Source organism: Hesperophylax consimilis, chromosome 10, assembly GCF_061612785.1.
Source record: "Hesperophylax consimilis isolate HC1 chromosome 10, BYU_Hcon_1.0, whole genome shotgun sequence".
In the NCBI taxonomy this organism is placed as follows: domain Eukaryota; kingdom Metazoa; phylum Arthropoda; class Insecta; order Trichoptera; family Limnephilidae; genus Hesperophylax; species Hesperophylax consimilis.
Genome location: NC_142845.1, coordinates 25,298,076 through 25,442,254, shown reverse-complemented (window position 1 = coordinate 25,442,254; position 144,179 = coordinate 25,298,076). Strand labels below are relative to the sequence as shown.

The following is a 144,179-nucleotide window of genomic DNA, read 5'->3' as shown; positions in this document are numbered from 1 at the left end:
GACGCGTGGTGGTCAAGCAGTTCACGGTGGTCATGGTGACCGTGTATGTGGCTCCTTGACTGTGTATTGATGGCCGGCGTGAGGACATCTACAGCTTCTTCGACCGGGCAGCTCGGCAGCAACCTCTCTGGATGTCACGTCACTGCTGTTTCGACACGGACGCCCGATACGTTGTTGAACGTTTCTTGTGAGAGTCATGCAACGACGTCTTCAAAATCGTTTCGCTTCGAGCTGACACAACTTACTGCATTTTGAATAATATCGTCTTCGTTAGGCTATGCCTAATGTTTAGCTTCATTTTTTCATTCAATTTTTGTCCATGGTGATGAAATCTTATTTTTAAATATCTACGGAGAATTAATTTGATCAAAATTTGATAGTGTGTCAAGGTACCAGCTTCTTGATCGAACGCATGATCCACTAAATCGTTGAAAACTGCCGTTCCAACTATTTTCTTAAAAACTATATTCTCAATAATCTGGCTGGCGCCCTTGTTAGTTATTTTACCTTGCTTTTCCAGCAAGCGGAATGCTGCTTCAGTGAGGGAGCACACAAGTAATTACGAGTATGTTCTTGGAAACATAATTTTCATGCCATTCTTCTTATTATACGAGTAGGTAGGTATGTATCTCTAAACATTACGAAAATTTACAATCTTATATTGTTTTCAGTGAGGGTTTAACCTATTTAACTTAACATTATTTATATAGCACCGTTTACGCGAGTACAGAATATACAAAGTAAAACAAATATAATTTATAGGCAGAATCAGAAACAAAATTTAATAAATAAACTTGTCAGATAATCCATACAATGATATCACCACACAATTGTTTTCAGACGATGTACCGATTTATGTTATAAATATGTACAAGAAAAACGTATTTTTTTATTCTCTTTTGTTAACATTCAAAAACATGAGCATTTCGACCTTTTTTGATGTTAATCTAGCTCTCCTTTCACTGATTAAAATTCCTGTTTTTGAAAACATCCTCTCGCATGGAACCGAAGTACCAAAAATATAGCAAGATTCGGATACACATGTTGGTGTCTTTTCCACCAATCCAGAGGGCAGTTCATTAAACCAGCTTCATTTCTCAGGGGCAGCATATCATCAAAAATATACATATCCGATTCTTTTATTGCCTGGGACAATGGAGTGCTTTTCCCATGCACGCATTTCTCTGCTAAAATCTCATCGTAAATACTCCAGGCCGAAATTTTTTTAGACGTCGTTGATCATGCCGTGGTGCCCGTATTAACCGATTCAGCTGTAATGGGTCTCACTTCAGTATTTTTACTTATCATTGCCGCTACCAAGTCTCGAACATGAGTTTTGATTTTGTTGGCAGCGGTGACTTCTGAAAAAACGTCCAACTTGTAGCTCGGATCCAGAAAAGTACACAAAGCAAATGTAGTGCTGAATTCTATATCTCTGAACCTTTCTTTTAATCCGTTTTGCAGTTGCAGAATTATGTTTTTAACAGGGTCGCAGAACTTATCCGAACTTTCAAATTTACTGCATACACCCAGTAAATATCTAGTAACTACGATTACAGAGCTTCCCGTCATGTATTTTTCACCGCTCATTGAAGCTGTCATCTCTTTGAATGGTTCCAAAACCTCGCACAGCTCTTTGCATGCTTTACATTCATTACCTGTGATTAAAGGCAAATCTTTGTTAATTAATGCCATGGTTGCTTTAACGGCTTCTTCCAATTCTGTGAATCTGCGCAGCATATAAAACACAGAGTTCCACCTCGTTGGAACTTGCTGGATCAGACGTTTAGGATCCTGGACACCCTGTGATGACTGATATTTTAAAAGTTTCTCGCACAACAGGGTGCTCCTTTTGAAATGGGCAGCGACTATTTTAATTTTTTCGATGGTATTTTCAAAACTTTTTAAAGCATTCTGCACTATTAAATTTAATTTATGCACAAAATAGCCGAAATGCTTCCACTGTAAAATTTCTTCGAGTTCGTTGGTGATGTTACTTGCATTATCTGATATGGAGAAATTTACTAAGCCGATCAATTTCCACTCCGTTAAACCTTTTCTGAGTTCTTCGGCCAGTTGAACTGCGGCGTGGCTTCCAGGAAAACTTGTACACTGTAATAAAACACTCCTGAAATTAAAGTCGTTGTCAATATAATGTCCTATTATAGCAAGGTAGCTCTTTGTAGTCCTGGAAGTCCACATATCTGTCGTGACGCAAATGCTAACAGCAACAATGTCTTTAACGGTAACGTTTTGTAATAATAAACAACTGAATGGAAAACGGAAAACAGCCCCTCATTTATGTGATTTCAATTTCAACCCGTTTAAAAAATAACAGGATTGCCTTCTCACTCTTTGCCCGTAATGGGTGTTAAGTGTGAAACGTTAAGATAGTGTTTTTTCCCGGAAAAAACAGCTAAACAGGGTGCCTTACAGAAAACAGCCCTTACCTGTTATGGATTACCTTCTCGCTCTTTACCCGTAATGGGCCTTAAGTGTGAAACGTTAAGATAGTGTTTTTTCCCGGAATAACAGGTACTGTTTTTCGCCTGCAACAGACCTATCTCACTCTTACATATTATTACGACGTTAGTGCGAGAGAGTAAGATAATGTTATTCGTTTGGAATAGTTCTTTTTCATTCATACTCGTGCTTTCTTGATATAAGTTAGAAGAGTCGACAAAACGGACAAACTGTTTGTGCGGATTATAAGTAACAGTTTGGGCATTTTTTAACTCCTAACATGTTGTGCAAACTTGTCGTTTTTGGACTCACCACTACTCCTCAGACAAGGCTAAGACTGTTTTCATGGCAAGGCGACCTATGACGCATGTCTTGCGTTCAGAATGGTACACTGGAGTTCCATCCTTCAAAGTAAGGCTTTGCAGCATTGCCATTGTCTTCTTGAAAAACGACCTGTACATATGGAGGTTCCATTTTCTGATGGGGGCCTTGTAACCTCTACATCTCATGTGGCGACTGTTTAAATAATCAAACATCCTGCCGATAAAGACACAAAATTAGACAATATTCTATTTTAATAGCAGTTACTAAAATACAGTATTAAGTTGCTTTTTGAGTAGAAAAAAACAAACCTGTCAATAATTTGAATGAACTCAACAGTTCCTCCGCAATCGGCGAATCCAGGCTGATTAGTTTGTTTGGCAAAGAGCATGGCCTTCGCAACAGACGAACTGAACACTTGCGTTGCCAATTTGACTTTCATTTTTTGCTGCTGAAAATGAATGTGCGCGTGGCGTAGCTTCGCTACGTAAAGTAGTTGCTATGGGTAAATTGCTACGTGTAGCCTACAATACTCACCAGACAATGTTCAAACCAAATTTTCAGTATTTTAGGTTATGTTAATAGATGTGGAATCACAAACTTTATCCTGTACTGGAAGCGCAAATTTTTGAGGGTTAGTTACCCACAAGAATGTTTGTGATATCAGGGTTCTCAGGGGGTTGGGTACGAAACCAGAACATGTGTCAGATTACAATGTGTAGGTTATTTAGAGTCAAAGAAAGGAGATTTAGAGTAACATGAATGTATATTATTTCAAATACAATATAAGTCTACGCACTCTACAGTATGATTTACAACGAAAACAACATAATAACAGTTAGATATAATCTTACCCCCAAGGTTCCAACCACACTTTATCTATCTAGCTAACTAGGAAACATCCGACTCGAGCTGTAGCGGCACCTCCTCAGGTTGAGCTCCTAGGGGCTCCAGCCGGAGCAAGAGGAAGAGTCAGTTCCGCCTCCTGGCGACTGACCGTGGTAGGAAACTGTGTATTCTGGCGACAGAGGAAGAGGTATCAGGTACCCGCGGCCGCGTCCATGTATCCTGGCGAGGATTCCCTTTATGTAAGCAGCTCCATCAGGAAAAATAGGCCACCCCACGGCCCTGGTGAACATGCGGACGGCGTAGTACAACTATCGCGACACAGAATACTATCATTATGTTTCCGGGAACAGGGCACAATATTTAAGCCACTGGCTTCTTCATCCAATAAAGGATGGGTCGGATTTAAGGCAGATTACACCCGATAACACGTCTGACTCCGTTCGCGATTCATGATCGCCGCGTGATTACAATACTCAAACGATCCACGGAACTAAAATTCCACTATGGAACTTCGTATTTACACATTTATACGATATTATTATACAATCTCCGCGTATAAAATTAAACTTCGCCTTTCCGATTAAAGGGAAACCATTCCCAAACAATTTCACTCCAAAAAACTGTGACTATCGTCTGCCGAGATATCAGGGCCCACCATCTGATTTCTCTGCAGGCAAGGAAGTGAGTTCTGCCGGAACTCACCCAGATGTCACCCTAAAATCAATAGACAAAAACTAGAAGTTGCACTCAACAATACTAGGCCAGTTCCTACTTTATAAACATTGAGACGGGTGGAGATGTCATGATGCAGTACTACATGGAAAAAGTATTAATAATTATGTAAAAAGAATATGAACTAGAACCGCATCATAACAGCTTGTTGGCAGCCCTCAGCCCCTGCTTCGTCTGCAAGAAGTGCAGCTGTTTGATGTAACGCCAAGATATAGTCTGAAATTTACAAAACATATACTGTCAGAAAAAAAGAGTATAGATCGATAGACAGAATTTTTGCCAAAAATGTCAGTTAAAACCCACCTGTCCTGTAATTCCATTCTTTAAATCCCCATGTTCAGCGAGAAGATTTCTTACAAGCTTAATCATGTGGCAAACATCCAGCATCATATAAACCTTCCGTCCCGGATCACAGGGGTGAGAGAAATACGGCTCGGTTGATATGATATCCAGGTCCACACCCAGTTACCTTGCCATGGCCTTGTTAGCTGCAAGACCATCGCAAACCACAGCTTTACAAGAAATGCCGGTAGAATCTATGTGTCGTAAAGCTTCGAGCACAAGGTTATTTAAGATCTCTCCGGTCAGGGATGACACCAAAAAGTATCCCAGAGGCACTTTCCAAGACCCGTTGAGGCTTGTGGCCATGAAAAACAGTGCATTTTTGGCAATCGGTAAGGAGTTCTGATCTCCGTACCCCTGGCCAAGGTTAACAAATCCATGGTACTCTTTGCCACCCCAGTGTGGTTTTTTCTGATGGCCATCTCATCGAGCATGAGTGAGCAGAACTGTTCGGTGCCTTTAGCACTATCATTTATTTACTTTAATGTCCTCAGAGCGCTGTCTAAGAACCCTACGGAACAAATTAAAAACAATTAGTGCATTGAATATAAATAAAATTCAATATAAAATTGTTGGAGCAATTTGTTAATTAGTACACATACCCGGTTTTACTTCCGTACTGAGGCTCCAGTTCCTCAGAGTCGACTCGGCTGGCAAGCAAAATGTTTGACGCAAGTACTGATACGCTTTTGGCGAGTAAAAATGCAGCGTTAAAGCAAATTTCTTAAGCATAGCTGGATACTCAATTCGCTTAGGATTTTTAACACCACTTTTTATAACCATTTTGTTCAGTGTTAGTGGCACGCCACTGAAATATTCATCTAGAATATCTTGACCTTGGCCTTCCACCAAGGATTTCTTTTTCAAATCGGCAATGACATCTTGCAATCGAGAAATTGTGCCGTTGCGCCGGCGTTCTCGGCTCAACGATGCATTAAATTTCCTCCGCAACTCTGCGTTTTGTACTTCCAGATGCTCAATCTTCCGCCTTTTCTTTGGGCTGCTTTCATAGTAATTGTGCTCTTCTAGCACTGGAGCAGCCACTGGCACTTCCTTTTGCGTCGAAGAGCCAGAAGAAGGGCACTCGAGGGGTTGAAGGGGTTTGCGTAAACGACGAGGTTTTACCACTTTCTATAAAATAAGTTTGAATTAAAATTTGGCTAAATCAGGCCCTACCTAGATCCTACACAAAACCCTCCTATCATGCTTCTCACAACCACCAATGTAAAGGTATAAATTATATGTAAGAAAAGTGAAAGTGAAAAGTCCCACCTTCTTGATAAGTACCCAAGTTAGGAGCTCCCGCGACACCTACGCTACATGCCAAGGGAGTGGGATCTTACGTTACGTCCATTTTATATGTTTAAGGGCGGCTTGCACCATAAGTTAAATTTGGTTTAAATATAATTTTAAGCTCATTATTTGATTTAAGTCGACTTGGCGTCTTGCACCAGAAAGTTTAATTCGTTAAATGCGTTTAAAGAACTGTCAAAGTTAAATACCCAAAATGGGCTGTTTAACGGAGTTAAACGTGTTTAGCCCTACTCATAAAGCAGTAATGTCAATTTTTTTTAGTTTATCCCTTCGATTTCTGATTGTGGTTAAAATCTATCTCATTTTAATTTGTATTCACAATGAACATTTGGGATTTGTTTTCTCACGATGATGGAGAAATTATAAAATTATGGAAATTGTAAATAAATTATATTTATATATATAAGTAGACCGTTTATAGTCAGAGAAGTAAACACAAGAACAAATTAATTTGAAACACTCAGTGCCAAGAAGTTTCAAAGAAGATTTTCGTCTCAATAAAGAAACGACATCATTATTAGTGCAAGAAATTGAACCTCAGTTAAAATTCAACACCAATAAAAACATCAGCGAGGTGCTCGTAACTTGGAGCTAACACTCCTTATCGAGCAGTACTTTGCAAGGTTGTAAACTTCTAATCATACCTCATTCTTATAATACTTTAAAACAATATAATATGTAAAAGAAATAAAAAACAAAATTACTCGGATAATTGTTTTATTTTTAATTCCAACAACAGAAGCTCTTTTTGTCTTATTTCATCATTATGTCTATTTGTTTTAACTTTTTCTTCATAAAATAAATGAACACACTATTAAACCATACACACAGTCACAAAATATTTTGACACTTCAAGTAAAATGAAACATCGTAGCTGTTTTATTTACGCGTTAATGGCGGTGGTAAACACGCGGTAACTGTTTTACCGACGCGTTAATGACGTTTAACTAAAATCGCCACCCAACTGCGTGGTGCAGGACGCAACTAAACGCATTTAAGTTAAATGTATTTAGGATCTTAAATTCGTTTAGTTAAATAAAATTTAAGATTAAATTTGCGATAGTTGGTGCAAGTCGCCCTAAGTTTGTTGCATGCAGTAGGTGGGTGAGTCTATGACACAGGGTATGCAAAGCTATAGGTCTAGGCTAGGTGGGGTCTAAGGGATTTACAATTCTAAGAGACTAGGCCTATAGACACTAACCTTCTGAAGATGGTCCGGGAAACTGAAAATTGATGGTACAACATCTTCCCTCAATCGTTTGTACCCCGTTACAGACGGATAGAAGCATTTAGCTTCGAAATGATCCCCACATAACACACTGCTCTTTGATGGTACAAAACACTCTCTCTTGATGGCAAAGATCCACTGACTTGTCAGCGATTTGTTTCGTAGAGGAAATCTGAAATGACATGAGCACATATTAGGTCTAAGCTCTAGGTTAGGATTCTATTAATCAGTAGCCTACAATTACAATTTCTTACAAATTATTGGGCCTAGGCATGGGCCTAGGGTTGCATTGACAAAACACTGTCTGTGCTTTGTTGTGTCGAGGAAATCTGAAATGACAAGCACACATTAGGTCTAGGTCCTAGGTTAGGTTTCTATATATCAGTGCAATAACAATTCCTTACATATTATTGGGCCTAGGGTTAGGTGTAAAACCCTTAATCATTGGAATAAATTAAGGGTTAGGGGTCCTAGTGAATAAGTAGGCTATGAGAGCCATGAAGTGAAACAGGGTGAATGAACACTTATCAGCTATTATTACAAAAAACTTATCTGTGAAATGACAGTTTTCTCTTCTTGTCGCGTCTGTTGGTGCAACCCCATGCTGCACACGCCACAACCATGATTCAAACAATCAAAAATATTTCATTAAACTTGATAAACTTGCAATCAATTCTCCATTGTACACAAGCAGGCAAATCACACTGGCTGACCTTTACAAGATGGCGGATCGACTCTTCAAATCACTACGCGCGCTGCTATACGGGAGGTAGGGAGATTGGCCATCTAGCCCACTATGGGTGTTATATATCATTGCTTCGGATGTATTCGTGTAACCTCGAGTCAAGGTTCATCGATCGGTAATCTTCGGCGATGATTGGGTTATGTCGGCGGCGTGTGTCACACGAGAATCAGCTAATACCTGGTACAAATGGCTAGATTGACGCGCTTCCAGTGTTTTAAAAAATACATACAAAAACGTATTTTTGCCCGTTTGCAAATCTGTGCACACGGCCGACTTTATACTTGGAGAGATTAAAATCGCTCTCCCTGATAATATTCATTGCATTGTATTGGTAAGTAATATTTTTAAATGATTTTTATAGATTTAATAGTCTTCAGTAAGATATTATAAATTAATTTTAGCCATAACAATTTAGATGTGCTGCACACGAACGCACTATGCGACCAGCCGCCACTAGTAGTAACCAAACTCTCTCATGTAGAGGTATCGTCATATCCTTAGGTGGAATATGCTGAACTGGTCATCTTCTTTTCTAGGATTTTCACCTCAACACTGTCACTGGTGCTGGGTCTTCCTCGCTTTTTACAGAGTTCAGATGCATTATCAACTTTGCTTATTACCTCTGCTAGTTCCAGTTAATATTGACACAAATTCAGAATCGATGAATTGACTTCAGTCTCTTTCAAATATTTATAAATAAGCCAAGAATTTATTACCGTCATGTCCATTAAGTGGTAACAGATACGCAGGTACCACTTTCGACTTCTCATTGCAATACGATACCTCCCAATGAAGCTGTCCATGAGGTCTACTCCGCCCATATGGGCATTATATTCTTTTATTATGTGTGGACAAGAAATCTTGATCCTAGTCTTATTTGTTTGGTCAAACCATTCTACTTGAGAGTTAGGTTTTGCTCCGACATATGAGGATAGAAAAGTGACAGCTTTACTGTCCTTCCAGCTAATAGATGTCAAATCAATGCCATCATAGGTAGTCATCTGTTTTTCATAATATAGAATGCAAAGGTCGACGCTTACCTCGCCCTCATATTAGCTATAGTAGATGGTTGCGACATATTGGGATGAAATGACTTATCTAATCCAGATCACTATCAATGAAGGAGCTTACCTCAGCTGCCTCCCCACGTTTTTGTTTTAAAAGAAGCAAAACGATTAATAGAAGCAAGCGGTATGATAGGAGAATAGGTTAGGCTAATATGTAATTTAAGATTAATATATATGATTAGTAAGATTTGGCAATAAGTGACTCCATGCGATTTGGCTCTGATTGTGAAGATTGTTAAACATAAGAGAAGACTTCATTCCTATTGGAATGATAACCAATGGACAACTTTGTGACATTAACAGGATCCAGGTAAAACCAATTCCAAGGCAAACTATGCACCATCTGATTTTTAATGTCTAGCCAATTGGGCACAGTTAGGCATGTCATCACTTGTCTCCATGTTAGGAAAATCAATGAACTTAACACATAGATTCTTCCAATTCATGTAAACTTTAAAAGTCGATGAGAAACGATTATTGACAGCATGAAGATTAGAGATGATTGGGTTCCCACTACTAACATATCGCCAACTATCAGCTGTTCCAGGCAGAGTTCCTACTTGAATTCCTACATCAAAAGAAAACAATCCTACGCGTGAAAATGATCTACACGTAACCAGGTAATTAATGATAATTGGGACCTCACCTGGATGATGTACTCCTCGCTTATTCATCGGAAGCAAACCCAAGCGTGTCATATGATGAAAGAGAACAGAAGTAAATTTGTTATGGAAGTACATGTGACAAAGTACGCCTATAATAAGCATAAGTACTAACATCGTTATAGCTAGATAGATATGCTTGTGAAAATCCTTCTGATCTAGCCAGGTGATGATCCTAGTAGTATTAGATTCTATTGATGTTAGATTGTCACCGATTATTATACTTAAGTTCGCGCTTTCAGTAGTGAATGATTGCATCCTTGCAGCATATGAGGTCGGTAATCTCTCGCTCAAGAGGACACCTGAGGCTGCAGTGGCTGCCATTTTCGCTCCTCGTGTGGAGAAATAACTGCGGCACAAACAGAAACCAACAATCAGAAGTATGATAACTATTACACATGCACCAAACCACCAATAATTAATTGATGGCCAGTTTAAGCCTGACCAGTTGCTATTGGTCTCATACTCCTCTATAAAATTCTTCATCTGGAGGTCTCCAGAGTTTATAGCTTTTATTGTTTTGCGCCCTGTAGTAGCTGCCAAGAGCTTGTCTAGAGTAGTAAATCCGTCTTCAAAAAGGGTCTCCATGGGTTTTAGGGAGCTAATATAGCTTGTGTCATTAATGATTGTTGGATATAGTTTGTCCATGTCAGTAAGTAATATCGTATCATTGCTTGCCAATTTTTCCTGAAATTGTGCAGGCATGCTGATGGTGGCTATTTTACCACTGTCGCGGTGTATTGTTGGTGTAAAGAGCTTGCCGAGTATCTCTGCATGACACCCCTCTTTCACTGACAGCATTTTCACTCCTTGTACTGCGGAGGTACCTGTAGTGACTAAATGACCTTTAGCATCACCGTCACACCTCTCGAATAGGTCAGCTGGCGGCCTGATGATGGAGATTAACCACTGCGTATTACTAATCGCGACATATGAAATGGGTGGCACTGTTTCATGAGACACTTTCTTTAAATGGCATATGTCTGAGGCCAATTTCATATATTTGTTCGACGCCAGTAAAGGGAGACATGATGTGTCCAGGCCATTTCTCCACACCTGGCTTTCAGGGCATACTTTATCTTTGCTCGATGCACATTGATGATATACATTATTTGTCAGGGATGTCCAGCGTTGATTGGTCAGATCAACTATGAAGGCATGGTCACTGTTGTCAAATTCAAATATGATTGGCATGGTTGTCGTAGTGCCTTGGTGGATAGCTATAGGCACCGACTTTAGCCCCCAAGTTTGATAATCCATGCTGGGTAACATCAGTGGAATTTGTAAAGGTAGTAATAAATCTCGGTTGGTCACTGCAAGAGATGATTGATGGAGTTAATTTTTTTTTTGTAGGTCAAGCAATATTGAATTCTCAGAAATTTCCGACCGCGATGTACTTGGTCTATCGCTACGGTCTACCGTAGTACATTCAGTTGCTTTATAAACGTCAACAAGCTTGTCCGCTGCTGAAGCAAGTTGCTCTAGATCATTGTCTGGCAGTGCGGACAGTATCGCCTGTACGTGCTGTGGGAGGCGCTGCAACCATAATGTTCTAACAATGGCACTTTTAGCTAACGTGGGTCCAGCCAACTCCAGCATGTGTCTTAGCAATCCAGTTGGTTTCCTATCCTCTAATTGGATGCCTGTGAGGAGTCGGGTCAATCGTTTTTCCTCAGAGTCCTGTAGACGTTCGATGAGGGCGCTTTTGATGCGTACGTATTTTCCTTGAGCTGGTGGGCTAATTACGACATCACTCACAACTTGAAGAGTATCGGACTCGAGTGCAGCAATTATAATGTTGTATTTCGTGAAGTCATCTTTGATCCGTGAATTCATAAACTGTGCCTCCGCCTGCGCAAACCAGAGGGCGATGTTGGTCCGCCAGCAGGGTGGCAAACGTACAGATACATGATGTACATCCGATGTCGATCCGCTTGATTGTTCCATATTGTTCTTGCAAATGTCTTCTTTTGGGTTTACAATGAGGTTTGTAGTTCTTGATTCACTGGTTTTTTCTTCGTTGGTATTTTCTCCAAGAGTGGTCATTTCATTTTTTGTTCAAACAATTACGCAGCAAATATGGCAATGATGTGTAATAAATATCATTAGAAAAAGGTGCACATGAAAATGTTCAGGTTTATAACCTCTATTAATTCTGAATGTTAAAAATCACTATTTAAAACTTTAAAATTGTTATAAATTATTAAAAATTGTTAAAATTATTGAAAATATTTTTGAAAGTCTTCATTTTTATGGATTGGTAAAATATTTCTCATGAAATTTATTAAAAATGTTTAAAATTTGCAATTAAAATTTATTAAAATTATTAAAATATTAACATTAATATTTCATAAATGGACTGTAGGTAGGTAGAAATTCAAAATGTAAGTTTCAAGAGTTCTAGAAGGTTTTAAAAAGTTTACCATGTGCTGAATTACAACATATTGTTTGAAAATCAACCAATCAATGTAATATTTTGATAAAATTTTTAAAATACTGGAAAGAAATTAGTAGTAAAATTTTATCTTTTTAAACATTTACGTGTCTGGAACAACCACCTGGAAGCGTGCCGTTACTGCATTCCGGAACTGTGATGCCTTTTTCAGGGAACAGCGATGATGATAAATCCGTCGTTGACGTTTCGCCTTGGCCGGTTTCTGCGAAGTTTTCGCTGAAATAGATTTTACAACGCATTTAATCCTATCGACCAATAGCGATGCAGATGACGACTGTAAAAAGTTAGGACTTGTGAACAAAAGGGTAGATTCCTCTTATATGGTATGCAACGGGAATTTCTTTCTGTAGCTAGCCCTACAGAACTGCCCCTTAAGTTCTTTGTCAGTGCTTATTCCGGTCATTTCTTCTTGTCACATGATTTCCGATTCTTCGACGTTCCATTTCCATAGTCAAAATGCCCTCACACTTAGTTTTTAAGTCTGTGTGAAGTACATTTAAATGTTGATAAACGTTACCCTGGACGTTTTTAAAAAACAAGTTGGGGATCTAGGAAAATTCGCGGCTTCCGATATGCAATGTTTTGCTTCAATATATTAATTCTGGCGAGAAAAGAAACGTATATATCTCTACATAACACGTCAAACCACCCGATATCACACAAACATTCTGCCTATCATTCAATGGTACACCGCTTAGTAAAAATCCCACTATCAGCTGTTAATTTTGAAATTGAACTGTCAAAAATAAAACAAATTGCTCTAAATAATGGTTACTCGACACACTTAATTGATAAAATCCTGAATAAGAAACTTAAACTCATTTCGACGAATACATTTTTCTTTGGTACACCTGAAACTAATAATAAAATCATAAATCCCTTTCAATGGCGTAAAATCTTATACATATCCAATTTTTCTTCACTTAGTTCAAAAAATTTGCCTACCCACATTAAACCCGCGTTCTATACTGATAACAACTTGGGAAAATTACTTAAAAATACTAAAGATAAAGATCACAAATTTAGCCACTCAGGCATTTACCAACTATGTTGCAATGATTGTCAATCGTTCTACATAGGTAAGACAACTAGAAATATAAATATTAGAATCACCGAACATTTAAGATGTTTAAATAACAATCATTTTTCGGAGTTTGCCAATCATCTCATTTCCACCGATCATACTTTTAGTAAAGATACAGGCGTTAAAATTCTTCACCGTAGTAAGAAAGGCAAAAAATTAGATAATTTAGAAGCACTTGAAATCAGAAAAGCCATCAATAATAACTCCAGTATAATAAATAACCAAATTAATCTGTCTTATAGTCCTATTCTTGACATATTTCCAGTTAACCGCTCTGTTCTTCCTGGAATTCCCGTAATTACCCCTTCCACTTTGTCGACATCTCTCTCAAACACTTAACATTTTTGTATTTATGTGTCAATATTTTGTGTAGTAGATTAGTTTTAAATATTCTCCTGACGAAGGAAGGGATCTTCCGAAACCGGTAGAGTGAAAATAAAACTATCGTGGTCAAAAACAAATTTATGTGTTTTTATTATAAAGTATATATCTCTGTTTATACAGGGGAACACCGGGCAAGACGGGGTAGTTAAGGTTTAAAGTTCCACAAATCATAAGGGTTCATGGTTTCATAATAATTTTTATTCTTTATCAGTTTTGTAGTTATCAGTCTCACATATTAAATTTAAATCAGGAACATAGTACCATAGAATTATGAATAAAATAACAAAATGTAGAAAATGACATATCACCCCATCATGCCTGATAGGTCGGGTAAGATGGGGTGGCCCTAATGGGCAAGATGGGGTTCGAAAATTAATGTTGCTTCGGCATCATCATCGTCCACCCCTGCGCAGCCACAATGTGACCACTTACCACAAGAAGAACAAGCTTTTTTTTTTTTTTTTTCATTTTCTAGATTCTTATATTCCATGAAGTGGTGAATCATTTAAATTTACTGAATTTAAAGTTAATGTTCTTTATACAAATAGAACGGCGTCATTTGCGCCTCACAATTTTTACCTCATATGGGTTAATTTAAATATTACCTGGCTTTTATAGACTTAGAGGCCTTGTGTTTTCTCGGTAGGGAAAAAATTTGTTACCTAAAAACCCTACTAAAATTGCATGTATTATTCAGCATCAGCTCCAGCAGCGACCTACAGCGGCCATATACTACATACGTGTCTGTTTGTGTTGTGTTGGGATCGGGAAGGAAATTTCGGCTGCGACCTATTGTTGGAATCCTTCCGCATTTGCCGTTGGGAGTAAGGAAAACCGCAGAAAACCTTACCCAGGAAGGAGCGGCCGAACGTCAACTTGAAACGTATGCGGCCTTCAGTAACATCGGTATATGATGTCCTGCATTTTTGAGATGTGTGTGTGTGTGTGTCTGTTTTTATGTTAATATATACTTATGGGAAGATAGAAAATAAACATACAAATTATAAAATATTATATAAATATAAACATTAACATAAGTATAAACATTATATATTTAGGAAGGAAGTCGGGAGTTTAGGAAATACCTACTGCTCGCTATTCGTCCGCGTCTGATTCTGGTATGTACCATATGTGGTCATGGTCCATGAGGATGTGTTTAGGTAGTCTGTGTGAATATTTGAATGTCAGGTCGCTCGGAGCATTGTATTGTCCTATGTCTCGTATGAGTATTATCTAGTATTCATCAGTGGAAAGTTCATAATTGGCATAATTGATAATATTATTATTGTATCATTATATAATTAAAGATTTGCTGTCAACTTTTCCAAATAAATAAATAAATAAATAAATGAGTGGATTTTTACTAAGTCTGAGTGATTTGTAAAAGCGTTCAGTCAGTCTGTGGGTGAATTCGTATAGAGTTGGAATTTTTTCTTGTTCGTGTAATCTCTTCAGGTTTGTTCTGAGTCTCGTGTTGTATGTGATTTTTTTTATTTTTTATTTATTTATTTATTTTATTTATTTAGTACAGGTGATGATACAATGACACATGTAGATAAAAAAATACTTTGACTGCCCAACTAGGAGGAATTCCCGTTTTAGGACAGTCAAAATTGAGTTAGTATTCATGCACGCATACATATTTTGTAAGAACAAAAACAAAAAAGGAAAAAAAAAGAAAAGTAATATAATATATACACAACTAAAAAAATATATACATATATAACTAAAAAATAATGATACATTAAAAGAAAAATATTATTATAAAAGATTAAAAGCAACAAGTTATAAAGTTAACTGATGTTAACTTGTTGTTTGTTATTTTAATGCAGAGATTTTGAAGTGTTTGTAGTTTCGTGTGGTCTGTGTGTGAGATGCTGCTCCATACGGGAATCGCATAAGAGAGTACCGGGCGAATGAGCGAGTAGTAGATGAGGAGTTTGGTTTTGGGAAGTAGCGGACTCCGTCTATTGAAAATTGGCTTCATCATGCCGATCGCTTGTCGCGTGCGCGTGTGCATCTTGGCTTGGTGAGATTTCCAGTTGAGGCGCGAGTCCATGGTCAGGCCCAGATATGTCACTTCATCTTTCCATTCAATGCTGTGTCCTCCCATTTCGATGTTAAAGTCAGGTGTTCTATTTACAAGTTTTCTCGTGAACATGATGGCTTCGGTTTTCGCCTCGTTCAGTTTCAGGTGCCATTTTTTGTAGTACTCTACGAGCGCGTCGAGCGCCCTCTGTAGGTAAATAGCGGCCATATTCGCTTTCAGCGAGGAAACGTAAAGTTTGACGTCATCTGCGTAGATAGACAGATTGCATCTCTCGTCTCGGGGGATGTCATAGGTGAACAGAATGAAGAGGAATGGTCCCAGTAAACTTCCTTGTGGCACGCCTTTTGGAATCTCACGCGTTGAAGAAAGCACGTTCCTTATGAACACTCTGAACGATCTATTCTTTAGGTATTTCTGTACCAGCCTCGTTAGGTATATGGGCGTGTTAGTGCGGTGCAGCTTATGCACGAGCCCGTCTATCCAAACGGTGTCGAATGCCTTCTCTAGGTCGATGAGCGCAGCGGCGGTGAAGCGATGTTCGTTAAATTTTCTTTCGATAAATTCCGCTACCCTGGTTAGTTGATGGGTTGTGGAGTGCCTCTTTCTGTAGCCGAACTGCTCGTCTGGCAAAGTCTTGTTTCGTCGTGGTGTGGGACAAGCATGTTGAGTATAATTTGTTCAAATACCTTGCTCAGCGTAGATAATAGGCTAATCGGCCGGTAACTTGTCGGCTGCGTTCTATCTTTATTCGGCTTTGCGAAAGGCAGCACGGTCACCGATTTCCAAACCTGGGGAAAATGCCCGGTCATGAGGCAGGCATTGAACAATTTTGTTGTGTAGATGATGGCTTTTTGAGGAAGATGTTTGAGTAGAATGTTGTGAATTTGATCGCTTCCCGGCGCCTTGTTCGTTCTGAGTCGCTTGATTGTGACCGCAATCTCGCTCGGCGTAGCGAAATGAATATCTTCAGCGTTTGTCTGCTCTGCGTTGCTCAAATCTCGTAGATAATCAGCTACGATCCGGTCCGTGACCGGGTCGGAAAGGCCGTCTGTAGCGGCGTAGGCTCTCTCGAACCCGTCGGCAAGTGTTTCTGCTTTTTCTTGTAGCGAAAGCGCCGTCCCTGGGCCGTTCAATTTCTGTAGCGGGGGGATTGTGAAATCTTTATGTCTCGGCGCGCTAGCCTTTTTCCATAGGGAATTATCCTACGGCGTGAGCGACGCGACTTTTTTGTCCCAAAGTTCGCGCTTGAGTTCTGCGATTTCGGTCTTGATATCCCTCTGCAGGCAGTTGTACGCTGTCTTGAAGTATTCGTCACGCGTGCGGTGGTACATGCGTCGCAGGCGATTTTTGTCCTTGATGAGCGATAAGACGTGTTCGGGAAGCTTGATCGTGTATGAATGTACTTCTTTGAAAGGAATGTGTGTATCTTGTGCTGTTTGAAGAATCTCTGTGAGAGTGCTTGTAGCTGCGTCGATTTCTTGTGGCGATCGCAGAGTTCCCGAAGTGAGATGAATTCGTTCGTTGACTTCTTTTTTGAATCCTTCCCAGTCCGCATCCTTATAATCGCGCTGTTTTCTGGGGGTCCTTGAAGTTGTGCCGCCTATAGTGAAACTCACGGGCAGGTGGTCCGATGACAGCTCGTCTAGCGTGCGCAGTGGAGATATTGTCTTAACATTTTTCTCGAGTACGATATCCAATGTACTCGGATATCTAGAGTGCTGCGAGTAGTGAGTAGGTCTGTCGGGCGCCATTATCGAATAGGTATTTGTCTGCATGTGTGTGTAAAGAGCGTATTTCCGTTCGCATAACCTCTGTAGTTATTCCAGTAGTTGTGTTTGGCGTTCAAATCGCCTCCGATCACAACAATTGGTTCCAGATTGAGCAATTTATTGAGGTCTTCTCTCACTAGGTTTCTTTGGGAGCAGTATACGGCGATGATGGTATGCGCTCTACCCTCTATGGTGACTTCGATAATCGTGGCTTCTGCGTGCTTCAACTTTGGAGTGGGAATTCTTGTGGATGTCATAGATTGTCGAACGAATATTGCGGTCCCTCCGCCTGATCTATCCTGTCGGTCGTCTCGATAAATCTGGAAGCCTGGCATTCTCAGCGGTATGCTTGGATTCAAGTGGGATTCTGATAAGAGAATAATGTCGGTGTTTAATTCGTTTGCCAAAGCGAGCAGTTCGTCTGTCTTGTAGCGCACGCTAAATGCGTTCCATACGAGGACTTTCACCATCTCGGTATTAGGCATCGAGGATGTCTAGAAGCTCTATCAGGACGACGAGCTTGTCTGCTCTTGATGTGCAGCGGGCGAGCTGTGATCGCATCCTCAGGAGGCCTTGGAGCAGGGCCATCATATCCAGGTTGTTTTCTGAAGAGGTGGACGCGCGCACGGGCTCCTGCTGTGGGCGGGGCTGGGTGCGGAGCTGTGGGGGCGGCGCGGACTCGCGCTGCTGTTGGGCGGGGGCGGTGCCTCCGGCTACGTTGGCCCATGTGCGTCCATCCGTCCTCGGCTGAGGAGGTGGCCTGCTGGGGTTCTGTTCTGCCGGCGGGCGTTGGGCCCTTCTGGCAGGTCGCTGCTGTATTGAGGCGACGTACGCTACCCGCTTGGGGCAGCCTCGGTAGTTGGCGGGATGCGGGCCTGAGCAGTTGCAGCATGCGGCGGGCTCGTCTCTCGTCTTTTTGGGGCATTCTGCCGAAGCATGCTCCAGTAAGCATTTAACGCACCTTGCTGTGTGCGAACAGTTTCGGGACCCATGCCCGAAGTCTTGGCACCTGTAGCACTGGGTGCCGTGCTGAAGGTGATTGCTCCTGTGCTTCTGGAGTCGAATGCGGCAGTGGCACAGGTATTTGACGGCCGCACGCAGCTGTCCCATGTTGACTTCCTTATTGAAGTGAGCTAGGTATAACGGATACTCAATTGAGGCGGTCATCTTAACCACCTTCACAGCTGGGAATCCCTGCGATTCCAGATCCGCCGCGATGTCTTCCACTTCTACGAGCGGCAGGCCCTTGATCACGGCCTTTTTCATTTTTTCGGCCTCGGCCGTGAATGTGTGGAAGCCGCGAGCCTCCGCTCGCAGTCCATTGGTGAGGGCGCGATGGTCCTCCATCGTGCGCACGAAGATGTTGGCCGTGCCGCCCCTGTTGTATTTAAAAGTAAAGAGCTTACCAGCCCCCAGATGTCCTTGGACCGTGGCTGTGATCTGCGCGTGTGTCATGTTCTCCAGGGTCATCACAACCAGGGGAACGCGGTCTCTCCTGCCGGTACCTGCGGGGGAGAAAGATGAGTTAGTATTGGCACGCTTGATACGCGGCGCGCCGGCGCCTTCGCTTACCTCGGGCAACTCTTCGAATCGGTTGCCACACTGGAGCGGTTGTGGTCCCCGTGGGGACATAGGTCGCTTCACGAGGTTGGACGGCCTCGTCCAGCCTCCATCCTGGGGGGCAGCCGTCTCCATCGGCTGCTGCGGCCTCGGGGGCGCCACGTAGGCCGACGCTGGGCCTATCGGGGGGCGCCTGGGGGCAGGACTGGGTCCTGTTGCCCAAGAGGGGCCTGCTACGGGCTCCGTCATCTCGGTTTCGTCGGGCGTGGTGGCAATCGTGGTGGTGGATGTTCTCCGGGTCCTTGGGTCCTCGGGGCGGGGCTGTGGTGCGGGGATCGTAAGGCGCACGGTCCCGGTCTTCCTGCGAAGCGCAATTTGATGAGCGCCGGGTGGTACCACGACCGGGGAGTCCTCGTGGTCAGCGGGGAGCATCCTCGTCGGGAACATCTTAACTTGTTGTGAGCGGTGACTCCTCTTAAAAAGGGAGCACGTCTCGGGAGCTTGCGGGCGGTTTGTAGGGGCCAGCGTAGATCTGCGTTAGTTGAGTTTTTCTGCGTGAAAGTGTTGCCTTGATAAAGGCAGTTGGGGGCGCGAGCGCCTGCTCAGTGGGCCGGCGGGATTCCTCCGGCCGGCAAAAGTAACGGGGCCTGGCTGATTACTCAAGCCAGACAAAAAGACTTGGGTTATATCACAAACCACAAAAACTCCCAATCCAATCAATCAATCAATCTTTGTCTCAATGATCAATCAATTCCTTTGTCTTTGTCAATCAAGAAGAACAAGCAATCCAACCTTCCTTGGAGTCTAAATATAGCCCTGTACAATATAGGCATGGAGTGTTTTCGGTTTCAACATCACTCTCTTCAGAAGACGATTGCCTAATACGTTTCTTTGGATTAGATTTCTTTGTGGCTTTAGTCTTAAGTATTTTTTGTATCTCTTCATTTTTCTTTTTTTCCTCCTTTTTTCTCTGTCTGATTTCCTTATTTTGTTTTTTTAACTCTTCTGTGTCACATTTTTTAATCAATTCTTCTAACTCCAGTTTATAGGGTGAAGAGGTTATGATAGCAGTTTTACCGCTTTTTGTCACTCTTAAAGTCTTCCTGGTCACTGGAAGAGGCATTAGTTGCTTTGGGCTAACCAAGATGAAGTTGCTTTTGTCTTGCACTGGATTAGGCCAATGAGAACATCCTGGAGAAGGGCTCAAATTTGAATCCGTGGTTACTTCAGTTGTCACAACTGTAGAGGTAGCAGGAGATGGAACAACAACCGCAGTGTTCGTTGCTGTTGTTGTATTAGGCACTGCCACAGTATCTACAGTTATAACCAGCAGAGCGAACGTGATTGGTCAATTCAAATCACTTGATAGGCCTGATGCCCCGTCTTGCCCGCCACCCCGTCTTGCCCGGTGTTCCCCTACCCCATAAACAACTTTACGGAATATAAAAATACAAATATCAAATAAGTAATTTCTCAGTCTATTATTAGAATTACGTAAACTGTGTTATTTGTGTTAGGTGTATTGTGTCATTTACGGAACTCCTAAATGTTGACTTGAGGTAAATGAGGGTCGGCTCGTATGTACCCCCATTTGAATCTTGTGGACCTCTAAATTTTTTTCTCGCTCACATGGACCCCCAGCAAGTCGATATCAACCCCTGGGGGTCCATATAGACCACTTTGGGAACCTCTGCTTTAGACCAGTGGTGATAAAATGAAGTCACTTTTTCTAGCGCCTGCGTGTTTATGATTTTTATGGTTGCAGATTTATTTTTAAAGATTATTTTGAGATTTAAAACATCTTACAAGCACAGCAAACACTATTATAAGGATATCCAACTGACTGGTGATCAAATTCACTAGTTGATTTCAACTTTAGAACACTTTCTAGTTTGTTTACTTGCAAAAATACACTTTTTTTTTTTTTTTTTTTTTTTTTTTTTTTTTTTTTTTTTCTTAGGTTTGTCAACAGTGATTCATATCAAAGCTCGCGAAATTCAATTACACTAATTAAACTTGGTTGATACTATCACTAATTACAGACAAACACAACATTGATGAACACAAAACTATAAGTAAAGAATAATGTACATGTATGCACCTACATGCATACATGTTTACACAAATACATACACTTACATATACATTTCATAACAGCAACAGTAATTATTTTATAGATCAACACGATAGGTAGCTTTAAGTCTTGTTTACGTTTGATTTGAAGGTGGCCAGTGATGACATTGACAAATCAATGGGATGACTTTTATATGTCTCGTTAAAATAACGGCACATTCTTGGTAAAGGTGAGTCATACCCCAGCTTAGTTTTATATTTTTTAATATTTAACGGAATATAATGTATGAGTCGGGAACCAATTCTAGGAACGTTGAACATAATTTGATAGAGTAAAAAAGGGCAGTTTATTAGAGCATTAACAATTTTGAAAAGAAAATTTAAATCAATGTTTAGTCTTCTCTGTTCAAGGGTGCGTACATTGTAGAAATTTAGTCTATCGGTGTAATGAGGAAGTGATCGAGCTCGCTTATCACAATACGCTAGGTGGTACATAAAATGTTTTTGAACCCGCTCTATTCGCTGAATATGAACTTTGTAGGTTGGACTCCATATAGAACTTGCGTACTCCAACACGTTGCGGGTGAAGGAATTGTATAGCGTTATTTTTGATTTGGGATTCTGAAAATTTTTACTATTTCGTTTGATAAATCCTAGCATTTTTAGGGATCTAGAAATAATGCTGTCGATATGAGGTGTGAAAGTTAGTTTTTTATCAAATATTACGCCTAGGTCCCGAATGGTTGTGACTTCCTGGAGTTTAGTACCGTCGATAAAATATTGAGTTGAGATTGAGTTGCGTTTACGTGTAAAAGTTATGTGGACACATTTTAAAGAATTCAGAAACATTCTATTGTCAGTGCACCACTTAGAAACTCTGTTGATATCATTTTGAAGGAGTATTGAATCAAGTAGTGTGTGGATAATTTTAAAAATCTTACAATCATCGGCGAACAATAAAATTTTAGAATCCAAAATAACATCGCACAAGTCATTAATAAAAACAAGGAACAAGATCGGGCCCAAATGGGACCCTTGAGGTACTCCAGACGGCACATCTAATCCTCTTGACTCATAACCATCAAATACTACTCTTTGTTCACGGTCAGTTAGATAGGAGTGAAACCAGTTTAGCAAGGTACCATGAACACCCATGCGTTTTAGTTTATGTATTAATAATCTGTGATTTACCTTATCAAAGGCCTTGCTAAAGTCAGTGTAGATGCTGTCTATCTGTTGACCTTTATCGACAGCTTCGGTTAAGGTAGTGACATAGCAAAGTAAATTGGAGGATGTTGATTTCTGGGAGAGAAATCCATGCTGTTTTGGAGTAATAAGATTTTTGAGATGATAATTCAGACTTGGACAAATTATTTTTTCGAAAATTTTAGCAAATGAACAGAGAATGGAGATGGGTCTATAGTTTGTGACGTCGTGAAGGTCGCCACTTTTAGGTATAGGTACAATATTTGCTTGTTTCCATCTTGTTGGGAAAACGGATGAAGACAACGATTTCCTGTAAATGATAGTCAGAGGGAGTGCGAGACTGTGTGCACACTTTTTAATTAGGATAGGTGGAATTTTGTCGGGACCCGGACCTTTGCTCTGGTCGAGGTTAAGCATTGCTATTTTTACATCGTGCACACTAATATTTACTGTGTGCAGAACGCCGTTTGATTGATCAATTGGAACGGGATGAGGTTGAGTCTCTTCGTTGCCTCTTATGTTATCTTTCTCATATACTGATGAAAAGTGTTGGGCAAATAGTTCACTGCTTTCCTCGCCATTGGATGACTTTTTTTCTCCATACGTCATATTTTGGGGGATAGTACTGTTATTTTTTTTCTTTTGTTTGATAAATCTCCAAAAAGTTTTAACGCTATTATGATTAACCAGACACGATTCGATTTGTTGAATATATTTAAAGTAGCAATTACTAATGAGTTTGGAACAACGGGTGCGTAAGAGTTCGTAAGAATTTCTATCACGAGGATTTTTATATTTTTTATATAGAATTCGAAATTTATTTTTTTCCTTAATAAGTTTAACTAAGTCTGGTGAGTACCAGTGGGGATACTGCTTATTACAATTTACAATTTTGGTTACGCATTTCTCAATTATACGATTCAGATGAGTGTAAAATATAGAAACCATATTGTCTACCGACATGAATTCAGGTAAAAGTAATGCCCAATCTAGTTCTTGTAATTCCTTATTGAATTGAATGTAATCATTTTTATTAAAATCATATTTAAGTAAGGTTTTATTTTTTAGCATTTTTGTTAATTTGAAATCAAAACTATAATCAATCTCTAAGGGTGGGTGATGTACATCAATGCGACTTAAGATATCGGTACTTTGCCTGACTTGTAGTTCATGTGAATTGGATAAAACGAGATCTAAGATTCTACCGTTACTGTTCACAATGTCATTGAATTGATTGAGGTTATTTAGGGCAAGAAAGTTCACAAGATGGTTGCCGATGTCATTATTATAATTTTCTGGAGATAAGAAATGAGTATGGTTAGGCTCATTGCGGGTCCAACGAATACCTGCCAGGTTGAAATCTCCTATAATTAACAAATTCGATTCACCAACGCACAGTGGTTCCAAATACCCCAAAACTTGGAAACAATTCACAGGACGGATTTACAGGAACTAAAAGGTGATATTATTTTTTGGTATGGGTAAAAAAAATAAAAATATTCAGTTTTAGTAAGTTTTACTGTGATTTCTGCATTTTATTAACAAAAATATAAAATTTAAAATGTAAAAATTAAATTAAAAATACAAAAGTCCACATCCTTGGAAAATACAGGCCGAGTAATGTTTAATTTTTCTTTTTTAACATTCTGATGCAGACGATGAACAATCATCATCATCATCATCGGTGTTAAAAATACTTGAAGAATGAATATTCGGAGGAATTATTAAGTCGTAAACTTCCTTAGGAAAACGATTTAACTGTTTTTTTGGGAGTTTCCTGTAACTAGTTATGACAGGGTCAGATGTTACTAACATTAAATTAAAAATATCCTCATTACATTTCTCTCGAGAACATTTTCGAGAATAGTTTTCGCGATATTTTTTAAAATCTTTGTTCCGAGCTTCCTGAGCCTCTTCTGATAATTGGCCAATCGGCAGCAATGCATTCGATATTACGTCTGGCCCGTGGATTAATAACTTATGCACAGTAGGGGGCATATAATACCACGGATACAATTTAACAAAATACTTAGCAGTATCAAGAGAAAACTTCCTTAAATTGTCAATATTAATATCGTAACCACTTGATATTGTTACTAAAATGACATGCATTCTTTCTATAATTTTTTTATCTACGCCTGTGATCTCTGATGCCAAATCTGCGTTGCGGAAAAATCGCCTGGCTGTATTGCCGTCATTGGAATTTCCAAAACCAGGCTTAGGCTGATCGACTATTAACCCCATTCGATTTTTGAATTCCTTTTGTATATTAGCTTTATGTTTCGCCACAATTTCCTTGTCTTGATTTCGGGCTTGCCATTTTTTTATTGGAAGTTTATAACCCACATGCAAAAGACATTCGAACAGTCTAATCCAACAGTGTAACACTGATAAACCAAACTCTAAGGTTGAAGGTTTATGTGGTCTTGTTAACATTTTATCTATAGAATTAAACTCTTTAGAACTGGCACCACAAATGTAGCAACGTTGTGTAGAAGCTGTATCTGTCAAGGCATTACAAATTTTCCCATCAACCATTGTTAAGATGAGTTCATGCGACACCATTATAATTTTTCCATCAAGTGCCACGGGTGAACTCGTAAGATTTTTTATTTGCGCACTTATTCTGTTCTTTTCAGCAATCGCAAGTTGTGTCGACTCTTTGGCAAAGTTTATCTTAATTGGGCGGCAATATCTGGTGGACGATGGGCGAGGATTCTGCCACACAACGTTTGTATTGTCAGAGTTCCCGCATACTAAACGTATGGGTACGATTGAAGATATAAAAACGCTTGAATCATCCGCATCCGCTTGCGTCCCAATGAACATCTGTTTGTAAGAACTATGCCCTGAACTGCCATCAAAGCCCCACTTTGAAATCAACCGCAAATTGTTTGATTGTTTACTTTTTAAACCACAAATGAATTCTTTTTGCACATTGATCACACGTTCAGAAGTGTGATTCAAAAGAGCTTGAACAGTTACTTCTGCAGATGTAGCAGTGATTGTTATGTCTTCTCTTTTTGGATAGCACGCTTTTTTTGCTTCAAGTACTATATTGTATGGTGGAAACCTTTCAGGATCTTTGGATCTTATGACACTGTACTGGTGCTTTGTAAGCTTGGCTTCCACCATGGTTGAGAGGGCTTCCTCCCCAGACATCCGTCTAGAGTGAGTATCTTCGAATACCTCGTACGCTTGTCTGTACTTAGATGCACGCCTAGGTGAACGAATGATGTCTTCTAATAATTTTGATGCAACCGGTTGTCCAGAAGCTCTCAAATTCTTTTTTGTTGCAAACGCCAAATGAGAAAGAGGTGAATTTTTCCGAAGATCTTTAGTTTTTAAGCGTTTGGATCGGTCAGAACTCTGTTCAAATTGTATTTCCGGGCGACCGCTTCTATGTTGTTTCCCATATAATGTAAAACTGATAGGCGTCTCAAGCCATTTTTTATTTTGCATCACAAATTTAGCCTTAATTCGACGAGCAATTACCCATCTTGTTTTAAAGCGAAATTTGAAGCCCGCGATCTTTTTACCGAGTTTATCCAACCCTTCTTTAGGGCAATTGGTGAGGTTTATAAGTTTTTTTTTCAAATATAAAAATCGTCTGTCCATCTGTTGGCACTTTGAATTCATCAGTATGTCAAATAACTCCCTTTGTCTCAGGAACAAATCCCTTGAAACCGAACCTGTGACAAAAATAATATTTATGAAGCACAAAAATTTAATAGTAAGTAAATTATGGAAAAATTACTGGACCGAAAAGGGGCATAAAAGTAGCAAGATTTTTTTTCTTAATATGATTCTGAAATAGTTTAGCTACAAAAGTGTATCAGCACTTTTACGAAATTCTAGGAAATATGTAACTATAACCTTAACTGTTTAAGAATTTATCGTATTTTTTTTCAAATTTCACCAGATATTTTTAAAAAATATATCGCAAATTTGTCACATTAGAAAATGAAAAAAAAAAACATTCCGTATTTAGTACATACCTGAAGGTATTGGATCCATGTTGAAAAAAATATGCCAGCAAGCGTTATACAAAGTTATCACTCCCTATATATTGTATTATAAATGTTGCACTTTCACACAAACGTCTTGCCTGCTCGGGAAGCCGATCTTTACTGACGTGGTACGCAGCGACGAAACATTTTGCCGAATTCGGTGGTGGGGGGAAAGATGCGCTAGGATGTGTCGTCAAGATATAGCAACAAAATTTAGTGGTCCCTGTAATTTGAAATTTTGAATTGTTTCCAATGCTCCCATACTGGTAAAACCATAGTGCAACGCCTTCCATAACATTGCTAATTTTTTCAAAAAGGTATTCAAAATTATCAACAAGCAACGGGGGGGGGGTATATAAAGAGCACAGATATAGAGACATCTCGTTAATTTGTTCTGGCTGAATTTGATAGTCACCCATACGTCTTCCAAGGTACTTTCCCAATGCTTGCAGCGGTTAGTTTGGTACTCTTGTAAAACGGCTATCAATACACCCCCTCCGTCACTTTTATGGTTAGAAGAACTGTTTTGGTAATTTTAATGTGGGGGTTATTTCACTGTATATAAAAATTGTCATCATTCATATCTGATTCGCCGCTGGAATCACTGTCACTCAGGTAGCTTCCTCGAAATACTTCATCCATCTCTCCTTTATTTCTTCCTCATTTGTCAACATTTTTCCATCTTTCGATTTTATCACTTTCATGCTTCCGTTTTCTGGACCACTCCGGGTCCTTTTGACTTCCTTCCAAAACAACTTAATGTTTTCTTGGAAGTGGTTTGTCATTTTGATTCCTTCTTCCTCTTCCAGGCGTTTCTTTCGTTTTTTCACTCCAACTCTTACTTTTTTCTTACACCCCTTATACACTTCTTTCGCTCGATCCTTCTCTTTGCTGGAAGCACTGCCAGCTGCAATCAGATATAACCATGCTTTCTTCTTCTATGAGACCAGTGCTTTAATCTCATCATCCCACCATGCATCACCTTTCTTTCTACCTTGCGTACATATTCCTTAAATCTCTCTAGCAGATTCACAAAGACTTCACATTCACTCCAGTCCAAAAATCATCTTTCACTTCGTCGCTTTCAGAATTAACAGGGGCGTAGCAAATAACAAGAAACACCCTTGTCAAACCGATTTTGAATCTGATCCACATTATTCTCAGACTTACACATTCATACTGCAACATACATTCAACCATTCTGGGAGACAGAAGCGTTGCAACACCCTGACAAGCCCTCTCTGCATCTGGTCTCCCAGATCAAATGACGAGCCTATTATCATGCTGCATTGTACTGCTCCCTTTTTCATACTCTCTGTTATACAAAGTGTACTGGACGGGAGTCCGCACAAGACTGTAGATTTGGGCGCCGGTTCCAAACCGTGTCTTCAACCGATGGGAATGGTCCTTTACGGCCGATGATGATGATAGTGGTATGAGATTATTACAATCTGCCTCCCGCACCTGGTGCTCGGTGAATGTTGGGCACGGGGTGTGCTGTCGTCTCTGCTCGCATCTGGCGTTGGCGGTTTTCCTAGGCAGGGCCGGCTGGTCTTGAAGAGGTAACACCAGAAGGTTTGGAGCAGAAGACTAGGCGAGGAGAGGCAGTTGGTGGGCAGGAGTTATTTGTTGAAATAAAACGCTTGTTTTGGTGGTAAAGTTGAACTGATTGAACATTTTTAATTTTGCTTCTTATATTCTATAAGGCTGACTCGCAGCCGACATTTGGCTGTCGATCGAAAAAGGGTGGGGATTCTATCCGCGCCACAAACGCGTACGTAGGCCACTGTAAAATGTTGCATATTCATTTTGCCGGTGGTATAGCCGAAGGCAGACGCTTAAATTTGAGAGTTTGCAAAGATTTTGCAACTCGCCTGTATTACAATTACATAGTTTTATTACATAGCAGTTATAAGAATGTGTATCTTGACAACTAGATTTTTAGTTTGTCAAGATACGACAAAAAATAAGAAATGTTTGTAAAATAAAAGTGTAAAAATGATCTTGAAGCGATCAAATTTGTCAAATGGTTAAGGTAGTATTTTTCGCAGGTCCCCCGTGACATAGCGCTCAGAAAGAGAAAAGATTCACTATGCTACGAGGTTCCTGGATTTTTGTAGAGGCAAATAAGTAAAAATAATTGTATAAAAATGGTTACACAAATTCGTTAAAAAACGGCATTTTAAATATCTCCTCAGTGGTAGCATATCGCAAATAGTTTTTATTTAACTACCGCCGAGGAGATGTACAAGTAAAAATAGGTATTTGTAACATTTAGTAAATTTGTATATAGAAAAATCTGAACATCGTACCGCTCGGCTGGGGTACGTGCGCGATACGGTACCGATGTTTTTCGGGGTCGTCATTTCGGCCGAAACGGGATACAAATGAGCAGTGGCGGGGAGTGAGGAATTTGCCAGTGGCGTGGAGTTGGCACATTTTATAAATGTAAACATATTTTGACAAAATGAAAAAATGTTGCCAATAATGTCCGTTACACAAAGTAAGTCCAAACATTGGCTCACCATTGTATCACACAATTCATTAATCTTTCTTTCCATTCCTCCTCTAATATTCCATGTACCAATTCGACATTGATCACGTTCCGTCCTCCTCTTTGCCCCACCGAAGGGTTGGCGATGTGATGGATAGCGAACCTCATCGACATCTTTGTCGACCATTCCCTTCCAAGGACTACTTATAACATCTTAATCATAAAAACCTAACATACCATTACATACACATAGTGATGTAGACCCGGGAATATTCCCCGACCTGAAATAAATTCCCGAAAACGGGGAATTTATTTTATTTTTAATAAAATGGTTTCTACACTTCTCTTGGATGCTTTATTGAGTGTTAGCATGTAAAATAAGCCTGCAAACATTTGCAATAAACGAAGCTGCCTCATCTTTATCTCGTGATATGAAGAACAGCCTGTTGGACGATGATGTTTACTGGACAAGAGTGACATCATTAGCTGATGTTCTGCGACCGATTGTTTCCTGGATTACACAGCTAGAGGGAGACGATCCACTAACACACAAAGCATTATATGCTTTTGAGGATATTGAGAGCAGTAAAACTCTTCCAGCGTCTTTACTGTCACATCCCGAAGAGAAGCAAATACTGGAAAAGGCGCCGCAGCGCAAAGAATTTGCTATTGCTCCGATACATCTGGCTGCTGCCCTACTAGATCCAGGTTCCCAAGGACATCTGCTAAGCCACGCACAGCAACTTGAAGCACTTGAATTCATTGACCAAGTAGCAAGTCATATGGAGACTGTTGATTTAGCCAATTATAGGGCTAAAGAAGAATCATGGAGCAAGGCATTCCTATGGAAGTGTGTCGATAAAATCACGCCAGTGACCCGGTGGAAGAGGATGTGCGGATTTTCTGATTTGTCACAGGTTGCCATAAGAATAATTACTGCTCCCATTACTTCAGCAGCCACTGAGAGATCTTTTAGCACGTTTAGTCGCATTCATACAACACAGAGGAATCGTCTAACAACTCAAAGAGCAGGGAAAATAACATTTGTGGCACACAATTGGAAACTTCTTTCCTCTGAAAGAGGCTCTCAAGTTGCTCCTAAGAAAACCCTTTCTTCCACGGATGAGCAGATTGCTTCGCATCATAACGTTTCAAACCTATGCATGCAGAAGCGATGCAGCGCTGTTAGCATGGTGTAAGTCATCATGTTGGTAAAGCACCATTATCTCATTTTTTTACTTTGATGAAAATTAGAAAATAAATTGTCCAATACGACTGAGATAATAGTTGCTTGTGCCATTTTGCACAACTTGTGTATAACTTCAAACGACAAAAAGCATTTTGGGCGGTATGAGGGCAGAAATATACCTGTGAATTTGGTGGTGCAGTCAGCATCAGGCAGATTGATTAGAGATTCATTTATACAAAGACATTTTTCATAATGGAAATGATTTCCAAAATTAATGAACAGTGAAAGGACACCATAGCTAATGTAAAGACTAGTGAAAAGTTTTATTTTTGTGATGTGTAATGGAACTGGTAAATAACACCATATCTAATGTAACGACTGGTGAAAAGTTTTATTTTTGTAATATGTACTTTGAAATGACAACATGTCTGATGTAATGACTAGTTAAATGAAAATGGATAATAAATAAAATATCTAATGGAGATTAACATTTTTTTATTTATTTTATTATTTGTTCAGCTTCAGCTTTTTGAACACTAATTTCTAATAATCTGGTTTGCAGACGGGCTGTTTTTAATTGCTCCCGGGCAATCTCCGTCTGTTCTCGGGCAGCCTGCCGAGCAATCTCCGTCTGTTCCCGGGCAGCCTGTCTCTGTTCCTTGGCAATCTCCATTCTAATTTGGTGAATTTCTTCATCGTTTTTCATCAAAATTTTGGATCGCTGGCAACGAATCTCTGCCTCGTCCCGAACCACCTGCCCACTGTCTGAAACAAGACAACATTACAAACCCGATTAGTCAACAATATAAATAATAGGTTTAGGCCTCCTGAGAAGTATAACTTTTCCAGGAAGAGGTTGTATATGTGACCTATAGTTTCAAAGTGTGACATCTCTGAGTTTTGAGATAATCATGAAAACATATTTAACTATTAATATTGACGATGTTTAACCATTTTTCAACGTATTTCCAATAAACATAGTGAAATATTTAATTTTATGAAGTAAGTTCTTTTGTATAATGCTTATTTTCATTTTTATTTAACTTTTTAGTTTGGATGTGTCACATTTTGAAAATAATGTATGGATTTGTCATACTTTGAAACTCATGATACTGGATTTGTCATACTCTGCAGCCAACTTATGTAGGTCCGCCATTTTTTTGAAGCCATGGCTGTACGTAACAAACTAGCAAAATTATACATATTTTTGTTAAAATAAGTACTTTATTTTCATGAGGTAAACAAAAAATATTCATTATATTTAAAAAAAAAAGTACAAACACCATTCTCGAAAGAGTGTCAGTACAATCACAAGTTTATTATCTTAATTTTCAATAAACAATTTAAAAAGAAAAAAATTCCAATGAAAGCAATGACAGTTTTAAAAATACACTATTATTCAAATGATAAACAAGAAATTAAAATAGACTCGTAAATTGGTAATTGGTGCTTTGTACAAAGGATACGTATTTAATTACAAATCATATTATAAGGTCATTAATTTCCACGATAGGTTCACAATCTTCTTCGCTAACTTCCACATTTTCAATATTCTCGGATTCTCTCTGATTTTCTTCATACCTTTCGATAACATTTTTATAATATTGTAAGCAACCAAGAGCTCTCCAGTTGTTGCCATAATGTTTTTTTAAAAGATAATCAACATCCTTAATTTTAACCATTTTTACATTTGTTCCACAATTTAACTCTTTGGGGTTAATTTGTACTGCAGATAAATTTGTTTTGAAAATTTTCTTTGAAGAACACAAATCTACTCTATAGTGAGCTTCTCCAGCAACTGTTATGACGCCTGATGGTTTTTTGGTTAAAATAAATCTTTTCGAAGGAGCAAATTTAAAATGCCATTTGCCTGGAGGTTTCAAAACCTCCTGAACGCCAGACTTCCAGTCAAAGACTTTCACGTCAGTTCCAAGATTATATTCTTTTCCATGTTCCTTAAATATATCAATTACTTCTTTCTTCTTTATTTTTTTCTCTATTCCAGCAAAAACTCTGTCAGATGGTAGAAAGGAATGGCCTGGGACGGGAAAAATTATTTCAATTCTTTTTACAACATCACCTCTGTTTTCCAACTACTTCATGCACATTCCTATGAGAACAGAGTTTTTATTTTGTCCTCCGCATCCATCTGCCATTAGTCGAATAGTGTTGATTCCATCAAAATTAATTTTAGAAAGAAGATGGAATAATGAACTTGCGATTTCATTTGATCCTTTTGCGTACTGATCTTCTGTCCAAGCATATATGTGCACGTTAGTGAGTTTAGAATGGGAAGTACCAATAACTGCTGTAAAATTATATGTATATAATTGGCGTGAATAGTAAGCTGCTTGATCGGCAACTTTCGGCAGTGGTTGGTTCTTTTGGCAATCAAAAGAAATTGTTGCCATGCCCTCTTTTTCTTCTTCCAACATTGTAAAGAATGCCTTTGCCCGAATTTTATGCACACGTTTTTCTATTATTAAATTATTTTTCATTGATGCATCTACTTCATACTTAATTTTTTCACCAAGTTCCAAGCATTTAGAGCACTGATCTGTCCGTGGAGTTCCAAAACCAATATTGAACTCAGAATTAAATATTTTTCGGAAATACGAAGCCTTTACGATGCAATCCGATAATGCTTGAGCATTAAACATTTGACTTAATTTGCTGATATTAAGTTCGCAAGATAAATATTGCCGTGATTTTGTTTTGCTACGACAGTAATGAATTTCAAGAGGAATAAGTTTTTTAATAAATTCTATTACAGCATTTTTGCGGTCGGCAAATTTTATGTGATTTCTATCACCTCCCCGTTTCTCAATGGGAGGAGTGCCAGAGTTAAAGTATCTTTTAGTGACGCCAATCACACGCATTTTGTTGATATGTAAAATATCCAAAAATGTGTTTCTGCATACGGGTACCGTAGTCATAGTAGTTGTTTTACGTACATTATAGGTTATTGAAAGAGACTTCTTTTTCCTTTTGTTGCTATCTGTTTCGCTGTTTCCTCTTCTCCTAATTACCGATTTCGGTAAACAATATTTTAACAAGTAATTGTCCTGATAAATTTTGTTAGACAACAAATAAAATTTCTTGTGAAATTGTTGTATGTCTACCATTGTCAATGACATGCATTGAAATGCCTTTGAATTGTGTTGGCATTTTGGCGCAAACGGCAATGTTGATGCAGAATATCTTGAACAAAAAGAAAGGGGATATTTTAATTTTACATGAAAAATAAATTTATATTTAATAATTATTTTTACCCATACATATATACTAGAGAGGTATCTAAAATACCTACATTTCACTTATTAATCTGAGTTGCCAATGAAATAGTTGATTAAAGTGAAATTGATGTTTCTAGAGACAGGTATAAAATACATAAAAAAAATCGTGTGTGAAAAATAAAATTAACTCTCGCACGCCCTTTGCAAAACTGCATGAACCATGAGTGATCTTGACAGTTGAGAACAAAACTTACCTTTTTTTCACTTCCCTGGATCTTTTCCACTTTTCTGGCTGTTTTTTTTCTATTCCTTGCTTTCTCTAGAACAACACGTTCCATTGTTTTTTATCTTAAAACTTTTTAAAACTTACTAAAATACCGAAAAACTGTCAACCGACACTCACAGCTGGACACACAAGACAGAAATGGCAGTTAAATCCCTCAATCACGTGACAAGATGGCGACTCCCTATTGGTTGAAGTGGATCTGTCATTATTTGAAACTAATAAGCGAGGGATATGTCATTTTTTGATAATAACCTCAATTTTTAACTCAAATTATGTAGAAATTTGAAAGGATATGTCAGATTCTGTGGCAAAAGCTATAATCAACAATAAAATGGCTACAAAACTGCATCATTATCTCATTTTAGCCAAAAATGGAGATGTCACACTTTGATACTATAGGTCACATATAGCCTCTCTGTTATGCCCCGTTCAGAAAAGGGCGATTTTAGTTGAACAAGATATCGTTCAGACGTTTCAATTTAATTCGAACCAAATTGTTAATCAAGATGGCGTCAAGTGAAGTTATCGCTGCGTGCGTCCCTATGATTTTGGACCTTTTCCGGAACGAACTTTAGAATATGAAAAAGCGTGAAAAATGTCCTATGAGGGCTAGAAAATGGATTATAAGGAGAAACGAATTGAATGCTTCTAACACTATATTGAGAGAGATGGCGTCAGAAGATACCGAAGGCTATTGCAACCATTTGCGAATTTCGGAAGAACAATTTGATGTACTGTTGTCTAAGATTAAAAAAAAATCCAAAAACAGGACACAGTTATGCGAGCGGCTATCCCGGCAAAAACTAAGTAACAAATTACGCTAAGATACCTGGCGTAATTTGTCTAAGCCTATTTTTTTGCAAAATTACTTATGAATCGTGGCAAATAAAAATATGAACTCTCTTGGGAATCATGCGACGTGTTGGCAGCTGGGGTGTATGACTCTCCCTCGGCATTCTTGTCATATCTGAAAATTGAAAATACTTTTTATAATATTTGTATCTCAAATATTGCCTTTGATTTAACTTGACAACTAATAATGTATAGATATATGTGTGTTGTCGAAGACTCTCTCGTAGAAGACTTAAAATTCTTTTGGAAATATGTTAAATCCCAAAAAGAAAATGGAACTTATACACCGAGTATTATGTCATTCGATTGTAAACTATCACAAAATCTACAGGAAACTGTTAATCTGTTTGCTGAGTTTTTTTGGTGGTGTATATGTTAGTAAAAGTGTAGACAGTGAGTACTCTTGTTCTAATATGGTTGAGAACCTTGTTATATCTGACTGTACAGTAACTATAGATGACGTTATATCTAAGCTGACGAGTCTTGATTCCCGCAAATCTGCAGGACCCGATAAAGTTCCACCTAGATTCCTTGTTAATTGTATGTATTCATTGTCACATCCCATACATAAGTTATTTATGAAGTCACTCTCATCAGGTGCGTTTCCTGTCCTTTGGAAGTTCAGTCATTTGACACCTATTTTCAAAAAAGGAAATAAGAGCGAAGTAACAAATTATAGGCCAATATGCGTAATGTCTTCTTTACCCAAACTTTTCGAAAGCCTAGTACTAGAAAAGTTGATATCTCAATTTAAACGAGTAATCTCACCCCTTTAAGGCGTATTAACCAGCGACCGAGAATTCGAATTTCGTCAAAAGACAGTCTCGCGATCGGACGTTTTTTAGAACGAGACAGAAATACCATATTCATTCCACTGCCAGCCGTAACTCCGCGCGGCGGTCGAAACCTACAGCATGGTTCCGATGAAATAACAATTATTGTGTTTGAATTTTCGGTTGTAGCTTTCTTCCTAATAAGTAGTTACATACATATTTGTAAATTATACGTCGGAGTGCGTAAACATAAATAAATACAAATGCAGTGCGTTGACATAGTAGGTACAAAATAGGTAGGTATTTGAATAAACATTTTTTTTAAATTTTTCAAATATTTTTATTCACTTGTTTTTTTTTAAATTTTATTTTACATAGGTTTTACAAAAGTGATTAACATTAAGTTTGATTGTAAAAAATCTCTCGTCTTACATATTTATCCGTTTGTAAGATAGGTATTACCAGTAAGTTTTATTTCTAATACTTAAAGTAAGTATATCAAAATAACCTCGTTTTTTTTTCTTCTAAAACAAGAAGCTCAATTCACAATATGACATTATGAAACTGACAAAAAGTAACACTAAAAATACTAAATATGTTGAATTATACCAATGTAATAGGGAATTGGACAATAGAATAGAAATTATTAACAAAAACATGATTTGAATCGCACATCACGAATCAAAACCGTTATTTTGACGGGAATCATATACGCATAGACTAAAATGCGGCATTTCCTGCTCTTTTGTAGCCAGTTAAATATATTTATATGATGAAGATTTCGAAACAGAAATTGTACAGCTTAATGTGTAACTAAGAAAATTTTATTACAAATAAGTTTACATGGAAATGGAATTAATCTCCTTCGAAGTACTGTGCTTGACTAGAGATATACTTATCCCAACGTTGAATCCATGACTGGAAACATTTTACCACGAGTTACCTGACACCGTGTGTACAAGGTACTGTTGCATACGTGTTGCTCGCGCAACGCCGGGTAGTGAATTATGGTTTATGATTATCGCGGTAATTACAGTTGAATCGGTCACCGTAATATACCATGCATTTCCCGACACCATAATAATAATAATAATAATAATTGGATGACTTGTATAGCGCCGTTTTTGTGCAAAATCACCTCAAGGGCGCTGGTATACAAGGGTATGGTTTTGTGCGTGTAACTCGCGTAATGCCGGGAATTATTGATATTTTATAATTACCGCGATATTCACGGTTTCAGTCACCGTAATTTCACCACGAGTTTCCCGACACCGTGTACACGTGGTAATGTTGCATGCGCGTAAATCGCGCAACACCGGGTAGTAAATGCTTGTTTATAATTACCGCGGTAATTAGAGTTGAATCGGTCACAGTAATATACTACGCGTTTCCCGACACCATGTATACAAGGGTATGGTTTTGTGCGTGTAACTCGCGTAACGCCGGGAATAATTGCTAGTTTATAAATACCCCGATATTGACGGTTTCGGTCACCATAATATCCATGATTCACAATATATTGTAGGTATTACCTATTTACATAATAAAATAATAATAATATTAATGTAAATTACACATTCCGACGGAATTTTAGAGACAATATTTGCTTCAGAATCACAATCATTCGTCGGTAGGTGATTATTTTCCCTGAAAATTAAACAACACAAAATTATCGCTAAATGTTATAAAAAATATATGCGTATTCTGACTGATTCGTTTGAACGACCCTGTAGCATATAGAGTACGTACAATGTACAAGGATAATTAAATATGACTAACCCTTTTTTTTCTGCAAATATTTCTCCCATGTACGTTTTTGATGACGAAATTTTTGTTTTCTTATAAAACTTTTGTCCGATAGTATTTTTCTCCCCAATTTTTAAACGAGGAATTTCGTTAAAATGTTATCAAGTAGACTGGCGTGGAATAGACGTCCGCTCGCCGCCCTGTCGCAGCGGGGAATGATAAAATTTCGGCTTGCGCCGAGGTAATCAGAAACAACGAACAAACAATAAACGCGAATCGAAATTAATTACTATTATATACTTTAAGAATATATTTCTTGGTCATAAATTATTTTTAATGTTTCAATAATATCATAGTAAATTATTTTTGTAAAAAAATCTCAACTATACCAATTTGTAAGGTCATAAATAAATAGACAAATTGAGGGATTTTTGTCACAAAACGCGTCCTCGGATTTATTTATTAGTAATTTTATTCGAAATAAAAATAAAATTCTTATACATACACATGATAGATAATTTATTGATTGTTTATACTGAATTATTATATGATTTGAAATATTTGTTGTATAATACAACTTCGCCTTTGAAAATGCAACAAATCTGCGCATCGTCCAACGGTAACACTTTATTATGGTATGAAAATAATATTATTTTTCAAAATTTAACATCTTACTTTAATAGATAAAATAACGATCTTTCGAAATCAATTTTTGTTTTTCTCTAGAAAAGTGTTCATACGTCTAAAACTGGCCTCAAAAATGCCAAATTTCAGGTCAAGTCTACCTATTTCGCCTTAACATGGATTTATTAAAGGAAGATCAACGCTTTCCAATTTAATATAATACACCAATGATATGGTTAATGCCTTAAATGCATCTATCGTATCAAACTGACTACAGCAGATTATTACTTTTTGCAAAGGTTCTTATTCAATTAATGGCGCTAATCTTCTTCGAGTGTAACAGATTCGGTGTCTTCCACGAGAGTCTGCAGTTTAACTTACACATTGATAAAACTACATGCGATGCGATGAGAATGCTCGGTTTTATTTTGAGAATGAGCAAAAGTTTAAAAATGTGTTAACATTAAAAGTACCAAGTTAATTAGAATACAATTCAACAGTATGGTAACCGTACTACAAAGTCCATTCTCATGGCCTTACAAAGGTAGAAAATAAATTCCTTCGGTACATCAATTTTAAAATAAATATTTCCATTGAATTTATAAATTACAATAACTTACGCACCGAAACCAGACTTCTAGATAGAAGACTTTTAACTTATATATTATTTTTATTCAAAATTATCAAATCTCTAATTGACAGCCCTGAATTATTGGAATTAATTTCTATGAATGTTTTGTATTCCTTTGGCATTCACTATGTAACAATTTCTAGACATTTTTTGTTTTTAATGAGTTTTTACTATTCACAATGTACATTTGTTACGTATAAATTTTTTATATAAAATTAGCGACCGGTTTCGACACGTCCGTGTCATTTTTTTTTAGGTTTCAGTGCCGGCAACCCGGGCGTTTATTTAATTTCATGGTTGTTTACATTGTTTTCTTTTCTTTTACCAGCCTCACTAGACAAAGTCTGTTCCGAGGCGGGTAAATCACATATTATATTTGTTCCAAAAGAAATGTATGTATTTAAAAAAATATATATATGTATGTAAAAAGACAAAAAGATACAATTATGTGGTGGTATATTAAATATTTACATACATACTTTCTTATTTTTTTTATTTTATTAGTTACATTCCATGAGAAGATTGCCTATGTAACATAGATAAAAGTAAATTAAATTTTGTGACAATTGAATATAGATATAGCGGTTACATGATAATTAGTATTGCAAAATTGCAGTTTCTCGCATTTGTTTTATTTGAATATTATATAATTTCGTGAGAAATTGTATGAAATGTTATTTATTTAGAATATTTTGAATATCTGTTCTTTCCTTTTCATTCAGCCATAATACAAATCTTTTGAACAGCCAATTCAAATTATTTGGGGTGACGTAAGTTTTTGTTTGTGTTAGGAAGGTATTGAAAATGTGTGGTGCTAGGTAAGATTCGTGTTTTTTTGCAAAAGTTGATTTGATATGGGGAACTTGAAAGTGCTTATTAATTTTTGCTCTTGTGTTTTGCGAGTGAGGTATGTGGAGATGTGAAGTTTTGATACAGTTTTTGTAAATGATCTTCCTTATGAATAGTTTATTTACGTCTAGTAATTTGTTTTTGATCATTAGCTGTTCCGTCGGATGTTGGTAAGGTTTTTTAAACATAATTCTAATTATTGTTTTGTGATTTATTTTAAGAGAATTGAGGTAAGTATCTGCTGCTCCTCCCCAAACTAATATTCCATACGTTAAAATACTTTGACAGAGTGCGAAATATATATATTTTTAGTTGATTTAATGACATGATGTTTCGTATTGTTTTGAAGATGTATGATAATTTTCGTATTTTTTTTGATAATATATTAATATGGAGATCCCATTTTATTTTATGGTCAACAGTTAAACCTAGATATTTAATATTGTCTGCATAAAAAAATTTGTCACAAGTACAGCATGTGTTATTTGACGAAATATTGGTGCAGGGGTTAAGATGTAGTTGTGGTTGGCTATGTGGTTGACCAGCCTTTGTTTTGCTAAAAGTTAGATATTTTGTTTTTGAAATGTTCAGTGTTAGTAGATTATTTTGTAGCCATTTATTTACTACAGTCATCCCTGTTTCTGTGTTTTTGAATACCTTTTTCCATGATTGTGCCTTGAACAAAATTGCAGTGTCGTCTGCATAACTGATTACTTTGTACTCAATTTTTCCTAGGTTTATCTCAGTTAGACTATTTATATATATGAGGAATAGTATGGGACCCAAAACGCTGCCTTGCGGTACTCCATACCTGATATCTGCTTTGTCACTGCTGTATTTATTTATTTTTACTATTTGCTGTCTCTTTTCAATGTAGCTGACAAACCATTTTAACGGTTGACCAGTTATACCGATATTTTTGAGTTTTTGTTGTAGTAAGTTATGCGAAATGGTGTCGAAAGCTTTTGCTAGGTCTAAGAACACCCCAATCACCTTTGATCCGCCATCTATGCTTTTCACTATGTAGTTGGTTAATTCTGATAAAGCATCTTCTGTACCCATTTTGGCACGAAATCCAAATTGACGGCTTGAGAGCAGGTTGTGTTTTTCAAGGTACCCAAGTAATCTTTTTTTCATAGCTTTTTCTAGAAGTTTAGATAGTGAGTTTAGCAAAGTGATTGGTCTGTAATTTAATATCAGAGTTTTGTCTCCCGATTTATGTATTGGAGTAATACATCCTATTTTTAAGTGATCAGGGACAATTCCGAGCCTAAAACTTTGGTTGAAAATGTGTTGAAGCGGTATAAGTATGTATTCTCGTAGATTTATCAGTATTTGATTGGAAATGTTATCCGGTCCCATCGCGCAATTTGGTTTGAGAGATTTAATAAGATCCGAGATTTCCTTTGTATTTACTTGATAAGCATTAAACGAGTGATTTGGTCGTATGGAAGAGCAAAGTTTGGATAGAGAGTCTTCTGATGTACAGTTTTTTTTAAGAATTTTTTCCGCTAAGGTAGAGCCAACTTTTGAGAATTGTGTGTTAATAAAATTAGCTATTTTATTAGGTTCATTGTTTGTTAAGACTTTGTCTCCGTTTATTAATAGTTCTTTGATATGTGAATCTTTCTTCAGAGTGGAATAAGTCATATTTCTTACAATTTCCCAAATTTTTTTAGGATCATTTTTGGCGATTTTTATTTCTTTTTTGTAATATTTGTATTTGGCTTGTTTAATTAACTTATTACACAGGTTTCTATACAGTAAGTAATCATTATTTAGTTTGTTATCATTCGGGTTTTTGTGGACTCGCATATGCATTGCATCTCTTTTATGAATACTGTTGACTATTCCTTTCGTGATCCATGGTGTTATTTTTTTTTCTTTATGTGTGTAGTTCTTTTGTGGATTTTTTGTGGTGTGTTTGGTTATGTAGGTTTCAACCGTATTTATAAATGTGTTCAGCGCTGTGTTTGGGTCTATTTCTTTTAGTACGTTAGTCCAAAGTTCATCGTGAATATCCGATTTTAGGGACTTAAAGTTTATTTTGTCTTGCATGTTGTCATTTTTTTTTTACTTTGTTCTTTGTTAATATGTATGTTTAATGTAGTTGTAAAATGGTCAGTGACAGTTGAGCGAATAATGGATGAAAAAGTTTTTCTTCTAGTTTTAACGAATATATGATCGATGCAGGATTTGGAGTGTGATGTAGTTCTTGTTGGCGAGTTTATTGTAGATTTAAGTCCGTAGTGAGTAAAAAGATTTAAGAATTCCATAGTTTTTGGTAGGCAGTTTAATATGTTAATATTCATGTCACCAGCAATAATTATTTGTTGAGTTTTTTTATGTTCTTCAAGAAGTTTATTTAAGGAATTTAAGAAAGGGGAGAGATTGTTGTAGCAAGGTGGTCTGTATATAGCAAATATAGAAAGACATGGGCCAAGGGATATTTGAATGCAGTTTGCTTCAGTTATGTTAATTTCTGATATGGAAGATTTTATTGAATCTTTGACAAAGATTACTATACCATCATTTTGATTTATGTGTCTTGTGGTCTGGAATGTGGTATAGTCATTTAAGTTTAAGTTGGTGTAAGAATCACCTAACCAGCATTCACTTAGGATAATGATATCGAAACTTATATCTATTTCATTTAGTAGGACACAGAAACTATCAAAGTTCTTTTGAATACTTCTTATGTTTTGACATATTATGCTTAAACTGTGTTTTCCTGAGACAAGGAGTTTGTATTCTTTTGCTTGGTTAAAAGTGTATTCTGTGTTATTTATTGTTTCTAAGTCAAAATTCAGTGCAGAAACCATTTGTTACAAGGATAAAAATAGAAATTTGGATGGAAAGCCAAACATGATAATCTACATAAGATATGGGAATGTTTATGGTTATTATTGAGTACGAAGTAATATAAGGATACAGTTTGGCGCCTACTTCAGCAACAATTTATTCCGCTGTTGTACTTATGTCATCAATTTGTTGGTTTTCCTCTAGTTGTTCTTCAATGAGGTTGGTGGTATTTTCTGAGTTAGATTGAATTGCTCGCGAGTCGGTTGATTGATGGCGAATATATACTCGCCTTGTTGTACTCCATAAGTAGGTGAAAAGGTAGTTTCTTGCAAATAGTTTGTAGAGATATAGTTTTCTTGTTGTGTGAGAGGCTAGATGTTCATTTATGTGTATAGGTCCACGCCGTCTTGCGAATCCTGTTTTGTTAATGTTCCGTCTCACTTCATTTTTCTCTGTTTTTTTATTGCAATTTTTATCTGTTTCCAAAAACTTATCTCAACCATTTGGATTTTTAAATTTGATTATAATCAGTTTTGGAGTTGCATTTCTCAGAGATGCAAATTTTTTTGGTATATCAGGTGTTGGTATATTACGGTTAATTACCGTTAAAAAATTGGTTTTTATCTTTGTAGAAGCCATAATAAACATATTGAGTAAATAGTGTAATAAGTTTTTTTTTTCTTCTTTTTAAATCATCTTAGTAGGTAAATCGTTTAGGTGTCTTATTTCAACCACCTTTGAGTCATTTGTTTTTCTTACCAAAATTTTTCCCGATTTCACCCATACGTACTTATATTCTTTTTCTTGTGCCCTTTTTCTGGCATTCCAGTGTAGATTTTTATAATAAGGCGTTAGTGCTGCATTTAGGTAAACGTATTGGGCTCCTTCCCCGTTGAATTTTTTTATCGGATCACTATATTTAGCAGCTAACATGGTGCGTGCTTTTGTGATGTCTGCGAAATTAATCGTGATTTTTTTTTGATCATTTGATTTGTTGGTTGTAATTTTGTAGGTATCCTCTGGTGCCATTATGACGCCCGCGAGCTCCGCGATCCGCGTCACAGTATGGACTGGGGATAAGTTGTCTTGCAATTTTATACCGCTTATTTCTATACTGTTCAATAGGGCTGATTGTTCCAGATCTGCCAGGTGAACTTCTACTGCAGCCAATCTTTTTTCTTTTTCGGCTAGTTCTTCCTTGAGTTTATTTACTTGATTTGGTGTATCCATGATTTTTGACAGTTTGTGTATTATGTCATCGTATTTTTCGTTAACGAAGTTAGTAAAGCTTTTTATTTCTTGCAGCTCTGATGCAATTTTGCTGAGCATAACTTCCTTCATTTCTTCAAATTTGGAATTGATAAATTATAAGATAGAGTCGCTGTCAATTTTAATCATCGACTGATGAGCCTCCGACGGAGAGTCCATTGTGCCAGACGCGGTTGTTAGTGGTGACGATGTTGTCAGTACTTTCTTCACGTTGGAAAACTTGCTGCGAGATTTGGACATTTTCTTGATGTTGTATTTATTTATTTTATTCGTTGGAAAATTTCTATTGTTTGTTCATAAATGCCCCTTATTAAAATAATTAAAATATATAATTTGGTTGTTTAGTCTATGACAAAAATGACACTTTTTTTTCACAAATTCAAATCCATAAATTGTCTTTGGTTTACAATGACTTGTAGTTTGGCATATATTTATTTTAACAAAATGTGTAGTTATTTTACACTGCCACTACCGGATAAACTGTCACTTTGTTTTACGTAACACTGGTTTTTAGGTTTTTATTGGATTACTGTGTTGATTTGCTTAATTGTCACTTATTTTGGTATAAAGTTTGGAGCTGTCTGAATCAGATGTTGTTTGTTTACGGTTATCCATAGATCAACATTAACTAGCCATTTTAAAACTAAATTTTTAAGTGCAAAAATATGGGGTTTTATTTATGTACCTGTCTTATGTTTCTATGAATGTACCTGTCAGACAAACTCAAAGCAGACACTTTTAAATATAACAATAACCTCAATACTAACTACTCTTTTTATTCACCAATTCCAAGAATACATCACCGCGCAAACAAATACTGTGAACTTATTGATGTATTTAGTGTTAATAATTTTTGAGTTTCAAAAGGCAACTAATTTCAGACATATTTGCTAGTTATCAACTTGTATTATTGATTAGCTTTAAATATGAATGGAACAATATTTGTAAATAAAAATGACTAGACATGCATTTTAATGTTAAATTCAAAATAATCAGTTACATTATCAAAAACTGACTTACCAAACACAGGCAATTCTGTGGACTGAGCAGTCCAAGGCAGTCCAATGCAAGATGTGCTGGGCACAGCGGTATCTGAAACATATACAATATTTTGTTAACATTTCCTCTCGGAATTCCAAATGAAACACACTTGGTTGTGCCATTATAAATCACATAACTTTCTTAAACTAACTGTAAAGCGATTCGCAAATAGTGCGATCGCTGTCGTTGCTGAAACTCAGTTCAACATTTGTCACCCTCAGTTCAACAAGTCCAGCACGCTGTCGATTGGATGATGCTCCTGCGAAGCACTTGGTGACAGCCTGCCCCCTCCCGTCTTAAGCCTGCTCATCTTTTCTTCATGAAGCTCCAACTTCCTTTTTGTTTTTATGTTGTCCCAACATTTCTTAAGCTGCGCTTGAGATCGCTAAAAAGGAATTCAATACGGTATTATAATCTAGTATACTATTACGGAGTGGGAATAACAGAAAATTATTATGGATATATGAATGTGGATGAAACGACGTGATGGTTGGTTGGTATTATAATTACAAACGATAAATACCTTTAGATTGTCGGCGATCGAGTTAAATTCATCCGTCACCTTGTCCCACGCATTTTTCTTTTCTCCGAGCTGCTGGTGATTTGTGGCAATGGAAGAAATGGCTGGATATTTGCATATAAAATCAACCAAACATTTCTTCTCATTGGGTGTGACCACAATCCGCGAACTCATTTTTTAACAAAACTCCCAAAACACGAAACAAAAGAACTAATGGAGTCTGACAGCGGGTTGATAATATGCAACTCGGCGTAGACATGTAAATCCATAGAGAATAGCATAGATAAACGTACAACTTGTCAGAAAACGGGGAGTGTTGTGATAATTAAAGCGCAACATCCACAAATTTCGGATGACGTCCCAACTTTATTTCGGCGTAAACATAAGGTACACACCTTGGTGAAGGAAGTTCCAAGTGTGGACTCTGAATTGAAGCGTTAAAGGTAAGGTTGGTCGATTCTTTCACTTGAGTAAGGAAGACACTTGAGTAAGGCAACCTTGAAGGATCGACTCTGAATACGGGTGTTAATATCAGTAACATGTTCAATTTCTTTCTGAGATACTACTAAAATTGAGTTGTAACAAATCATTTTGAATCTTCTTAGATAAATCTTTAAAACTCGTAGACCTTTCTAAATGTTTTTTCAATACAATATCAATTTCCTGAATAAAGTTAATCAAACCACGGAATATACCTGGATTATCGAACTCTTTTGATTCATCGTAACTTCTTAATACCAGTTCCAAAGATCCACAAAACTGTATGCACTTCAAAATTTTTGTTAAAATTTATCTATTTTTATTCACTTTTTCGTTGTGGTTTACGAGTGCTCTATGATATGCACTATCTAATTGAATACGAATATCAAGACAAAGCTCATTGAATTATTAATATGCAGTGTAGAGTTAGCATGCTTATAATCTTTTCTTTTTAATGTTTTAAATCACTAACTCCAATCTCAGTCCACCGTTTATCGGTTGAGTCAAAAAGTAAGCAATGAAAACAAAAAAAATACATTCCTTTTGTCGCAACCACAATTAATTATTAAAATATTTTTTTAATCTCTGTATTTTTATGTTTTGTAACAGAAACTAATTACATATGCGGTTGGCGCCGCCAAGACACTTTATTTGATCACATTTCTCGTGATTCATTTTTAATTATTCCATGCAAATTACGTCAACAATGATAAACATAATTTCGCAAACTAATTGAAGATGGCCATTGTTGTCACACAAAAACTTTCGACTGACCCTTTTCTGACATCTCCTTCTAATACCTGAAAATCTTAGTGCGTAGATGTGCTATATCACATCGGGGTCATGTCCGAAAAGCCCTTAAAAATATATTTTGTATTATACCATAGACACGATAGATTTTATCTTCTTTGTCTGTAAAACAAAGAGAAAGAAAGATGATCATTTACGGTCAAAGTTTAACACGTAATACCCGGAGGTTCAAAATAAAATACATGCGGCGATGGTGGGTCCAGATTGACCCGGCTGAAATGATGAAATTAAAAGGCTTTTTATGCATTTTTCGTTCATATTCTTACTTTTATATGATATTATGTAATTCCTCATTAACTCATAACATATCCCTTGTGTTTCTTGTATGAAGATGGAAGTTTTAGAAATTAGTATTCCGTAAATTTTGCGGTTCGTCGATAAATGTATGTGTACAAACTATATGCAAACATGTAAAAAATTATTGTCAAATAAACGTTTTTATTATTATTATTATTATTATTATTATATACAGCAGCGCGAAGATCCCGCGCAACAGCTAATCAACGACTGAATCGAAGACGGCCCCGACGGCCGGTGCGAGTGTCGGGTGTTGGTCAGGGGAATGAGGAGGGCAGTGCGGGAGGGGGGACAGGAAGCGATCGTCAGCGGAAACAAACATTTTTATTTCTATAATTATTAAAATTTTCGATGGTGTGCATTTACAAGAATATCGTGTATTATTTAAAATACCAGAAATAAAATCACTTATTTGATAACTTCCTTGTACCTCTAATAGAAAGATGTGTAAAGAGAAAATAAATTCAATTTATAGCCATATTAAACGATGATTGCTTATGCAAATATTAGAAAATATTATTTAATGGCATTCTAATTCAAGTTGAGTATTTACTTTCCTCACACATTTATTTGTCACAATTAAAACCATTGAATGACACACATTAAAAATACTAAAACTTTTATTTTTCAACAAAACAAATTTAAATTAACAATTTTCATTTAAAAAAACGGAATAAAAGCAATATTCTAAATGCGAAAATACAAAAATGATTTGACGATTAATAAAATTTATATACATACACAAAACACCAAATGGATTGATTATTACAAATTCAGCAGCAAAATAATTATATAGGACTACCAATTATAAAATGTTTAACAGTTTTTTTATAAGTTAAAAGATATTAAACATGCTAAAATTCACAAAAATAATTCGGAAAATAAAAAGTAACAAACATTAAAATTGTTCAAATAATTTATAAGAAACCAAAAAAACATTAAACGTACGAAAATCAAAGTAAGGTTTTTTTGCATTGTGGGCAGTAAACCATTTCATATTTTTGAATGTTACAAATTGCCTTGTGGCATGCTGCGCAAGAAAATCTAGTTTTTTTTATCATTTTTGCTTGGACAAAATTTACACCGTTTTCTCTTAAATTTAGTTTGGGGTTCAGGAATTTGTTGAGTTATTTCAGGGTCACACCCACTATTTCTAGATGCTTCAAATATCGAGAAACTATTTAACAGCTCGTGGTGAAAGTGAATTCCACTGTTTTTACGGTTGATTACATTATTGGCAATCAATTCTGAGGCCAAATTCCTAATAAATTTCTTCCTGCGGGATAGGTCTCTTACTCGCCAATCGGGATGTTTGGCCGTCCATAGCAAGTAGGCGTTCAATGTAGCCATGTCCATAATCTCCATAAATAATCGGAAAGGCCACCTTCTTGTCGCTCTTATGCAGGAGTATTCCCTCGTCATCATGTCTCCAACGTCAACTCCACCCTTAGTTTTATTATAATGTAAAATTATATCTGGTTTCTGTTTTGGTCCGGAATCAACTTTACCGTCATGAAATTCAGATGAAAGTAGTATGACTGCTTTAGATTTCTTCGGAACATATGACACTATTGTTAAGTCCTTCGTGAATCCAAAAACGCTACTAAATTCTTCTCTTTCTTTGGCAGCCAGAAATATATGGCGAGGAATTTCTCTTTTGTTCGCTCGTAAAGTCCCGGTCAAAGTTAATCCCCTTTCTAAAAGTTCGTTTGCTAAAGGGATACTTGTGAAGAAATTGTCCGTCGTTATTCCACGATTAGAACCAAGTAAGGATTGGTCATTTCTAATACTACCCTTTGGCCTTGCTTTATTTCCCTTTGGTTGTTTTTCTTGCCCGTATATATTTGTAAATTACATATGTAAGAGGTCGCAGAATCGGCAGCTATCCAGATTTTTATACCGTATTTCTGCGGTTTATCTTTCATGTATACTTTGAAAGGACAGCGTCCACGAAATGCTGCAAGACGCTCATCGACGGTTAGATGAGTTCCTGGTTCATAATATTTTATACGAGCGGCAACAAACTGATCAGAAATTGACCGAATGGCTTCTAACTTATCCCCTGACTCTTCGATCCTCGCTGTCCTTGTGTTTTTGTCATCGAAACGTATATTGCTAAAAATATAGCGGAAGCGATCTCTAGATAAATCGGAGGGGAAAAAATGCTGCCGGAATAAATCCTCGGTAGTCCAAAGTTCGCTTAGTTCTAACTTTCGGCCGCGATTTCTTCCTGAAGCCAAAAGAACTGAAAATGCATACATTTCTGTCTTCGTAATGTTAGGAAAGCTAGAATTTTTCAGATTGAGCTGACAGAATTTATTCGTATTTTCAATAATTTCCTCCACCATTTCATTTGAAATAAACAAATCAAAAGCATCTCTAATGGATACTATGTTCTGGCTACCGTTTTTCAATCCAGGGGTAGAAGAAATAATGTTATGGCTTCTGGTAAGTGAGCTGGCTGGTGGCGCAGAGTTCCATCGGAATCCGGAATTCGACACGTAAAAATGTTGATCTGCAACGGATTCACTCGAATTTCCTACACTAACTTCATTATCACTTCCATTTTCACTTTCAGATATTTCCTCTAGTAATATTTTTTCCGGATCACTTTCAAATTCTGTTTCGAATTCCAAGTCGCCATCATCACTGATCTCACTGTTCGAACTGTTCAGTAGCTTTTCGATTTCATTATCAGATAAATAATTTTGCCTTGCGATTGCGTTCGTACGTTACGAAAAAAAAATATTAAAACAAAGTCACAAACAAAAATCACAATACTAGAAATGTGCCCGAATGGTTGACAACATCTGCGCGGGACTGTGAGAGACAAAGACGGAAGGACAGAGCAAGAGATATGCTGTTTCGTCGGCTGCTCGAATTCAACTTAGAAGAAATTGAGTTTTTGCGTGTTTTTATACACAATTATTCTAATAACTTTTTTAAAACGTGTCCGATTTTAATCATTTTCGAGTCGAAATGTAGGTAAATATTTGATGAAAGAATAGACAAAAGGAAATTAGCCTAAACGAGATATTTGCGGCAAAATCTTTTATTTAAAAAACACTGGATGAAATCAGACCCATCACCGGAGTCGAGGTGTTAAAGTGACCCATGCTAGGTACATACAGTGTCTTTTCACTTGGGCGCTAGGTGGCACTGGACCCGCTTTTACGATAACGAATCGTCGCTAATATTACAACTTTGTAATTAGATAGTTGGTTAACCCTCGATCACTCACGCGGTTTTTAGCCTCGTGAACACTCGCGGGGTGTTGTGGCCACACCACATACTCAAAGTACATTTTTATACATATAGTATCAGTTAATGGAATTATACCAGAATTTTATTATTTAGTAGTTGCGTAAGGTAGGAGCGTTTTAATTTTCTCAGTCTTCCAACCACCCGTTCAAAGTCAACGTGAATGGCGGCTATAAGTTCGCCTTGCTGCACTTCCTGCTTGGTGCATTGGGTGTTTGCTATAACACTGTGTTTTTAGGCACAATCTTCAATCAAAGTCGTGTTAATGACACATTATATTATATAGAAGGCAATTTTGAGATTACGTCATTATTAGGTGAGAGGCATATAATACAAACATGCTAATTATATAATTTATATAGTTATCTGTTTACATCAGGATGACATATTGATTGTAACAATTATTTCATCCATGTTCACACATTTATTTGACTCAAACATTGAGTAAAACTATTTATTCTATACAGTTTGATGGAAGATTGGTGTATCTCGTAAAATTCACATCAGTATATTATTTATAAAAATATTATTATATGTAATATTTACAGCAAATATTTAACAGATAACTTAAATTTAACTACCGTACTTACATCAAAATTGTAATAAAACAACATTACGAAGGAGGACGGAGCATAGACAGACCTTTCTATCTTTATAAAAACTTACACATACATACATACATATATGTCAGCACTAGACTTATATTGTTGATATTATTACAACACCCCCACTATATGTTGACAGTTATGAATAAAATAAATCAATATTTTTATTCCAGATCAACATTATAAGTGTGGTCGTAGTGATAGCTACGCAGTTGTTCCTCCCCCTCCAGCTGCTTGAGCAGGCCGAATTAATAATTGATTTTGTTTTCAACTGGTCTATCTTTGGTAGTTTTTTTTACCGTCTTGCATATGCCCACAAAAAAGTGATCTATTTCGTCCAGATCTTGTGTTTTTTTGCCTTATTTCCTGGGAATTTCTCAGCATTCCCATAATTTCCGCCACAGTTCCATCAGGACTCGCATTCCTTTTGTACGCCCCACTGGTCGTGGGCGTCATGGTAAGATCAAGACTTTCAGGAAATGAAACGTCTGATAAATCTACGACAGATGTGGTTTCAAGATTGCCTGTAATGGGACGTCCTTTCAAATACGGCTTTAAAAATGACATCTGCTCTTCAAATCTCCAAGGCGCCATCACTTTCCCCGCTTGGCCACTTTTCTTAATTTCTAACTGCACTCCAGATGTATTAATCATGACCTGCTTCAAAAAATCCCCCTCGTCGTCGTTCATCAATGAGACAGAGGTCGAATCAAATGAATTGCTAGAAAATGGTGAGAATGCACTATCGACACATTGTGGGGCCTCTAAAGATGACATCTTAGAACGAATGCAACAAGCAGTAGATAGAGAGGTCTTGAATACTGGAAATATCACACCTGGACTTTAGAGGGAAAATGCTAATATTGTGCAGCCTATTAATCACCTACGAGGAAATCATTACAGTCAGACTGCTGAGGGGATCAGAAGAGCATTTGTTACCTACTTTACAGAAGAAAATCCTCTGCCTTGGCAATGGGAGAAAGCTGGAATAACAGTGTAATTATAAATATATTGATTTGACATTAAATATATTTTACTCACGTAATTTGATTTGCTGATTCTTGCTGCCACAACCTCTGCCAAAAATTTCGCTTCTTCGAACCATGCCAACTTTGGCTTGTATACTTCCTCAGTACCACATCCACTTTTCTTGGATTTTTAAATTTTATGTATTTCTTGTCTGTATACGTCTTTAATTGATTTAATTTTTGTCTTCAGTTTCTTTCTTTCAGATTCCAACTCGCTAGCTAGTTCGCTACTGAGCGAGTGGAAAGTTTTGTGTGTCATCGACACTAGCAGCTCGTAAACTAGCCGCGTGTCATCGATGCTTAACAGTTTCAATGAACTGTTCGTCACCCATTTTTTATTATTGAGCGACAAAGCCGACAAATGCTGGCAGAGTGAAAAGTTCAAATTAACTGTCAAAACGAACGACCACAGATATAGTGAAACATAACCTAATATGCTTAGATAAACCACAAAGATGTAAAATAATCTCGTAGGAGGCGTGACCATACCCCCTCCACCTTCCACATGGGTCCAAACCGATCTGGGCCATCAGATACGCGTCGCATCAGGGAACGTCGGTTTGCATTGCGTGGGGCTAGTGTGATTCTAAAGCTGGGTCCAGACATGTTCTTTTGTCCGTACCGTACCTCCGTTTCGTACCAGCGTCGCGATCCAAAAACTCTGGACGCATCATCTTTTGTCCGTACCGTACCTCCGTTTCGTATCCGCGTCGCGATCAAGAGCATCCATCTTCTTCTTCATAACGTCGACACCGCACTCCATTTCGAAAGACAGTTCCTCCCATGCATCTTGCTTTATATTTTTATTGTAATAATTCCTGTTTCCGGGATCCCACAGAACTTCCCTGGCCCTATATCCATCGATAAGCTTCACAATATTATTATTATGTTATCCCACTGCATTTTTCACGCTGATTCGGGTAGTGACAGAGAACACGACCAATGCACGCCGCGAACACGTCCAGACTGGCGCAGACCCGTACCGTATCGCCTTTGAACGGGTCGAAAAACCGACTTGCGATGGATCGGAGCGTACCTCTATCCGTATCAAGACGCCGTACCACCGTACCGTACCGAACGGGCGTCCAAACTAGCGTTCTTGATCGAGACGCTGCGCGCTGATACGAAACGGAGGTACGGTACGGAGAAAAGAACATGTCTGGACCCAGCTTAAAGCATCCGTTTCCATAGAAAATGTATGGATCGTAAGTAGTCCAGCTCCAGATATGGAAATGGTGACGTCGACCCACGTTGCGTGGCGTAGCGCGGGCTAAGTGTGATTCTACCTTTAGACTTCATTCGATCCTTATTTTTCTGATTGATGAGTTGTTTTCGTTATTTGTACACTCATTTTATCTGCTTGACATTTGACTTTGACAAGCCAGTGCTGCCAACTTTTTCCACCCATAGACATATTCGTATGGTTTTTCCTTTGTACTTTGAAGTTGAAGTTGAACGAATAGCAAATGCACCGCTAACTCCACTCTCGTCATGACTTGCCAAATCCATTTCTAACAATTTTGTTTTTATTCAGTCTGCCGTTATAGGAATTCCGGAATGCTCGATTGCCATTATCATAGGTGAGAAACGATCTGGCAATCCAGCTAATAGCAATGATCCTGTCCACTGATCATTAATTTCGAATCCTGTTCCACTGAGCTTCTGTGCTGTATCGATAATCTGCGTCACATACGACGTCATCGAATTGCAATTCTCTTGACTTATTCTCCGTGAAAATTCGTTGTTTGAAATTAATAAAATACTTTGTTTTTACCACTTTTATTGTTTATAAATACCAACATGTTTCATGAGCAACGCTCACTTATTCAGGGTGTTAATAATACTATTATAAATAATAGACATAGACAATGGTGTCAATAGAGAAATAATAGACATAGACAATGACAACAATGAAAAGATGAGAATGGATAGGGGAAAGAGAGGCAATATGGAACAATTTACAAAGGGAATAGGTTTAATATTGGGTCATTTAACAATAATTTTTGATTGTTAATAATATTCAATTTTGCATTTACACTCATTCTAATCTCTAAAATTTCTTCAATGTATTAATTCTATTCCACTATTGAAGTTAAAGGTATGACTAGTTTCCAAAAAAACAGAACTATGAAATTGGCACTCTTATAAACAAACACAGCACATGGGAGTAAACAAATGTGATTATAAAACATAAAGATTAACATAACACAAACATACCATGAAGACAACATAAACATAACATACACATAACATACACATAACATACACATAACATGTACATAACATGTACATAATATATCATAAACATAAAATAACATAAACATAACATAGGGTATAACATAAACATAAAATAACATAAACATAACATAGGGTATAACATAAACATAACTTAACAAAAACAATACAGAGCTGGTAATAATAGGTAAATACCAAATTATAAAAATAGGAACCTGTACACAATAGCAGTTATTTTGTTATTTAAAAGAACCGATTTTTCCAAAATTAGAAGCATTATTTTTTTTAAAACAGTAATATGAAATAAATATAAAGAAATACAATAAAAGAATCAAGAAAAACATACAAATTCAACATTCAAGGTCACCAGTACTCATTAATTCAACCATTAAGACGTAACCGGGTGTTGATTTTTCCATACAAACGTAGTCCCCATTTATCTTTCTGGATTTTAACCCTAGAGCAAATATTTTTTTAACATAAAATAGATATCGGCGACTTGCGTGTCGGTACGTTTTGTTTTTTTGATAAATTGCTTCTTATAGAAGTTATGACCTTCCAAAAATCAATAAAATTGCCTGATTTAAACGCAGTCAAAAGACGTTCAGTCTACAAACTAGACAATATATTTTGAAAAAAAGCAAAACTGTCCGACATAGAATAGTTTCTTCTTATGTAGTTGGTAAAAAAAAAATTGAAAATCGGTTAACTTTTGGAGGAGAAAAATGGGGAGTACAAAACCTCGATTTTGAAGATTTCATTTAGGTATTTGTAGCCCGAGCTGCATGTGTCCCTTTCGCTCAGTATTCGGGAGGTAAGGGTCGGGGGACAGGGTTTAGATAAATACGTATGTATTTCGCTCACTCCTTTCAACAACGTCATATATCAAAAAACGTGATTTTTCAGGAGAGCGTTTTTAAAGTTTAAAAATAGAATAAAATATATTAAAAATAAATATCAAGCCACCTATTGTACTTTTTACTATGCAACAGATCTTCTTGGATAAAACCTGAAGTTTTTTCTCTGTTTGAATAATATTAAGTATATTTTTTTTAATTTTAAAACAATACCTTTTGATTTATGACGTTCTTGTTCAAAATTCCATTGATGGTGCCTGGAGTACGTCAAAATATGTCGTTATTTTCACTAAAACAAATAGAATTCGGAAATCTGAAATTGGAGTATCTTAAGGTAATTTTTTTCCAAGTAGGATTTTATACCTAATTTAGATTATTACTTTACATCTTTCAGTTTGAATAAAAAAAAATGGGTGTGGAAAAGGCACAGGAATTTAGTTGTTGGGATAAAACACAGATAGAGGAAATATAATTTTATATTCTCAGAAAAATTCAGAAAAGTAGTCGGGAACAATTACAATGCTCGTACATGTATAATACATACAAATCATAATAATATAAAAGTAAAAAAAATAAACCACTGAATAATACTGTTTTTTAATAACACTAAAGGGACCGTTGCTGTTTTAATTTAAAGATTTTCATAGAAAGTTTTGTAAACTTTTGGTATTAAATTCTTTTCAATAAGTCGCATTAGGTCATTCTTTTTGGCGTCAGAAATTTTAGGTTTTTGGACGAAGGCAGGTTTTAATGGGATATTATTACTTGACTTGGGTTTCCTTATAATTATGGCCTCCATAAAGTCTGATTCTCCATAAGAAAGTTTATAAAAAAACGAACTTGGGGAATCTCTTTGAACTCGCATCACTTTAATCTCTTTAAATTTAACAGGTTGGTTTAGCTTATTTTTTAGGATACGCAGAGGACCAATATCAGAGGCCAAAAGTTTTAAATCAAAGAAGTCTTCATAGGAAAGTTCATTTACAGAAAATGGTTGACCCGTTCTTTTTGCTGTTCTGATCAATGAAATGAGACCTTCTGGCGTATAAATTGGCCCACTTTTGAGTGCTTGTTTCATTTTCCGTTCAATCAATGAGTGAACGGAATCTCCTTCATTTTGTGTATGGCCTTTGATTAAAAACTTGTGTGTGATGGAATCAAGGTTGTATTTTTGGAGAGCAAAGATGTATGCAGCTAACATAAATTGGTTTTTTTGCTGTCCACTGCAATTATCGGAGTAGAAAATAACATCTTTAGATGTTCCAATGTTTTTCTCTATGTAATTTAAGACACACGAACCAAGTTCATTTACTCCACGGTGGCCGTTCGATTCATCCCAAACATAACAATCAGTGCTTTTTTTAATAAGATCTGTTATTGTAAAGTTTAAGACGTTTAGTTTTGAAGAATAGTAGAAAGCCGAGCAGTCACCTTTTGGTAAAGGCATGACAGCTTGCAAATCGTAAACCGCTAATATAGCTTTACCCGCTAGTGACTCTTTATCATTCTGTTTTTCTTTTCTTGACATTTCTTTTTCAATCAAATGCTGATCATAACTTGCCTTCAAGTTTACTTTATCTATCTCTGATGCATTCTCAAAAGCAACACATGTTTCGCACTGATCTTTTTTAGGCTGGAAAAAACTTAAATTAGAGTCATTAGTGAAAACATTATAGAAGTAATTGAAGTTACAGAAGGTAACTTTATCACGTTTGCAGTCATTCACATAATCGTTGTAAATGTCAGTTATAGTTCTGCCCCCTTCAATGTAGTGTTTCGTGGTGTTTTTGCGTGTATAATGACTCTCAATTTTAGGAATTCTGTTGATATGGTTTGTAACTCTATTCCTAACAGTTTCATCCATCTTGGGATGATTACCGTGCTTTCCTCTTTTATCTTCGGCCATCACGGCGCCTGCCAGTTTATCTTTCTTTTCAAAGACGGTGCGAATAGGGCGGTCATTAATATCTAGAGTATTTTTGAAAAACAACTTACAAATACGAATGCTTCTGTCACCAAGATTAAAAAAGAATGCAGTATTATAATTCCTTCGTGGCCTTTGTCCACCTTCGCGCACGTAACGATACTGAGGTTTAATTTCAGTAGTGCAGTTATGAATAAACTCTCTCTGTTTGGCCATGTCTCCCAAGTTCCAATACGCATCGAAAATGCTCTTCCTTTCATCTTCAGCAAATTTTTCAGAGCACTTCAATCGGCATGCATCTTTACAAGGAGGTTTCATTTTTCTTGCTTCTTTCACTGCTTTTTCAGGTTTTTTTTAATGACTCTCGTACGCTTTTCCACTATTTCTAGCTGCTTTCAATATGTTTTTCTTCCAGTTGGATTCATTTCTCTTTCGTTTACCTTTTTTAACAGGACTCAGAATATCAACGGTAGTAGAAAAGGAGGTATCGGCATTGCTGGTTGAAGCAATGGTACTAGGAACAGGTTGTAGATCAGGAGTATTTGAACCAGGATTGCTGTTTGAGGCAGAGGTACTAGTAACAGGTAGGTTAGGAGTTTGGCTGACAGTGCTGATTGATGGCGTTGAATGCATGAAATCTGAAGTGCTGACAGTTTCAGTAACCTTACTAAATTTACGAACATTACTGCTTGAAAGTGTTTGGGTCATGATGATAACACGGTCAATATCTTTCTGAAATGCATTGCAAATGTTTTTGTCAGGTGAAGGGTTCCAGTCTTTGTCTGCATCCGAATCATCAAAAGGTTCAGATTCGCTTCCATCACTTAAATTGCTTGAATTTGATGAACAAGAGGATGAGCTTGACTCATCAGACCTGGATTTAGAGGGAGAATCTCCAGGTGTTTTTCCATCAGCCACTTGGTTCTTCGTATTAGTTTTATCCATGGCACAGACATCCGATTGGTTGGAGTTTTGCTCAGTAATTAAGCTTGCATCAATGTTCTTGCTAATTTTGTTCGGGTTTTCTTCAGATGAATCTGCAATCAAGGAAAATAAAATAATAGGTACACAAGTAGAATCACAACACTCCTTTTTTGGTTATCAAAATCTAATCATGTTTCTCCTTTTTAGTTCAGTAACATATAGATAAGATAATTTAAAGTTTTTTCAATAAACGAACGTACCAGTTTTTGAAGATTCAGTAACATTATTTTTGTCATTAATCGCCTCGAAAAATGTTTCCCTTTGATCAGTTTTCTGCTTAGTTGCTGCTGGCTGAAGAATATCATAATTAACATAATTGAAATTGAGTTTCCTTTTTACTTGGTAACCAGGTATTCCTGAAACAAGTACAAACATATAATATTTTTATAATTCGATTTACTGCACATTTAGTGCATGTATCTACAGTAAAATTTTCATACCTTCACTGTCGGATGAATTTCTAGATAAACATAAGTTTATCAACTTTTTCCCTCGAGAAGTCATGATCAATCTGGAAAGATAATCGTAAATTACAAATAAATAGAAGAAGTATTTGTGACAAAAGAACGCATGCTGGAATATGTGACAACTTACAAACAGTAGATTGTTTTAATGACAATAATGACAGATTCCTAAATGAAACTGCATATTTTCGTAATAACGGCCAAATTTTCTTTGGAAGAATGTCATAAAACAAATTGATTCAAATCCGCATTGTCTGGGGAAGAAAGTTTTATTGACAATAGTCAATAAAACTTTCTAGTCTGTCATAAGTTAAAATATTACAATCGATGCCACGCTCTTACAGTGCAAGAACGTCAAAAATCAACATAAACCATGACAGGACGCTATTTATTTTCCTTACAATACTGACATTAAACAAAATACTGCATTCTTGATAAAAAAAACTAAGAATAAAAAATGCTCTTACCTTGTAGCAATACTGTTTTCTGACGAAATAATACACTATTTCACTAAGCGACACGGACCTTCCTGCTCAACAGGTCAGCGACAACTAACTTGTGACAGGCTTGAAAAGAATAATCTAGAATTTCTTCAAAATGCGAAAACAACACTTTCTGCCCTCTAGCGGCTAAATATTAAGTTGAAAATACGCCACTTTTGCAGGGATATAGTACTTTTTATGGGCATTCCGAAAATATGCATAACTCAAAATTGACGATTTTTGATATATGACGTTGTTGAAAGGAGTGAGCGATTTGTGCGAAGTGATGTCACGTACTCATAAATCGATGTTCGATATTCTAGTGTTGTGTTGTCCCGAGTAATCGATGTTTTTTTATTATTTTTTCCGTTTGGTCACTTTTGTGTTTGTTTGGTGAAGTATTCCGATATTCTTACTTTAATTTCATATGTTTACGTAAAATAATATCTGTAAAAAAAACATCCGTTACGGCCAGACCAACTCCGAGGTGATTTCGTTCCGTATTGCCAATATGGATACAAAACACTCAAATGGATAATTTTTTTTAAAAATAACTTTTGGGTAACTAGCATAATATTATAATTCTTCAATAACCTATAATGTATATTGTTATTTTATTTATTTAACTTCTATTTCGACGAATAAATATACAGCAAAGTGATGTAGCGTAGTATATCGAATTGTGTCGGTGCACTATTGTTGTCTTTTCCCGAGTTATTTTTTTTTGTTTGTTTTTGAATCTTTATTTAGATGTATGCAAATTTTTTCATACATCTAGTAGGAAAATATAAAAAATACAAGAAATAACAATTACATTTGAAAAGAAAAAGATAAATACACAAAATTATATTATATAAGATATCTAGGTGACTAAAATAATATTGGTGAGCTCAACAATCAAAAATTATTTTTGACATATAAAGCACATGTCCTACGAAAAGTGCTAAGGCTTGGGGCTTCCTTTATGACATTTGGTAGGTTATTATAAAGTTTTTGCCCTTTATAAAACGCGCTGTTTTGTGTGCATGAAAGTTTAGTTTTGGGAAGCCTAAAATCTCTGCGTCTTCTCGTAGGATAATTGTGAACATTTTCATGGTACATAACATTTGTTTGCAGATAATTTGGGAGCATATTATTTTGAAGTTTATACATCATTGTTAACGTATTATATATTATATGTTGTTTGGTTGTCATCATATTTAAATTTTGTAACATAATTTTAACTCTAGTAAAAATGTTGCATTTTAAAATCATCCTCATCCCCCTATTTTGTATAACCTGGAGTTTATTATTTTGGGCTTCGTTACATAAGAATAAAACACTAGAACAATAATTTAAATGCGGAGTAACAATAGAATTGTAAACAAGGCGCGTTGTCTTTAGATCCAAGTTATTTCTGATCCTTTTTAGGAATCCAACTTTTTTAGCAATTTTCTTTGTTATGTATTCTAAGTGTTCATCAAATTTTAATTTTTCATCTAATATTACACCCAGATATTTAATACTACTCACCCTTTCTATGTTTACGTTATCAATTTTTAGTATTGCCTGCTCGTTTCCCCCTACACTATCCACAATTAAAAACTTTGTTTTCATAACATTCAATTTTAGTTTGTTTTGGTTTAACCAAAGTGTTACACAATTTAAGTCAATTTGTATTTTTTCAATGGCGTCCTGTAAATTTTCACTGGCTATGTATAACAATGTATCATCAGCAAAGAGTTTAATTGCACAATGCTTTAACACTTTGATAATATCATTCATGTATATAATGAACAACAGTGGACCTAATACAGAACCCTGCGGAACGCCTTTATTAGTGTGATGTGGTTCAGATGTTATACCATCATATTTTGTTACTTGCGTTCTTTCTGATAGGTAATCAACGAACCATTTAGATTCTTTACCATTAATTCCAATATTACTTAATTTCTTGATTAATCTATCTCTGTCGATTGTTTCAAATGCTCGTTTTAAGTCTAGAAATACTGCAATAATTTTGCTTTTTTTATCTCGAAAATTTTTCCACTCGTCTATTACATAATTAATAGCAGTTTCACAAGAACATTTTTTTCTAAAACCAGATTGTTGTCGAACTAATATCTGTTTGGCCTCAATGTATTCATTTAACTGTTCCTTTACAATGTATTCCAGTACTTGTTCATATTTGGGTAAACAATTGATGGGTCTAAAGTCGTCAAATTTTTTTGGGTTGTCAATTTTCGGAATAGGAGTTATTACAGATGTCTTCCAAGTTTTGGGAAATACTCCACTATTTAAAGATTCATTGATAATTTGGACCATCGATTCGCCAATAATATTTATAGAGTCTTTGAGTATATTTATTGTAATACCATCTGGGGATTCCTTAGACTTCATATTACTCAAAACTCTCTTTAAGTATGGTAAATCTATATTTTTAAACTTAAATTCTTCATCGGTGCATACAAGCTCGTCTATTTGGTTCTCAGGATGTTGTGGAATACTTTCAATTATAAGATCTATGCTCGAAATAAAATGCTCGTTAAATTTAGTCGCTATCTTCTCTACGTCTTCTTCAGTTCCATCTGGGAAATCAATTGACTTTACAACTTCTTTTTGTTTACCCTTAATAATTTCTTTTAGTGTTATCCAAAGTTTTCTTGGTTCATTCTGTTGTGATTCTAATTTTTGTTTATAAAAATCGCATTTATGTTGTTTAATTTGTTTGGAATAAATATTGCGAACTTTTTTGTATGCATTCCATTTTTCTTCAGATGGTTCCAATTTTGCCGCTTTATATGCATTATCTCTTTGTTGCTGAAGGTTGTGTAATGGTTTTGAATACCATTTATTCGTATTTTTAAACTGAACCCTTTTCAAAGGCATATTTTTATCGACTGCTGAAGTCAAAATATTGACGAAGTTCTCGGCTTTGTCATGTAGGTCATTAGATTCGGTAACTTGGGAAATATTATTTTGTAGAGTTTCACAAAACATCGTTTGATTATATTTTCTTTTATCTCTATATGTAATTTCTCTTGATTCATTTTTAATTGTGGTCGTTTCAAATATTGTTAATATGTTTTCGTGGTCAGATATTTTTGGAGTATCCATAACATTAACATTCAAGTAAAAATGATTTGTTATGACTAAATCAATAATGCTTGCTGATGTATTTGAAATTCTAGTTGGTTTGTTCACAAGTTGTTTCAGTCCTAGATTATTCACTAAACTTTGAAGTCTATTACTGTAGGTATTCTTGACTTTCATGTCAATGTTAAAGTCACCGGTTACATAAAACATATCTTGATTTTTCATGTTTTTACTACACCAACTTTCGAAAAAATCTAAGAATTTTGAATGGCTTTGGTTTGGTGAGTGATATAATACAGCGTATGTTCCTTTAATAAAGTTTTTTCTTATTTGCACTGCCAGTATCCATGTATTTTTTTCATCAAACACTTCATTTGATATTATTTTAAAAGATATACTATTTTTAATAATCATTAGAACTCCTCCCGTATGCCGACTAAATGAATTGCATCTTACAGTTGAATACCCAATAAATGATACTTCAGAATCGTAAATATCACTAGTTATACATGTTTCACTTAACATTAAAATTTCTGGTTTCAATTCTTGTAATAAAACTTCAATTTCATTTACGTGAGCCAAAAGACTTGAAATATTTAAATAGTATACGTTTGCCTTTTTTTTTATCCTAAAAAATCAATTTTTCTCTTCTCCGATTCTATGTTTCTTTTGTAAATAGGACACTCCTTGCTCCATGCATTGTGATTGTCATTCAAATTTAATGAAAGTTTTTCATTTGTCAGTTTGCAATTAACACATTTGATTTTGTCAATATTTTCCTGACAGTCTGACGTATCATGTTCATTTGAGCATCTTCCGCATGATTTTTTATTTTTACAAACGCCTGCTTTATGTCTGTATCCGTTGCAATTGAAACATCTCAAAACTGAGAGATGATCGAAGACAGCACATCTATTCCATCCAATATTTATCTTCGCTTCCTCTAACATTTTTGAGTGTGTTTTTCCATCTACTTCTATGAATACAGTAAAGTTATTGTTTTCACTACTTTTTTTATTTTCTTTTATAAATTTTACCGATATTTTTGAGTTTTCCTTGTCTATATAATCATTTTGCATCCTTATTTTATTTTCTATTTCTTCGGCGGTATATTGATCCGTCATTCCTATCACTTTTACTGTTGGATTCTTGGGTTTAGGAATATCAACATCATACCTATCCCCAAGCTTAGTGATAACTTCTTTTCGGATCTTTTTTGTTGCCTCTGTGTTTTTTAATTCCACTATAACTGATCCTTTTTTGAAATTCTTGATTCCGGCCACGCCCACATCAACTGGATCTATGTTGTTCTTTATGTCCTCTTGTGTTTTTGTGTTTTTTTGTTCATGATTTTTAGGTTTAATTATAACAATTGGTTCATGTTTCCTTAATTTTTCTTTGAAATGTTGTTTATCATCGAATTCAAGAGATTTGCTTGCTTCATCAATTTTTTCTGTCATGTTTATGAGATATTGACGGCTGAGGTCAACACTTTTTTTCATATCTGATATATCAAATTCAAAAATTTTTCTTATGTTCAGTGTCTCATCTTCAATTTTTTTGAATAGTTGTTGCTTTAAATCCTCCATCTTTTTATCGACATACTTTATAAATTTATCATATTGCTGGTCTGCACACGCATCAGTTCGATGTGGTGATTCGGTTTGTTTTGATCGTGTTTGGACTTTATTGGTAGTTGCCATTATGCCTGGTTGTGATTTTGGCTAAAAGTGATGTTGTCGATAATTAGTTATTATTTCTTCAGATAGATGGTGTAGGATTATTTAAATAATTTATTAAAAAAAATTAAAGTTTTTTTTTTTTTTTTTTTTGGTCGGTGTGAGGATCGAACTTGGTGCGCCGCGGCCGGATAATGTGCAAGCGATAGCTGTGCGTTAACCCACGCTGCCACGGCTCCCTTCTGTGTAGTGGCGTATTTCACTCCTATATACTGTGAATTGCCTTAGCACAGTATGTAATAACAGATGGTTGATTTTTCGGCAACAACACTCTGACACTTCACAGTTAGTTTAAAACACTTGTAAACTGTAAATAAGACTTTATAGATTTCACAAAATTCAACAATTCTCTAGAGTGTTCTTCGGGGACACATTTAACGATAAATTATATGTTTATTAGGAAATATAATCTACAAATTTTGGATATTTTTGTGGAGCGATTTTTGACATGCACTCTTTATCACTTGTCTATTACTCTATTGATATATTTTATTAGTTTTTTTTTGGTTTAGTGACTTATTTCGAGTATACCATACTTGCCGATCTTACTAAAATTGGACCCAATTCAATTAATAATTTTCAATTTGGGAGGTGGTTATGGGTACCGCCGCCCCGGGAACCATTTATTGGATAACCTCTGTCATAGGTCACCCCAAGTGGTTCGCTACGTTTGGTGACTTGAGCAGGGGTGCCCGGGTTCATGGGGGTGAGGATTGTCCGAGTCTTGGCGATATATGCATCGGTCCATCAGTTGCGTGGCAGGCCGGATCGGGAGAGACTGGATGAGGGAGACTTTTTGATCTCTCCAGCCGGACTATTCCGGAACATCGCCTTGCACCGCAGTGGGAGGTATGGATTCATATGATGGTCATTCATGAAGACATTGACACCCAGATTCCTACCCACCCCTGATGCCTTTTTCCTTCCCAGGACTTCCTTTCCTTTCTTTCCTCAAAATTCCCTCCACACCGTATCCCCAAGGATGACATAGGCCCTGAGGGGATTTTTTTTCCCTCAGGGTCGGCCGTATATCCTCTCTCCCTTTGAGAACACTAAGCTATATTATCTATAAGTAGATATAGCGTATTCCATCCCTACCATTGTGGTGCAAGGCGATGGTTCGAGAGGCAGGCTGGAGTGATCAAAAGGTCTCCCTCAACCAGTCTCTCCTGATCTGGCCAGCCACGCAAAGGCATCCCTCGCCAAGACCTATACAAAATAAGAATAATTACACAATAATAAGATTCGTTCCGGCGTGGTCGAGTGGTAAGACTCGACTCCCAATCCGAAATTCGCGAGTTCGAACCCGGCGTGCGCAAATAAATTTTATTTGATTAATTGGTCTTATTTCACAATTAATTAATTAAAAAATGTTTCAAATGAGATTCGCTTATATTGTCTTCAGTGATTAAATGAGATTTTTTGTTTGTTAAAGGTTTTATTGTACAAAATTTTAAATGTTTTACAAAGAGATAATGAAATTAAAACAATTTATGGTTTAGATCTTTCTCTCGCCGGTAAATTTCTTGGTATGCGACCGTCAATTATTTCTGGTAAAAGGCATTGTTGGTAGAAGTCGTCCAACAGTGGTTCGATTTTTTTCCAGATTGAATCGTCCCTCTCAATTTTTTCATACAGTAAACCTTTAGGACTCCACATAACAAAATAACAGTAATTACGACGAGTAATATGTAACTGGCCTTGTACTTGGTAGAAGTAATTGTGATTCCGTTTTAATTTTAAAGCATTATCTTCAACTTTACAGTAATCCTTTTGTTCAATTCCCTCTTCTGGTGACATATGTGCTATATTATAAGGGCATTTAACTTCAATTATAGAATCCTCACCGATGAGGCCATCCGGACTTGCCGCTAAAATTTTTTTGTTTTCATCGATAAATAGTCCACAGGCGGATACCTGTAATTTCGTTTCTTTTGTAAATTGCTCTTTTTTTTTTTTTTTTTTTTTTTTTTTTTTTTTTTTTTTTTTTTTTTTTTTTTTTTTTTTTTTTTTTTTTTTTTGTTACATACATGGTTTTAAAATACAAATTATGTTTTTTACATACATATTAAAAAAAGAAAGAAACAATGCGAATTACAGAAAAGTATATGTACACATGCACATATGTATACATATATAGTGTATTTCACACCATACATAACATACACACACAATACACGTACACACACACGAGTTCATAAACAGCATATACATAAAAATAATAATATGCATAAATGTATGATAGCAAAAAAATCCCACATAGGCATCGCCAGTTCGTGGGTATACTTGTGTTTCTTTAAGGCAGTTCAGTTAAAATTACTCTAAATATACATATTTTATCTTTGTAGAAAATTGAAAAGAAAAGAATGAAAATATTTATAGTAAAATCATTATTTACTGTATTTACGGGATTAAATATGAAAAATAAAAGTTAATAAGGATTTGTTAAAAGTTAATAGAGATTAAGATCAGATGTTACAGCAGGTAAATATTAATATCTATGGTATTTATCCAAGACTTTATTACATTTTTATGTTTCCTGTAGGATGATATATTTTCACATTTGATTTCTGTATTGGTATAGAGTGCATTATAAATTTTTGGTGTAATAAAATAAGCATGTCTTTGCGCAAGCCTTGTTTTGCACAGTGGAACTTTAAATACATTATTTACCCTATTACTAGACCGATTTTCATTTTTTATAAAAAGAAAATTTCGAGCAAATATATATTTTAAACATTGTGTACAGTAAATTTTTCTTATCTCTAACAATTTAGCCTCTTCGAATAATTGCAAGGAGGGGTAGGTCATATCTTTATGCAACATTATTTTTAGTATTAGTTTTTGTGTTATTTCTAGTGGCTTAATATGGGTGTTATAAATCCCCCCCCATGCAATTATTCCATAAGATACTGATGATTGCACCAATGCATGATACACCAATTTGATTCTTTTGATATCTACTATGTTATTTAAACGTTTAAAAATATAAGTTAAATATCTAAGTTTATTTACAAGCTTTTCTACATGATTTGTCCATTTGAGTTGGCTGTCTATTATAATTCCTAAATATTTAACTGTATTCCCCGATTTCATTTCTGTACAGTTAGTGCATAAGACAGGATTGCAAGTATTTTTGTGAAACCTTATACTTAGATGAGTTAAGGGTGCCGCTTTTTTGGTATTATAAAAAGGAATATATATAGTTTTTTCACAGTTCAGAGTTAGAAGGTTTTGATTGAGCCATTCTTTGACAATAATTGTGCACTTATTTGCATTTTTAGAGACCTCGTCCCAGGATTTACCATGAACTGTGATTTATTTTATTTTTTTTTTATTTTATTTGGTACATTATTTTGTTACAATTTATGTTTTCCAGTAATGTAGGAAAAATTGAAAAATTGCAGTATCATCAGCATACGAGAAAAGTTTTCCCGGAATACTAATATTACATAGGTCATTAATATAAATTAGAAACAAAAGCGGACCTATAACTGTTCCTTGTGGAACCCCATGTCTCATAGATGCTGGTTTACTAATATTTACGCCAATTTTTGTGGATTGTCTGCGATCAAGTAAATAATTTGTTAAAAGTGACAGACAATTATTTTTGATTCCCATATTATTAAGTTTTCCAAGCAGTTTATTATGATTGACGGTATCAAAAGCCTTTTTTAGGTCTAAGAATATTGTTAAACTTTTCATATTCGAATCTAGATTGGTGTATAATTTTTTTGTTAGATTAAATAAAGCATCATCAGTACTAAGACCTGATCTGAAACCATATTGGTGTGGTGACAAGAGTGCATTAGATTCTAGAAACTCTAGTACTTGTATCTTTATGATTTTTTCTAATATCTCTGCAAGTTGGGATATCAGCGATATTGGTCTGTAGTTGTCAAGTTTAGAGATCGATCCAGATTTATGTATGGGTACAATAATAGGCCTCTTGCATCCCATTTTTTTATTTTATTTTCCGGTTTAGGCAAATATTCTAAGACATTCTGTATTTTTTTTTTTTTTTAATCGTATTTTTGAAACCATGGCGATTTTTTGAAAATTTTAATCCGAAAAATCGGACCATTTTTTCATAAACCGGAAAGACGGAACATAATTTATGGGTGCGAAAACAAAATAATTACATAGCCCAAAAACATTTAAAAAAAAAACGACGCATTTCACACGAATGGCAGAGGAGAATAACGAGGCATACCAAAAATATTACATCTCATAAATATTTTTTTCCTTGAACCTTCTTATTGATCATTAATCCTTATTAATTTATTTAAAGTTTTATTCCAGCAGTACTGGGAGGATATTGCAATCTCAGTCTGCCATATTAAATGAGATGACATATAATATAAATATACTTATACACAATATTATAGGATTGATGAATATATACGATTATAATGTTCAGTCACTTAATCCAAATATTTTACAATAAAACCTAATGTACATAAAATTAAATGAATTAAAGGGGAAGGTTTATCAACAATATGAAATATATAAACAAGTATAAAGAAGGTTCTCATAAAATATATTTAGTTGGTCGAAGTACCTATATATTCTATATGTACCAAGGTTGGTTTTTGTTTTTGCAATGAGACTATTTTTAACAGCTGCACATTCTAGTTATATAACATATAACTTGATATTGTACCTCTTGTTTGATACTATCCAAATGTTGCGATTTAAATTATTCTTGTACTCATAAACTCATAATAATATATTATTAAATTTGATTTTGTTAAAATCAGGACCATCACCATTATATTTCTAAGACAGCCGCCACGGAAGGATAATCTGTACGATTTTCACATCATAACATCTGTCACTTCTGAATAATATCTGTCATGTCAAAACGAAGTACTTCCAATTCTAACGCTGCGTTTTGTTACTGTTTTGTTATTTAATTAAACATGGATTCGTGTAGTAACCGTAGGATCCGAGATCGTAAAAATAATTATAAATATTGTATGGTTCCTTTGTGCCCAAATACTTCGGCGACTACTAAGGAAAAAAGATTTTTCGTTGTACCGCGAATTTCAGCAATTAGAAAACAATGGTGTATTGCAATTCATAGGTCCAGTCAATTGGGTGAACTGTCAAATAAAACCGTACGATATGTCTGTGAAGATCATTTTAATGTAAGTATATTTTTTACAATATTATTGTTTGAACACAATATTTAAAAAATACATATTTTTCTTTGTTGCATGCTTCACGAATAGTTTGCTGTACAGTACAGTAGGTTGAGTAGGTGGGTCTATTACCTAGTGACAACAAGCCTACACACATTACAATATTGTTACACTTTTGCAGGCTATTCTCAAATGAAGATACTTATTATATTTGCATTGTTAAGTTTGTATTGAATAAATACAATGTCTCTTGATAAGTTGTATTTTTATTTTCAGTTAAGCGTGGATGCTCGGAAATGGCCCCAACATCTAAGTAAAAGGGTGCTTTTAAAAAAAGGAACCATTCCTCATAAATTTGAATGTCAAATTGGAGCTGATGGGCGAGATCTACTCAATGTGGTGGATCAGCATCCAAGCTCATCTAAAGGCGGTGAAGTGTTTGTTGCAAGTCTCGAGCCAATGTCTCCTTGCCTGTCTGATGTGGATGAGTCTGTGCCACAACAGATCATCAATCAACCTCAAGACTACGTTGAACTGGAAGTGTCGTTTCCTCTCGAGAAGCCTCAATGCTCTGGACTCCAAATACTTCAACAACATGTGGATGGACCACAAGATACATCAAGCTCCGAAGAAAACTTTCACATGTTGATAGTTGAGAACGCAACTGATTCGAAAGCCATTCAATGCAATTTGAAAAAGAAATTCAAAAGTAAATTGACAAATACAGGAAAAGAACACAGTAGGGGTCCAATCGAGTGTTTAACTACTCGTGACGTAAGTACTTCTCCTGTGAAGCATAATAAAAATACCAAGAATGTACAACTAAAGCATGTCACTCTTCAGCCAGACAGTTCTGCCTCGGAATCGGCATCTGGTTCAGAATACTCCCAACAAGCTACGTCAGATTCGTACGTTGATAGTAGTTCAAATAGTGATTTCAAAAGTCTGTCATTGAAATTAACTCTGCAGCATATTGAAAACAAACCAAAGCTGTATTTAGGAATCCTTAAAGATTTTTATTGGATTGTTAAAACCCTAGCACTCCTTGAAAATATAAACATTTTAAATGTTTTAATCGTTTTAAAAAAAATTAAATTAAACTCTAGTTTCAGCATTTTAGGTGATGAATTTGGCCTTTCTGAGGCTCAAGCTTCAAGAATCTTTAAGCAAAGTTTACCGAAGTTATCTCGTCATCTTGCAGAACTGGTATTTTGGCCTAAGTCAGAAGCAATAGAAGCCTTACTACCAATTCCATTCAGAGCAAGATACAAACATGTCGTATCAATCATAGACTGTTTTGAAATTCAGATAGAGAAGCCATCAAATCCACTGCAGCAGGCACTAACTTGGTCAGAATATAAAAAATGCAATACACTCAAGTACCTAATATCAATCACTCCTGATGGCTTTATTAACTTCATTTCAAAGGGCTTTGGTGGACGTACTACAGATATGATGATTGTGGAAAAGTGCGGCTTCTTGGACAACTTGTCTGAAGGCATGTCGGTAATGGCAGATAGAGGTTTTAAGCAACTAGCTACTATTTTAGAAGGCAAACATTGTCAACTTGTGCGTCCACCAAGTGTTGTTACAGGTGTAAATAGCACTAAAAGAGAGGTGAAGTTATCCAAGCAAATAGCAGCCCTGCGTATACACGTTGAACGTGTAATAAGCCGGCTCAGAGAGTATAATATTCTAAAGCCACATTCTTGTATAGACTTCCATTTGACTCAACAAGTTGACCATATTGTTATGATTGCATGTGGACTCATAAATCTACAAAAACCAATAATTTGATCATATTAGTCTTATTAATATTATTAGTCTTTTAGTGTTTTGTGCTCTACGCTAATGTTTAGTTTAAAATGTTATGTGCGCTTCATTATCATATAAACTTTAACTTGAATATAAATATTCATAATATGTACCAGTGTAATTTTGTTTATCCTTCATGTAATGTATATAGAATAAGTCTAAAGTGTATAATATTATGTAATTATAGCGCCAGTATGTGTTTTTTATAAAAACATATGTTGGAGCTTTTACTTAGAGTTTATAGGCAATGAAGCCACCAAAAGGGATAATATCAAATACTGTAGAATAATTTATGTATAACACCTTCAACTTCTTACATTTACCATACATTCTGATTATGCTATACTAGCGCCTCCTAGCCCCGTGACTTCTGTGGGTTGGTTTTTTTTAATGCATGTTATTTGAAATGTTTTCTTTATTTTACGTTAATAAATTATATAAGTCGAAAATAAAATATTTAGTAACCTACATACGACCTTACTGTTCTTATGCTCACACGTAAAAAGAATATTAAAGCCCGCCATTAGGTTTGTATTGTCCCGAAGAAATGCAACATGCTACACTAGCGCCATCTAGCGGCCAGCGTTACCAGTCAGTGCAAGTACTGACTATAATAATGCTTCCAATATTTTACTGAGAGTGGATTGATTGCTATTCATTCATTACGCCTTACTTTTACATCAAGTTTATATAAATACAGTTGTGTTGTAGCAAAGTGATCATGTTCCACTTTTTAATACATTTCTATTTGTGTTAGAATTTCCACTTTGTAATCATTTTCTTACTTCCAATAATAAATACAAAAAAAATCTATGCGATAATACAATAACATGTGTACGTATTATCAAATAAATACTAGGTATAAATGTAAAAATATGTCTTATGTAAACTTTTTGTTTTTGTTTTTCTGTCACTTTATACAAATACATATTATACTATGGTGGATGGGATGAAAATAATATGATGCTATTGTACATAATCAATATAATCATGTATTATTATGAATAAAGAAGCGAGTGTAGTGCAGTAAATACGTGATTTATTTCAAATAATGTATACCTATACATTTTTTTTAAGTACAGGAAATATAGCTCTGGACCAAAACAGCATGGCTTTATTAATAGCTTCGACACAGAATTCTTCATCGTAATCGATGTGGAAAACATTTATTTTGCCAGATGATTCAAAGTTGGGTTCAGCAACACAAAACACTCCCTTGAATTTGTTCAGTACAAACATTTGTATTTGCATTTGTGCATAATACTTTCTGGCAACAACACCCTCAAAAAAGTAATTTTTCATTGTACTATGTTTGACTGGACACTTGACCTCAACAATATAATCATCAGTGACTGCATCCGGGGAGCCACCGATAATTGGTAATTTGCAACTGATTTTGAAACCACATTCTTTATATTTGTGTCCCAGTTGGTTTGCTAGTACCTTTAACACCAAAGGTTCTAAAAGCCGACCTCGTTGCATAGCCTTTGTGTCTGGAATCTTGGCTGCCCCTAAGATGACTTCAGTCAATGTTCCATCCAATGTTTTGCAGTTAGCTGCCTCGTATAGTTTGGATGCAGTAATTCTGCCATATCGCATTTCGTACCATAACGGGCAGTTAGCCTGCTTTCTTGTTAATGAAAAAACTTCCTCGAAGATATTTGGAGGAATATTTAGATCACATGTAATAAAATTGATGAAATCTGTAGCACTTGTATTGTGCAGGTTTCGTGTTTTCTTAAAAGCATAAATCATCCTGTGCATGGACAAACAGTCAGTGGGCTTCGGATCCATGTAAAGTTGAGTCAGTTGGCATCGAAGCCCCTCCTTAAGACTCCTTTGGAGTACTGCTGCCAGGAAATCTCCATTACCTTTTTCCACGCTTTTTACTGCGTTCTTGCCAACTTGGGATGCCAGAATGAACTTTTGGGAGGTTCCGACACACGATAACTTTGATTTTCTCCAATAACAGTCGACAGATGTCGACGCTGGTTCTTCACTTCTCCTATGGAGCCATGTTAGAAATGCCAGTGCATGTTTACAGCCACCTGAAAGCAAAATGTTCCAAATATAAATTATTTGTCAACAGGTAGCTGGCAGAGACCCTCGCAATGATTCTGTGTTTGTTACATCACACAAGAGTTTGCTCTTCCCCACATCTCCATAGGGTAGAAGAGTGTAGAGGTTAGAGGAGAGAAACATATTTTACAATATAGCGACATACAGTTCAACTAACCTCTAGAAGCTGCACAGTCTTGACATTCTAAGACTTGTATTTCATCTTCCATCTCATCACACAAAAGTACAACAGAGTATGCTTTTTGGCGGACACGGTGCTCGGGGGTTATTTTTGCTTTCACTGTGCAGATAGGACCTTCTCTTTTTACCTGCACATACCCGATAGCATTATCACCATAACTTTCACGTGCAGACCTTTAAAATATATAATAATAACACGTTGAAAACAAAAGACAGTTGCATATAACTGAATGTTAACAATTGTCTTAATAATAATAATTGATGGAAACATAATATATAAGTACATATTAAATGTTGTCAAAATATATAACATAATATTCGTATATTAGAAGATACAGAAAAAATACTAACCTTTTTGTTTTGACATTTCTAATTTCGCTTCCAATGAAATTCATATTATTACTTAGAAAAGTAGCCATCATAAATGAATCTATGTTCGGCAAATTGTCAGACTGACCCTGAACAAAACCTACTTCAATCATTTCCAAATAATATATGCTTAATTTCTCAACAAAGTTAGCGGACTACAATACAAACAGCCAAACCCCAAACAAGTGTCAATATTCAAATTCACAAGTCGCCGGAAATCAAGGTGTTGCCATATAAAAAAAATAATCAGTGTGGAATTTTACAAAAATTAATTCAATAATATTGGAGACGGAACATTTTCAAGTGGTGACGTCACAAGCCAAAAATAACAGATTTATTTATTTTATTTAAAAAAAACTATACATTTCAAAATTTTTTGAGTAACATTTTCGTAATCTTAGTAGAGAAATCTATCCACTCATTTTTTTCCAAGTCATTAGAAAATCCTTGCAAGTGGCCTATTGAGAGTTTAAATGCATTTGGGAAAATGTTTTTTTCAAGGCAGGAATTAAAAATGTGTTGTAAGGGCATAGAAATGTGTTGTTTAATAGACTTGATTGTGATACAGCTTAATTCATCTGGACCATTGGCTGTATTTGTTTTAAGATTGTCAATGTGTTTTATAATTTCAGATTCAGTTATCCGTTTAAATTGAGATAAATTAGGAGTATATTCGGGGGTGGGTATGTCTATTTGGGTTGATTTATGTATACTGTTTTGAAATGAGGGATTATTATTTATTAAATCTGCGGCAACGTTTGTAAAGAAATCATTGAATTTATTTGCGATTTTTCCTACATCCGTTATGACTATTTTATCGTCTGTTACAATTTTTTCGGGAAATCTTTTTATTTTGTGTGTTCTATTCGTTATTTCATTTATGACTTGCCATGTTTTTTTAGAATCATTATCAGCTTTTTGCAATTGGTTTGCATAGTATTCTTGTTTACATTTCTTCATAAGAATATTAAAAAAATTTCTATAGATTATGTATTGCTGACGTAAATTTCCATTAGATGGTACACCTTTTACCATACAGTAATTCTCATGGTTTTTGTAAATTTTGTACAGTTTGTTCCTGTGTTGACTTGCAATTATCAGTCCACGCGTGATCCATGGTTTAATTTTTTTATGTTTTCTTTTAGGTGTTCGTGTTAATTCTAGACTATTTTTGATATTATTATTTAATATCGAATAGAATGTATTCAATGATTGATTTGGGTCATCATTGGATAAAACTTGGTTCCAAGTTTCTTTTTTTAGAGAATTGTTTAGTGTTTGGTAGTTAATTTTATTTTTTTCCACTTGTTGTTCTTTAGTTGTATGATGAACATTTAATTTACTGTGACCGAAAAAGGTTGGGTAGTGGTCTGTGATATCGAATTTTAGGACAGCTGATCTGGGTATAAAATTTTTATTAGTTTTGAGTAATATATGATCGAGGCAAGAATCAGCGTGATGGCCATATCTAGTGGGTTTATTTATGTAAGACAGATAACCCTCGCTATATATAACATTTAGATATTCGTTTGCAATAGGGTTTAGGATCGAATTATCAATGTTGATGTTTATATCACCTACAATAAATGAGAAATCGGATTGATTGCAATTATTTTCATTTATAAAATATTTAAGTTCTGTAATAAAGGATTTAGAGTCTAAGGAAGGGGAGCGATATATAGCAAGTATAGAGTATGTTTTACTGTTATGTGTGAAGGATAAATGTATGGCATTAGAGTACTTAAATTTGGGGATATTAATTATTACGTTAGTTATTTTATTTGAACTGTAAAATATTGAGAGACCATCGTGAGAAGTATGTTTACAGGGTAGTGAGTAAGTCTCATAATCGGAGATGTGGTAGGGTATTGAGTCACGCATTTGCGTTTCGGTAAGTATGATTACATTTGGACGAAAATCTAGAGAATTGAGGAAAATACAGAAATCATCAAAATGTTTGCGTATGCTTCTTATATTTAAATTTATTAAATTGAAATCTGTATTTCCCTCAATTATGTAGTTATTTAGTTCTGTCATATTTTCATAAACCTTAGTGTCTGGGACCGAAAAATCGTCATAGTAATCCATTTTCAAATTTAATTATAAAAATTTCTTACTCTAGTAGGTACATGATTATTGGGTTGGAATGTCGTTAACATCATTTATTCTTATTATAGGGGATTCTTCGTTCTTTCTCAGTAATACATTTCCATCCTTCGTCCAAACGTATTTATATCCCAAAGATTTGGTAGATTTTGTTAACCAAAGAAGTTGTTTATTCTTTGGGGTAAGTTTATCATTTATGAATATTTTTTCAGTTGATTCTGAGTACCTGATGTCCTTGGGAGTGAAGATTCCTTTATTTTTTTTTTGTTTGATGACCTTATCCTTCGTTTCCTTTGTATCAAATTGAATAGTAATAATTTGTTTCACCGGGTTGTTATAGTAATTCACCAATGAGTTATTTTTTAGGAGGTCACTACAGTCTAGTGTCGACATCAGCATTTCTACTGGTTTTCTGATGTCGTCATTTTTTTTCAGTGTGATTCCTTGAATTTCAATGGATGTTTCTAGTGAGCTCTGTTGGATATGGTTTACTGACTGTTTAAGATTTTTTATTTCTTTTTGTAGTTCTTCAATTTTCGATTCATTTTTTTTTTGATGTTCATTGGTTTTTTTTAATTCATTTTCGAAATCATCAATTTTGTTAGAGCAGAATTCTACGCTCTTAACTATATCCTGAATTTCTTTTTTAATGTCTAAGAATATTTTATTGACATCTTTTTTTAGAAAATTTTTTAGTTGAAGGTCAATTCTGTCGCTCATTGTTAGTAACAATTGTTCTTTGAAACATTCTAATTTTTGTTCCATTGTATCACTTTTGGGAGCCATTTTTAAACGATTTTTATTTATTTTGGATATTATAAAATTTCAATTTTGGGCTAGAGTGACATCTATTGGCAGCAACTTATTTATGGTGTTTTTGGCAGCAGATTAAGCTTCGTCTGTTGGTCGATAGATGTGATAAGATAAAAATAAATAATCAATATCAACTTTAGTATTATTTATTGCATTTGAAATTTATTTTTATACTTAATTATTAATTTTTATGTATGATGAGTAAAACCGCAGATGATTTAATGTCAAATTGATTGTTTTGAGTATCACTTTTTGTATCCACTATTAATTGTCCAAATTGTTATTGCCAATTTCTAGGTTAAGTTGATAAAAGTTTTTAACTGATATTCTTTTGCTTTATGTTGAACTAATCAGCTGATTATTATTATTTAATTGCTATGGAAAGCCACTGTTTTGTTCACTTTACATTTGCACTTATTGGATACTGAAGAATATAGTGTTGACAAATTCTATTCAAAGATAGTTAGAATTTGTCAGATAAAGTTTGTTCTATTGGGTTTATTTTTATTTAGGATTCACTAACTTGTGTATCAATTTAGGATTAATTCACTAGAACAGTTTTCTGTTACTATTTCACTTCAAATTCTCAAAGATTTCAAAAAAATATCGGAAGATACTTTGACAGCTGGTAACTGCTCAATTACCTACATACTTGCTTGCTCTATTGCTTGGTTTTCATTTTCTTTCCCGTAATTCGTGGCCATATTTCCATTAAACGGCGAGTACAGTAACGAGTTTAATACTCTCGCTACTGAAGTTTTTGGCCGCAGCTTACATATTTTTCCAAAGTTAGATGCTGTTAACCTCTTACGCCTTTCAATTGCCCACAAATTATTATTGCTTTGGCCCACCGTATTCCGTTCGAGTTCTTTCTTATTCGATGGAGATAATTCTTTGAGAAATTCCTCTTTTTTCATTTCAAACAATTCAGGTGGCATATCTCGTTCTAATTCCAATTGACCATAATTTTCATCGGCCCTGTAACTTTTTTTCTCTTTTCTGTCGTGTTTTCGTTAAACCTTAGTTTTCTTTTTCGACACCTCTGTGTTTTCTCATTCGAACGTCGATTTATTTCTATAAAGTGCTTCGTGTATTTGCCAGGACTGTGGCCTTGGATTTTTTTTTGAATTCGTGAATGGGTTGCCAATTCACTATTCCATGAAGTTACTGCTCCAAAACATCTTGCTTGCTAAGATCCCCGTTTGGTAAAATTAACTCTTTTTCCGCCTATAAATTTGGCAATAACGTTATTGAATTGCTCCACAGTATTATTTGTGACGTCAATAATAAGACTTTCTGAATTTCCTACTAGAGTCAACAACAATTGTTGGATATCAGTCCATATTCCACAATCTTGAAGATCGCTTACTAAATTCGGATCATTAGTATACTTCTCCGACTTGCAATAGTATGATGAACATTTTTTATGGTCACCAAACACATGGTTTGCGGCATTTTTTGTGTCTATTTTCAGATTTTTTACTTTATCACAGTGTGGCGTGTTTTCTTGCTCTTTTCTGTAATTTACTGCTCCAACTATAGCTTTTCGCATGCGTAAAACGTTTGCTTCAACCTTTTTTCTTATGTAAACTGGTACAAAGCCTTTAGCGTTGTTGGTTTTTTTTCCAAGTGCTTTAATTTTGTTGCAAAAATTGCGGAGCAAGTGATTTTTGCACTCAATTTTTTGTACTATGAGGTTGGACCCATATGGCATTTGCTGCATTATTTTTTTCATGATGCTGGAGTCGCCATCACCAACTAGTTTGTTGAATTTCAAACCATGCATTTCCATGCTTTTCGAGAATCCTTCTGCTATAATGTGGGCTTCCATGGCATTAGCACTGTCACTCCAGTTTTTGAAGCACCTGTGGTCAGATGCTTCTACATGTAGTTTTGTAGCTCTAGCACATATGCAGCAGTATGAGTTTCGCACTCCCAGAAATAAAACCTTTTTAGTTCGCAGTCCAATTATGCACCCCGCACCAGATGAGGAGCTAAATCCACTTTTATATGACCTCTTTGCCCAAGAGCCATCTGCAACTACCGTCACCAGAGGATATCCACCCTCGTCTACGTCACCATTTAAAATGGCTAGCCTTTTTTCTTCTTCACCAGCTTTGATCATTTCTTCTAAGGCACATTCTTCAATTGTTGGCGCTAAACTTTGTTCTATGTTTGTGTAAGTTGAACGATCCATATTTGGCATATTTAAGACACCACAAATTTCGTTCCATTGTGAATATCCATTTCCTGTACATACTACTCCTTCGACGACAGCATTATTTACGGACACTTTCAGTTTCGGATCTTCGGAGTGTAAGCATTCTATTTTCTTACACATTTTGCACTCGAAAACATATTGGCTTAGAAAACCATTTCGTCGTTCCTTCACAAATTTTAAATCTGAAAATGTGCAGTTGGTGTGTTCGTGCTTTATATTTGAAATTTCTGAAAACAAATATTTTATATCAACAATTTTGCGACCCTCTTGAATATGGGTTTCATCAATATGGTCTGGTTCCATCAGAAAATCATCAAGCGTTATTGATGATGAAGAACTTGCGTTTTCTTCAATATTTGAAGAAAATGATTCATCCCTGGAAGTTTCACGTATTTGTGAAGATGTATCTAAGTTACTAGCAGCATTATTGATGATATCCATATCTCTGTAAATAAAAAGGTACCTAATTATTTATATTCGTTGTACTTATACGTAAGACAAAATGTTTTTAGAGTTCCATACGCGAAGGGATCAATAGACCCTATTTGTTCTCATCAAAATGTAATGATCTATATTTATTCTATTCCAACTCCCCGTTATGCATGCTACATAATACAGGTTTCTCATAATATAAATCATTAGGAGGAGGGTTCAGTAGTTAGAATAACAGTAAAGCGATATTTATCGTACTTACCCAGAGATCGACTGCGGCGCAACATGAATCTGTCGTTTGATAATAATAATCGGTTTTTTTCGTCTAGTAGACGAAAATAACCGACCTTTGTATCCATTTCTTTTACCCATTATTTATCTGTAAGAAAAAGATATCACATTTTTTCAGTAGAAGTTAGGTAATGGTACCGGTTTTTAAATAAATAATTTTCTAAAAAGACACTATCTTATGCAGCGTATTCATTTGCGAACCGAGACTCGAATTGTGTAGTACTTGCATATTAACCCCTTTGGCTAATTTGTTTGCTTTTTTGAACAACTCATACAGATCTCATAGAAATCGTTATGTCTCCCTTATTACCATCGTTATAAAAAATAATCTTAACTTTGTTAGAAAGAGAAAACATCAAGCTTTAAATTCAAATCTAAAAGTTAACCAGAAAATAATTAAAACATAGGTAAACCTTTATAAAAACAAAGTTTCCGATCGCATTTGAAAAAAAAAAGTAATAAAACCGGGATTTTTTTATTACTTATTTTTACATGAAACGACAAAAAAGTTGGCGACAACGTTTATTTATTTATATTATATTTATATATATCTTATTTCACGCCCGTAGGGCTTTTGCAGACATTTTTAATACACATGTGTGTTTTCAAACATTTTTATTTTGAAACATGTCAATTCAAACATATAATCCACACAATACCATTTACATTCAATTGCCTTACAAAATATGTTCGTGTTTTTATATCAGTAATTTTAATTAGAAAAAGCGTAAGGTGAGTTATTTTTAAAACATTTTATGTTTCATTATTTTTTTTCTAAATTAGTTTATTTCGAATTATAGAACTTTAAAGCGTATTTCATCACCTTTCAAAAACAGTTTATAGTTTTCGGATGCGTTCAGAAATATTCCATTTATTTGGATTTTATTGCAAAGCGGAAATATTTTGACTTTTCGACAAAACAGGACCAAGGACTGAGGGTTAATACTAATTTTAAATAAAAACCAATGTGTCGTAGCGAATAATCAATATAATATGTAAAATGTGGCAAACCAAACCATTATACGCCGATTGTACGCCGAGACAAAATCAGTAACGGAGAAATAAGTTGGAAAGATAACCAGATAACAAAACACCAGATACATGTCGAAGGACGGAAGACGGGTGATGCGGGAGGCGGAGGAGGCGGGATGCGGGAGAGGCGGGAGTCGAGCGTAACATGCACACACACACTCTTAGTTGGGTGGGTACCTACACATCGATAGCGCGCTCGCTGAGCAGAATGAAATAGCAAGTGATTTTTAAAATACCTATTGTTCAAATTTCTCAGCGCCCGTGTTTCCTCTTAATGAGTACTGGTGACCTTTTATCAGAGAGGATTTTTTCCATTCAGAAGACCATTGGAGTTGGTACTTAGTTTTTAGAATAGGGAAATGGTATCTAACCGGAATAGGGATATCACTTAACGGACCATGGGCAGTGGCTTCCTTAGCAATATAATCAGCCATGTTATTTCCAGTAATACAGAGGTGTCCCGGAATCCAGGCTAGGACCACTGATGCATGAACCAGTGACATGGAATGCAGTAGGTTCCTGATCGAGCAGATTAGAGAGTCGCTACTGGAATTGAGTGGGGATGCGCTTATTTTTTGTAGTGAGCTAAGCGAGTCTGAAAGTAGTGTTGAGAGTAATATTACAAATTTATTTTTCCGTGGTACATCGGAAAGCATCATTTTATCTTTTTGGAAACCAAAAAGTTGGATCCAACAGCTCTGCTTTTGTACGGCAAGAAATCTTTTGGGATTTCGGCTTTGTTCTTTTTTACTGTGCCTAAAACTGTTATCTTTTTCGTAAGCAAATAATCAGCGAGTGGTACACTTGTGTACCAATTATCGATGGTCAAATTGCGGTTTGAGTGTTCTATCGGAGTGATCAGGCGTTTTACAATATCTGTTAGAGTATTAGAGGCCGCAAATGGTTCATCGGGTTGTATTCCGCAGTATATTTCCAGATTGGATATGTAAAAACTTTAGGCATCACATAACGCAAACATATTCACCCCGTATTTTGCTGGTTTGCTGGGAATATATTCTATGAAAATACAACGATCTCTAAATGGATGCAGCATCTCATCGATTGTAGTATATCCGCTCAAATTTTTTTTATTTTTTTTTTTTTATTATTTTAATATACATCATATGGGTTACATTAATACATACATATTTTGCAAAATATAATATTAAGGTTCATATATGGTCATGTATACCTTATCAGAAAAGAGGAGCTCTTGTGCCTGATAAGGGAGCCACGATTCTTACTTAGATTCATAATTCATAATGAGATATAATAATAAAAATATAATAATATATATATATTTTTATTTTTGTTTAATATAAGTTTTTTTGGAAAAAAAGTTTGATTTTATTTATTTGTTCTTGTTGGTTCGTAATACAGCGCAATTCGGAAGGGAGATTATTGTAGTTTTTTATGGCTTGGTAAATATAATGGTTTTGCATTTGAGTTGTTTTAAAGATTGGCGTAATAAATTGATTTCCATTTCTCATGAGTTTATAAAATTCTTTGAATTGAATGATGACTTGCAGTTGTTGACGAAAGCCTGGAAAAACTCACGTATCGCTGCCATTTGTCAACTTTCCTCCATTCAACTCGGCTATTCTCGTCATTCAATCTCAGGCAACGGGTGATGAAGAGAAATCTCTTGTAACTCATGACAGCTCTTGCTATTTCAATCCCGGTACCGTCACTGGCAAAAATCTCTTTCACATTTGCGTGGTGAGATTTTTTTATACCAATCAAGGGAAGGGAAAAAAGTCTCATCATCTTCTTGTCTCATCATCTCCATAATAATGTTATATAATGTTGTGATTCTCTGATCACAGTACTTTAAATTTTGGACTTTATTTTTCACTGAACTTAAAATTTAAATTTTTAATGCATTTATTTTTAATTCATTTATGTATGTATGTATATTTCTTTCTCATGTTAAATTGTACTGCCTTTATGTATATATGTAAAAGCCCTCTGGGCGTAAAATATAATAAATAAATAAATAAATAAATAATGAGATAAGTCTAAAACAAAAACAAAAATACATTAGCTATAAATGAGAAATAAGTAGTTTATTAAATATACTTACACTTTTAGGTGCGTGTCGTAAAATTTACGCTCAACGGAATTTTCTAAATATCAATGTATAACAAAAAGTTCTAAGCACACCCGGCACGTCTGTATTTTAGAGAGACACTGACCCTAGCATAGCTCGGAGCTCGAAGCTTGCGACGTTATTTTGTTTCAAATAATTATTATCATCCGCTTTTGAGTGCCGTGTCCAGGTTGTTCCTGTCGACCATGAGGGGACTTCACAATATAAGATGAAAGAAACAACTATAAGTTGTAAGTTGTAATACTTGTCGCCTGTGTCAACGGCACATTTGGTTTTATTATAATGTAATATCATTTCTGGTTTTTTGTATCGGTTTGACTTACTTCATTTCCAAGGAATTGAGTTGATAGCAGCAAAACTGCTTTATTTTGCTGAGGCACATATGACACAAGTGTTTTGTTCGGTGTAAAACCAAACAGGCTACTATACAATGGCCTTTCTTTTGATGGTAAAAACTCTTTGGGGATTTCCCTCTTATTTTTCCGAAGAGTGCCAGTTATGGTCAGATTTTTAGACAGGAGATTGTCCGCTAATGTTCTTCATAAATTGAATAAAGCGTAATCCTTCAGACCATTTCGTCGTAACTTTTTGTGTTAGCGGCCGGAGTATTTTTAATTCGCCCTTCATTTCTTTATTTTCTGCCAATAAATTTAGTATATTTTATAGCCCATTGGCTATAATGTCGAATAGTTGATCCATCCCCTCGTTTATTTTTTCTTTTTGATTTACAGATATTGTTCGAGGAACGAACAAGGGTTGGAATAGCCGACTAAAGGGCTATTCCACACAGATAACGAATAAATGAATTCTATGGCTTGTGACAGGCGAATGCAAAACATAATGTGTAACGTTACTTCACAATCAACTTACCGCGAGGCGATGGTGAAATCTGCATAGTAAGCCTCATCTGTCAGCACTGGAACGGGATTGTGGTTCTTTAGCACTCGTTATTTTAAATTAAAATGCGATATAAAATACGTGTTATGATTATTCCGATAGATGACCGGCGATCGAGATTTGAAAGGACGAATGGTTTTTGTGAGACTGCTCGGCCCACGGCCTCCGTGGTTATAGCTGACATGTGCGAAATTTAAACTATACAGTTTAAATTCTGACGACACTATTGGTTAGCACACGGCCTGTCAGAAGCAATCGGCGTGACGGAACAGATATTTTTCCTTTGTTTTCTGTGAGTGTTGTTTTCACAGAATTTATTATGGTTCTTGAGTTGATTAGAGCATTATTCACTTTGTTTGGTTCTATTAATATTAATTCTTCTTCTTATTATTATTATATTCTGTATCAGATGATATATTATCCTCATCTTGTTCGTTTGGGGATCGTGGGGCTACATGATTTTGTGAACGGGTCCGGACTTTTTTTCCAGGCGTTTTGTTTCCTTTTTCCATTTACTAGATAATTCCGATTATTATTTTTTTTTTCTTATTTAACGGCAATATAAAATAAGGTAAAAAAGATACAATATTAAGTAAAATAAAAATATAAAGTGATGTAGTTTGTTCTCAGTCCTCCTCACATGGTGTTTTTAACTTCAATAGGAAGGGCATTATATAATTTTATAGCATGGAAATAGTGGTTTTTCTGGCCGAAAGATATATTTAATTATGGAATGTTTAATAGATTTGAGGATTTCGTCCTTGTAGTGTGTAGGTGTGTTGTTCAGCAAGGTACATAGATTTGAGGATTTCGTCCTTGTAGTGTGTAGGTGTGTTGTTCAGCAAGGTACATAGATTTGAGGATTTCGTCCTTGTAGTGTGTAGGTGTGTTGTTCAGCAAGGTACTCATATTTTTCTTTAAAATTGAGTAGTGCATTTTTTATTATTACTTTTTGTGTTTTAACGAGCTGCTTCATGTGAAGGTTTGAGGCAGATCCCCATCCAATAATCCCATATTCTATGCGTGATTGGCAAAGAGCATAGTAGACTTTATATAGATCATTTTTATTTAGTATATTGCGTACGTTTCTAAAGTAGTACATGAGCTTAAGTTTCTTTGTAATGCTATTTATGTGAGTGTCTTATCGAAGATTTTCATCGATTTCAACGCCGAGATATTTTATGTTTCTGGAGTATGTTATGGTGGGGCAGTGACATGATTGCGTTAAGTTTTTTCCCTGACAATCATGTATTTTGAGAGCATAATCCTCAGCTGGTTGTCCTCGGGCCGTTATAGAAAATGTTAAGTATTTCGTTTTGTTGACATTTATTGTAAGTGAGTTTTGTTTAAGCCATTTTTGCAGAAGTACAAGCCCATGTTCAGCTTCTTTGTAATTGGTTACCCACTCACTTTCATTAAATAAAATAACAGTGTCGTCGGCAAAAAAAAATATTTTTCCTGTTGTGCGTAAGTTGCAGATATCGTTAATATAAATCACAAATAATAAAGGTTTTTTTTTTAATTTTAATTTTTTTAAATTAAATTATTCTCACCAAGATTTTTTCATGTTGCTGTTTCCTTAGCATAACTTTTCCTTGTTTATACCATACAAAATGGTAATTTTTTTCCTTGGCTATTTGTTTAGCTTTCCATAAGATCTCTTTGTGATAGGGGTTTAGTTCTTCGCCGATGAAAATTGGAGATGTTGTTAGATCCTTGTATCAGACAGGGTGAGATACACAAGACTGTAAGAGTGCCGGAGATCCCAATCCGTGGAGGCAGAAGATATCGTTCTTCAGTGGCGTGGGGGAGGAGAACGAGCCGTCTCTGTAGCCGCTGCACAGAATCGTATTTGCACGATCTACGCGGCCAAAACTATGATTATACTGAATTGGTATCTAAATGCTAGTTTATTGGCATTCTTCATCTCTCTCCGATGAACTTTCTGATATATTGGGGTCTGCAGGTGCAAACATGGCCAAAGTTTCAGGTAAAAATGTTCCAGATTTCCTTTTTTTTTACAGTCCGCATGCTACTTAGCATAGGATCAGAAGTAAGTAGAAGGCGATTAAAAATATCCTGATTACAGCTTTCCCTTGAAAATTTCCTTGCATAATCTTGGCGGTAACATCTAAAATGTTTGTTGCGAGCCTCAGCTGCTTCCTCGGAAAGCTGTCCGATTGGTAATAATGCCTTTTCGATGATGACTCGCCATGGACTAAAAGCTTGTGCATTGTTGGCGTCATAGGGTGCCAATCATATAGGTCCACATAAACGCGAGCAGTTTTTGAAGCATATTTTTCATACTTTACGGGATCAATTTTGAATCCGCTTGAAATTGCTTCCAATATGACTTTTAGTCTGTAAATTAGCTCATAGCTGATGCCAGTTATTTTCGCAGCTAATTTGGGGTCCTCAAAGAACCTTCTGCTGGTATTGCCATCATTGGTATTGCCGAAATTGGACTAAGGCATATCTATTATTAGCCCTGTTTCATTGCGAAACCTTCTTTGTATCTCTTTCTTGGTTTGCTCTTCTAGGTCTTTCTCCTCCTTCGATTTCCTTTCCCTGTATTTTTGTACTTGGAGCTTATAGGCTAAATGTAGGATACATTAAAAAATTCCAATTCTGGCGTGCAACACCGATATGCCGAATTCAAGGGCTGCAAAATTCACTCCTCTTGTGTAGTCCAATTTATTGAAATCTTTCGAGGTTGCTCCACATATATAGCATCTACTTGTGGACTTTGTACCTGTGGCGGCATTGCAGACCTTTCCGTCTACCATGGTCAGTACAAATGTGTGCTTTATTAAGAATTTTTTCTCCGCTATATTGACCTCTGTTGGGACTAACGAGTTAATGGCGCTTTTAACATGTCTTATTTCCTCTTCAGTAACATCTGTTGTTTCCTTGACAAAACGGAATCTTATTGGTCGACAACATCGCGGTGAAGAGGGCGTTGGATTGTTCCATAAAACTTTATTATCTCCACAAATCAATTGGACCGGTACAAAGCAGCTTTGAAATATATTTGTATCCGAATCGGTATCATTTAGCCCGGAGCAGTACGTCCGTTACAATCCTTGATTTCTTCGTAATTTATGTCTTTCTTTTTTTCAAGGAGGGAATCTCTTTGTCTTTTTTCTGAGAAAGTGAAAAGTAGTTTAGGTGGAGCCCCATTTCGTCTATCTGGGACTCGTTGTATCCGGATATAACTATAACGGATATATGACGTTATATCCGTTATAGTTATATCCGTGTGTTTAATAGTGATTGGGATCACTAACTTTTCTTATAATTTTAGCTGTTTATCTGTTTTGTTGGAGAATCACTGCTATTTCTAGATTATTACCCTTTGAAATGGTTTCAATGTCGGCGAGTCTTATTTCAAGCTTTTTTATGATATTGTTTTTTTCGGACAAATCTTTTTTAATATTTTCGAAATCAGTTTGTATCACTTGGTTTAATTTATTTGCAACATCCATTTTTTTTAAAGTTCATCATATTGAGCACTAATAAACTCAATGCTTTTTGTAGTTTCTGTAGTCTGAGATTCAATTTTAATAAATAAAAAAATTTTCTTCAAAGTTTCAAATTTTTTATCAATACCTATATTCGATTATTTTATCCAAGCTTACCTTTTCTTCAGAAATTTGGTTTTTGCTTCGAACATTACTAAAATATTTTATTCAGAGATGCCCCTCATAAAAATGAAAACTGGCAAACACTGTGTAATGTTTATTGTTGACACTTGATTGCATAGACAAAATTTGACGTTTTGAGGTTATGTTATTTTCATTAATTTACTTATGGCACAGTAATCACTTAGCTTTTCAACTAACGCTTTTGAGTATTTAAAACTTATTGCTTTTATTCTTTAATTAAAAAGTTTTTTGTGTTTTTGAATCACTATTATTTATTTTGCGGTTAGATTATAAGGATCATGGGAAAATACTGATTGTAACACTAAAGTTGTCCATGGATATTGGATGGTGAAATTATTATTTTTTTTAAATAAAATACACCTATCTGTTGAACATTAGCGGTAAGTAGTATTATTTTCAAATTCTTATGTTCACTGCCATCTGTTGTCAGGTAGTGTAAAGTATTAAATTATTTATGATAATGTTTATCTGACATCTGCTGACAAGTAGCTTAATTATTTAATAATTATAAAAAATAAAAAAAATCTTTTGGTTTCGGCGAGAAGCAAACTTTGTTCCTTGGAGACTAGATGGAAACGAGCCACGTCTACGGCTTAATCCACTTAGCTATCACCGGTACACTTAGAACTGAGATTTTATCGGTATATTAGTGATGTGAGCCTTTGAAACTGTCAAATGGTTTGGTTGATTTCTTATTTGCTACAACACTTTATTCACTTTGCTCACTTCACAGATTTTAAATAATTTTTTTATCACTTTAAATGTGTATTTCGGGGCCGTTTTAATTTGAATTGTGTAAAAGGTTCACTACTGTTCCATAGATATTCAATGACCAGTATATTTAACCAGTATAAACTATGATTTTAAATAATTTTTGTATAGATATTTTTTGGCGTGCTCTCGTATTGATGTATTAATCTACTAATTTTGATGCCATACCTGGCTGGCTTCAACTTCATATACCTATACCTGAAATGGACAACTGCCTCTAAAGGCCGCCAAACGTTCATCCACGGTTATATCAAGCGATGGAGAATAATTTGATTTACACGCATCTACCAATTTACTGAAAATCGACTTAATTGGCTCTAGCTTGTCTGAAGAAGCTTCAAATCTCTCTCGTCTTGTCTCTCTGTTATCAAAACGGATCTGACTATAAATATGTATGAATCTGTCTAGTTAGAGCTGCCGTGAAAAACGGCTGACAAAATGGACTTTCACTTGACCACAACTCATTCAAACTTAATTTTCGGGTACGATTTCTGCCGGAAGCAAAGCATTATACCGATAAAAGCATATAATTCATCTTCGGATAATTGCTCAATCCTATTCCCGGGTAAACGCCCCAATTGACGATTCGTTTCTCGGCATATTTCTGTCACCATATCTGCGCTTATAAATAAAGCAAACATTTCTTATTGTGTGCTCTTATTGTATAATTACTACCATTTTTCAGGCTGGAAGTTTCGTTGACAATATTGCATTGCCGACGTTTCGATGATGATGGTGATAATACACTCCGTTTGAATCCATGTTTCGGAACAAGTATCTCTCCCTCGTCTTCATTTTCACTGGTCGATTCCGAGTCCGATTCTTCTAAATGTTCAACCAAATCTTCAGTATCTGATATGTCATCGTTCATTTCAAACTCAATATCACTATCACTATCATAATCTAGTTCTTGCGCTATCTCTTCATCTGTTAAATTTCTGCAATTCATCATTCTTCCTGAAAATGGAAGGGTTTTTGAAAATAATGTAATACGCAGTCTACATTACTGCTGTTTAAGGTCGTTGTCCAGTCAACAGCTGCCAAGGCGCTATTAATCAGTACATAGTCAGCGCGGTGATAGGAGCGGACCGTGCGCGAGCGCGGGGTTTGGAGGGAAGGCTCGCGGGATATGCGCAGCTCCAACTCTAAGGAGCGGTGATGTGCATCTTCTGGCACTAGTGGAGTATTGCACCCACTTACCGTGCACACGTTACTCGAGATTACCAGGTCGAGAATACGTTCGTTTATATTAAGCTGGTTGTTGAATTGACGGAAGCCAGTAAAGTCTAAAAAATCAGAGAGAGTTGAAGTAAGTGCATCGATTGAGGATCCGTTAAGTAATAGAGCACCGTCTGCGGTCAAAGGCAGAAGCCATGGGGCATGTGATATGTTGAAGTCTCCTAATAGAAGGAATTCAACATTGGGGAAATTTGTATACAACGCAGATATAAATTCAAAAAAGTCACTTAAATATTTAATCTGCTCCGCGCCCTGCACGAAGTATGAACAGTATATACGTAGTTTAGAAACATGCCCACTAGGGCCTAGTGCAAGAGTTGCTGTCGCTATTTCTGCGCGTTGGACAGGAGGGAGAGAGGTTGAGGGGCACGTCGGCAGTTCGCGGCGCACTGCAATCAGTGATCCACCGCCGAGCGCCTGTCCCAACCGCACATATTCGCGATCACAACGATACACTACATAACGGTTATCAAATAATTCCGAGTCAAATATACTTGGCAGAAGCCAAGTCTCAGTCAAGCTTATCACGTCATAATTGGCATTAAGAACGCTGGAAAGAAATACATGAGTCTTAGTTCGCAGACCTCTAACATTTTGATAATATATATTCAATTCACCGAGAACATGCATTTGAATGGAGCATATAGGTCAAACATATGTGTAAACAATAATAATGGAATATGTCGAATTTCGAAAACATAGAAGAGATTAATTGAGTATGTAGAGATATAATTGAAATGTTGGTATTGAATAATGTATAATAGTATTAAAAAAATTAGAAATTCTAAAGGGATCCTATGTTTAGAAATCCAAAACATTACATTTTCATGGTTACAATAATAATACACATTTGTAGCGATTGCGATAGACTGATACAAAGATAAAAAACCGGTTAAGTACTTGCTGTAAACTAAAAGATCTGTCAGTATACTAAGACTGAGAAAAATAAGAGTAATCACAATCTTTTCTAAATTCTCGTACATATTGTCAAAAAAATTATTTTCATGGATAAATTCCTTTAGCCAAGTTTCGCATATAAGATAAATATATCAAAATTGTTCAAAAGGACCTGATTTAAGAAGTTATGAGTTTTTGTGCGAAGACCTCGCACATTTTTAAAATATATGTTAAGCATTTTATATATTATGTTTGTGAAATTGGCTGGAAAATATTTTATAAATATAAAATAATTATTTTGTGAATGGGGGTAATTTTGAACATCCGAATTATGTGTTTGTTTCTGGTAAATTATATTGTCTATGATTCCAAGAGGCTTTAGTTTTGACAGATTGATAGGTATATCTATGGACATTTTCACATGATTAATGAATTGTAAATAAGCCCTAAAAATAATAATATTACTATGACTTAACATTATTTCATAAGTATTTGGTAGTATTTTGTACTTAACAAATGGTGATAATTCGTGTGTTGCAACGAATGACAAATTGTGTAAAATATTCAGATATTTCCATCCTTGCCAGAGATTATATTTGACATGTAAGGTTAATTTTCTAAAGGGGCCGGCGTTTGTGAGGCAGGTTGAAGTGTCTTCAATTTGGAGAGTCTGTTGACATCATCTTGATCAGCAATTAAAATTATAGGAGTTGAATCACTTACACGAACGAATATTTTGGAGTTTTTTACCCAGCAGTAGCGAATTTTTTTTCCATTTTTATATCTCGACATTGTTTTAGAAGATGTTGGTTTTTAGAGGTTAAGTGGTACTAGTGGAAGCTGCAATTCTGAAACAAACATCCCTTTTCTCTTTCTTATTGCAGCTAATAGTTCATCTTTAAGATATCTGCGCGTGAATTTTACAACAATGTTCCTCGGTTTTCCATTTGTTACGGTACGACTTATTCTGGGGGAAATTCTGCTGGCGAAGTCTACTTCATTTCGGGTGATTTTGCATCCAGCTGTAGCACCGATTTTAGAGAGAATGTCAAAAACATTTTCATTTTTGTTTTCCGGAATACCACTTGTGCCAGACGTAATGTGTGACACACAAGACTGTAAACAGGGCGGTGATCCCAATCCGTGGAGGCGTATGATGCCTTCCTTCAGTGGCGTGGAGGGGTAGAACGGGGCGTCTCTGTAGCCGTTGTAGCTGGTCCGATGCTAGTACTCGTCCTTGCTGTAGAGTCCGGGTCTTTCGTAGGGGCAGAGAGGTCCGGGGTGAGGCGAGGGTCAGAAGAAGAAGAGAAGGCGAGTAGAGTCAGAAGTCGGAGCGAGGTAGAAGGCAGAGCAGAGAGAAGTGTAGAGCTGGTGGAGGTTGCTGGATATCTGACTTTTCTAGGGACTGTTGCCCGTTTTATAGGACCCCGGCGGCCTTCGCCGGACGAGCGACGCTCACACGGGCCCGCTTTCTCTTTGATTCCTGGAATCGAAGCCCGTGTTTGTGGCGCGCCCGCGGCCCGCCGCCGGGTTGGCTACCGCCTCTCGGCCGGTAATTTTGGGCTCGTGGTCGAACGCGACCACGGCCTCTCTTTGTTCAGACACGATCTTTCAGAATCGCGCTTGGGGAACGTTCTGACGGCGAAGCACCTCGCACGCCACGACGGCGCACGGCCCCTTGCTTCGGGCCGGGGCCGAACGTTCCCTCTCGTATAAGCACGACTCTAATAATCGTGCCCGAATTAAATGATCTCATGATTGTACCAGCTCTAACAATACTTCTCTGCCCGTATACCTCTATCCAAGCTCCGACGTTTCATTTATTGATAAGATTTTCATTTTACATTGCTTCATACATTTACATCTTTACATTATTACATACATTTTATACAATTTTATTTCTTTAGGACAGTTAGGATTCATTTAATTTTATTCCACAATTCTATATTTATCTTATTATCCTAATCGTGGGTGACCTCGGCCGAGCCCGGAGCAGTACGTCCGTCACACTCCCCCCGTGGAGCTCGGCTACACCCATTTTAGCGGGAGGCGTGCTGCGACTTGGTGCGGCGTGGTCCCCGGCGTCCAGTCCCCCTGAGGTGGCGAGTTCGTCGGGGCGGCGTCTGGACAGGTCCTTTGTATGTGTCCTTGGAGGCGGGATCACAGGCCGGCAGGAGGACCGCGATCTTAACTGCCGGTCTGACATAGGTCCCCGTGCTGGTTTTGACCTTCACGGTCCTGACCTGTCCGTCCGGGGCTGGAGTGGCCTCGAGGATTCGTCCCCGTGGCCAGCTGTTGCGGGGCAGCGCCGGGTCCGCAATCAGCACCAGGTCGTCCTTTTGTAGGGGCTGCACTGGCTGCTGCCACTGCTTCCTGGCGGCGAGAGTAGGCAGATACTCGCGGACCCAACGCCTCCAAAACATGTCCGCGAGCTGTTGGCCGATCCTCCACTGCTTCCTGAGGCAGACCTCTTCCTCGGCCGCCCCGTACATGGCCAGGTGGGGCCGCCTCCCCGTTGAGCCCATGAGGAAGTGATTGGGCGTCAGCGGTTCCTCGTCTCTGGGGTCGACCGATAGGTGGGTGAGCGGTCGGGAGTTAACGGTGTACTCCGCTTCAGCCAGCGCCGTTAGGAGGGTCTCCTCTCTTGGCGCTCTCGCTTTGAGCGTAGCTGAGAGCGCCCGCTTAACAGAGCGTACGAGCCGCTCCCAAGCTCCCCCCATGTGAGGACTGCGGGGCGGGATGAAGCTCCACTCCATCCCTTGGGTGGTCGCATAGTTTTGGACCCTTGGGTCCCGACAGATGTCTTCCACGGCGTCCCTCAGTTCCTTGTCCGCGCCGTGGAAGTTGGTTCCGTTGTCGGACATCAGGGTCGCCGGCTGGCCTCGCCTTGCCGACATTCTTTGAATTGCCATTATGGCAGAGTCGGCACTTAGTGCGGTGGCCAACTCCAGATGCACCGCCCTCGTCGATAGGCACGTGAAGAGGGCGACGTATCGCTTTTCCTTCCGGCGCCCGATGGTTACCTCTAGGGGCCCAAAGTAGTCCATCCCACAGTTGGTGAAGGGCCGCACATGCCGTGCAAGCCGGGATGCTGGTAGGGGTGCCATCATCGGGGGAGACGGCTTGCCCCGCCGCATTTTACAAGCGGGGCACATGTGTTTTATGCGGCGGAGAACTGAGCGCAGCTTTAAGATGTGGAAGCTGGTGCGCAGTTCGGCCATCGTCGTCTCCACACTCGCATGATCGGCTCGGGTGTGGTATTGTTGCACAAGCAGCCGGGTGTAGCTGTCACCACCGTCCAGGATTATGGGTGACTCGGGTACTCCCTTCACTCCCTTGACTCTCGAGCCCATTCTGAGCACCCCGTTGTGGATGTGGGGTGCGAGGGAGACGAGGCGACTGCTGCTGGGCACGGCCTGCCCCGAGTGGAGCTGGCGTAGCTCTGCTCCAAAGGTTGCTCCCTGGGAGTGCCTTATCCACCGCCATTCTGCGGCCCGGAGCTCCTGCAGGACTAGGGGGCCCTCGGCTGGCCTAGCGGGTCCCTGGCGGCATCGCCGAATGAACCGCAGCATCCATGCTGTGGCCCGGATCAATCGGTTCCAGGACGAGAACCGCAGGATGGAGGGCAGCCCATCCTCCACGGCGAGAGTAAGGCCCACGAAATTTGGCCGCCTTTCCAAATTCTCGTCACCCGGCTGTTGGCTCTGCCGTTCCTGGGGCCATTGGTTACTCGGCGCTGTCAGGAAGGAAGGGCCGGTGAACCACCTTCCACTCTGGGTGAGGTCCGGTTCCTCCAGGTCCCGGGTTCCGATGTCGGCTGGGTTCAGCTTGGTAGGGACCCAGCGCCAGCTGGCGATGTCGCACAGCTCGTCAATCTCCCCCAACCTGTTTGCCACAAAGGTTGAGTAGCTGCGGGGGTCCGTACGGAGCCAGCACAGCACCGTGGTGGAGTCAGTCCAGTACGAGGTGGAGGTGATAGGAGCCTGGCATTCCCTTCGAAGAGTGTCAGCCAGGCGGGCAGCCATGAGCGCAGCCTGCAGCTCGAGGCGGGGAATGGAGAGCGGTTTCAGCGGTGCCACCTTGCACTTGCTGGACAAAAATGTGGCGGTGCTGCTTCCCTCTCCCGTAGTCTCCACTAGATAGGCCACGGTACAGCAGGCTGCCTCAGACGCATCGCAGAAGAGGTGTAGAGCGAAGGAGTGGGCCTTGCTCAGCAGGCAACGCCGCGGTATGCGGATGCTCAGGCCTTGGAGCATTTTGATCCACTCGGCCCACCTTGCTGCGTGCGCCTCGTGGATGCGCTCATCCCAGCCGACGCTGGACCTCCAGACATCCTGCAGGAGAATTTTTGACCGCACCGTGAGGCAGGCCACGAAGCCCACGGGGTCAAACACCCTCATGACCGTGCTCAGCAGCTGCCTCTTGGTTGGGTGCCGGATGAGCTCGGCCTTCTCCGTCTCCTTGAACTCATACATGAATGTATCGTTGACGGGATCCCACGACAGGCCGAGCACCTTCTCGGTTTCACAGGCGCCGCTGCTGATGGCTATGGCCGCCTTGGCCCTCTTCTCTGCCGGCACGCTTTGGATTGCAGCGGGTGCGTTGGAGGCCCAGCTTGCCAGGTGGAAGCCTCCCCGGGATAGGAGGGTGCTGACGCCTTGTACCAGCGCCGCAGCCTCGCTCACGGAATCGGCGGCGTCCAGGTAGTCGTCCATGTAGAATTTAGAACGCACTGCTGCGGCGGCGGCGGGGAATTCTGCGGCGCCTTGGTCGGCCACCCTGTTGCGGACATATTGCGCGCTGCTGGGAGAGCAAGTGGCCCCAAACATCATTGAGGACAGCTTGTATGTGGTCGCTGCCTCTAGTGGACCGGCTCGCCATAAGAAGTATTGCGCTATTTGGTCCTCCGCTTTTATTTTGATGCGGAGGAACATCTCCTCTATGTCGGCGGCTATGGCGATCTTGCCCTCCCGGAACCTCAACAGGTTGCCCAACAGGGATGACAGCAGGTCGGGCCCGGTTAACAGCCGGTCGTTCAAGGAGGTTCCCCGGCAGCGGCTGGCGGCGTCAAAAACAACTCGCAATTTCCCGGGGCTGTTCGGGTTGGTGACCGCGAAGTGGGGCAGGTACCACCTCCGCCGTGACGGTACGCTAGCCTCGGCGTCGGGTACCTTTACTGCGTACCCGCGCTCTATCAGGTGCGAAATTTTGGCCGCGTACGCTGCCGCCAGTGCGGGGTCGCTTTTCAAGCGCTTCTCGAGGGCGTTGAGGCGGTTTACGGCGCACTGCCGGTTGTCGGGCAGCCACACGTCGTCCTCTCTCCACAGCAGCCCGGTCTCCCACCGACCCGAGTCCAGCGGGCGCGTTGTTTGTTCCATTATGCGCTCGGCGCGGCGTATGTCGGCGGACATTGAAGGTTACACCCGCCCTGTCCCACCCCGGTATAGGTGACTTATGGTCACCCCTTCGGAGCTCTCGCATGAATCTAATTTTTGAATAAACGGCTCTACAAAGTATATAAATGAAGCTAGACCTTCAATGTCCCCGCATACGGTGTAAGGAAGCGGTATGCGAGCGCTTACAGGTATTAATCCAAGGACAACACAGAACAATAAGCATCAAACAATCAAGTAACAAGTGTCAGGTAAATAGTTGGTGGAGGGAACCCACACTCCAGTACCTGTAAGCACAAAAAAGAACAAAGTGAAATAATAGAGTGACGGGGGAGTTTCGCCGAGCCACGTCTGGCAGTCCTGTTGAGAGATTGGTGGTGGTTGGGGTGACTGGTGCAGGTCAGGACTTCCACACCCCTTAGCCGACCACCCGGTGGTGCCCTGAAGATAAGTATGGGAAAAAGAGGGATAAACCCTAAAGAACCTAGGGGAAAGAAGCGTCAGGAGGTCGGAGGCAGGGTGGAGGTTACCCCAATCCGCACAGTCACCCCTCTGACCACCAACGCTCCTCAGGGGTGGCGCAGGTGATTGGCGGAGTCCCTCGGTAAAAACAAGAAATTAAAAGAAGCTCCAGCAGTGCATGCGGGGACGAGGCCCGTTGTCCAACCCCTATTGGGGAAAAGTAAACAATACAAAACAAACAACGGAGTTCAGTTCTAGCCTGTAAACTCGTTGCCGTTACTGAAAAAAAGAAAGAAAACCAAAAAAAAAATGCATATAAAAAAGACGAGAAAAGAAAAGAGAAAAAGAAAAACAATAAACAATCCAAAAGTGCCACTTAAGAACATCGGTAGATTAAGTAAAACAAAAGTAGAAAGCATAAAAATAACATTTGCATGGTCTGTAAAGAGGACAGTATGTGAAGTGTAAGATAAAAGACAAAGTAAAAGAGATAATTAGCTAAGCAAAGATATATAAAGAGTGTCTGCAATGTCTGTAAAAAGGACAGTGTGTCTACCTTAGACACAAAACATAAGAAAAGAAAACTGAAAATAGGATACAAGTTATTTAAAAGATATGTAAACGAAAGAAATTCATCTGCAGCAGCTGGTACAGTAAGGAAAGATAAATAATCAAAATAAGAAGAACAGAATGCATAAACAATAATCGGAGAATTATAAAAGAATTAGTCATGGAGCAGGAGCAATACACCAGGGGTTCTCAGTTATCACACTAGTCAGCGACTCTAAGCACAGACCATCTCTCAACCCAGATCCTAGTAAACTTCCTCAGACATTCGAAATTAACTCTGTTAGAAACAAGATCGGTGTTCCACACCGGTCTAATGGGGACATTCAGACCTTCTATCATTTCGTCTCTGGCATCCTTCAAGATCTCACAGTGCCACAGAATGTGCTCGGCCGACTGGTAAGTATTGCCACAAGCGCAATTGGGATGGGTAGACAGGGCAAGGCTATGAAGCCTCCCCCTGAATTCCCCATGTCCTGAGAGGAGCTGCGTCATGTGATGGTCCAGTTTGAGGAAGGCCCCTTCCATTCTGAGTTTAACTGATGGGAAGAAGGAAAAGGTCCATCTTCCCATGCTCGACCTATCCCAACGGACCTGCCACTCTTTGAGCGAAAGGTCCCTCATCGTCCGAAGCAGTCCAGGGAGAGTTCCCGGTCCACCTGGTGTCAGAACGACACCAAGATGGGTTGCCGGGGATCCTCTGGAAAGTCTCTGCTTGGTTAAGACTTCCCTAACCTCCAGATCGATTGGCAAAATGCCGGCCAAAACTGGCAAAGCGTCCGAAGCAACAGTACGGTATGCGCCAGATAGTGCCAGCAAAGAAGTTCGCTGGCCCCTAGTAAGAGCGAGGAGTATAAGGCAGTTATCCAGGCGGTGCTCCCAAACAGAGGCAGCATACGAAACTTGCGCAACGTATACGCCCCTGTACAGAGCACGTAGTGCCGGACTGCGTAGTCCCCATTCAGCGGTGGAGAGTCTCCTCAGCTTTAGGAACAGCGCCTGAGCCTTGCTTGAAACATCTTTAACATGAGCCAGAAATGAGGACGATCGATCGAGTGTTACACCTAGGTACTTGACCGTGTCTGCAAATTTGATGTTGGTGTCTCCCATCCGGATGGTAGGGTTTCTTTTTCTACTGAGAGAGCCCTTCATCAGGAGACCCATTGTCTTGTGGGGAGCGAAGGTCATCTTATTCCTCTCCCCCCATTTAAGGAGGGTGTTCAAACCATCACCAGCCTTTTCTTCAATTTCCTTTCTGCTGTTCCCCGAGACAAGATACATCTTATCATCCGCGTAGTCAATCATGATACATCCTTCAGGCAAGGGTAACCTAGAGGAGTCATCAAAGGTTATATTCCAAAAATCCGGTGCCAGAACGGAGCCCTGGGGACAGCCCATATTTACTTCGCGTTCTATAGTAAAATCACCGTGGGTTATCGAAACGGTTCGTCCCGACAGGTAGTTGTCAACCGATTTGAACAGGCGTTTTGGACAATTCCTACTTTTAACCTTTGTGCGTATCATGTCCCACCACGCGAAGTCGAAGGCACCAGTTATATCTAAGAAGATTGCTACAACATACCTCTTTGTGCAGACCTTCACCCAGTTAAGCGCAAACGAAATGGCGTTCACGGTGGATTTACCCGGGACGAAACCAAATTGAAGTTCACTGGACGGTGAAAGTGTACTGCGAAGTCGCTGCCGAATTAGTATTTCCAGGATCTTGCCGAGGATTGGGAGCAAGGTTATCGGGCGATAAGCCTTTACGTCGTTGAGTGGTTTGCCGTTCCCTTTAGGTATAATCCTGAGCACGCCCCTCTTCCATTCAGAAGGGAAAATTCCTCTTCTCAGGCACGATTCCATCACTTGAAAGAGCTCCTCTTTAGCGTGGACCCAGACATGCTTCACTATCTCGCCATTAAGTCTGTCATGCCCTGGTGCCTTCTTTGGACCCAAACCCTTAATTATAGCACCAATTTCAGCTCTAGTGACAGGAGTGATTCTATCCTCTTGGGCGAGGTCTCTGGGTGGAAGCCGTGCCAGATTTCTAATCTGTTTTTGGTGGTCACTTTCCCCAATTACTGACTCTACAGGGACTAACTTGCCCAAAAGTGTGTTGAGAGTAGAGGCCACGTCCACAGTCTCAGCGTCCCTCCCATCAATATTCCCAATTAGACTAGACAAAAACCGATCCGAACCCTTGACGGATTTTTCAATTGCGCTGTGGATTTCCCACGGGTTGGCGTTGCCCACATCTTTAACCCAATTATGCCAGGCAGCTCGTTTCGCAAGGAGAACCGCATGTTTGAAAGTTGCCCTGGATCTCCTGAGAGCGGCCTGGAGGGTAGCTGTCTCCTCCTCCGTACAGCATCCCCTCCTGGACAGTCCCAAGGCCCTATAGGCTCCTTTATAGGCCCCCTTTAGCGAAGTCAGCTCAGGTGACCACCACGGCGTTCTAATTTTCGTCTTTGGGTTTGATCTGCCCAGAGAAGAATTAGCCGCAGATACAACGGCCGAATTGAAAAAGTTCCCCAAATTGTCCGGATCATTAGCTGCTACGTGATGAAAATCCCTTAATGTATCTCGTAGCGCCTCCCCAAAGTTATCCCAATTCGCCCTTGAGGTGTTGAAATTCCAGGAGGATCTCGGAGTTTCAGTTTTCTTAACACCTATTGTAAATGTGATTAATCTATGATCCGAAACTATTGCGCATTCATGGACCCTCCATTTAGATATCCTGGCCGCAACTGATCCAGAGCAAAGAGTTAAATCAATGTTGCTCTCTCCTAGTGTGTTTGAAAAGGTAGAGAACGAACTCTGTTCGTTAACGATACAAAGGCCTTGCGCAGCAATCAGGTCTTCTTATGTCGGCGGACACCCGGCTCACTGCGGTCACGCCCAGCGAGTCAACGGAAAAGTGCCTTCGTATGAGCTCGCTGATTTCGCCCATTTCAGCCGTCTCGCCGATCACGTTTAGCGTGGTACCGCTATCCACGTCCCGCCGGGTGCCCCCATGTTGAATCCAGCCGAGCGCCGTCCGTGACGTCATGCGGCCGCCATCCTCTTCTTGGACCTCCCGTGACACGATCAAATGAACATTGTCCTGGCCGATTAATAGCCGTGGTTTCACTTGCCGGCGGCCGGCCACTGTTTGTCGCGGGAGGTCTAGGTCGGACACTGTGTGAGCCACCATCGCGTATTCACAGCCGTCACCGCGCACTGACAACTTGACCCGCTGCGACTTGGCATCCGACGAACACATGCCGTTGGCGCCGTGAATGCGCAGGCCGCGGATCGGCCCCGCGGCCCCAACAATGTCTGCCACTTCGGCGTCAACGAGGGTCACCGTCGAGCCCTCGTCGAGCAGCGCGTGCACGGTCACTTGGCCCCCGGGGCCGCACAATGTCACAGGTAACACTTTAAGCAGCACCTTTCCCGATTGGTCCCAGGTGTTTGTCACTGTCTGCGCCTCGGGGCCGCGAGCGTAAGCGGCGTCGTGCAGTAGGCGATGGTGGGGAACCCGGCACGTTCCCACCCCGCAGTTGACACGGTATTTACACGTTTTAGTTTGGTGCACACCGTCCAAGCACTTAAAACATATCCGGGCCCCTTTCACCAACTCCCATCGCGCACCCACTGTTTCACTCGCGAACTTGGGGCACCGGAATAACTTGTGCGTAGCGTCTTTGCACAGTGTGCACTTCACTTCACTGCGGGGTTCCGGTCGCTCGTCGGTAACGAAAACGTTGTCGCGGTGCGGGCGGGCGGCCCGCGGATGCTCGGCCATGCTCGGACGCGCTGCTCGGCCGCTATCGGTGAGGCCCGACCGCGGCACCGCGTTGGTCAGCCGCTTCAGGAACCCGGCGAGCTGCACCACGGTGGCGGCCTGGGCCTGGTCGGCCACCCTGTCCAACCATGAGAGGCGGAGGGCGAGAGGCATCTTCGACGCGATCTCGCTGAGTAGGGCGGGGTTGGAGAGGTAGTCGCTCCTCAGATTTCCCAGTGAGGCGACCACGTTCTGTACCGCTCCGGAAAACTCTACCAGAGCTTCGGTAGATGCATCCTCCGGCAGCCGAGTGAGCCGCCTTATTTTGTCAAACATGACAGTGGCGATGGAGTGCGCGCCCCCAAATCGGTGCTCCAGGACGTCCATGATTTCCGGCACCTGCGCCGGGTCCAGGAGGAGAGGGCTGACGGCTTCGCGCGCCTTTCCCTTCAAGGCACGCTGCAGCCGCATCAAATTCTCGGCCGCCGTCATCCCGCAGGTAGCCGTCGACTGCAGGAACTGTGCCTTCCAGGCCTGCCACTCTATGGCGTCGCCCGCGTAAGGCGGCAGGTCCTTGGCGCTGGACTGCCGGGCGATGAGCGACGCCATCCGCTCATCCTCGGGGTGGGAGCGGGGTGTACCGCCGGCCTGGGACTGTCGGAGGGCGTCGGCAAACATGGCCGTCACCTGGGCGAGAGGGACACTCCCCTGGTTCACCCAGTCCCGCGTCTGCCTTGCTGCCTCGTCTGCGCGGTTGAACGCCCCGTATCCGTCCATGTGGGGCTGCGGTGGCGAGTCCGTCACACCGGGATAGCCATACTGCGGCTCCGGTCCACCTCGCAGCGTCGCGACGCCTGGGGAAGCGCTGTCCGTGAGTGGATGCGTCGCCTGGTTGTCCGTCCCGGTTTGAGCCCTCACTGCATGGCCAGTGGTTTGCGCCTCCGCTGCGTAGGTCCGAGGCGCGCCCGGGGGCGTCGGTCCGTAACCCAGCTGCGGCGCAGTGGTGTGCGTCTCCGCTGAGTAGCCAGGACGCGGTGCAGTAGTGTGCGTCTCCGCTGAGTAGCCAGGACGCGGCGCAGTGGTGTGCGTCTCCGCTGAGTAGCCAGGACGCGGCGCAGTGGTGTGCGTCTCCGCTGAGTAGCCAGGACGCGGCGCAGTGGTGTGCGTCTCCGCTGAGTAGCCAGGACGCGGCGCAGTGGTGTGTGTCTCCGCAGAGTAGCCAGGGCGCGGCGCAGTGGTGTGCGCCTCCGCTGAGTAGCCAGGACGCGGCGCAGCGGTGTGTGTCTCCGCTGAGTAGCCCAGGTTCCGCCCGAGGGCGCTAGATGGCGCCGCCGTCGGTGGGTACTCTGCCCGTGGAACTGTGGCGCGCGTCTCCGCTGCGTGGTCCGGGTCTCGCCCGAAGCCGCTAGATGGCGCCGCCGTCGTCCGGTACTCCGCCCGTGGAGCTGGGGCGCGCGTCTCCGCTGCGTAGTCCGGATCTCGCCCGAAGCCGCTAGATGGCGCCGCCGTCATCGGGTACTCCGCCCGTGGAGCTGGGGCGTGCGTCTCCGGTTGCCAGGCTGCAAGGGAAGCGGTCCGCGGGAGGCCCTTCAGCGTGGCGATCAATTCGGCAATCTGTCGGGCGCTGTCCTCCTGCAGCTTCTGGTTGCGCCGCCTCTCAGCTCGTAGCTCGAGCTGCACCTGCCGGAGCGTGTCCTCGCTCGAAGCTTCGCTTCTCGACGAGGCGTCGGCCATGGCAGGGGGCGTCTGTGGTGGTGACGCGTCGGAGGGGCCAGCCAGAAGTTCCGCTTGGGGGTCAGAGGGGGCCAGGGGGGCGGTAGGCCGGAGTCCGGGGGGCGCGGCTGCGGCCGCCCCGGTTGGTGTGGGATCATCGCTTCCTTGCGATGAGTCCCCGTCAGCGCTGTTCTTCCCAGAGCGCAGTGAAGGTGACATCTTCCACGGAGAGATCCGGCGGCGAAGGACCACTTATGTGCCAGACGTAATGTGTGACACACAAGACTGTAAACAGGGCGGTGATCCCAATCCGTGGAGGCGTATGATGCCTTCCTTCAGTGGCGTGGAGGGGTAGAACGGGGCGTCTCTGTAGCCGTTGTAGCTGGTCCGATGCTAGTACTCGTCCTTGCTGTAGAGTCCGGGTCTTTCGTAGGGGCAGAGAGGTCCGGGGTGAGGCGAGGGTCAGAAGAAGAAGAGAAGGCGAGTAGAGTCAGAAGTCGGAGCGAGGTAGAAGGCAGAGCAGAGAGAAGTGTAGAGCTGGTGGAGGTTGCTGGATATCTGACTTTTCTAGGGACTGTTGCCCGTTTTATAGGACCCCGGCGGCCTTCGCCGGACGAGCGACGCTCACACGGGCCCGCTTTCTCTTTGATTCCTGGAATCGAAGCCCGTGTTTGTGGCGCGCCCGCGGCCCGCCGCCGGGTTGGCTACCGCCTCTCGGCCGGTAATTTTGGGCTCGTGGTCGAACGCGACCACGGCCTCTCTTTGTTCAGACACGATCTTTCAGAATCGCGCTTGGGGAACGTTCTGACGGCGAAGCACCTCGCACGCCACGACGGCGCACGGCCCCTTGCTTCGGGCCGGGGCCGAACGTTCCCTCTCGTATAAGCACGACTCTAATAATCGTGCCCGAATTAAATGATCTCATGATTGTACCAGCTCTAACAATACTTCTCTGCCCGTATACCTCTATCCAAGCTCCGACGTTTCATTTATTGATAAGATTTTCATTTTACATTGCTTCATACATTTACATCTTTACATTATTACATACATTTTATACAATTTTATTTCTTTAGGACAGTTAGGATTCATTTAATTTTATTCCACAATTCTATATTTATCTTATTATCCTAATCGTGGGTGACCGCGGCCGAGCCCGGAGCAGTACGTCCGTCACACCACTTATTATAAGTTGTTTGAACGATTGTATTGATCACTGTTTTCAATTTGTCTTTCCAATTGTGTTACTTTCTTCTTAAGTTCTTCAATTTCCTCCTTGTACTCCTTTTTTATCACTTCAACTATAGTTTTTTTAATGTCTGCAAACAATTTTTCTAGGAATTCAACTTTAAAGTCGTCGAACTTTTTATCCAGAATTTGTAGTAGTTCCGGACTACTACGGAGCAGCAAATAAGAAAAAATAATAAAACGAATGTAAATTCAACATACGATAAACCTATAATATGCCTACAATAAACAGCAATAAAATAAATGTAATTATAACTATACTTAAATAATTATTTTACAAGCAATAATTATTCGCCTGAAACACTCATCCACATTGAAAAATCTCCTGATAAAAGATACATGACGCCAACGGGACTCGAACCCGTGTCCCTTCGATTTCCGGTCGAGTTAGCACTTACAATGCCTTTCTCATATAAAATAAAGTTGGTTGTTTTCAGGTGAAAAAAATGTAACAAGCAGTTATTGTTGAATGAAACACTAGTATATATTGAATAATTTCGCGGGTAAGAGATAAGCCGCCATAGCTCAGTGGTCAGAGCTGTCGACCGGAAATCGAAGGGACACGGGTTCGAGTCCCGTTGGCGTCATGTATCTTTTATCAGGAGATTTTTCAATGTGGATGAGTGTTTCAGGCGAATAATTATTGCTTGTAAAATAATTGTTACCCTTTGTGCTATGCATAAAAAAAATCTTGTCTTTAAAACATTAGTTTACCAAAAAAATAATAATTTATACTTAAATAGACTTGGTTTGGAACGGGAAAGGGGAGGAGAGGGAAAGGAAAAGTTGCCACGCAAGTAATATTAAAATATTAGGTACAATCAATTTAACAGTCGTGAATATGAGTTAGAATATGATACAATGAAATTCTGTAGTGATAATACTTAAAGGCAGTGACTCTTTTTCAATTGAGTGTCAATAACAGGGATATGCGGAGAATGCGTTAAAAGAATGTGAGGTATAATATAGTATTATCTGCAGAAAATAAAATAATGGTAATATCTCTAAGTAATTATTCGTTACGCAAAGGAGTGGATGCCATAGAGGCATACTACGTTGTAAGTAACATAAATGTGCACTCGGAAATGAACGCTTAATGAGCGCTTCGCACATCAGTATTACAGAACCCCGAGTAAAATTATCGAGTGACATTTGAAATATGACAAATACATAATAATATGATGAGTACAGAAAGTGAGAATATCTTGCAGTTGACAGGAGTTGTGAACAGGATGATATAATAAGGTAATTTTGTGAGAGTATAATAAATTTATTTTTATTTTTTTTATAGTGAATACCTCACAAGAGTCCCAACTGCTCCCGTCTGGAGCCAGTGAGACTATGGCATCCCCGATTGGGGGATAATAATAATAATAATAATAATTGGATAATTTGTAGAGCGCCGTTTTTGTGAAAAATCACCTCAAGGGCGCTGTACAATTTATTTCTTAGGATCTACATTTGTTATTTAGAAAAGATACCAAAACATACTTACCTGGCAAGTCACTTCCAACAAACACACTTATATTAAAAAGTTTATGCTTATAAAAGATAGAACTGCACGCAGAGGACACTATATCAAAAACACTGGTCGTCGCATGATCTTAAGTCTGCTATAGTTTTTATTTTAATTTAAATGTATTTTAACTGTCTTAAAAGCCTACAAATTGTTAGTTGTTATCATTTTTATTTATTTATTTTTAATTATTATTTATATTTATTTTATTTTATTTTTAGTATTTTTTACATTTTGTTAATTTAAATTTAAATTGCCGTCAACTGTGAAAGTGGAGGTTTCTGAAATTATGGATACGACTGTCTGAAAAGGTGCGTTTTAAGTTTAGACCTAAATTCTGTCGAGTCTGCGATCATTCTCAAATCATGTGGCAGTCCATTCCAGGCTTTAGGTCCTGACACGGCAAAAGCACGCTCACCGAACTTAGTATCTGGTGTGCGCTTTGGTTCCTTCAACTTTCCGATAGCTGATGACGTTGCTGACCTAAGGGTTGACTGTCGGGAATTGGAATCTTCTGGAATACACAATTCTGATAAATAAGCCGGAGCCATTCCGTTAAGTGACTTAAATACCATCCAGCATACCTTGAACTGGATTCTTTCAGGACATTTGAGCCAGTGCAGATTTTTGAGATGCTCTGAAATGTGGGAGTATTTAGATACTCCGGTGATAAGCCTTGCCGCGGCGTTGAAAACGGATTGTAATTTGTTGATTTGACATTTAGGGAGACTTGCATATATTCCGGATGTTGTGAGGCTGAAGGTAAGTGGGGAAGGGAAAGAGGAAGGTGGGGAAGTACCTGGCTATTCAGATCTAGTCACTAAACACGGCTAAAGCCATTTGGAGCAACGTTTCAATTCTGAATGGTGGTCTTACACCAGGGCGATACTGGTAGTATCTTCCACTCTGGAACGTGCCGCAAATATACTATATATTATTTTAATTAATTAATTGTGAAATAACACAGATTAATCAAATAAAATTTATTTGCGCACGCCGGGTTCGAACCCGCGACCTTCGGAATGGCAGTCCAATGCGTTACCACTGGACTATGCCGGCCGTCAAAAATAAAATAAAATAGTAATGCAGTCGCAACATGAGAGGGAGGGTAGCGGGCGTGTGGAGGTAGAGGGAGGATAGCGGGCGTGTGGAGGGAGAGGGAGGGTAGCGGGCGTGTGGACGTAGAGGGAGGATAGCGGGCGTGTGGAGGGAGAGGGAGGGTAGCGGGCGTGTGGAGGGAGAGGGAGGAGTATACAATAATAATAGAATGAGCAGTATTTTATTATGAAATTTTCTGGAGGTCGTCTTCCCTCCTGACTAAAAAAGCTGGTGAATTATCGTTTTTTCTCACTAAGATCTTACAGTCCTTTACCCATACAAATCTGAAGCCTGCTTCCCGTGCCTTGATTTTAACTTTCGAGAGCAGAATCTTATTGTTAATTGTTAAGTGGTTGTTAACATAAATTATTTCTTCTGGTCTGGAATATTTCAGGTCGGTACTGGTGATCTTCCTGGCCTTCTTAGATAGTGCAAGAAATTCCTCCTTTCTCCGTTTGCTTGCAAAACGGATGATTATCGGCTTAACCTGGGCGGACTTGGTAGCCACTCGCGTCACTGTGTCCACATCTTCTGGTTGTAGTTCAAAACCAATCTGCTCGCCTATTTTCTTGGCTATGCAGAGTAAGTTTTCTCCCTTCGTCATTGGCACGTTCTTAATTTCGAGGTTTTTCACACGGGAGAGCTGATCGCGCTCGTCCAGTTCGTATCTGAAGATTTCCATGTTCTTCTTGATGGATGCCACCTCTGAAACTAACTTGTCGACAGTCTCCAGTCTCTTCTCAACCGCCTCCACCCTCTTTTCCGTATCGGACATGGCTGCTAGAGCAAACTCGAGGCTCTTCTTTATGTCAGATATCTCCCCCCACATCGACTTGATGCGAGTGAGCTCGACATCGATTTTGTTGAGCTTCTCCATTATTTCGGCCAGAGAACCAGCCGGTACCGTTTGTGAAGACGCCGCTGGAGTTGCAACTGGAGACCCACTGCGGGCTGCATTACGCGTGCACGGCTTCATAATGTTGTTATAATCGGTTCACTTGTTTTAACTGGTCCAAAGTGTGTTTATTTTATACACAAATAAACACTGGATTTCACAGCAACTGTCACTTGATCGAAAATAACTTGAAATCCCTTATAGAATTAATGAATTAGAACCAACTGTAAAGTTTCTACACTAAATGTAATCCAAGGAATCACCTCCGATCAGTTATTATTCGATAATTCGGTTTTAAATGTATATAAATTCATCAACCTAAAATATTATTTTAAAAATAAATGTTAGAAATGTTAACAGATTCTCTCAGGACGACAAGGCGCCAACACACTCCAGTTTTGTCCTGCGAAAATAGTTTCAAATTACTTGAAATTTGAATTCCTTTACTTTAAAAGGAAAAACATTTTCAAACAATGATTGTACCTTTCTACGAAAGTATTGAATGTTAACATTTCTCTGCTTATCAGAAAAATGAAAACCTTAGTTACATGTTGTGAAGTATTTTTATTTTATTTCACTAAGATAACAGAAACAGGAAACACAAATAAATTTATAAGCGCTAAACACCCTTTAAATTTCACCAAGACTGCAAATGAATCTTTTTCTGTTTTAAATATTCATTTAATGATTTAATATTTCAATTTGAGGTTTTAATCATAAAGTTAATCCAAAAATAATATGGATAGTACAGAAACAGGAAATGCAAAAATATATAAGCACAAAACATATTTCAAATGTGTACCAAGACAAAATACAACACAGAACAAAAAATACAAGAATATTTTAGAACAAAATACATTTTAAAGAAGGCGTTGAAAGACATTCATTAGGACAATGAGTAATTAAAAAAAAAAAACAATATACTATAATTATGACAAATAAAATAATTAGTCAACCATTTCTTTCTATATTTTGAATATTTTGAATGACATAGGATGGCCATTTTCCTCATTGAGTTTGTTCCATTATATGGTCTTGTGTCTTTGCCACATAATTTTTTTACTAATATCTTCACACCAAGAATTACTAATCAAGGGCACAGTGAATTTAATAACTGCATCAACCAATATTTGTTTTACGTGTCCTAAAATTAATCCAATCATATTTGGCAATAGTTTCGTTAATTAAGAGGACAAGATATAAATTTTCACAATTATGATTAAGTACATACTCAACAACATAATGAATTTCCAGAGCATTGATAGAAAAGTTTTTAGTCGGGTAATTAAGGCAAAGCCTCTCTGTAATGTAACACTGTATTCACGCGATAAAATGTAAGAATTTAAGGACCACCAATGCAGGATGATTTACAATATTTCAAGCCAATGATTACATTGTTCAAAAAAATAATGATTATCGAACAAAAAAAACTATAAATATTCTCACACAGGGAAGCATCGTTTTTCCATGTGGCGACTGAATTTCCAGAGTATTGATAGAAAAGTTTTTAGTCGGGTAATTAAGGCAAAGCCTCTCTGTAATGTAACACTTTATTCACGCGATAAAATGTAAGAATTTAAGGACCACCAATGCAAGATGATTTACAATATTTCAAGCCATCAAAAAAATAATGATTATTAAACAAAAAAAACTAAAAATATTCTCACACAGGGAAGCATCGTTTTTCCATGTGGCGACTGAATTTCCAGAGCATTGATAGAAAAGTTTTTAGTCGGGTAATTAAGGCAAAGCCTCTTTGTAATGTAACACTGTATTCACCCGATAAAATGTAAGAATTTAAGGACCACCAATGCAGGATGATTTACAATATTTCAAGCCAATGATTACATTGTTCAAAAAAATAATGATTAAACAAAAAAAACTAAAAGTATTCTCACACAGGGAAGCATCGTTTTTCCATGTGGCAACTGAATTTCCAGAGCATTGATAGAAATGTTTTTAGTCGGGTAATTAAGGCAAAGCCTCTCTGTAATGTAACACTGTATTCACGCGATAAAATGTAAGAATTTAAGGACCACCAATGCAGGATGATTTACAATATTTCAATGATTACATTGTTCAAAAAAATGATGATTATCGAACAAAAAAAACTATAAATATTCTCACACAGGGAAGCATCGTTTTTCCATGTGGCGACTGAATTTCCAGAGCATTGATAGAAAAGTTTTTAGTCGGGTAATTAAGGCAAAGCCTCTCTGTAATGTAACACTGTATTGACGCGATAAAATGTAAGAATTTAAGGACCACCAATGCAAGATAATTTACAATATTTCAAGCCAATGATTACATTGTTAAAAAAAATAATGATTATAAAACAAAAAAACTAAAAATATTCTCACACAGGGAAGCATCGTTTTTCCATGGGGCGACTGAATTTCCAGAGCATTGATAGAAAAGTTTTTAGTCGGGTAATTAAGGCAAAGCCTCTCTGTAATGTAACACTGTATTCACGCGATAAAATGTAAGAATTTAAGGATCACCAATGCAAGATGATTTACAATATTTCAAGCCAATGATCACATTGTTCAAAAAAATAATGATTATTAAACAAAAAAAACTAAAAATATTCTCACACAGGGAAGCATCGTTTTTCCATGTGGCGACTGAATTTCCAGAGCATTGATAGAAAAGTTTTTAGTCGGGTAATTAAGGCAAAGCCTCTGTAATGTAACACTAGTCACGCGATAAAATGTAAGAATTTAAGGATCACCAATGCGAGATGATTTACACTATTTCAAGCCAATGATTACATTGTTCAAAAAAATAATGATTATCAAACAAAAAAACTATAAATATTCTTACACAGGGAAGCATCGTTTTTCCATGGGGCGACTGAATTTCCAGAGCATTGATAGAAAAGTTTTTAGTCGGGTAATTAAGGCAAAGCCTCTCTGTAATGTAACACTGTATTCACGCGATAAAAAGGGTCACCAATGGGAGATGGTAATCAGTAATAATAGCCTGTTTATTATTACATCAGGTTGTGTGTTTTGTTTTCTCGATATCACTCTGGTCTGAATCCTCTTAAAATATGTGCCCACTGCCAAGGAACTGCCCCTTCATGCAAAAGATAATGTGCCATGCTGTCACGTAGAGCGATCATTGATCTTGATGGATTATTCGCACCCATGCGTCCTATCCTTTGAAAACCATTATCACTTTGTTCTTCTCGAAATAAGCCTTCTGAAATTTGACCATTATCTCTAACAGTGTCACAAAAATTTGAAGGGCAATACACTAGTTGTTCGGCATTTTTTTCAGAGATTCGCAGAAAATTGTGTAAACATATTGTGGCAGCGGTAATCCTTTCTACATTATCAACTTCGGCAATGATACTATTTCTCAAGATTCTCCACCTAGATGCTAAAATGCCAAAAGAATTTTCTATTGTTCTCCTTGCTCTTGATAATCGGTAATTAAAGATTCGTTTTTCTTGATTTAAATTCTTTCCCGGAAAAGGTCTTAAAATGTATGGTTTTAGAGGAAAAGCCTCGTATCCAACAAAGTAATATGGAAAATCAATATTTGTGTACGGTAATGGTGTACCTGCTGGTAATTTTATTTTACCGGAGTCCAAACCTCGGCCGAAGGCTGACTCCGAGAATACTCCACCATCACTTTGCGAGCCATATGCTCCGATGTCTACAAGTGTGAATATGTAGTCAGCATCACAAACAGCCAAGAGGACTATGCTGAATGTTTTTTTATAATTAAAAAAAGCAGTTCCTGAATTTTTAGGTGCCTGAATTGTAATATTTTTACCATCGATTGCACCGCAGCAGTTAGGGAGATTCCATTGCTTATAAAATTCGTTGGCTTTTTCTCTCCATTCTTCGACTGTCGGTTGTTTGCAATATATGGGACTAAGAACATCCCATATTGCCTCGCAAGTTTCCTTTATTATTACATGTGCAGTGGTTTTTCCAATCATAAAGGACCACGCAACTACTTGCAGACTGCAGCCTTGAGACAAATGGCTAAAATAATATAAGTACATTATTTTTTACATCAAAATGAATAAATATAATTCTTAACATTATAAATATTAAAAGATATTATCACTTACAATAATGTTATAACTATGTTCCGGACTTAAAGGCTCACGTCTGCTTCGCTTTACTAATTTGTGTTGTAGAAGTCCTAACAATTTATAGAAATTGGTCTGCGACATTCTTGTATATTTCTTAAATTGATCGTTGTCTACTGTCGCCATGTCTTTTAACAAATTATGGAAATGTCCTGTTTTCTTCCTTTTATGATTAATGGGACGCACACTCCAACGTCGTTTTTTCCTTATTTTTTTCGTCAACTGTGTGTCTCCTATTGCAGCGTATGCTAGCCCCAGAATTGACAAAAACATTCCACATGCAACAATATCTGATCCATCGTTTCAATATTTATTTATATAAAACAATATTACTTTTATAAGATGGAGGATGAATATACTCTCGGTTGACAGTTGACATAGACAAGTGACAGCGGCATAGTCACTTCTATGGACGTATTCTATTCTATTCCTATTTCAATTATAAACGACGATCTAAAATATTACGGATTACGGCACCGGCCTATTCTTACCGCTTATTCCTATTATAAACGGGCCTTAAAAGTTACTATAAATGTTGGGGAAAACCAAAAATAAACACTTCAAATTTTAATTTCGTTTAAATTATTTCACATACACGATATACACCGGTCGTCAACCAAAATCATAACGCCATGATACATTTTTGTTCACGAGATTTCAAAGAAACAAAATAATGTGACATTTGCCGGAAATACCAACCTCACAAAATAATTTATTATCAAAATAAAAACAAACGTACCTAATTCAAATCATTCCCGGCACTACTGGTACTGGGTTGGGGTTCGAACTGTTGCTGCGTTTCATCGGTACTAATTTCAAGCTGATGTTGCGTGTCATCATATGGATTGTACACCGTGCTCACCATGTTAAAAAATGAATGTAGTCGGTCGTGGGGGTTCGGAAGGGACCTTTTCCAAAGGAATTCGCACAGATAGCCCTCGTAATGTGTTTCTGACCTTCCATATCTTAGCACACTGCTTCGAACTTCTCTCCAACAACGTTCAATATGTTGCGTATGTGCTCCAGTTTCCGGATCCACAAAATGTAAACTGTGGTTAACACAATAATGTTCAAAACCTTCGTCTTTGAGGCAGTCGTAAGCTTTCCAGCAATCCGAAATTATTGTCGTCCCTTGCAAAATATATTCTTTGATTAATCTTAAGAGAGTTTCTTTTGTTCTGTCCTCCACTGCACACACGAACATTTTTTTTGATCCCCGCTCGTAACCACCGAAAATTCACTGTCCCTTTACAATTCTACCCCTATTATATTTTCGTTTTCCTATTTTGGCCTCATCTATTTCCACCGTAACACCTACACCTCCGATTTTTTGTTTATTTTTATAACACCATTGTACACACATTTCTCTACAAAATGACGACCAGTCAACTACAGTATTGTTTCCGACTCCTAATTCTAATTTGATAAGCGATGTTCTGGGTGGTTGCAAAATTGCCCAAAATAGCACAAATTTTCAAATATTTTCTATAGATAAGTTTGATGTAGAAAAAAAAGTATTTTTTCTGGCCGAAACACTAAAATTACACCTCTTTTTAATACTTTTGTGACCAACACTTATTGTAGAAGTTTTTTGGCAAACATACAGTGGGTGGCCAAATTATTATACTCAAAACTATTTCTTTGTATTTTGTCAGTTTGTTATGAAATAACAAACAATATATACAATATATACTAGTATATATTGTTTTAATACTAGCAAGTGTATTTAGGAATAGAAATTAAACATGTGTAGATAAGTTGAATAGTCTATTAAAAGAGAAATACATATTATTCAGTATTTGGTTACTCCGCCTTTAGCTTCTATGACGGCTTGAACGCGGCGTGGCATGCTTTCAATGCATGATATGGCTACTTCTTGGAGTTTTGGAGTGTTGTGCCATACTCTAATGATATTCTCAATCAGTTCTCTTTTGTTTGTTATAATTTTATCCCTTGACATTTCAGTTTTCAGGACTGCCCACACATTTTCTATAGGATTCAAGTCGGGCGAGTTTCCAGGCCAGTTCAGGGTATTAATCTGTTTGTTTTTTAGGTATTCTGTGATAGATTTGGCTTTATGACAGGGAGCAGAGTCTTGCATGAATATAAAATTCCTATTAGGGAACCATTCTGCTACCTGTGGGATCAGTTTTTCCTCCAGAACTTTCTTATACTGATCCTGACGCATAGTTCCTTGGACGATGTACAGCCTTCCAGTCCCTTTACTGCTGATGACGGACCATATCATCACTGAAGCAGGATGCTTTACACGTTCCACAATGCAGTCTTCATTGAATTTTTCATGCGTCTTTCGCCGAACAAACTCAGTTTTATCTTGGAGAATCTGTATTGACGACTCGTCCGAGAAACAAACCTGCAAGAAATTGTTTTTGTATAAATGTGTAAAAAACGATACTCTAAGCATGTGTATTCTTGTATTAGGGTTATTCAAACCTTGCTCCAGTCTTCCTGTGTCCAGTGTCGATGCTCCTTGGCCCAGGCCAGACGTTTGGCCTTCATGGCAGGAGTGAGTTTTGGTTTTTTTAGTGGCCGACAACATTTCAGTCCCATTTCTACAAATCTTAGCCTGAGAGTCCGCTCTGATATTTGTTCTCCATTATCATTAAGAATTTGTTTTATGACGAGCCGTGGCTTTCGACGGTTTTCAAGTGTAATGCGGCGTATTTCTCGCTCAGTTCGAGGTGTTGTAATGCGTTTTCGGCCGCATTTACCGACTCGATCCTCCTTGATCGGTATTTCGGCGTCCAATTTTTGCTTGATATTACGCACACTGGACTGTGATACATCACACAAATCAGCAATTTGACGCTGGGTATATTGACAATGCCGTAACATTGTCGAAATCTGTGCTTTTTTCCTTGGTGTGAGGTCAGCACACTTCCCCATATCTGTTAATAAACATTTTTAGGTTAGGTCGGTTGACAACCAATAAAAAAACAAAAAAAAACAAAAACTAACTAAAACATGATCACAATGTATTGATCGAGTACTAGAATAATTCTAAATGTAAAAAAATCGAACACTTACTGAATAATAAGTCGATAACACTGAAGCCAAGATTTTTTTCGAAGACTTCTCACAAGCCAGCACAGTAAAATTTTCGACATGTACTGATACTAGTAGCCGCCATTTTGATAAACATTTATGTGTTGCCACACTGATGAAAGTGTTGCCAGATATAGTGGCTAGTGGCAATCAGTAAATTGAAAAACCATAACATTTTTCCAATAATAAATTAATTATAGCCACCACTTTCACAGATAGCGACGTTTTTTTGTTTGAGTATAATAATTTGGCCACCCACTGTATCTAAAATCCGATTTTAATATACACACATTTTCACAATTATCACATATTTTTTCATTGCGTATAACGCCGTGATTCTTTAACCACTGTAACAGTTCATCAATCTTATCAACAATTCTCAAAAAGCCTGTCAAACCAATACGCACGAAGCACACGACATTGCAAATTTTGGGAAAAACCGGGAAAATCTACTGAAAACTAAACCGGCAAAAAACAACGGAAATAATATATATATATATTTTTAATGTGCATATTCCTGATACAACTATGTAGTTATTTACCTAGCCAGTGCGCGGGTTAGGTACAGTACCTACCTACGAACCAATTCAGTTATATATATTGTTCAGGAACTCAACTTCACTCTCCTGACAGAGCAATCCGGCGTGGTACCACCAGATTCCAAAGAGAAGTGTGACTGGAGTAACTCTTCAATAATAACTCCAGCTCTTGAATATTGGTCTTTATTTAAACAATAAATAGGACCCGTAGGGCAGCTCATGTACGGTGAGCCCAATATTGCTATCTCTCTCCGCGGTTTTATAAACCACATGTAAGTGAAAACCTGGCAGCTCTGCCGTTTTGCCAAAACGACCCGCCCAAGACGAATGGTAACAAGAGAAGAAGGATTAAAAATCCGTGGCAATACGAAATTGCCCCGGCAATCGCTAAAACAAAATAAATGTTGCCACACCCATTAGGGTGACAAGCACCAATATTAATATTTCAGTACCTGAAATCTTAACATATTCCCGCCCCAAAACGAGTATTAAGGAATAGTCGTTTTTCATAAAATAATGTAGGAAGAGATTGCAACATTGGTACTCAGAATTTACCCAACAAGTTCACATACAAAAATAAACAATATTCAATATATGGATATCAAAATAATAACAAAAAACTTATAACAACGTATATAACCCTATGTCAGACTTGACATTAAAAAAATAAAAGTCTAATAACGTAGAAACTTCTGGTGCGCTGCACCCACTTATGAGAAAATAGCTTATCACTTGGCACTGTTGAGCCTGACGGCATTTTGATTTACACATAACATCACTTTTAGTGTTGTAATTTGTTCTTAATCCAGGTTGGAAGAAGGATCCTCCATGGGAAGTAGACAGAGCTGTGTCACGGCTCTTTTGGTGACACCTCTGGCCGTCCTCAAGGAGACGATGCGGACGCGTCCGTCTTGACCAGGGTGGATCTCCGTCACTCGCGCCATCCTCCAGTACTGGGGAGGTAGTTAGTTGGTTGTCTTTGATGATGACCATGTCACCAGGCTGTAAACTGCGTTGACGTCCTTCTTGCCATTTGACTCGGTTCTGCAATTTTGCTAGGTATTCCCGGCTCCATCTGTGCCAAAAAGATTGAACAACGGTAGATATCTTTTGGTAAATATTAAGCCTGTTTGTAGGCAGATGATGAATATCAAGCTCAGGCAATACCAGGTTGTCGCCTTAAAGGAAGGATGAAAGAATGAGGACGCTTCATTTGGATAAGATGTTAATGGAGTCAGAGGACGGGAATTTAAACAAGCCTCAATCTGTATTAGTATGGTATTCATGCCTTCGTATGTCAAAACAGTTGACCGCATTGCTTTTTTTTAAATGTAACTTGGTCATTTTAACTGCACTTTCCCAGAGTCCACCGTGATGCGGTGAGCGGGGAGGCAAGAAACTCCAGCTAATATTCTGCTGGGCTAAAAAATTATGGATTTCCTTATCAGATGCCTTCAAAAAATCAAATAGTTCAGTAAGTTCCCTATAACTACCTGTAAAGTTAGTTCCATTATCACTAAAGAGTCGTGAGGGTTTACCCCTCCTAGCTATAAATCTTTTCAATGCATTCATAAATGCCATTGAAGTTAAATTAGTCAAGGTGAATTGCCTTCGTTGAAAAACAAATAAATAAACATATGTAAGATTTTACACTCTTAGCATTTCTGGTTAAACCAGACTTAATTAAAATTGGACCTGCATAATCTATGCCGGTTACATAAAATGGTCTTTGGATTCGGAATCGATCAGCAGGAAGGTCACCCATGAGCTGGCGATACTCGCGCGGACGGACTCGGAAACATACAATACATTTATGCAGTGCTCGCTTTACTGCGTTTTTACCAAATATTGGCCAAAACCGTAAACGCAGTAATGCGAGCAGAGCATTACATCCTAAATGCAAATTCTCATAATGCAGATGGGTTATTATTAAGTCAGTCAACTTATGATTTTGTGGTAACAAAATTGGATGTTTTTGAGAGACCGAGGTAATATCAGATTGTGATAGTCGACCTCCAACACACAATAACCCATCCTGCATAAAAGGATTTAGTGCCTTTACCTTGCTCTGCCTAGATACAAATCTTCCATTACTCAAAAAAGCTATTTCATCACGAAATGCGAATCGCTGAGCGTTCAAAATCAATACATGCATGGCATGTTCCAGTTCGATTACAGAAAGCTCGTCGACCCGCATCTGTTTTTGTTTAGAACAGTTATGTATGAAACGTAACATATAAGCAACTACGCGCCTCAGTCGTCTTAATGAAGAATAATTATTAATTATTTCCCAATCGACAGGACTACTAGTAACCAAAACTATCCTCGCCGTTTCTGGCAACTCCGTGGGAGTATCAAATGTAGAACGTGGCCACTTATCCTCGTCGGACGTGAGCCATGGTGGTCCTGACCACCATAATGAAGATGATTTTAACTGCTGAGATGTTATTCCTCTGGAAATTATGTCAGCTGGGTTTTCAGTTGAACAAATGTGACGCCATATAGCGCCATCACCTTCACGTTGTATTTCTGATACGCGGTTAGCAACAAAAGTAGTCCAACGGTACGGTTCTCCTGCAATCCAAGCCAATGTTATTGACGAATCACACCACAAAGTGGTGTCAAATGGATGAGTAAATGAAACGTCATTACCTAGCTGGTGCAGACAACGTATTGCTAAATAAGGCGAAGGAGCCAAACCATCTGTCACCGTGTTTAGCGTATAATGTTTCAAACAATCCTCCGCATCCCTTTTCCATAATATACGTTGGTAATTTCTGTGTTCCGGGTTGATATTAATTTGGCGGTACATCTTTGCAATATCTGCGGTGACTGCATATTGATGTTTTCTGAAAAATACCAAGTGACAAAATATATCATTTTGAATGGTGGGCCCAATCATTAGAGCGCGATTCAAAGAAATCCCTCGAGCGGGTTTAGCCGACCCGTCAAAAACAACACGAATTTTAGTATTTGTGCTTGATTCTTTAAATACAGCGTGATGTGGTAAATAATAAGTGATTTCATCGCGTTTTGGAGGTTCACATTCAGTTATGTGACCTAACGCAAGATACTCATCAATAAATTCCGAGTATTGTTCCTTTAAACTAGGTTGTCTTAAGAATTTCCTTCCCATTGACGCTAATCTACCTTTAGCATTACTAAATGAATCTCCTAATTGAGATAGGTTAGATTTAAACGGTAAGTTGACTACAAATCTACCGTTTTCATCGCGTTTATGCGTGCCTTCGAAAATCCTTTCACATTCACTATCTTCCAGAGAGTGATGCTTACTATTTTCGGTTTCTTCAACCTTCCAAAACCTTTCTATTTGGTTCTGCAAAGAATTTAATGAAATATGACAAACTTTAATTGGCCTCGTATTATGACGACTCTGTACAGCTCCTGATATTATCCAGCCTAGCTCCGTTCGATGCAATGTAGGTTTATCCTTTCCTAACTGTATCTGATCCGTACGAAGCACCTGCCAGAAAATCTCTGCTCCGATCAGCATATCAATAGAAGCTGGCTGGTAAAACTGCGGATCAGCTAACCGGACACCGTCTGGAATGTTCAACATTTTTGGGTTAATCACGGTCTGTGGAAGATTGCAAGAAATCTCATCTAATACCAAACAAGATATTTCATCCTCGTATTGAGAACATAATGATTTAAATTTAATGTCAACTGTTTCCTTTACATGAATTAAATTATTATGCAAACCTGAAACAGGTATGTTCAATTTTGTACAATGCAAATTTAATCTTTTACAAGTATCCTTTGTAATAAAATTAGACATTGAACCCGAATCCAAAAGTGCGCGTATTTTGTGTGTTCCACCGTACGCGTCTTCTATTTTTACTATTACGGTAGATAGTAAAATTTCTCGCCCGTTCATGTCGCTATGACATGCTAAATTTACTGGTGCCTCCGATTGACCCTTGCCAGTTGAAGTACCCGCATGTACATTATCAGTATTGATAGGTAACAGAGTGTGATGTTTTCGATCACAAACACTGCATTTTTCCTTCCACCTGCACACCTTTGAAGGGTGCCCCGGTTTTAGGCAGTTATAACATAAATTGCTCTCTGAAACGAACTTTCTTCGTGCCGCTGGTTCTTTGTTAACAAATATTTTACAAGAATAAATGAAATGGCTGTCATTACACAGCATACAATTAACGTTGCTTGACGCTAACGTAACCTTGTTCGTAGGATTCCTTTCCTTAAAATTAAAAAACTTTGGTTTTGTTGCAACTGGTTCCGCTTTCTGTTGCATTCCACCATTATCACCTTGGATAGTTTCCAGGATCTGCGACCTTTGTGAAATAAAATTGCTAAACTGCTCGAACGTAGGATAAACTTTATCGCACTCCATGGATTCCCACAGGCCACGTGTGTGATTATCTAACTTTGAGGTTAGAATATGTATAATTAATGTGTCCCAATGCTCTGTTGGAAGCTTTAAATTATTATAATAATTAAAATAAAATAACTTTGTTTAAATACCACTTTATTGTATATATTTATAACCAACCGGTTTCAGTTCAGCCCGAACCTTCATCAGGGTTAATAAAAACATATTGAGCTTTAAATTATGTAAAGCTCTCAAATGAATGTTTGCTTGATCAATTAAATTTCGCAATTCATGATGATTCTGTCGTTTTAACGGTGTAACATTAAATAAGAAATTCAAATGTCTATTTGCTATAAGTCTGACATTTTCGTATCTTGAAATAAGCATCGTCCAGGCTGCACTATAATTATCCCCGGTTATTTCTAGAGAACTAATCAAATCAAGTGCGTCTCCGGACACATAACTAATAAGGTAATGAAATTTCTGAACATTATTTAATTTACTGTTATCATGAATTAGGGCAATGAACGAGTTTTTAAAAGTCAACCATTTATGGTTGTCGCCTGAAAAAATGGGTATTGATATTGGCGGTAAATTTACTGATGTAATCGGGACATTTTCAATCTTCTTAAATTTTGATAATATTTCCTGTCCTAATGCAATTACATTAAAATATGTACCTTCAAAATTATCCCTCGCGTCATGATCTTCTGATTTATTCAATAAATCAATCTCCAGCTGAATTTTGGAGAATTCCATCAGAGAAGGTTTGATGGCATCTAATCTCGACGACAATACGCTGGGCCTAATATCATTCTCATTGCTTAAATAGGTTTCAAATCTCGTTAATGAACCTTTCAAAACCCCGCGCTGTCTAACCAACTTGTCGAGTTCCATTTTTTAGAAACGAATAACACAATAACCTGATTTAAACTTAATACACAACTCGAAACGGCAGTTTGACGTTTAACGTGAACAAAATAATACTATGGATTATAGAGAAACCGATTACAATACTATGGCATGCAAAGACAAAGCTTGCAAACGCGTGGCTAGAAATGTAGGTAAGCAGAAGCAAAGTTATTCGGCAGAATACAACAATAAAAATTATTATCACCAACAAATTTATGCTATTTTGAAAGCATCTGATTATGAACACCCGAATATAATTCGATATAATCAATACGAAATAATGTGGCATCTACACAGATTTTTAGCTTTTTTAAATGGAATTTGAAAGGACAATGAAAGGAAGGCTACAACCTGATTTGCTGTGCATGCGAGCGTTGTGATGAGGTTCGCCTGATCAATCCAATGATGGTGATGAGGACGCCGACTGGACCACTCCCGATGATGATGAGGCCCGACTGGACCACTCCAAATAATGATCTTCCGTCTCAAATGGATCAATCCAAATAATAATCATCCGGCTCGAATGGATCAATGTTCAGGATCTCAACTTCACTCTCCTGACAGAGCAATCCGGCGTGGTACCACCAGATTCCAAAGGGAAGTGTGACTGGAGTAACTCTTCAATAATAACTCCAGCTCTTGAATATTGGTCTTTATTTAAACAATAAATAGGACCCGTAGGGCAGCTCATGTACGGTGAGCCCAATATTGCTATCTCTCTCCGCGGTTTTATAAACCACATGTAAGTGAAAACCTGGCAGCTCTGCCGTTTTGCCAAAACGACCCGCCCAAGACGGATGGTAACAAGAGAAGAAGGATTAAAAATCCGTGGCAATACGAAATTGCCCTGGCAATCGCTAACACAAAATAAATGTTGCCACACCCATTAGGGTGACAAGCACCAATATTAATATTTCAGTACCTGAACACAACCTAATCTAACTGTGATTTTCTATAGCAAAAAAATGTCCCCTTTAATAACGCCTGCTCGCGTCCCCTTTAGAGTAACATCCCAGTTTTCAAATAGTATGTGGGCTACGCTAGGTTTGTATAGACTGGTTTGTGATTTAATTCTAATACCTATTTTCCATGTTATTTTCTGTAACAAAAAAATGCCCCTTTAATAACGCCTGCTCGCGTCCCCTTTAGAGTTATATCCCAGTTTTCAAGTAGTTTGTGGGCTACGCTAGGTTTGTATAGACTGGTTTGTGATTTAATTCTAATACCTTTTCTCATGTTCTAACCTAACCTAACCTAAACTAAACTACCTAAACGGAATGGAGCAATGAATGTTCCACGCTACGTCCAACAAAACAGTATTTGTGGTGATGGTAAATACATTATTACAAAGAATACAAATTTAAAACATGGACAATATTGATCCTTCAATGTGTCATTAGTCATTACTTTGGGGTATATTGCCAGAGACTAGAAAGTAGTACACTTTTCTATCAGATCCAGACAATATTTTTGATCATATTTTACAAGCAGCGTTGTTATTTGTTTTGTCACTTCAAAGTCTTCATGGGCAACGCGAAAAATTCCCTTTTTTTGTTGCAAAAGTACATCTGCATCTGGATCTGGGCAAAATATTTGGAAGTTGGTTTCCCATCCTTAATATATCTAATGATATTTCTTGTTGTGTGGGACACTTCACTTCCACCACGAAGTCCTCGCTAATAGCGTCGGGTGACGCACCAAGTAATGGGCACGATTTACACAAAAACAGGCCCGTCCTTTTAAAATTCACATTGTAGAGTTTCCCCACCTCTTTAATAACGCAGCCTTCTAATTCCCTTCCTCGTTTCAGAGCTGCGTTGTCTTCTATCTTGACTGCTCCTAGAATGGTTTCGACCAACACTCCGTCAAGTGTTTTGCAGTGGGCAGCCTCATAAGCTTTAGAGGCAGTTATCCTTGCATATCTCAGCTCGAACCATAAACTGCTATTTGATTGTAGATTTGTTGCAGTTTCAGCCTCACTACATGTGATTTCACTCATGTTCACTGAGTAAAATTGTCCAATCGACAATCTCAGTCCACCGTTTATCGGTTGAGCAGTATATACTGATCGGTTGATCAGTATATTATTTATAAAAATATTATATGTAACATTTCCAGCAAATATTTAACAGACAACTTAAATTTAACTATCGTATTTAGATCAAAATTGTAATAAAACGACGTTACGAAGGAGGACGAAGCAGAGACAGACCTTTCTATCTTTATAAAACTTACACATGACATACATAGATGTCAGCAAATTGAAGAAGAGGCAATTTTGTTCAGATGAATTCTGGACGTGCAATTCATATTCCACTGATTGTTGAGTACATATTTATATTCGGTACAGGAATATGCAGCCCTGGTACCGATTGTTAAATATTATTTTCTACAGCTTCAATTTCAGCCAAAATTAATTCTTGAATCTTCGATCTTAACCTTAGTTTACGCCTTAATGGAATATTTTCCATATAAGGCAAAAGACTCTCAAAAAACAGTAAATCGTTGTTTTTTTCTTTGATACTTTCCCTCTGAAGAATCTCAAGCTTCTTCTTTTCTATTTCTAAAAGTTGATCATTGTTTTCGGATCTGTTCATACGAATTTTCTTTCTTTGTGATATTTGACTATAACTTTGAGATTCTAGAGTATCACTTGTAATTGTTTCTGAAGTAGAATCAGTCTGCACAGAACCTGGATTCTGCAGCTCCTTGAATGTTGTGTCGGTTGTTATAGAATAATTTTCATCATTATCTGTACTTGAAGTTTGAATCTCTCGCGGAGCTCCTCTGGTTCTTCTTGCTCTTCAAAAACAATAATTGATCATAATACTGCCACATACTTTTACATATTTTATCAGCGCTATCTCCACTCTTTGGCTTATTCATTTTTACACATTCTTTAAAAAAATTGGCTCTCAGATTTTTCCATTTCGCTTTTACTGTTTTCACTGAAACAAAAACCAACAGTTATTATATTTTTGTTGTTTGTTTTTGGGGTGTTATGCCGTGTTGCGCTAACTCCTTCTTTAGCCGACGTTTCGGACAGCGGTGCAGTGTCCAGCATCAGGGCAGATCCGGTAGATCCGAAGATGTGTACTATCTACCGGATCTGCCCTGATGATGGACACTGCAACGCTGTCCGAAACGTCGGCTAAAGAAGGAGTTAGCGCAACACGGCATAACACCCCAAAAACAAACAACAAAAATGCTTTTGGCCGTGAGAATCTAAAAACTTACCAGTTATTATATTGTTCAAGTATTAAGTACTTTTTGCTACTGGAAAATCCTATAGATCTCTTGCTTTTCATTTCCGCTAAGGTCGCACTACAGTTTCTGAGATTGTAAGCGAGACATGCAAAATTTTGTGGAGTACACTGAAAGACGAATACATACCAATTCCAACGACGGAGAAATGGTACGAAATTGCTGACGAGTACTATAATAAGTGGAATTTCCCCAATTGAATTGGTGCAATTGATGGGAAACATATAAGGGTGCATTGTCCATTTAATAGTGGATCTTTGTACTATAATTACAAGGAATATTTTTCAATTTTACTACAAGCTGTAGTTGATGCGGACTGTAAAATTATTTTAGTAGATATCGGGAGCAGAGGGGCGTCAGCGCGATGCTGGAAATTTTAGAAGTTCATCTTTGTTTTCCATGCTAGAAACTAATGGCCTCAATATTCCATCGGATAACGAAATTCCTAATACAAATATTAAAATACCATTTGTCTTAGTTGGAGATGGTGGTTATCCACTAATGAATTATTTGATGAGGCCTTTTTCATTAAGAAATATTGAGAACACTAAAATTATTTACAACTACCGACTCTAAAGAGCTCGCAGAAGTGTAGAGTGCTGTTTTGGTATAATGGCAGCAAAATGGAGGGTTTTGCAGAAAGCAAGGTCGATACTGCTATTTCAATTACGAAAGCTGTATGCATTCTACACAACTTTGTTATGACGGAAGATCGATCTACGTTTCAACAGGACATGGATTCTACTATTACTAGTGCACCAATACACCAGGACTCATACAGATTTTCAAACGGTGCATTACAAACCAGAGAAATTTTGTTGAATTATTTCAACGGAATTGGATCGATTACTTGGTAGAACAACTCATTGCCTGAAAACATAATCCAACGCCATAACCATAATGAACTTCTCATTGTAAAAAAAAAATTATGACATCATAAATAAATAATCACTTTTTAGTACTTACCATCTTTTTCTACTTCGATTGCTACCTCTTCCCATGGTTTCTTTAAGACAACTACATTTTTATGGAGTTCATTAGCTGGATTTCACAGAGGTTCTCTTTTAAAAACAGATGCAATTAATATTTCTTCCATTTTTTTCTTCAAAAATGCCTCGCGCCTAGTGATAAAAAACCAACACGTTCGTTCACTTCGATACACGCAAAGCGACTAGCTAGTAGCTAGTAGAAATGAGTCGTTCGCAGGGTTGCCAACCGTAAAAAAAATTCCCTCGTACGGATGCAGCTAAAAATCTCCTACTTTGACTTTCAAACCTTGTACATTTATTATGCATCGAAAATGTGTTAAAAGTAAAATTAAGGCATAAGTATTGAACTACTGGATTTAGGACTTTTACTCGATGAAATAAACTATTGCAAGTTTCCTACTAAATAAAACATCCCTTTGTGTTGTCTTTAAAAAAAATTATTATTACTCAAGTTAAATCACAAAAAATTAAATGTAAATCAAGGTAACATAATTTACATCTCTTCTCCAAATATTATGTCAGGAACATCCTCACTGTCATCGTTTTTTCTGCCGTATATTTTGTCTGTTGTCATGCGGCTATACATTTCTTTTGTAGGTTCAAAATTGACTCAGTTTCCAGTACGAGTTGAACCTTTTGCGCTTTCTACAGTAAGAAGTGTGCCGTTCACTGATTCCACAGTTAGCTGGTTTCTTATATCTGTTTTAATTAAATTTAACTTAGTAAAAACCCGCTCGCAGTCAGCATTCGCATGGGGTAGGGATAGTGCAGAAAGGGCAAAATGAGCCAGCTTGGAAAATTCTTCGATTTTGAGTAATTGAGCCCAAAACTTATCTGGTTCACTAATTTCATTTATCCCTTTGGGATAACAAGCTTGTACATTACGAAAATTCCTCCATTGATCATCGATTATTTGCTTAATTGCGTGATCAGCTGGTGCGATTATACGAGGTACTACTTCAATTAGAGGCATGAGTGTGGGGAAACGGTTCCTGAAATTGTGGGAGAGCGCTGATGCAGGTTCAAAAACGTGTAGCTTTGACAAGACAGGATCTTCCATGTTATAACGTTTTTTAATTTCGATGGCTGCAACTTTGTAGAAATTTTTGCAGCATGAGAAGAACTGTGCAATATCTGCAGGCTGTCTGATCACATCTGGATGTTTCAAGAGCTCGTACACTTTGATGCCAAGATACTGTGCAGCGTCATGGAGTTCGTTCACTTCACGATTTGGAGATTTGGAGTCATAACATATTCACGTTGTAAAAAACGCAATAGGATTTCCTGGTAGAGTGTACGAATTTTCTCATGTAGATTGTGAACAACTACTTTCTCGCTTTGAAATTACAGATTAAATTTATTGAATAAAAGGAGCGACCATTGAAGGAAACAGAAATAAAGTTTGTAGAATGGGTTGCTGAGTTTTTCCAGAATTAATACTGTTCGATTTTTTACATCGGCTCTTGCTCTATGAGCATGATTTGTCGTTTAAATCAATAAAAAAAGACGTAGGGCCTCCCATTGCTCTAATATCCTTTCAACCACTGATAGTAAGGAAAGCCATCTTGTCTGTGATGGTTTGAGTATTTTGTAAGGCTCCACTGCAGCAAACGACTAGAAGTTACGAAAATCGAATAGCCGTTTATCACTATGTTTAAAAAAGTTGTAGATATCTCTAGCTAGTTGTTCTACACCTTCAGGTAACTGTTTACAGGCTTCACTGGCACACAAATGGGCCGAGTGACAAACGCATTTCGTGATTATGATTCCTGGAAAATCGCGTAAATTAACCTTGTTTTTACTGAGTCGTTGTCAACCATCATGACATTACACCCATCTGAGCCAAAGCTGATCACATTTGTCAATGGAATATTACGGTTAGTTAATGAATCGATAAGAGCTCTGTATAAATTCTCGGCATTGGCAGTAGGAATATCATCAGCATCAGGTGTTTCCTTGAAAACTTTGTACAGCTCCCAAAATGCTCTACATATCTTTTGAGCTTCTTGATCAAAATAGCGTATCACAACGCAAGCAGTTTTGACCGTAGAAATATCGGTCGTCTCGTCCGTCATCACCGAAAACTGATTTTTTTGTAATTTTAGGACTAAATCGGCTTTATGGCCTTCTCCGAGAATGTAATTTTGGTTCGTTTAAGTTCAATTTCTTTGATTAATTTAGAATCCGTCACAACTTATTTCAATAAATCTGTCAAATGGTCAGCAACCGAGAATGCTATATTATGCTCCGCAAAAAAAAAAGTTTAATTTCTGCACGAGATTTTTTCTTTATTTTGTGGAGTTAGACCTCTCTGGAATCCAAGTGATGTTAATAAAACTGGTAAATAGCTTTTCTTTATTGCCACCATAAAAGAGGGTCTTCGTGGCGATCGATGAGTGGTTTAAATATTTTTTTGTCCAATTCTATAATGCCGGCAGCAGTAGAATTATGTGAAGCCCTTGTGTTTTTTACTAGGGCATCAAAATCTCCTCATAAAATAATTGATGATGCCGGTGCAACTATCGCACTTGAAGGGCCTGCTATTGCATCCGATCCGGGTAGTTCCATGCGAATAGGTAAATTAAATTCATCTTCACAAGCTTTTTGCTGTAGTCTCCTGTAGGCTATTTCAAATTTACGTTGGATCAGAAAATGCTTTTTTTTTTGAAACGTGGGTCCAAGATGGTAGCTTGCGCCAATAACTCGTTTGTTTCTACATCTTTGAATCGTTCGTCTAGTTGTGATTTCATTTTTGCAACCATTTTTGAAAATTCTTTTGGTTCTGACGGTGCTTGATTTACAAATTTTGCTACGTGATTCTTCATCGCACTCACACATATTAAAACTTTCGAAATCAATGTTGATTTTTCTGAGCTCATTTCTTCCGTGACGACATTAAATTTTTTTTAAATCTCAATGGATTCGACGATAACGTCACATTCCAGAGGTGAAATACTATTTAGGTCGCAATGAATTATTGCCAGTGTCGATACTACAACATCTTTTCTTTTATTTATACATAAAAGCATTTCATGCGTCGAATTCCACCGAGTTATTACATCTAGCTTTAATTTTGAAATCGGTAAGGTAAATTTGTTCTTGCACAGCATTGAATCGTGCTAGGGCAAATGAACTTCTTTTAAAATATTCTACCACAGATTTTACTTTGTCCAGAATAAGTTTTATTTCTTTTAAGCTAGTCTGTACAACCAAATTAATGGTATGCGCAAAACATGGCCAGTGGCGCCATCTACCGAGACGAATTCCGGCTACAATGTTTGCCGCATTGTCACTTACAATTGCGACGACTTTGTTTTCCAAATTCCAGTCTTTTAAAAGTCCGAACAAATTTTCTGCAGTATGCTTTTGGCTAAAGCATAGGCATCCCAGTAAATTTGATGACATCTTGGTATTGCTATTGATAAAATGTGCAGTAATTGCGACGTAACCTATATTATTGAAAGATTTCCTTCCACCCGTTGTAAGACATACGGCAAATGCATGATCTAAATTATTTTTACTTGTTCCATTGTGATATTCACAAGTTGAGGAATCAAGCTATGTTAAATTGCAATTGCGCGATCCGGATCACTGAAGCAGATCTTTCAAGTGAACGGAACCTAATGAACCGGCTCCCTCAACTGAGCCGGAGCAAACAGCAACTCCACTTTCGGAACCTGCTGATAATTCCCTTCCTTCTTCCGCACTCCAGTTCACTAGCCCCTGCAGCGACCTCTTGAGACTGCCGCAATAGGGCATAACTCAGTGCCCCACAGAATTTTTTCAAGCTACTTGTAGAAATTCTCCATTCACCTCCAATTGGTTGAACATGGGGTTGGCAAGGTATCTTCTTACCATATCCCCATACCTTACTTGGTTCCACTCCGGTGAACCGAAGTGCTGCAAATCTTTGATTTAGCGCGGTTTACGTCAGCCGTTCACTTTACCGTCATCTCCACCATATCGGCTTAGGACATCTCGGAGCCACTCATTTTAATAAAATAAAATACAAGATCAACACAACACAATGTTCACACAACTGTCATGGCAGACAAACTTTTTTGTCATGTATTGGTTGCATCAATAAATTGTAATTTTAGTCTTCCGAGACGATGCATACTGTCGGAGACACGTACCCGTTGAAATGATTGATTGCTCGTGTAATTTTCGGTTTTTCCTCATTTTGCTCTTTGTCTAATTTTTCGATGAGGTGACTTTTTTTGGCAATATGTGCAAATTCGATTGTAATACTCTGGAGATCTTTTTTCACTTTATTATTCCTAACACTGTTATCATATGATTTCCTGATGCTTTCTGATGAGTTCTGGCCATGTTTCTGTAATTTTATTATAATGTGTGTTTTCCGCTTTATCGGAGAGTTGGGTGAGTATGTACGTAAGAATTATTTTGTGTTTGTCTGCGCACAAAAGCTATCTCACAATTTTGTAATAAAGGGGTGAGTTTATCACGGTCCCGACGAACTTTAGGATGACTGACAAAGGCACTCTATCATCTATCGTTCATCTGTTATTCTGACTCTTGAAATGAGTAAAAACAAATATAAAAATAAAATACTTTACTTAAGTTACTCACCTGTCTTGAGCGGAGATTGGAGTGCGAAAATGTTTCTTGTTTGGAAATGTCAGCTCCAATCTTCTAATCACTCCGTTTTTTCTGGCTTTTTCAATCAATGGTAGATTTTTGCGTGCGTCGAGTGTCCATCTAACAAAAGAAGCACTTGGTCATCTGTTGTTGGTTTCATTGAAATAATAAAGTGATCAAGCTATTCGACAAATATTTCACTTTGTATCCAGCCACTGAGATGACAGACTGCAATCGTTCCTGGTGGCGCACCATCGAGTAATTCCGCCTTCATGCTGCCGTGGAAAAATTAAGAGTGGAGGAACATAAAATCCGGAAGCGGAGACACAAATGACAGCTGTAGTGAGCTGTCCTCTTTCCGCAGAACTAGCTAAGCCGACTTGTGTTTTTCCTCTCAAAGTGATAACTTTGCTTTGTTTTTTGGGCACCGTAGTTATACCAGTTTTATCCACGTTGAAGATTTTTGTTGGTCAAAATTTGTATTGGTCTACAAGCTCCTCGAGCAAATCGAAGAATTTATTCACACTTACCCTATTAAACCTCATTGCTCTTGCCACAGACGTTGGCTCAGCTGCACGAAGAGATATTGTTTCATGAAACCGGCTAGCCAATCTTCTCCTGCCAGTTTCTCAGTTTTGTTGAAATTATGCACTATTTTGTTGGATTACGCCAACTCAAATGCTAAGCTTCGAAGATCTTTGTAAGTTATCCCAAATAGGCGACATTCCATTGTTAAAACGTTATCAACCAAACATTTTCCTGAGATAATGAAAATATGGTCTTAAAACGGCCTAGACCTTTAACTGTAGATAGAGCCAAATCCTGATTTTGTCTGTATTTGTTGGCACGATCTTGCAAAGTGGATTTCGGCACTCCGTAGATTTCTGATGCTTTTAGGTAACCCATAGTTCCTTGGACAACACTCATAATGGATTTCCTCATTTTCTCCGTATTCCAGTCTTGCCTTGTAGTTTTTCTTTGGTAATTAAGAGGCATGATGATAACGTCTCTAAACAAGTAAAAAAATGCCTCAATGAAAATTCTCCGGGTCAAAATCGTATACTGGCCGGTTTTACCCCGTACGGTTGTGCCTGAGAAATTTCTATTCACACATTCTTTCACAAATGTAAGACTTGTCACGAAAATTACCCAAAAGTTTTACCTAATCAAATTTAAAATATACATAATTCTCTCTCTCTGGTTTCAATCCTGGGATTGGTTTGCAGCAATTTCATCTAATCTCCTCTTCCATTCTTCCCTGTCTTGTGCGGCTCTTTTGACTTCTGCATATGATGAGCAGCGCACGTCCACCAGCAGGTCCTCCAGGTACTCTCGGCGTGGGCGTCCCCTAGAGTTGGTCCCCTCGGTCATACCCTCCATTACGACATGCAAGAGGCCTTCTTGTCGTATAACATGGCCGATCCATCTGGCACGCCTTTCGGACAAGGTCCTGAGCAGGTGCCTTCCTCCTTCGATTCTTTGGAGAACCTCCTCATTTGTAATATGGTCTCTCCAGGAAATTCCTAACAGTCTTCTATAGGACCACATCTCAAAAGCCTCTAGTCTCCGTTTATCTCTTTCGGATAGGCACCATGTTTCGCAGCCGTACATCAAGATACTCCATACATAGGTCTTGATGAGGAGTATTCTCAGTTTTAGGTCTATATTATTCGATTCTATTATTTTCGACCTTTTGTTGAATGCAAGCCTGGCCTGATGTATACGGCTGTCAACCTCGCTCTTAGACCGACCGTCCCATGTTATTTTGCTCCCGAGGTAGACAAACTCCTTGGTGTTCTTTAGTGGAACTCCTGCCATCTCTACTCTCATCTGATGTTGCGTTCGGCCTACAGAATTCAAAATATTCAAATTTAAAATATACATAATTATAGTATGTGATATGTCACTCACCTGCAAATGATATAAACTTCACTATTAATTATTTCAATATAAAATTAGATCAGATCAGAAAAACTTAATAAGATTATTATCTCGCCAGCGGGGAGGCTTGTATTGACAAGTTTCTGCTGACTTGCGTTGATTTGGGGGCTTAAAACACGGGCGGAGTGCGTGGCGGGAATATTTAAAGAAATAAAGCTTTTATAGAGAAATACGGTTTTACCCCGGTATACGGTTTTGTACAGGTCTCCCCTAGGTGCAAAGCACAAATGTATCAGACACTGAAGGCATTTGACTTTGGTGATGCCTTGGATACAGTGCTTGTACCTCAACTGATTTTCAGCATATTGGGGGAAATGCCCCCAGTCGTCAAACCTTACAACATCAAGAGGTCTTGGTTGGTTTACCTGACGCCTACTAGAAGACGGTTTGTCCTAAGATTCATGTGAGGGTCGGCCTCTACAACGTGGGTTGATTGTAGAGGCCGCCTGTATAATAGCCAAGTATTCACCACACACATTTCAACAAGGTGAAAAACTATTCGTAAACAAAAGCGTTTTGATTGGATGTCAATCCAGCAGAGTGAAATCAACATGCCACTGAGGTCAACACCGCCCATGAATATATTGTACTTTGCCAATATAGCTGGACAAAGTAGACGTATATAGGAATGGGAAACCTTAGACCAACGATGGACGGTACCAACCGGTTCCCGTCTGATGTATGATGATGCAAAGTGAACGTTCTTATTGTTCAATCATTTTATAGCTAAAACACCAGATTTCAATTCTGTCTTGTAATCATATGATCCACAGCCCTCTCAAAGCAATTGCCAAAAATAGTACCAATGGACAATATGCCTATAGATTTTAATTTGGAAATCAGTGAATATGAGGTAAACCAATTATTGAAAGAAACTTAATAGTTGTCGTTCCGAGCAATGCCTTGACAAAGTCTTATGATAATATCTGCACCGATTCCCAGTGCAGTCCTCTCACCCACATTGGTATCTTTGCCAGTGTAAATTTCCAAGTCCTATACAAAGCCACTTGATCCCGCTTGGGCGAATATTTTATTGCTTATTTTTCATATATTGTTTTAAAATGCTCCTCCCCTTGCACGGGATCATGGCTTCATCTATGAAGTTGAATTCTTCTGGTTCGACTTTGGAAAAATTACAACGGAGAGCATCTACCAAAGGACGAACTTTAAATAGTTTGTCGTGCCCAGATCGACCATCGGGGACACATGTTGTATTATCATTGTCTCAGGCTGGTAAATAGATTTCTCTGCATGGCATCACATATCAGGCAGTCTAAGCGCCTCTTGCCAGTATTGGGCAATTTGAGGTCGCCTAAAAATACTCATCATTATGTGCATGCCGAGAAACTTCTCCATTTCTTTGACAGAGGTGTTAATATTTTTGAAACTTTTCTGAACCGAGTATAGATTGGTTTGTTCCACCATATTTACCATAACATCTTCACGATGGCGCGTGATTCAGTTTAAAGGCAATCATGTAGCCCAGCGGTCAGAAAACTTCTTAGCCAAAGATTGACAAGAAAAAAATTTAACTAAGGAATTCACAAATTTAAATCATAACAATGACTGACAAACACTCAATGCGAACAATGTCCTTGCATCTCCTTGGAAAGTTTGTATGTTGTTATTCTTAATTTTAGACATGATTCCAGGTTCTCATCAGATGACTTCTCATGTTACTATTGATAAAGTTGAAAATTGCTTGAAAAATATTGTTCACATGAATATGTAAAACCGAAAAGGGAAAACAGCAAACGCGAGTTTTTTCAGCTGATCTAGAACATTTTTTTCAATTTCTTTATACGCCCACAGTTTACCTTCCAAGGTACCAGTTTTGGCAGCTGCCGCTGCCTACATGCTGCCAATTTCTGCTAAGATTTCGCATGCTATCGGCGTAATTTTAGCTATTTTGTCCTTGTTAAATTTATTACCAGGGTCAAAAAGTATCTTGTTTATAGCGTTTACTGCTTTTTCTGTATTAGAGATAAACGATTAGACATCCATTGCAAATTTAAAAATAAGTTATTACATATTATTATTTTTTTGTTATATAAATAATTAAACTTTATTTTAGAACCACTGGTTTAACTTCACTGACGCAGTTTCGGATAGGTAGTTTGTATAGGTACTTTGCTTGTCAGATACGTGTATTTAATGATTCTGTTTTCGATCTGTTGACACTGGAACTCTTTTTCAAAAGCAAAAACTGTTTTAAAAACTTGGTAAAATAATGTTAATAGTTTCTCTTGCAAATTATGCAAGTTCTGTATCATGTGATGTGATATCAAAGAATGTGAGTCCTTACCACAAGTGATTGGTCTGTTGCATTATCTTCAACAGTCTTCTGAACACATGGAAAAGACTCAAATATATTGTTATGCAGAGAGGTTGACCACAAATGAAGTTTCTCATGAAATGCTTTGACTTTATCTTTAGCTGTTAAAATATTTTCTTCTCTACCTTGGAGGTTCTTGTTTAAATTATTAAGGTGGCTAAAAAGATCTGGGTCGCTAAAATGATTAGCATATTCAGATTTCGCATCTTCTAAGAACATTAAAAAATCAGCTTTGAAGTCAATACCTTTCCTTTGGATAGCCACCTGACCTCTGTGATAAAGGAGATTGTGACGAAGCGAATGTCGAAAAATCTATTCTGAACAGCCGGGTTCGCAAGGCTTCACCTTTGATAGATTTCACAATTTTTATTACCCCCTTAAGCACGTCATTTAAATCAAAGGGTAAAACCTTAGTTGCTAGAACTTGACAATGAATAAAACAGTGTGTCCATGATATGTTTGGCATTTTAATTTCGCAACAAGTCCGCAATTTTTGCCAGTCATAGCTTTATCGCCATCGCTACAAATAGTGATACATTCTTTCATAGGCTCGTGCAGTATGTGTTAAAAAATTGCCTTTTTGCTTTTGGGCTACACTTATTAAATCGTCGAGAAATCAAATTTGCTCCGCTGTTACGATGTGTCCTAAGTATTTGACCTCCGGATTTTCAGTTATTTTTGTGCCATTTAGGCTGACGGGTAGTACTTTTGTAGGGCCTGCGCCCGACTTCAATACTAGTAACACAGATTTAGTTGGGTTGTAGACCATATTATTTTCAGCGGCATATTCTTCGCATATCTTTAACAGCTTTCTCAATACTTTAATGCTTGGAGACAAAATCACCATGTCATCTTCATACGCAATGTTGTTTCCCAGGTAACAACCTACATTTGCCGAGGTGAGTTTATCGCTTAAATCAATCATATATACGTTAAATAAAATCGGTGATAAACTTCCCGTTATCTGACGTCGCATTCCGTATTCACTGGTACTGACATTTTATTTTTCCAGATAACTTGGTTCTCTTGTTGATGATGCCAGACTGCCAGAATGTTAATTATTGAACTGTGATATTTTGTCCATTTTTATTTGTTCCGCTGTTTTTTTGACATTTTCTTAATCCATATTTAAACTTTCTTCTCAGGATTTTTCTATTTTCTGCCAAGGGACCCGACCGGGGTTTTCCATTTTCAACCCATTTCACAAGTGCATTTCCTGATGCTTCATAGTGAATCGAAACATTTTCGTTTTATCCAGGAATATGTTTGGATGTGGTTCTATTATGTTTGCGTCCACTTTCAAAGACGTTTTTGGCGGCAGTGCTTAGTGACTCTACAATCCTCCTGTACGGGACGGCACTGTAGTCGCCGGCCGCACAGACGATGTAGCGGAAATGGCCGGCTGGCCGCTTCGACGCCTAGGAAGAAAAGTCGGGAAAAAGGAGGTAGAATGTGGGAAAAGGGAAAAATATGAGGAAAAGGGAAAATTTGGGAGAAATGGGGAAAATATGAGGAAAGGGAAAAATTGGGAAAATGTGGGAGATTATGGGAGAAAGGTATAAGGCAGGGGGGAGGAAGGTAGGGGGAACCTGCGCCCTGACAAAGGACGTTTCGACTTTTGTGAAATGCTTCTTCTTGGTGAGCACCAGGGAGCCAGGAGAAAGAAGAAGGCCAGGTTGAAGTGAAGGTCCCAGGGCAGAGAAGAGGCTTGAAGAGGCAGTCAGGAGCAGTCCAGGAGAGATGTTGTCGAGGCGATGGTTTCTGGATCTCTGCCGAATTGTGCAATTTGTCCGCCTTTTAAAGGGCCAACGGGCCCTGCTCTGCCTTTGTTTGCGAGAGATTCCGAGAATTATTTTGAGTTCCCGGAATCTTCATAGGGCAGAGCGCCGTTGTTGCGCAACGCGCTAGCGGACGAAATTGCCTGGGTCCCCTTACTGTTTCCTCAAAGTGCCTGCCCGGGTCATATTTTATTTTTAGATATTTTGTGAGTTTGCACAAATAGACATTTACATATAGATATTTTACAGGGAAGCTTTGCATAAATTTCGATTTTGTGCAAACGGCGAGTTCTGTAAAGGAAACTGCGTTTGCACAAATTCAAACTTCATGCAAGTCATCCATGTTTTTGTACAAATTTTGAACATTTAGGTATTTTAATTATAAGATTAGGTATTGATAGGAGATAAGAGGTATTTGGGGGCCTTTGTTTTTTGTCTATAATGATGACTGCTTGACCCCGTGGTTTTATTTATTAATCAATTTTTACAGTTAGAGAAGGAATTTGTTGCATAAATTCGAAGATGCGCAGAGGTAAGTTTGTAATGGAACTACCTCTGCGTAAATTCAAATTTATGCAAATTAATTTAAAGTCGGTCGAGGTACAACGTCCGGTACACCTCCCATATAGTTGGTCGATGGCATCTTTATGAAAGTTATTTTTGCATCCTGACTTTTTACAGAGTTTGACCCCGCTGCTACATTTGATGCGGTTTGTTAAAAATGATGCTGTTACAGAATAGGACATGATCTGTGATGTATTATGTGCTCCCCATTTTACTGGATCCAAAGCCATAGGGGAAATTTCCTCCGACATGGGCCGGTGATCTGTCCAGTCAACATCGTACTTTACCGAAATATTTTTTGTCATCTTTTGAATTGTAGCCGTCCCAATGCAGTGATCTAACCAGCTCGTTGTGTTATGTGCATCACTAACATATGTGTGAGAATTTCCTGGCAGTTTTTCAATATCGATACAGTGATATTTGTTTTCTTTGCAGAATGATAATAAATCTTTTCCAAATAATGTTCTTGGATCGGCATTAAAATTCACCATAATACGGCAGTTCTTATATTGTTTATCTTCAATAAGTGAATGCAGGTTTGCCAGGCATCTTGAAAATTCGGGTATGTTATCATTGCAGAAGGTTGGCATGTAAACTGTGAGAACGCACAACAATCCTTTATTCAGCTTTATTTATTTATTTATTACACGCCCTAGTGGGCTTTTCTTTAAAAAAAATACAAGCATTTTGTATCAGAGTAAACACTTTTTTTTTATTTTTATTAAATGGCTTTTCACCCCAGTGGAGTGTTCTGGCCAGTGGCAATTACAGAGTGTGCGGAGTATTTGTGTATGTGTAGGTTAATATTTATTTACCAAAGAATTACAAATACACAACATAAATATATAAAGAACATCTAAAAGAACTCGACACACCAACCTTTTTTACACAACTAGTAATAATACAAACGCTGCAGCCAATTCCCCTATTTCTCGCATCCTTCAAACATTCAACTCAATTCAAACAAGCACAAGTACCGATATATTTTTTGATTCTCTCCCTCTATTTAAGAAAAACTTTTTTAGCACACTAAATTCGCCAACATAACACATACAACCACACACAGACACACACGCACACGTACACACACACAAACACTCACACACACCTCTCTCCTTCCCCAGCACACTAATTAACTTAAATTAAAAATGTAACTTAACCGTAAATGTATAATATACCTCCTATGTATATATGTCAGCGACATGTCATTGGTACCAATTATTATACTAACTTTTATAACTTTGTAACTATTGTCATCTATGTAATTATGTACTGTTTGTTTCTGCAATAAACAAAAATAAAAATAAAATAAAATAATATACAGTTCACTTAACACACTAAATACAAATAAATAATAATAATAAAAAGATTAACACCATATAACTTGGCTATTGTGGAATACATCTGAATGAATTGACAACAGTGGTACAATAATTATCAATGTTGCCAGTTTGCCAGAAAAACCATTTGATATACTGTTAATAAAATTTTAAAAATTTGTATGGAAATCGGATGCATAATTTATGTTGATCTACCTAAATTGGCATACTTATGTTGATCTCATATATATTGATCTATTCCCGTAGTATGTTGATCCAGGTAAGAAGTTATTAGACAAAGTTGATCTGTGTCCCTATATATGGTTTTACTAAATGAACCAATCAAGAGCAATCGGTGGACTGTTCATCACAAGGTTTTATCTGATTCCGTAATCTTTTGTGATATTGAACTCAAAGTATTAGTCTCTAGAGTCGAATATCGCATGAAATGACTGTGAGATGGTACCGTTTCAAATCAAAATGACGTGTTCATTCGACTGTTTGTTGCTTGAATTGTTTATAAGAAATGTATGCGTATTTAGATTGAAACGAAACTTTCGCAAAAATCAAATCCATTAAAAAAATACCTACTGCGTGGCGGGCCGGATCGAAAGAGACTGGTTGAGGGATACCTTTTGACCATCAAAATCCAAAATGGCGGCAAAAGGCATAATGTTATATGGGAAATATTGAACTTGCATCTATTACCATCTCTCCTGATTACGCTTCGTGACTTAGTAGGGGTGGCCGGGTTCTTGGTTATAATGGGTAATTAATGGATGATTGGACGAGGTTGGAGCTAAGAAAAAACTGTCCAAAGAAGCGAAGCTAGCAGTTCACATTGTGTGGACTCCACAATGGAGTGCTGGTACCTACCCTAATATATGGAAGTGAGGCATGGAACTGGCAGAAGAAGGCTGAAAGTAGACTGAATACTGTAGAAATGAGATCCCTGAGGCATATGTACGGTAAAATCATGTATGACGAAATGTGCGTATGCTGTGTCTATTCTACAGATATTTTATTAGAGCCTGTTAAAAGGAGCTAGCAGTATTGATCCCCGGTGCACCGTGCACGTGCTTGATACTCGACAACTCGACGGACACGAGCGGAATACACGTTCACAGTTAAGTTTATGTTATCTATACATATATGAACGGGTCGTTTCTCCGACTCGTTTTATTGTAAGTCGGCTCGCATGTGGAACGAGCTATCGGCATCTGTTTTTCTTCCTCAATATAATCCGGGCCTCTTTAAGACCCGAATTTATAAATTCATTCCTTCAGCCCCTACCTTAACCCGCCTCATAACGCTATATAACGTATTTAAAGTGTAAAGATAGGGGCGCTTTTGTGAGAGGTGTCACATAAAAATATTATAAATATTTTGGATAAAATTGTCTGACACCCCACCAAGCGTATTTCCTCATGGATAAACAGTTTGCAGAGTGCCAGTACTCCTTCTCCACAAATTTGTGTAATTTATTATTAAAGGAGTATTGAGGCGAGTAATTCTTAGGACTGTTTTTTTTTTTTAAATCAAAGTGGATGGGATAAATGAAAGACAGCTTAAAAACCAATAATTTTATTTACTTATTAGATTCATAACCAGTGGCGGTTTTCTCTAAAGTGCGTTTGTGCGGCGAACCCCCATTAAAAATATGAGAAAATAAAACATCCTTGTTTTATAATAATATAAGCACATTATAGATAGCACGCTATTAAAATTTCGCCTTCAAAACCCGCGCCACCGAAAAATACGATGCCTATTCCAAATTTGTGCGAGTTAAAATCCGCGCCAAACTCTCCATACAAAATAATCTTAGCCGGTACAGACCCTATGACGGTGATATATACAAAATTTGGTCTTTCTTTGCAAAAATAAGACAAATTGTGTGCGCCGAACACGCGTTGTGATATCACGTGACCTCCGAACATTGACGAATGTAACCGAAGAAACCCGAGAACTTCGCGGCCGACATTTAACCTTTGAACCATAGGGATGCAAGTTAAGTGTTATTTTTTATGTTATATTATGGTATTTAACTTTGTAGTCATTTTTGTACATATTTTTGTTTTCTTGTTTCTGCATTTCTCCAACCGTTTGCTTATGGCATTTGTAAATCTACTACCTATTTTTAAATTTATTTCGTGCCACCTTTATTTGTTTTTTGATGTTTTAAAATATCTATTATATATTCTACGAAATTATTCTTCTCTAAAAAACAATAATAATTAGCAACGTACCTAAATTGAGTGCTATAAAAACATTAAACAATTTAATTCCTATAAAACTTTTCTCATTATCTAATAATTGTGTCTAGGTAAAGTGATTTAAAAACAATAATATTATGTAGGTACCCCTCCCACTAACTTTATTTAAGTTGTGTGACTGCTGCCGTATTCGACTATTTGACGTAGGACAACAGTAAGTAAATTTTAATTAGATATGTTTATCTTCTCTTGAATTTCTGAACCCCCTGTTAAAAAAACCACGAACCGCCACTGTTCATAACATAATATAATAAAATTACGAAAATATTACACAATCAAATAATATAAAAATGTAATTATATAAAATAAGATACGTAACACAATAAAATGAAGTGAAGAAAAATAATGTTGATCATAATGTTAAAATAACGAAATAAGTTTTCCTTAAAAATTATAGGTAATTACCAAAAAAATAAACATCTTTAAGTTTAGGTTTAAGAAAAAAAAAGAAACAAAAAACAGCAAACAATAATTAAATAGGTACCTGCGGTCGTGGTCGCCGGGTTGCTCTATTTGGTATTTTGTTTACAAAATATTATAATATAAGTGAAGGAATTTAAATTCTGCTGCAATTTAATTTTTTTTTTGTAAATATTAATGACATAAGTATTTAACTGCTCCCAGGAGCGTTTATGTAGTTTTGGTTCTTTTTTCAAAACTTCCAAGCATTTTGCTTTGCCTGGATTTTTTTTTTTAATATGTTTTCTTTGAACCATTTTTTTACAATTTTGTTTTCTTCTTCTGTCCATTTCACGTGTACCTTTTTCCTTCTCTTTGATCCTTTTTTTTCTTCAATGATGTGATCGATTTCACTCGCCGTGTCAGAACTAAAGCGTAAGCGTCTCCTCGTTTCTTTACTGTCCTTTTTTTTTTTCTTCGTTTTCATTGTCATGACCTAGCCCATCTAGCCCAACTGCGTCGATTTCTAAGGTATTTCTGTCTTCAATAATTTCAGTGGTTTCTTTTTGATTGGATGACGTTTTTTCGATTGCGAGTAACTTACTCCCCACAATCCCTTTTTGCAGAGCTTGTAGAGGCAATCTATAATTTTTTGAATGGACTGAAATATCATGTCCGAGGAAACCGGCCAGATGCTCCGTATATTGGTCGTTTTTATTGGCATGGACTTGGGACATGGTTGCTATGTGATGCCTCATTCCTGTCGCCGTCAAAATTTTGGGATTCTTCAAAAGGCAAATACTTTTTATTCTGCTTAGACATTTTCCTCCGTCAAATGGCTCTGCAGTTAGTGGTCTTGCAAATAAGTAAGTATTCGATGGTGGTATATTTAACTTCATTCTACAAGAAACTATTAGGTCCATATTTCGTCGCATGACTTTGGTTAATAATACAGGCACGGAACGAACTCTTTTTCCAGGTATTTGAAATATATCTAATTCGGCAATTGCATTTCTTTGTTCGTTATCTAATAAACTCAGTACATCCAACGGTATTTCATCGGTTTTTCTGTTGAGGTAAAAAGCGAGTTCTGCTTCAGCCACATCACCAGACCTTTTGCGATCTAATAGTATAATGTGAACAATTGCCACCTCACACAAATTTTCATAATTAAGTATTGTAATATCTTCTTTTAACTTCTGATAATATTTTTCTTCTAGTGAATGTATTTTCACCATCACTTTTTCAATATCTTCATCCAGAGGTATTACCTGCTCTTTGACCATTAAATTTCTTTTTCTTGTCTTTTCAGCATTTGAGGACACTTCCCACTGCCAGTTTGACTCTAATAGTATTTTGAAGTTATCTAGTTTTTTCTTAATAAATTCTACGTAAGCGGTTGAAAAATCTTTCGACATTAATGATTCCGTGTATAGAATTTCAATACACCCTAAAATTGATGGACGGATTCTTGCTGGAATACTTGGTACTTTAACATGGCCTGTGCTTTCGTTAAAACCACACATTTCTTTTACCCCGTCTATAAATACTTCGTACTTTTTCGGGTCTATTATATCTTTGAACTGTTCCACAGCTGGGTCTTTTTTTCTAATAATACTCAGCAAACTTGCTAGGTCCCTCAATTTTGAGCATATACCTTTTCGGCTCCTGCGTTCTTTTTTTTTTCTTTAATAGCCTCGAACCAAATTTTATTAACAGCGGATCATATTTGATCAAAAGTGATATGTCATCATTTCTCAACCTTGGCAGAATTTTATCTTGAAATTCACGTGAAGATATGTTTGGTACAATAGATATGGACTGATTTGAAAGGACACGTCGTTTGTAGTTTTCTGGCATGTTCTCCTGTATTTTTTCAACGTCTTTTCTGCATTTCTTGCTGTGTCTATAAAACGTAGAACGTTTGAACGTACCTAAGCATGTTTTGCAAATCACGAAATTTGAAGGACTTGCTGTTTTATCCTGAATATTCCTCCTATTAGGTAGTATTCCTGTCCTTTCAAAGCAAACTTTACTATTGTACACATAATTTACACGATTCCTTAACTCGTCAGTAATAACTTGTCTTCTTTTTTTTTTTTTTTTGGATCGGTATCTTCTATTGATAAATATTGTATTACTTCTATCTCGTTAGAATGGTGTCTCTTTAAATGTCTTGTAAAATTGGTTACCAAATGTTCACAATAGATGCATGCATTTTTTCTGTCCCAATTTCTCTCTGTTTTTTCCACGTTGCTTTAGAATTCTAAAAAAAGGGGTAGTAAAATATGTACCTACTTTATAGGTATTAGGTATATTCTGATTTAATTCAGAGTAAAAACAGTAACAATTTAAACACGCCTCAGAAAGTCGTTCTTAAGCTCAAATATAGTAAAAGGGATAATACATAATAAACTAAAGAAAGTAAGTCACCTCAACTTTAGCATCATTAACACTTAAAGTAATATCAGTGTTGTTCGGTGCAGATGTTTCAGTAGCTTGATGCGGTCTCATACTTTGATACATCACTCTTGAAGGTGATACGAGTTTGCTGTCAGAGATGTAGTCTATCCCATCAGTCGGAGAAAGGTCATTGCGTAAGTCCTCTACTTCTTTCTCCATCGGCGTTTCAGTATGTTCATATTCTCCACCACTGGGACTCTAAAAAAATCGTACAGGTTATACAAACGAAAAAATTATAATAAGGTATTTTATGAACCCCATAACTATGAAAACCCATAATTCCACATGATATCAATATTAAAATATTAACAGAAAAGTATCTCAGCAATTACCTCTGGATAGATGAACAGACCACTATTTTTTAAGTCTGATGATTGCGGACTTTCCGGAATTATTAAATTCGCTTTATTTTTTTTTGCTATTGACGAATCACTCTTATCAATGTCATCAGAAGAGTCTTCTGAATCGTGGCATAATACGATATTTTCCAATAATTCTTTTTTAATAACTATTGGTGAAATTTCAGACATGATGGAAGAATTCGTCAAGAAAGAAGAATCTCCTGAAACAGTAAACAGATTTGTGGACTATAATATCACCATTTTTTAATTTGCTAAAACAACTTTATGCCAACGACTTTAGCCATGTTTAGTAATAAACAAATTAGAATAAATATTTTAGTAATCATAATTTAAAATTTGAAAAATTTAATTCTCACCAATCGAATCGCCGCAATTTTAATAGGCACGTATTATGGATATTACGCTTTGTTTCAACTTAATCATTACAAGAAACTTACGTCGGGAGAGATGGTAAAAGATACATTAAAATAAAATTTTATTCAATCAAAGTTCAAAATTTCTCTTATAAAATGACCCAGACAAACCTCACCCCATGAACCCGGGCACCCCTGCTAAGTCACGAAACATAGTAAATGAATATTAAATTTACAATTTTTGTTTAATCAAGTTCAAAAGATTTTTTTAGCATGGATTTGACGTTTGCGAAAGTTCCATTTCAATGTAAATACTCGTGTGGCAGTCTATCCTCTGTAAGTATAAAGTCATTTTCATAGAATATGGATGTACTAACAGGATCTAAAAAGTACAACAACGCGCGCGAAATTGGCGGTTGGCGGTTCATGCAAGCCGTCAAGTTTGTCAGAAATATATAGATCAACAAAATAAATCGTGTAAAATGTATATGCGTCCGAAAAATGGGCGTGGCTTACAGCTAAATCTCGATGACACAAGTTGATCTATGGGGATTTACATATGTATGCCAGCTTGGGTAATGGATCAACATATCCGGGGTGGATCAACAAATGCAAACGGATCAACATATACCTGGCGTACCGTCGCGCAAGATCAACATAGTACGAGAGGGGATTATATATGCACACATATACATACACGTATGAATAATTCGGTAAGTAAATTTACAAGTTGATGCCATTAACTTTAATAAAATAAGAAATGATTTTATATACTCGTTTGTCAATGGAAGATAACAAAAATGCAATGTCGTAGGGGGGCAATATACCTGTATTGATCAGATCAGGTATGAAATTTATATAATAATTATTTAAAGGGCAACTGAAAAAAATATGGTCGAGGTCCTCCTCTTCAAGACGACACTCACACATGGCAGAATTCTTAACCTGAATTCTTGTCAGGTGAACATTGTGGCAGCAATGTCCTATTCGCATACGGCAAATGGAAGAAGTTGAAAATTTGTTCAAAGAGAGCCCAGAAAACCACGGTTTTGAAGGAATCGTGGGCTGTAATTTGTAAAAATGATTACCCTTTGTTTTACTCGACTCATTCCAATGATTCTGCCATGTGAAGATCATGTTTTCTTTCAGTTTGACTAGAAGGTCGTCGGGGTTTAAGAAATTGTACAAAAACTCTCCGGTGTCGATGGCATCTTTCGCCAATAAATCTGCCTTTTCATTAGCAGGGATACCGCAGTGGCTAGGAATCCAAGCCAACGCGATCTCTCTGCCAGAGATAGCTAACGTATGTAATAAGGAGCGGATTCCAATACACAAATCATCTTCCGGGTAGTGGAAAGGGGAGGAGTTTAGTTTTTTAAGAGCACTCAGGGAATCGGAGAGAATTAAAAATTATCCAATTTAAATACTTTCAATGTATTTTAAGGATTCTAAAATTGCTATGCATTCAGCTGTGAAAATTAAGGCTTCTTTATGAAGTTTTATTTTTTTACTAATTTGGTCTCGTGGGCAGTGGAACGCCGCTCCCACATGGTTAGATAAGGAAGATTTAGAACCATCTGTATAAATAGTTTTCCAGCCGTTCCATTTCGAGTTTAAAATATGGATAAATTTACTTGGTGCTTCGTGGTTGCCAGGAAAGCCAAGTGAAAAAATAATATTAGGTTTGCGCGAATGAATTTGAAAGGAATTTATATATAATGGAAGTCTGTCATGGGGATTTAAAATAGGTTTATAAGCATTGTAAGTATGGAGGCTTTTGACGAGAAGTGGGATTGTTTTGTTCCTCCAATATGAAAGTGATCTAACTTGAGCAGAGAGAGCAGCAATTTTGTCCATCAGTGGGTGATTAGACAGTCTGAAACATTTGAATAAGAACTTGTCTTCCAAGAACTGTCTTCTGAAATGGAGAGGAGGGTCAACAGCCTCCACCTGCAAAGCGTTAATTGGGGAAGATCGCATGGCTCCGATAATTAATCTTAGGCTTTGAGATTGGATACGGTCTAACCTTGTAAGGTTTTTTTTAGAAGTGGGCTCAATAAGGAATGACGTGTAATCCAAATGGCTTCTAACATAAGCATTATAAAACAATTTTTGCGAGCATGGATGGCTTCCCCACCAGACCCTTGACACGGCGCGCAGGGCGTTAAAGCCAGCTTGACTTTAGTTAATAATGAGATTTACGTAAGAGTTCCATGTTAGCTTAGAGTCTAGTATGACCCCCAGAAATTTTATCTGAACCTGGACGGGGAGGATTATGTTATCGATTCGGATTGAAATGCACGGGACAACACGTTTCCTAGAGAAAACGATGACATTGCTTTTGGTTGGAGAAATTTCCAGGCCGTGATTTCTTAGAAAAATGCAAAGATTTTTCATGCTAAGCTTGATCATTTCCTCCAGAAAAGCATTAATTCGTCCCGATATATAGATAAAAAAATCATCTGCATACTGAAGAATTTTACATGATGGGAGTATACTCTGATGCATGTCAGAGGTGTAAATATTAAAAAGGATAGGACTAAGGACGGAACCCTGAGGCAAACCCTTGTTTACCGTTCTCAACAGAGAAGGGGAATTCAGAACCTGGATTTGAATTTTTCTGGTAAGAAGAAGGTTGATTATGAAACTGGCAAGCTTACGGGGGATGCCGATTTGTAATAATTTTCTCAGTAGAACGTTTAATAAAACATCGTCAAAAGCTCCGGTAATATCTACGCAGACACCGACAAGAATATTTTTTCAGCTAGGACCATCTGTATATCAGAAGTGAGAATTGAAATGCTTTCAGTTGTACTTTTTGATTTTCGAAATCCAAACTGTGAGCTGGGAAGAATTTTCTCACTTTCAAAATACCAGTCTAGTCGTCTTTTTTATCAAATGTTCTGCAATTTTAACTAAAGAAGAAGAAAGAGCAATGGGTCTGTACGAAAGACCAGAACTGGGGTCCT

General features: G+C 37.8%; 2 protein-coding genes and 2 pseudogenes across 2 annotated transcripts; all 4 read right to left on the bottom strand.

Moving 5' to 3' along the window:
- Nucleotides 1-44,323: 44,323 nt before the first annotated feature.
- Nucleotides 44,324-85,142, bottom strand: LOC149420513 (uncharacterized). The gene is made up of 5 exons (XM_089636377.1): nt 85,109-85,142; nt 56,514-57,160; nt 55,631-56,471; nt 44,630-44,730; nt 44,324-44,491 (listed from the first exon to the last, which is right to left on the bottom strand). Exons 1-5 carry the CDS (start codon nt 85,140-85,142, stop codon nt 44,324-44,326), a joined length of 1,791 nt encoding a protein of 596 aa, XP_089492503.1.
- Nucleotides 85,143-90,967: 5,825 nt separating this feature from the next.
- Nucleotides 90,968-94,339, bottom strand: LOC149420512 (uncharacterized). The gene has a single exon (XM_089636376.1). The coding sequence runs from the start codon at nt 94,337-94,339 to the stop codon at nt 90,968-90,970; it is 3,372 nt and encodes a 1,123-aa protein (XP_089492502.1).
- A 24,645-nt stretch (nt 94,340-118,984) lies between these two features.
- LOC149420511 (uncharacterized) lies at nt 118,985-122,928 on the bottom strand (annotated as a pseudogene).
- Nucleotides 122,929-123,050: 122 nt separating this feature from the next.
- LOC149420510 (uncharacterized) lies at nt 123,051-124,896 on the bottom strand (annotated as a pseudogene).
- Nucleotides 124,897-144,179: the final 19,283 nt, after the last annotated feature.

What these genes read in the sequence shown, in the direction of transcription:
- LOC149420513 (XM_089636377.1), bottom strand. Translation starts at nt 85,142, where the DNA reads ATGGTAGACGGAAAGGTCTGCAATGCCGCCACAG. An exon ending in AGAAAAACATATTGAAAGCA is followed by an intron (nt 56,472 to 56,513) that starts GCTAGAAATAGT and finishes CATTAAAAAAAA; the next exon opens with CCTGAAAAAGCAGTGAAAGA. An exon ending in CGATCGCCGACAATCTAAAG is followed by an intron (nt 44,492 to 44,629) that starts GTATTTATCGTT and finishes ATTCCTTTTTAG; the next exon opens with CGATCTCAAGCGCAGCTTAA.
- LOC149420512 (XM_089636376.1), bottom strand. Translation starts at nt 94,339, where the DNA reads ATGTCCGCCGACATACGCCGCGCCGAGCGCATAATGGAACAAACAACG.